Genomic DNA, 129,141 nt, shown 5'->3' with positions numbered 1-129,141 from the left:
AGCGGCCCCACCTGCCTGGGCAGCCGCACCCTGCAAGGGGCACGGGCGGCTCCGAGCCGGCTCCTGCCGCCCTCCGGCGGGGCTGAGCCCCCTCTGCCCGACCCCCCTGCTCTGAAGCCCGCTCCCGAGCAGGGCAGCAGCGTGGCCCTCCGGTGCAGCACTGGCGAGGCAGATGAGGCAGATGAGCACCGCTGTAGATGAAGGCTGGTAGCCCTCTGCCTCAGTGGCTCCCCCCGGGAGCCAGGAGGAGGGCTTTCCCTGTTCTCCAGCTCCTCTGGTGTCCCTGCAGATTGCCAACATGCTCTACCTGGAGTCCCCCGCTGGCGTCGGCTTCTCGTACTCCGAGGACAAGAAGTACGCCACGAATGACACTGAGGCGAGTGACCCTGCCTGCTGGGAGCACCCAGCCTCGTGCCTGCCCCGCTCCGGGGGCTGCCCCGCTGGCTGTGCTCACTCCCTGTGCCTGCAGGTCGCTCACAACAACTACCTGGCGCTGAAGGAGTTCTTCCGGCTCTTCCCCGAGTACTCCAAGAACGACCTCTTCCTCACGGGGGAGAGCTACGGGGGGGTTTACATCCCCACGCTGGCTGAGTGGGTGATGCAGGACCCCAGCCTCAACCTGAAGGTGAGCGGCGCCGCTCTGCGCAGGGCTGGGGGGCGGAGGGGTCGGCACGGCCTCGCGGGGGCCCGGCCGGCAGCTGCAGCGTGGGGCCCGGTCCGGGGCGTGGGGCGGGCCTGGCCCCGCAGCCTTTCATCTCCTCCGGGGTGCTGGCAGCAGCCGCCGGCGGATGTGTCCCTGCTGCGTGGGACCGGGGGAGCACTCAGGCACCTGCAACCTTTCCTGTTCCCCACTGTGGAGTAAACAGGGCCACATCTGGGGCCACATCTGCTTCCTGCCTGACGCTGATGCCACTGTGGCCGCCCTGCGGGGAGCTGGGACGCCGCAGAGTTGTTTTCTTCTTGCTTCGCAGGGAATCGCTGTGGGAAACGGCCTCTCCTCCTATGAGATCAACGACAACTCGCTGGTCTACTTCGCCTATTACCACGGCCTGCTGGGGACCCAGTAAGAGCTGGGGGAGCGCTGCCGCTGGTTCCGCTGTCCCTGGGCGAGCAGGAGGGGGGCGCAGCGTGGGGCAGGGCCGGCTGGATGAGCGGTGTGGGGGACAGGGGCAGGCTCACCTGCTTTCCGGGCAATCTCTGGCTTGACTTGGACCAGTGCTTGGGCTGTGGAGGTGGCCCCTCGTCCTGCGCGGCTCCAAGGGCTGTGTCTGTGCGGGGCTCTGCCAGCCCCCAGGGCACTGGGCTGAGCTGCGCAGCCACCAGGCAGAGGTCCTGCAGCGTGGCCGTGGCTGCTGGCTTCGTGTCGGCGTCAGCTCTGGCAGCTCGCTGCAGGTCCTCTGGTCTCTCCCCACAGGCTGTGGAAGGACTTACAGACCTTCTGCTGCTCCCAGGGGAAGTGCAACTTCCACGACAACTCCAACCTTAACTGCACGCTCAAGGTGAGGGAGACCAGAGCCCCGGGCGCGTGCCCCTCCCCGGTGCCTGTGAGCGGCTTCTGTCCATCAAGCATCCTGCTCAGTCCCAAGCCCTTCTTGCGGCTCCTTGCAGATGGAGGAGATGATCCAGATTGTAGAGGAGTCCGGCCTCAACATCTACAATCTCTACGCCCCGTGTGCTGGCGGTGTCCCTGGGAGCATGAGGTGAGAGCGGCTGCAGCAGTGGAGCTGTCCCTGGGCACCAGCTTGCAGCGGGCGGGGGGTCCCTGCCTGCAGGGGGACCTGGTGGGGCGGGCAGGGCCTCCTCTTCCCTGGGGGGGGCCCAGGTTGTTGCCCAGGCCCTCGTTCCTCCAGGGCTTTCAGCCCGTCTCCGTGCTTGGTCTGCCTGCAGGTACGAGGGCGACTACCTCGTCACGCACGACCTGGGAAACTCCTTCATCCGGATGCCGATGAGGTTCTCCTGGCGACAGGTGAGCCTGGGCGCCTGTGACACGAGGCTGCGAGCACCCTCTGCCCGGCCGGCCGCGCTGCCCGGGGCTGCTCTGCCCGCTCAGCCCCCTCTCAGGGAGCAGCGCGGAGGTGCTGCCGCTGCAGGGCCTCTCCTGACTCTTCCAGAACCTGTTCCGGATGCCTGTAGCCCGTAAGAAGGTGCGGATGGACCCGCCGTGCACCAACTCCACAGCCCCTACCATGTATCTGAATTCCCCGGAGGTGAGGAAGGCTCTCCACATCCCCCCTGAGGCCCCCGAGTGGCAGGTGTGCAGGTGAGCAAGCTGCGGGCAGGGATGTGGCCAGGAGGGCAAGCAGCCGCCTGGTGCTGACGCTTCTTCCCCAGCTTCGAGGTGAACCGCAGCTACAAGCGCCTCTACATGCAGATGAACGAGCAGTACCTGAAGCTGCTCGGAGCCATGGTACGTGCGGGGCGAGCAGCTCTCCTCGACGGGCCTCCTGCCTGCCCGGGGCCGCTGCCCGGCGCAGTGCTCAGCTCCTTCTGCTCCGCAGAAATACCGGATCCTGGTGTACAACGGGGATGTCGACATGGCCTGCAACTTCCTCGGGGATGAGTGGTTTGTGGACTCCCTGTGCCAGAAGGTAAATGCGCAGAGCAGGGTCTAGGCGAGCCTTGTCACCAGCCCCAGGGAGCTCCGGGCTGCCCAGGTCAGCTGGGCTCCAGCGCAGCAGTGGGAGCCTGGGGGCAGGGCTGGGAGCCCCGGGGCAGGGCTGGGAGCCCGCCTGGGCAGCCAGGGCTCGGCCGGGTGCTGACGGTGCTGCCTCCGGCCCCAGGTGCAGGTGTCTCGCCGGCCCTGGCTCTACACCGAAGGAGGCGAGAACCAGATCGGGGGCTTTGTGAAAGAGTTCACCAACATCGCCTTCCTCACCGTCAAGGTAGGGCTGTGGGGGGGTGCTGTGACGGAGCAGGAGGCTGCTGGCTGTGGTGTGGGCAGGCCCTGGTGCTGAGGAGTGCAGCGGGGTGGAGGGGGAGCGGCACAGCGGGCAGCCGGAGGCTCTGCGGGGCACTGACCACCACCGCCGCCTGTTCCCTGCAGGGAGCCGGCCACATGGTGCCCACGGACCAGCCCCTCGCTGCCTTCACCGTGTTCAGCCGGTTCATTAAGAATGAGCCCTACTAAGAGCCGCCGAGGCTGCGCGTGGTGCTTCCAGCTGCCTGCACGCGCCGGCTGCCTCCTGCATGGCTCGTCCTCGCTGCTGCTTGGCTGTGCCACAACACAGGTCACTTGCAGCTGGCGGGACTCGGCTCAGCCTGTCAGGACAGCAGCCGGGGTGAACGGCGTGGAGGTGGGCTTCCTGCAGGCTGGGGGGAGAGGAGTCCCTGGGGCTCCATCCCTGCCGGGCGCTGCAGCTGCCTCCTCGCTGTGGCTTCCTGTCTCTCCTCCGCCCTGTCTCCGGAGGCAACTACTTCCCTCTGGGGTGGGAGCAGCGCCTGCCACTTCCCCTCTGCACTGCAGCCTCTGCACGCACGTTGCCCTGGGCAGGCTCTGAGCCAGCTGCTCCCTGCTAAGCACAGTTCAGGCGGTGGCTGTGAGCTGCCCCCCGGGGGCTTTCTGCTCCCCCTGAAACCAATCCCACCCTGACCTCAGTGAAAGGTGACTTACAGTGATGACAATCCCCCTGCCTGGGGCATGCAGTGCTCTTGGGACCTCACAATAAACTCTCTGAACAAGGTTGTTCTGCTCCTCATTAACCAGCTGCTCCCACCTCTCCGCTACCCTTTGCTTTGCTTCCTTCTGCTTTCTCAGGCTCCTCGCCCAGCAGCCGGCGGAGGTGAGTGCTGCTGCGCGCTGCAGGGTCGCGGGGCCTGTGGGCTGTGCCGCCTCCTCCTGCAGGGGGCACGGGGGCTTCCCACAACTGAGCCACCCTCAGGAGCAAGGAACGCCCAATTTGCTCCAGGCCCCTCTGCCCCTGTTCTCAGCTGCGTTGCCTCCCAGGCGCCCGGGGGCGCAGTGCTGGCTGTCCCTCTGCTCTCCCCAAGGGCTGCGGTGGGCTCATCCTCCAAGCAACGAGGCAGCACGGGTTGGCGTTGAGTGGTTTATTAGTGTAACGATAAGGGTGCAGCAGGGGTTCCCAGAGCAGCTGTCTCCGCCTTGCTGCCACCCACCAGGGCGCAGGAGCCCTGCGGGATGTTCGAGTGGTGCTGGGGATGCTGCTTCCTACCTACAGCCTACGGGTCCAGCCCGGGATCTGCCCTCTGTCCAGGGTGAAGGAGCGAGTGGGAGCTACAGCTGGCGGGGATCTGCGCTGGGCGCTGCGGGCGGTGAGGTGGGGGCTGCGGGGACGGCGTGGTATTTCTCAATCACTTCCCGCAGCCCCTTCTGGAAGTGGAGATCAGCTCCCACCGTGAGGAATCCCTGCGAAGGGAAAGCGTGATAGCCCGGGGCTGGCTGTGCCTGCACCCTGCTGGGCACGGTCCCGGTGCCCGCTCCCGGGCTGTCCCCACCGTGCTCACGCACCGCGTGGTTGGTGACCACCTCCTTGGTGAAGTCCATGCCTTCCGGCAGCGGGATCTGCACCCCTTTTCTCGTCCTCTCTGTGGGGAGGAGATGCAGTAAGCGGAGCGCCCCTGCCCCGGTCCAGCTGCGTGCAGGCAGGGGGATGCTCACCGTTAATGATGGGCATGATCGTCAGCTGCAGCAGGGTTTTCAGCGGGGCCTGCAGTGAGAACAGCTGGGGGAGAGGAGGGAGGGTGAGCACCCAGCAGGGGGGCAGAGCTGCCTGGCAGGGCAGGCTGTGCCTGGGCTTCCCAAGGGCTGGGCTGGAAGGGGGGGGCCTGGGCTTCACCCCCTTCCCCCCCGGCTGCTCCCTGCTGTGGCTGGGGGCTGCTCAGGGAGGTTGGACCCCCCGGGCTGGCACCGGGTCTGCTCACCGCCAGCGACTCCAGCGCTGACTGCTTGGAGTAGATGCGAAACCTGTGGGAGGGAAAGCTGCCGTGAGCCGGGGCAGAGGGGACTCGGCCCTGCAGCCCCCGCGGGACCCCAGCGCGGGCCCTACCGCCGCAGGTCCAGCTGCACGCGCAGCGCCTTCCCCTGCAGGAACACCTTGGCGCTCAGCTTCGTCTCCTAGGGACAGAGACATGTGGGAGCCCCGCTGCGGGCAGGCAGCTGGCCAGGCCGGGCGCTGCTCTCGCCCCCCGGGCCCCGCTGTCCCTTTGCTTTGGGACACTGCAGCCTTCCCGGGGGGGGGCCGCTCCTGCCCTGCGTGCTGGGGGCGCAGTGCTCACCATGGCCATGCTGGAGAGCTGCACGGCGGGGCGGCCCGCGGGCACCAGCGAGATGTTGAGGAAGGCGGAGACGGAGACGGAGGTGCCCGAGGGTTTGATCACGCAGCGGGGGGGAGCCGACACCTGAAGCACCAGGCGCAGGGGCGCATCCACCACGGCGGGGCTCTGGGGAGGCAGCGGGTGAGCCAGCCCCGGGCACAGCCGTGTCCCCACACACACCCAGGGCCCCCAGGGGCAAGCTCCTCTCACCAGCATGAAGATGGTCCCAAAGAAGGTGGCTCTCAGCAAAACCTCCAGGTCCTTGGGCACCTGCAGGGAGGAGAAACCTCTGTGGATGAGAGCTGTTGCCGCTGCCCCCAGCAGAGCTGCTCCCCGGGCAGCACCTCCCGCCTCCCCCTGGGTGCCTCCCTCCCCCCAGCCCCTGCCCATGCCCAGCGGGCGACCCGCGCTGCTTACCTTCTCCCCCTCGAGCTCTATGGCCAGCACGCCCGCCTGGAAGTACGCGTGCATGGCTGAGTCAAAGAAGTACTCGGAGAAGGCAACGTAGACCATGCGCTCGGTCTCCTTGATCACCGGCTCCACCGCGTGGTTCTCCAGTTCCTGGCTCTCCCTCGCACGGTAGAAGAACATGCCCTGGGCCGCGAGCAGCAGATGTTTCTGCAGCTGTAGCGCAGCCTGCCCTGCGCCGTGCTGCCCGGTGTGCGCGCTGGCGCGGGGCGGCTCCGAGGGAAGCCGGGGGAGGCAGGGCAGGATGCGGTGTGCACCTTGAAGTCTAGGTCGAGGGTGTCCGGGGAGACGGATGGATCCCGCAGGAGGGAGTAGTCGATCCCAATGTGATCGTCCACGTAGTTCCTCACTGCCAGGAAGAGGTGCTGCCATGACGAAGCCTGCAGGACGCCCTGCGGTCCTGTGCTCAGCTCGGTCCTGTCCCGCAGAACAACGCTCACCTGGCACCGTGTCCAGCAGGGAGTTCAGCAGCACCAGGCTGGCGTGCTCCAGGGACGGGCAGATCTGAAAGGGACGTGGCTGGGGTGAGGGGAATCACGGCAGTGGGGCCAGGGCTCCTGCTCTGGCTGGGGACCCGGGGCCCTCCTCCACCTTCCCTGGGGACAGCCCCTCCTGCTGCGGGGCCGGGGGAGGCCCCGCATCGCCTCCGTGCCCCGTCCCCGCTCGCAGCCCTACCTGCTGGCTGACGAGGAAGCGCATCCCTGTGACAATGAAGGTGCTCAGGAACTCGTAGACCTTCCTGCAGGACAGAGCAGCTCTGCAGCAGCCTCCAGCCCTGTCCCTCTACCCCTTGTGCCTCAAAGACAGCACAGCCTGGGCGCGCTGGGCTGGCACAGGGCGAGCTGGGCGCGGGCAGAGCCGGCCTGGCAGAGGGACACGGCTGCCACGGCGGGGTCGGGTGTACCTGAGCGTGCCAGAGAAGCCTGCGTGCATTCTGGCAATGGAGGCATTGCACGTGATGTTGGAGATCTTGAGGCGCCCGACCTCGTCCTTGGCCAGCCGCAGCACTGTGTGGATGTGGACGCCATCAGCAGAAGCATTGATGGACCCGATGTCGTAACTGGAAGCAAGGGGAACAGACGGGAGGAGCACGCAGCTCCGAGCAGCTCCAGGGCAGCAAGGTGCCCGCGGCACCCCTGGGGCTGTGGCCCGGCGGGCAGGAGCGGGGCAACTCACAAGAACCAGTAGAGCAGCTGGCGGCGGAAGCACAGGCTGATGGAGGCGTTGTTGATGTTGAAGGCGAGGTGCTGCTGCGGCTGGAAGTGCAGGTCGGAGAAGGGCAGCTGCAGGTCCACCACCTTGACCCTGCCGGGGAGGGGACGGTGAGGCCGAGCCGGGGGTCGCCGCGGGGGGGGCGAGGGCGGCACTCACTGGCTGATGTTGTAGTGGAACTGCCCCTCCTTCCCGTGCAGGTCCGACACCGTGATGTTCTCCAGCTCCTGCTCCACGAAGCGCAGCCCCTCCTGCTTCACTGCAACGCAGAGCGAGCCCGGGCTGGCCGCAGGCAGGCTGCGCCGTGCTCCGGCAGCGTCGCCCACCCGGCCGTGCCTCGGCTCCTCTCCCGCTGCCCCCCACGGGGGCGGCGCAGGCTGGGCCCCGCGAGCAGCGCCACCACCTGCCTCTTACCCAGGCCCCGGGAGCGGGGTCCCGGCCGGCCCCTTACCCAGGTCCAGCCCCTTGGAGGTAATCCGGATCCTGCAGCCGGGTGGGCTGCGCGAGGCCGTGGCCAGGCAGGGCAGCAGCAGCAGGAGGAGGAGGCGGCTGCCGGCAGCCATCTCGCACCTGGAGGCAGAGCACGGGGCAGCGCGGGCCGGCCCGGCGGGGCGCCCGGGGGGAACCGACCACCCTGGGAGGGATGCGGCTGCCGCCTGCCCTGCCCGCGGCGTGGGGGCAGCCCGGACCCCAGGACCGCCCCGGGGCTCTGCTGCACCCCGCGCCCCGAAATCCCGACGCTGCCCAGGTCCCCATCGCCTGAGCGCCCGTGGGCCAGCAGCCCCCTCCCCAGGGTGCTGCACGGAAGCCCCCGGCAGACCCCGTGGGCCCGCGGGATCACGCGCCCCCAGGGTGTGCTCCAGCCGGCTCCCGCCGTGCCGGCAGCGTCCCACCCTGCCCAGCTCCCCAAACCGCACGGCGAGGCGCGAGCCCTGCGTGTGGTGCGGCAGCGGGGAGCCCAGCACGGCGCGGGGAAGGGAGCCCTCCCGCGGGGCCTCCCCCGCAGCCACCGGGCAGACCCTGGCCGCCCCCCCACGGAGATGTGCTGCCGCCCACGGCCCCGTGGGTGCCGGGCCGGGCCGGGAGCTGGAGCCTCCCCGTCCAGCAGCGACAGGCAGAGCTGCCTGCAGGACTGCGGGGACCGTCCAGGGTTGCCCCACAGCGCTTTTGCCTGGTTCTCTGCAAGGGAGAGGAGGACGGGCCCCCTCCTGCTCGGGGTCCAGAGCCTCCATCCTTCCCCGAGGGCCACGCACGGCCGGGGGGGGCCTCGCCGACACAGTGCCAGCTCAGTTTGGGTACTTACAGTATGACTTGTCCTCGGCTTCCCTGGTGTGGGGAAGCTGAATCACGTGAAGGGAGGGAGGGAGGGAGAACACCAGTAGCTCCAGGAGTTTCTTTTGAGCTGGCTGAGGTTCCCCTGCCTTTATATAGCCCACCAGCCGCCACCCCTTGTGGGCCCGCAGCTGGGAGGAGACACGGCGGGACGGGAGGATGCCGGCCCCGCAGCGCAGGTCCCCGGCTGCCTGCCAGCACCGACAGACAGCGGGCTGCTCGGACACCCCGGCCGCGGGCTGAGCGCCAGGCCCTGCTCCCCACCACGCACACAGCGCCCGGCAGCACCCCGTAACGTGCCCCCCGTCCCGCGCGGGCAGCCACCGCCACGTCCCTCAGCATCGCCAGGCGTCCCGGCACCGCTCGGCCCTGCGTGGGGCAAACCTCGCACGTGGGGCCTGGCTGGGGCACTTTGGGGCAGCACCGCCCTCAGCCCCGCAGGCGCCAGGCTCCCCGCCAGCCCCGACGCTGCCCCGCGGGCTCCGCACCGGGCCGCAGTGCGACGCAGGTCCCTCGGCCCCAGGCTGGGGGACGCTGCTTTGAGCCCGTCCGTGACGGGAGCCCCGGCGGGGAAGCTGCAACAGCTGCCAGAGCCTCAGGGCCGCTCCCAGGACACAGCCTGGGGTCTCCAGGGCTTGCTCCCGGCTGCCTGGGAGGCGCGGAGGGGCTCAGCAGCGAGACGGGCACGGCTGCAGTGCCCCAGCGATGCCCACGCTCCCCTCCTGACCCAGCGAGTGCCTGTCACTGGGGTGGGGACAGCCAGGAAGCCTGGGACACAGCAGCACCTCTCGTCCCAAGGGAGGCGAGGCACAAACGCCTTTTGCTGCAAGCCCCGTTTGGTTACAAAGAACGAGGCTTTGAGCTTTCTGTCCCTGGAGCCCTGGACGAACCCGCCTGCGTCCCCCCTTTCCCCCTCCTCCAAGCTCCTGCAGAGAGGAGTCAGTCTGAGCCAGCGCTTTGCGGTCGGGGCGATTATCTGCGCCATGCACAGCCGGGCTGCATGGGGCTTGTGTTCTGGAAGGCGGGAGGCTTGGGAGGCTCGGTGCTTACACAGCACTTATCCCCCCAGAACTGCTTCGCCAGCATTAACTACTTAAACTGACCCCGGTGCTCCCGGTGCAGAGGGCAGGACTCGTGCGGGGCGCGAGCAGGCCGGGTCACGGCCCAGAGGGAGGAAAAGCCCCCGGGGACCCGGGCAGCGGGGGGCGGCCGGGAGCCAAAGGGCACGAAGGGGCCTCGGGGCTGGGAGCCGCCGGGCCCCGCGGTGCTTCCACGGGGGGGGGGGGCGCTCCCGGTGCCCGGCTCCCGGGCGGGCCGAGCCCCGCGGGGCCCTGCTCAGAGCCCTCGGAGGCCGGGGGCGGCCGCACCCCGTGCGGGGGGGGCTCGAAGCGCCTCAGGCTCCGGCCGGGCGGGGGGAGGCCGGCGGGGCCCCCCCGGCTGTGCCCGCACGCGGCCGGTGCCCGCCCGGGGCAGGGCCCAGCACGCCCTGAGGCGGCGCCGCCCCCCCCGCCACGGCCCCCCCGGGCGCGGGGCTGCCCGCGAACGGCCCGGTCCGCGCTGGGGGCACCGCGGCTGCCCCGGGCCCCCCCCACCCGGTGCCTGCGGCTGCCCCGGGCCCCGGGGCCGGGCGCGGTCCGGGCGGGGGAAGCGGCGCCGGGGGCGGCCCGGCCGCAGGCAGCCTCGAGGGCCTCGCCCTGCGGCCGCGGGGCCCGCGTGGGGGGGGGCGGGGGGGGGGCGGCACCGCCACGCGGCGCCCCCGGGAGCGGCCGGGCCCGGCCCAGCGCAGGGCGGGCGCCGCCGCCCCTCACTAAAGATGGCGCCGGGGCAGGCGGGGCCGCCGCCCGACCGCGCGTGCGCCCCCCCGCCCGCCAAAGCGCGGGCCGCGCGGCGCGCAGGCGCGGTGCTGTCGGGCCGAGGAGCGGGGGACGCTGCGCGCCTGCGCGGGGCGGCGGCGCCTGCGCGGTGCCGAGGGCGGGGCGGCTCCGCGCCTGCGCAGCGGCGGCCCGCGGTCCCGGCGCAAGATGGCGGCGGCGGGGCGGGCGAGGCGGAGGTGGGGCGGCGGCGGGAAGCGCGGCGGTGCGCGGAGCCTGCAGCCCCCGGCCTCACGCCCAGGTAAGCGGCGCTCCCGCGGGGCCGCGCGGCCGGACGGGGGGCGGCGGGCGGCGCGGGGCGGGCGGCGCGGGCGGCGCGGGCCCGCGGCCGCCATCTTAGAGCGCGGCCGCCGCCGCCGCCCGGCCCGGCCCGGCCCCTCCGCTCCGCTCCGCCCGGCGCGGGGCTCCCGCCGCTGCCGCCGCGCCTGCGCGCCCCGCCGGCCCCTCCCCCGGCCTCCCCTCCCGTCCCGTCTCCGTAACGGCCTCCTGTCTCCGCAGCGGCCCCCGCGGGCCAGGCGCGGGACGCCCCGCTATGAGGATGCGGCCCCGAGGCGCCAGCGGCCAGCACGGAGCGACGGCCCCGCGTCCCGGCAGGCAGCCCGCCCCCGTAAGTACCGCCCGGCCCCGGCTCCTCCCGCCCGGCCCGCACAGGCGCCGCCGGGTCGGCATCGCCGCCGCCGCTCCGCACCCGCTCGGCCCCCGGCTGCCCGCCGGGCCCGGCCCGTCAGCGCCTCCGGGAGGGCGGCTCCGGGGCTGCAGCAGCGCCTTGTGCCCGGCGGACGCGGCCCCTCGGCGCCCGGTGCGCTCGCCGCCTCCCCGCGGGGGCTCCGGACGCCGCTCGGCCCCGGTCCCGGGCCGCCAGGCGCTCGGACGGGAGAAGCACCGGCGGCAGGCGGCAGCGCCCCGTCCCCAGCCCCGCGAAGCAGCCTCGGTGCTGGGCTGAGGGAAGAAGTCGCCGTGTCCCCGCTGGCTGCCGCTGCGCGCCTTGGTCTGCGTCTGCCGTCGTCCGGTGTGAAAGCCTGCTTTGCTGAAGCGGATACAAGTAACGGTCCTGTTTGCCGTACAACTCTGCCTTGTGTCTTCTTCCACCTCGCTGTGGTCTCCGGTCGTGCTGCTGCTCCTAGGCTGTAAGCTCTCTGGGCAGGGACGGTGTTGTGCTGTGTCCGTGAAGCGCTGTATGCCTCGCTGCGGTGTACGAACGCAATGCCGTAACCACCACAAAGTGATTGCTCTGGGTCCCTCTCGCTGTCTAAGACACAACAGTAGTTACATAAAAGCAGAGCTCCTTCTGTCAGGATTCTGTTACTTGGCTTCATTCCTTTTCCCAGAGCTTAAGGATGTTTGCATTTAATACTCATCAACGTTGATAAAGTGCTAAAGCTTCTTATCACCTTCCCCTCCTCTACTTTATCCGTAAATGGGAGAAGGCAAAAACTACAAGCCCTGTCTGTCAGCTGTTTTGAGCTATCAGTGGTAAAAAACCCCTGGCAAGTCACTGCACATGGCGCGTGGTCTCCAGTCTAGGAAGACCTTGATACCCGGCACTGTCTGTAACTTCTTAAAATACGCGCCCGGCTCACTCCGGGAGGTCTGGCCCCATCAGTACCGATCCGTTGTAATGTGTTGCCTGCGCGATGTGCGAGACACATCGACAGCTGCGTGTGTAAATAGGTTTTAAGGAGGGCTAAACGCAGCTTTAAAAAGATTGTGACACGTGAAACACACAACGAGGCTCACGACGTGCAGCCCTGGGACCCTCGGTCTCTGGTGAAGTGTCGTGCACCCAGTGCCTGTGACGTGGGTCTGAGCCTTGTCTCTCGAGGTGGCTGGGCTAACTGCTGCCTGTGTGGCAGCTAGCTGAAGTGTGCCTGCAGGGGTCACGGCAGGGCTGGAGTTCAGGAGGAAGTGTCGGTAAACAAATGTTGTGCAACACCCATAACGGAGGTGATTAAACGTACGGGATTGCGTTGGCACGGTCTGTGTAGCAGATGCTTTCGCCTGTGGACTTGGACGTGGTTATCTCCGTAGTTCTGAGCGGAAGCTGTGACTCCGGGTTTCTGCAGTACCCTGCACCTTTCCTTGCTTACCCTTGAGGGAAGGATGGAAACATCTTCCAAGGCGTTGGAAGGATCAAGTGTTCCTCAGCCCTGCCGTGCATCACGCTGATCTCGCTGTCAGTGCTATGGACAACCTACCGGGTCCCTGCTAATTCCTGATCCTTGTCAGCTCCTGACATTCTGCGCTTCTGAAGTGGCTAGTGGAGTTTTTTTGGGTGGGATGGGGAGTAAGGATGAATAAATTCAAAATAATTCAGTGCACGAACCAAACCGGAACTTTTGCTTAAGAGGTGAAATACAAGGAAGCCTCCTGCTGGTGCTGTTATTCAGACCCGTTAAAAACACTGAATACAAGACTGTGCTCCTGCAGCCCTGCCTGACGTGCAGGTGGTCTCCAAAGGCCAGAAGAGAGTCGAGTAACAGAACGTAGCTAGTAGTTACTTAAAACGCCTTGTTTCCCCGGGTTTGTTGCCAGTGCATTTAGGGTTGCCAGAGAGGAGCAGTCTGTAATGATTGACTCAACAGTGCTGTTTCAGAAACTTCCCTGGGGGAAGAGGGGTGAATAAGAGAGGAGAAACCCGGCTGTTCTTCTACAGCTGGGATCATTAAATGATGATTAAGAGAAGCTTTACGGTTTCAACAGACTTTATTTTGTATAGCTGTTGTTATGCAAATGAGAAAATACCAAAGGCTAAAATAGCCTGGCTGAGGCCTGACAGTCTGGGTCTGGAACGTAAGGAGGAAAACAATTCAGGAGCTCCTCACTCCTAGCCTGTGGTTCTGTGGGCCACCACAGTTGTTATTAGTGAAGCACTGGGCTTGTTTTATATAGCAGAAGGATTTTAACGAATGCCTTTTGTTTAAATTACGTGCAGTTATGTGTGTGTAAATACTGATTTTAACTGTCTCCAAGGATAACAGGGCAGGTATGGATAGCGTTGCTGGCATGTTAGAGGGCGGTAGATGTTCACAGAAGAGTCTATTTTATTTCTTAAGCGTTCAGTCCTGCTGAATGAAATGACATGCTGCACGTCTAGGAGAGATCTAGCTGGAAAAGGAGTATTTTCAGTGCTGTCCGTAAGAGCTTCCTTAGCATTCAAAGCGCAGCGTTCCTTACAGCGAGCTGTACCTAGTACAGCAGGTATTTCTCAGGACTTAAGTGTTGTTCGTACTGGTTCAAGTCATGTTTTATTGCAAGAATGAACTTACGCTGTTACAGCTGAGTGGGCCAAGTGAATCTGGGATCCTTCCTGCTGTAACACGGACTTCTTGTGTATTCGTTCTAGTGTGGTTGCTGAGAAATGGCCAATGAGAATCACGGAAGCCCTGCGGAGGAAGCATCTCTAATGAGTCACTCACCTGGCACTTCCAACCAGAACCAGCCCAGCTCCCCCAAACCGATGCGACTGGTGCAGGACCTCCCAGGTACTGGTTCTGCTTCTGACAAGGCCGGGCACGGAGTTCTGAAGGGCCTGGGTAGCAGGAGAGGGAAGGTGGAACGGGGCTGCCAAGAGAGTTAGGAATGATGCGTGTTTCAGAGTGTGCTGTGATGTGCCATTATGGGGACGTGAGGAGTAGGGGACGTGAGGAGTAGGGCTGCTCTTCAGGACTGGTCTTGTCCTGACTCCTCCTGTCTCCTCAGATGAGCTGGTGCAGGCTGGCTGGGAGAAGTGCTGGAGCAAACGGGAGAATCGCCCTTACTACTTCAACCGCTTCACCAACCAGTCTCTGTGGGAAATGCCTGTTCTGGGACAGCATGATGTCATTGTAAGTAACCACTTACCTCAAGAGGTTGTGCCAATACTGGGGTATTCTGCTGGGATTTGAGATTACCTGTGTGGGAGGGCCCTCTTTACCTTCAGAGCTCTTCTCCAACTCCAGCATCTGGCTTGGTTCTGACGAAACATTCCTCACTCAGGTGCATGCTCTGATAGTGCTGTTGCAGGTGTAGTACACTGCTCAAAGAATACTCAACCTGGGAGAGTTGTGTAGAATTTTTCTCATCCAAGTCTTAAACTAAAAACCAAACCAAATAAGCCATACAGACACAAGTGTAGAAGAGAATTTTTCAGCTTTCTGCAGGTGTGTTAGTATCCTTATTTCTGTCCACTTGGGGGCTGGTGGCAGTGGCAAGGGAAGTTAAGAAGTTTTATTGTCTTTGGTACTCTGCGGCGGCAGCTGGTGAACTAATAAGTACTGTTGTTGTTTGGACACTCTTAGTCAGACCCTCTGGGATTGAATGCGGCTCCTATGCCACTGGAAGGTGGAATGGTAGAGACCTCCGTGGACAGCAGGCAGAGGAAGAGGAGATTCTCTGAGGAGGTTCCCCCGAGTGGCAACAGTGTGAAAAAGCCCAGGGTGGGTCCGGTGTTGTGAGATGAATGCTTAAGGATGTCGTTCAAACTGAAACCTAGAGGGTCTGGAACTTGCAGCTGTTTTTTTGAACTGCGCAAGATCAGGCCACTGTAGTATAACTCAACCTGTAACAGTTCACGCTCCGGAATTACACAATTACAGAAGTGGAAGCAGACTCAGGTCTGGCTCATTTGCCATTTCTCTTACAGCCTGAGATGGAGTGTGGGAGTTGAGAGATACCATGTTTCTCAGTCATAACCTGTTAACTTGTATGTCTGTATTAACTTATGCTAAGTGCAGGCAAGACGTGCTCTAGCAATTCACTGGGTATCCTGAGATGTGTTGTTAGGTATGCTGGGATGCTTCCCTTTTACCTTTCTCTGTGGGGCAGTAATTCATCTTGTACATGCCCAGGTGGATGTTCCGGGGAACCCAGCCGCTCAGCCAGTCCCCATCTCTCCCAGTATTCCAGGAACCTCTGTTTTGAAGGCATGGTGCGTTTCACCTGAAGATAAACAGCAGGCGGCTCTTTTACGACCAACCGAGTGAGTTATATCCGTTTGTCTTCTGTTCTTGGTAGTAGGTTAGAGACGCCTGATTTTCTAAATGCCTTTGAAGAAGAACCTGAGGGACGTGACATTCTCCCGTGTCTTTGCAAGGAATCTTGATAGTTTGATTTCCTGGTTGGTAAAACAGCCCCAGGAAGCATCTTTAGAAGTAATATTTGATAATTAGCCAGTGATCTGACCATCAGGTTGACGTTTTTTTCCTGCCATAGAGTATACTGGGACCTGGATATTCAGACAAATGCAGTGATTAAGCAGAGGGCACCCTCTGAAGTGCTCTCTCCACACCCCGAGGTGGAGCTGCTTCGATCCCAGCTCATTCTCAAGCTGCGGCAACACTATCGTGAGCTCTGCCAGCAGCGAGAAGGTAAGTTCCTGTTGCGCTCCCCTTGTTTGTCTTATCAATCCTGCAATACCTTGGTGTTCTTCCGTCTGGTTCACATCTGTCTCTTTCCTGTGGTCTCTGCTTTTTGCAATGGTTATATTCTCTTTGACGTTGTTTTAAGGTTGTAAACTTATTAAGCTGACCTCCAGTGTTGATTCTTGTCAGAGCTGCTGGGCATCTCTTTATCGTATTGATTTGACCCTTTTTCTGTGCTTCTCCAGGGATTGACCCCCCAAGGGAGTCTTTTAACCGCTGGATGTTGGAGAGGAAGGTGGTTGATAAAGGGACAGACCCTCTTTTACCGAGTGACTGCGAGCCAGTAGTGTCTCCTTCCATGTTCAGAGAAATCATGAATGACATTCCCATCAGGTACTGTTGAAAGACAGGACAACTTTCTGGGTTGTTCTTTTCTTGGGCTAGTCCAGTGATTTACCTGCTGCGGTTTTCTGCTTTCATATTTCACTTTCGCTGATGAAGTGGTTAAGGTGCCGTTTATATAAAGTTTGGGAACTGGATCTGGCCTTCATGGCAGCTGTGAAACTGATGCGTGTGAATTTATGCTTGCCTCAGGCTATCCAGAATCAAGTTCCGGGAGGAAGCCAAGAGACTGCTCTTCAAGTATGCTGAGGCTGCAAAACGGCTTATTGAATCCAGGTGGGGGTTCCTCTTGCAGCGCTGTCACTTTCAGAAATGCGAAAAAGTTTATAGGAACTTGTAGGAGGAGCTACAGTATCCCGCCTTATTCTGTACAGGTCGTTATCTTACAGAGCAAAAGCAAGGTTAAGAACACATGGAAGAAAAACGGTAGTGCTGAAGCCATCTTTTGCTAGTGATGTTATCGTGAAATCAAACGTTGGGAAGCTGTGAATGTTTGCAGAGATGAGCAAGAATCTGTGTAACACTAAATATGGAATGCCTTCTGTCATTTATTCCCGAGATAATACAAGAGTACTTGGGCCCTTGCTGATAGTAAAGAGAAACAAACTTAGACTGCTATTTTGTTACACCACGTATAATTTTTCTGAAGAGTCCTGCCACAGGACAGAACTGAGGAAGATAGCCTTGTGGGGAAAAAACAAAGCTTGTTAACAGGGTAGTTTTATTGAAGTCGCAAGCTCCTAACGGTGGCTGCATTTGGAAATGAGAGGCACGATGAAAATGGGCCATTTCTCTCGTAGATAAATCCGTTATCTGCCTTTCCCGTCACAGAGAGGACAGCAGACAGCTAGCTGCACTGTGTTCTGGCAGGAGCGTGGCAGTCCACAGGCAAATGTCTGGAAGCACTTTCCATGGGAGGCCTGGAGGGGAGTGACAAGCTAGGGCCCTGAGGACGTGTCAGCAGCTGTGTTCCCCTGCTGATGAAACACTGTTGTGGTAGCATGGATATATTGCCACGCACCTCTGGGTTAAATTTCACTTGTCTGTTTTGTGCAGGAGTGCATCACCAGACAGCAGGAAAGTGGTGAAATGGAATGTGGAGGACACCTTCAGCTGGCTGCGACGGGACCATTCTGCTTCCAAGGAGGATTACATGGTCAGTACCCGTCCTGTGCAGCTGAGCGCAGTGAGCCTAGGGACAGATGGGGCGTTCAGGGCCAGACAGAGGTACTTGAGAAGGCTGTGATTGCTTTCCTCTGATTTGTGAAGTGGAAGTGGCAAAGGCATGGAGATTCTGCATACCTCGGAGAGTGAGGTGGCGCGTTGTGCAGGGGACTCTTCTGATTATGCAGGACCGCCTGGAGCACTTACGCAAGCAGTGTGGGCCCCACGTGTCTGCTGCAGCAAAGGACTCTGTTGAAGGCATCTGCAGTAAGATTTACTACATATCCCTTGAATACGTCAAGCGCATCCGGGAGAAGCATCTTGCCATCCTCAAAGAGAACAATATATCTGGTACGCAGTAAACCTTTTTCTTACTCCTTGGTCCTTGCTTCCTTCGTCACTACCATTCTTTAACCCTCCCTTTTGCCTTTGAGTCTTAGCTCTCCTCAGACATGCTCCATCCAGATCCCAGTGTCTGCCTTTTGCTGCTTGTTTTTGCTGCCTGTCTTCCCGCCTGATTGTGATTCCTTCTAGCTGAACTTTTCTGTGAGCTCTTTTTTTCACTGCCAAAGCTAAGTTGCTGTCCAAAATAGTTAACCACAAGGTGGCAGAAAGGCTCCTTTGCCTCCTGCACTTGACAGCCTGGGAATGTTTACTGGTTTTTAGAATGAGTTTGGGGCAAACTGAAATAACAATAACGACAAGGAAATTGTTTTATTCATCCAGAACGTGCCCTACGATGATGGTATGGTTGTGTACAGTCTACAGGTCTCCTGTATTACAGATGGAGAAATACTGTGAAATGGATCCTCTGTGCTCCGGCAGCGTGTGATAGGATTAATTTTGGGAATCAGCTCTGATCTTAGGTGGCTGCCTGCATGATGTGTGTGAAGGGCCACCACTGCGTTTTGGGGGGGGACCGCTCTGCTCTTTTAGCTTTACTTCTGTCACTACGTGTTTTGAGGTGGAAGGAAGATCTGTTCCAGAAGTCCTTGGATTCTAATGGACTGCCTTGATCTTTATTCTCTGTAGCTGAGACAGAAGCTCCTGAAGTCCAGGACAGGCTTGTGTACTGTTACCCAGTGCGACTGGCCATCCCTTCCCCACCACTCCCCAGTGTGGAAATGCACATGGAAAACAATGTGGCATGTGTGCGGTACAAGGGGGAAATGGTGAAAGTGAGCCGCAACTACTTCAGCAAGCTGGTAAGGGCTGGCTGCAGGCCTGTGTGACTGTCGTTGCAAATTGCTCTTTGCTGAGAGCTTCCGTTTCTCCTTTTCCTCTGAGCGGAGGGACTGTGCGGGAGGACAGAGTGCTGACCTGGTGGGGGCTGCCTGATACTGCCCTGGTAGTAGCAGACATGAGCACAGCTTCCTTCTCCTTAGTCAGGGTCAGCCTTCTGCTGGGAGTACTTAAAAGGCGTTGCGTGCGTGCTTTGGGTTCGTGCCATGTTGCAAGAATGGTTGTTCTCACAACAAGGCTGCCCTTGCTGAGAGACACTTGCCGGTGTGTTGCATTCATGCATGCTAGTAAATAGCTTGCGGTTCGTTCCCATGGTAAAAGCAGACGTGCTGAAAAACCTTCGTGCAGAGCCCCACCTGCTCCCTTGTGCATCGCTGTCTCTCCTCATGCCATGACGTGTTTGTGTGCTGGCTGTCCTACCCTTGTGGACGCTGTTGGTTTTTAACGGCTGGGCTTTCTCTTCCAGTGGCTTCTCTATCGGTACAGTTGCATTGATGACTCTGGCTTTGAAAAGTTTCTGCCCAGGGTTTGGTGCCTTCTCCGTCGATACCAGGTACCGTCTCATCACAGTTGTGCGTCAAAAAGCCCTAGTAATAGTGGGGACTTGCTGTCATTATTCTGGGAGGTCCACAGCTCTGGGAGCCTGGTACAGAACAAGGCTTACCCGGGGGCTGTTGTCTGCTCCCGTTGTTTTGAGGTAGGAGTGTAGCCTGGGGAGCAGTTGTGATCTTGAGGGAAGACCTTGGTGTGGGGATGAAGATAAATTGTTACAAAAAGCCTTCAGTAGTTCATGGCATGGCCGTGAGGACTAACTGAAGGTTCGTGGGGAGTCTGTGTAAAAACTGACAGTTGCTTTGTGGGGCCTGAGTTAGAGAAAGTATCTAAAGAGCATTCTTGGGTACATGCAGGGGACCTGCACGAATTTGAGAAAGGATGAGGAGGCCCTGCATACCTAGAGGAGTGGGTGCATGGACATGTGGCCCTTGGTCTGTGTTCAGTGAAGGGAACGGAAGGAACAGCAAGTGCAGGCACTTCTCACCGGGATTTGCTCTCCTCAGATGATGTTTGGTGTGGGCCTGTATGAAGGAACTGGCCTGCAGGGGGCACTGCCCGTGCACGTCTTTGAAGCCCTCCACAAGCTCTTTGGAGTGAGTTTTGAATGCTTTGCCTCGCCTCTGAATTGCTATTTTAAACAGTACTGTTCGGCCTTCTTGGATACAGACGGGTATTTTGGATCCAGGGGGTGAGTCTTATGTTACAGTGCCCTTTGCCGTGTGTCTGTGTGGGTGCGTGCGTGTGCGCGGTGCGATGGTTCCGGACAGGCTGACGGCTCCGGGAGCTCATGGCAGTAGCTGGTTGTGTGGTGCCTGTGCAGAAGGATGTGTGCTTTGGGCCTGCTGAAGGGCAACGAGTGGACCTAGATTGTCCGTGGGGCAACCAGGAGCGTGCCGCTGGCCTGGTTAGAGGTGTCCGGTCCCGACACGGTGCACTTTGTGAGTCTGTCAGCGCCTGCCCTTATTCTGGTGAAAGGGAGAACTGAGCCCTGAAGCAGTCAGCTTGGATCCGCAGTCAGCCCTCAGCAACTGCAGGCGGACTACGTCCCCAGTGACAGTTCTGTTATTCAGAAGTGGCAGGCCTCATGCTGCTGGGAATTCAGGCCTTCTGAGAGTATGAGTGTCGTTTCTGAGGAAATGGCTGCTTTTTAAGGTATGAAAACTAGAATTCTATCCTCTCTGACAGGGATCTTTTGCCTTTTTCCTTTAGCCCGTGCCTGGATTTCTTCCCTATAAGTGGGTCTTTTGAGGCAAATCCTCCGTTCTGCGAGGAGCTGATGGATGCCATGGTCTCTCACTTTGAGGTACGTTCACTCACCCGTGTTGTTATTCTGAATGGAGCTGTGCAGTGCTCTGCTCCCCACTGCTCTTGTACCCTCATAACAGGGCTGTTACTCAGAAGGCAAAGGATTGTGACTGCTGCTGTACTGCTCTGGAAGCAGAAATGTTCCTTGCTTGTAGAAGTCATTAGGCATGTCTTTGCTTAACTGGGGCTAAGATTGTTTCCTTGTTGGACTAGAAATTGCTGGAGAGCTCCAGTGAGCCCCTCTCCTTCATTGTCTTCATCCCTGAGTGGAGGGACCCTCCTACACCAGCCCTGACCCGCATGGAGCAGAGCAAGTTCAAGCGGCACCAGCTCATCCTGTCAGCCTTTGATCACGAATACCGCAGCGGGTCTCAGCACGTCTGCAAAAAGTAGGCTTTTCTCTGGGGTCCTTCTGGGAATGCGTTTCTGATGAGCAGCCTCTTAGGAGAGCCGTGTGACAGAAACATCCTATCCCACGTGGAAATCAATGGAAAGTAGGGAAAAGGCAAGGAAAAATGCAGTGCGTAATCATCCTGGATTTTAAAGAGAGGTGTTGTGGAATCCAGAGTGTTGTGGATTTTCACACTCGCTTAATGACTGCTGAGGTATTTCACTAACTAAAAAACTTGTGAGTGATGTATTCCTTCGGTACAAGTCCAGTCTGAACTGTTCATCCCCTATGGTGCTGTGGTGATCACCTGTGTCCCTCTACCAACTCCCCACTCTGGTGAGCCACAGCTGAGTAGGATTTCCTGGGCTACCAAACGCCGTAGTGCCTCGGCAATTCGGCATCGCTCCGAAGGAAGCAGAAGGAGCAGTCAGGATCTTGGTCCTCAGTGGGGCAAGCCGGCCCTTGGTCTGCTGCTTAAGCAACAAGTTCAAGACACAGCTTGTTTAAGCAACGAGTACTTAAAGGCTAAGTTTTCTGTGTCTGGTTAGGATTGCTGTGAGATGCATTATCTCACTGAGTATTTCGGGGACAGCAGTGTCCTGGTGCACATGCTGGCCAGGGAGCTGCTTGGCTCAGTGCCTCTCCTCTGAAACTTAGTGAGCCTCTGCCTTCGTTGCAGTCTGCTTACTCTTTGTCTCATAGCAATGAAGGACAGGGAGGAAAAGTTGTCCTAAAAACTACACGCAGGAAGAGGAGAGGCAGGTGCTAGGAAGAGTGTTCCCCTGTAGTTGCGTGACTTCTTGCCAGGTGGGCCAGCGGGGGATGCTGAGCGCCTGTTGTCTTTTCTCACAGAGAGGAGATGTACTACAAGGCCGTGCACAACACCGCCGTCCTCTTCCTGCAGAACAGCGCGGGCTTTGCCAAGTGGGAGCCCACGCCGGAACGGCTGCAGGAGCTCGTTGCGGCCTACAAGCATTCGGGCCGGACCCTCAGCTCCTCGTCCTCGTCCTCCTCGTCCTCGTCGTCCTCCTCCGCAGACAAGGAGCGGGAGCTGGGCCGCGAGCAAAGCAGCAGCCGGGAGACTAATGCCAACTGAGGTGCAGAGGTGAGAGGCAGCAGGGAGGCGCCGGCGGCCCCGAGGAGGCTCGCCAGGGCAGGCGGAGAGACTGCTGGCTGCGCAGCACCGGCCCGGGGGACTCTTGCCCAGCAGCTCCACGGCACCCGCCTTCCCCTGCGAACTGCACGCTGCCTGCGCCCGGCAGCGCCACGGAGCGCCCGGCCCCCGGCTGGGAGAGGAGCTGGGCTGCAGCCACGCCGCAGGGCGAGGGAACCACCACGCGTGGGCGGCAGGAGGAGCGGGCGGCCCCCTCGCCGCCCGAGCACGGACGAAGGGGCAGCCGGAGCTGGGACGCGCGCACGGGCAGAAGGACGGACGGAGGGACGGACGGAGGGACAGCCGTGGCGAGCGCTCGGCGCGTGGCGCCGCGCCTGGAGGGGCCCCGGCAGCCGGCCGCAGCCCGGCGCTGGCAGGAGGAGCGCGGGCAGAGCGCGGGGGCTCCCGCGGCCGGACTGGCACCAGCACAGCTCCGTGTCCATAGTGTAAATAGTTCTGTCCGTGGCGCCCGTGCTCCTTGCAGGGCTGCTCCCATCGCACCCGCGTTTCTTTTCCACATGTGTGAGTCCCGTGTTCGCCGACGCTGTGTTACCGTATAGGAGAGGAGCGGAGGAGAGGAGTTCTTTGGTGTGTAAAGACGTCTTTGCAGCTGTTTTGTAGTCGTTGTGGTTTTTATGCGGAGCCTCCGGGCTGTATTTAACCTCCTTGGGTTTTGTTTTGTAAGGATTAATTTAACACCGCTAACCATTTTATTACTTTTATCAAGAAGAGCAAAGTCTATTTTTGATTTCCGTTTCCTAGTTCTTAGGAACATTAAAAACCAGCATACAGCTCTGCCCCGTGTCAGTGACTTTCCTCGTCTGTCAGCCGTGGGTCTGTGGTCAGCCCCTGCCCTTGCCTCAGTCTCGCTCTGGTTGAATAATAGAAAAATGTTTTGGGTTCTTTTTTTTTTTTTGCAGAACTCATACTTTGAATCTCTCTGCCAAATTGATACAATTACAGTACACTAGAAAAATACTGACTTCTCTGGCAGATGTGTAACATTTTGCCCAGAACATTAAGTGTTAGAAGGTACATTGACTAACGAGACAAATGTGCTGGTCATGAAAATATGGGTGGCTTTGCCCAAAATCTTAAAAGACAACAAATGCCACAATGAGGGAAAGGCTATGGTGGGTGTTGTGATGGCACAGAAAATCCGTAACGGAGATCAGCTCCAGATCACACACAGCAGAAGGGAGGCAGGTCTCATGGACTCGAAAGAACTGAGATGCCATCTTCTCATATCTGTGTGTACCTGGAGGAACAGCAGCAGGACTCGTACAGTGTAGAGAAGCCTTAGGCCTTGGAGAAGGGGACTGATGGCATGGAGAGGAGGAGCCTTGACGGGCTCAGTCAAGGGCCCGAGTAAAGGCAGCTTAAGCCCACAGTGGCCTGAGGTGGGGAGGCAGGTGGAGGTGGCAGAGTCAGGTAGCAAAAGCAGAGGGAGGTGGCACCGGATGGAGACAGTTCTAAAAATTGTTCTTGCCTGAGCCAGCGAGCTAATGGAGACAAATCACAAATATCTGGCCAGAGACCAGCAGGTCTTCAGGAGAGATCACTGTCGTCAGCCGTTCTCACTACTGTAGGCTCATGAGATCTGGTGGAAAGGGGCCTCTCGAGGTTTGTTGTGCAGCCATCCCACGTGGGTTCACCACCAGCACTGGGTCAGGCTGGTGTGGTTTCAGCAGGCTGCTGAAAGCGTCCGAGGACAGAGGTGGCACAGCCTCTGGGTGACCTGGTCGGGGCTGCCCTGCCCTTCGGTGATTTTTCTCTCCTAAGGACAGCCTGAGTCTCCTCAAACAGTCTGGCTGTTACCCTTTTGATTCACTGTCTGCCACTGTGAAGGGTTCAGCTTTGTCTTCTCTGTATCAGCCCTCCAAGAAACCAGCAGCTGTTAATTTCGCTCGGCCTCCTCAGCAGGCAGAACGAGCCTGGTTCCCTCACAGGAGAAACGCAGGCAGAGCCTGGGGGCTCCTGTGGCCAGACTGGCACTGGCAGCTAAAGGCAGTGGTCGTTCTCCGATCCAGCTTTTCTGGGGGTTGGGAATTTCACAGCTTTAGACCTAGAGGCTCTCTGCGTTTGAACAGGCTGTAAACAGCAGTCCTCCCTACGTGGGTCTTGGGCTCCCAAAGGAAAACGATGCTGGTGTGAGTTGTCTCTGCCTGCAAGTCGTGTAATCCTGTGCCCTTGGGACCGCCTTCTCCCATGTAGGCCTCAGCACGGATCAAACAGCACTCCGTTTGTTAAAAACCAAGATGAGGCAGTGCCACGAACTCGGGGTCTGCACCGTGCCCCGTGTCCCTCCAGCTGAGCACCAGCGTGCTCGGGGCCAGCGCTGCAGAGGCAGCCCAGGCCTGGCCCTGCACTCGCTGCCCAGCCCAGTCCTTGCATCCCCGCAGCTCACCAGGGCGCTTTCAACGACAGTGAGATCGTTGACCTCCTGTAATGACACTCAGGGACAGTTGGGAACTCCAGCCGAGAAGGAAGCAGCTTGTAACGCATTTTTTCCCCTTTTATTCAGTATATTGACCCAAGGCAAGCTGTTCCTGAAGTGCCGGTGAGCAGCGACACACATTGATGCTGGAAAGTGTCAGCGGCTTCTTGATCTATGTCATCAGAGCAGAAGGAGGAGTCCTTTGTCTTTCTCCCCCAGGTGGTGGCCAATTACATCATTAAGTATTTAATTGCAGTGTCCTACTGGTCTCACAGTGGAGGTGCACGTGACTTGTGACCGTGACATGTCACCTTGTGTGGCTTCCTCTCTAGAATACCTCATTCACCCAGACAGAGCAAAAACCGTGGTTAGAAATGGGGCGTCAGGGCTGAGCACTGCTGCTAGGCTGATGGGCTCTGTCATTTCGGACGCTTCCCTTCAGCAAGTGGAGGGACCCGCGAGCCCTTCCCTGCGCACCTCTGGCCTCCCGCGGCTGCCTGAGGGCGGCCAGGCTGCAGGGAGCCCGCGGGGTCCGGCGGGAGCCCCCGGCCGCAGGTGGGGCCGAGGACAAGCAGCAGGTTGTGTTGGCGGGGCTGGGCCCCGTTCCGTGGGGCAGCAGAACCAGCTGGTGCTGGCACCCCGAGCAGCCCCGGTGCCAGGAGGGGGCACGTTGCCCACCGAGATGCGGCCGGGGGGGTCCTGCAGCGCCTGCCACTGCTCAGCACCCGGACAGGTCTGCGGCAAGGGCAGAGAGAGCAGGAGCCCGAGGCTGGGCAGAGCCAAGGCCGTGCCCCCGGCTGACCGAGAGCTGCGGTGACGGGGGCAAGGCCCCAGCTGGGAAGGGGCAGGAGGCTGGAGCAGGACCGGGGAGGATGAGCTCGGGACGGTCCTGTTCTCCTGAAACAAGCTCTTTCAAACTCTGCCAGACTTTGACCCCTTGAACTAAAACTGCCCTCGCTAAGTGCTGCCTCCCAGCCCCGCACGCTGCTCCGGCCCAAGCAGTTTGCGCAGACCAAAGCTGGCGATCCAGCGCTGCCTCGCCGCAGAGTGTGGGCAGTGATTCCCTGAGCGACTCGCAGGAGCCCAATGAAAAAGGCAGAGCCTTGCGTGGAGAAAATAAAATATTTTTCTCTTTAGTCAGCGTGGGTAGGGCAGCCTGAGCACTGAGGAGGCTGAGAGCAACCGCAGCGTGACCGTGACACTGAAGAGGCCAGACCCCTGAGCAGGGCCTGGGCTTGTTCCCAGCTCGCCCCTTGCTGTGTGCGTGGCAGCAGGCGCTGCCCGGCGCGAGGCCGGTGGCTGTCCCCTCCTGGCTGGCGGCGCGGTGCCCGAGGCCACTTCGCTCCCAGGGGCTGAGCGGGGGCGGCCTCGGGGACCCCCCGTAGCAGCAGCCCTCTCCTGCGGGCTGGGGGCTGAGGGTCCCCAGGGGCAGCCCCCGGCAGGGAAGGGGCAGCAGGACGCCGGCAGCCGCACGGCCCCGTTCCCCGTCCTGCTGCAGCCCAGGGGGGCTCGGGGACCCCCTGCCCCGGGGGGGCTCAGCATCAGCCCAGCGCCGGCCCCGCCGAGCATCCGCCTCCCGCTCCGCGTTGCCAGGCCAACGCTGCGGAGGATGCGGAGGATGCTGGCGGTCCCTGCGCCTGGGCAGCCTCCGCAGCGTGGCGGGCAGCGCGCCCCTCGCCTCTCCATGGGGTGCGTGCCGCCACCGGCACCCTGCCTGCCTCCACGGGCAGGGCTGCAGCCCCCGCATGGCCGGGGACGGACCCCCTGCTGCATCCCCGCCGGGAGCCCCGGGACAGGACGCAGGTAGGGGAGGGCGCGGGAGCTTCCCGGGGGAGGTGGCGGGGGGGGGGGGGCTGAAGGGCAGGGGTCCCTGCACAGCCTGTGTCTGCAGCCAGCCCTGCCCTGGGGATGGGGGGGGACCTGTGGGTGAGGGGAGGGGGCGAGCTGCACTGAGGACCCTGGGACCCCACCCTGCAGTGCGGGGGGGCTCCAGAGCCAGCTCCCAGCCCCCAGGAAAGACCTTTCCTCCCTGTCTGGGCACGGGGGCTGCAGAGGGGGTGAGCCCCAGCGCAGGCGGCACCAGCTGTGGTGAGAGCTGGGACGAGCCGGCCCTGGGTGGGGGCTGCCGCTGGTGCTCCGGCCCCTCTGCAGCACACCTCCAGGGGCCGAGCTGGCCCCTGTCTGTGGGGTGCGGCAGGGCTCAGGGACCTGCCCCGGTGCGCAGCTCACGGGGCCCCCCTTTCCCCTTAGCCCCCGTCAGGCCCCCCGGCACCATGACCCACACGGACGGCACGCGGGGCAGCTCCCAGCCGCCGGTGCTCGCGGCCCACGAGCTGGAGTGCCAGATCTGCTACAGCCGCTACGACGCCCGTGCCCGCAGACCCAAGCTGCTCCGCTGCGGCCACCGCCTCTGCGCCAGGTGCCTGCGCAAGATGGTGGCGCTGGGGGACGCGTCGCCCCGCCGGCTCTGCTGCCCCTTCTGCCGCCGGCAGAGCCCGGTGCCCGGCGGGGACGCGCAGTGGCTGCAGGACGACAGCGAGGGGTTGGTGTGCCGTGAGCGGGCCCAGAAGCGGGGCCCCCCCGCAACCCCCGAGGTCCTGCTCTGCCCCAGCGTGCTGGAGCCCCTGGCGGAGCCCTCGCCCAGCTCCGACTGCCTGGTTGTCACCATCCTGGAGGTGCCTGAGGACGTGGTGCCGCCTGAGGGGCTGGGTGGGCTGGATGTGGTGCAGCTCTACCGCCCCAGCAGCCCGGTCGTGCTGCCAAGCCGCGGCCCCGCGCCCAAGGGCCGCTCGTGGACGTGGCGAGCCGCCCCCCGCTGCCTGCTGGGCACGCTCTGCCTCCTCTACTGCAGCTCCCTGCCCTTCGGCATCTACCTCCTGCTCACTGAGCACCACAGCCTGGGCGCTGCGCTGGTCAGCCTCCTGCCCGCCTCCCTCCTCCTCTGCATCTCCTACAGCCTCTGCCAGTGCCTGTGCCGGGAGGTTTTTGCCTTCCCCTCGTCCTGACCCTGTGGGGCCGGGCCCCGTGGCCGGGCCAAGGAGGCTTGGGGCACCTTGGAGCATCGTCCCTCGGCATGGGTGCTGCCGCCCCGCAGCTGCCAAGAGATGGGTGCTGAGCCACAGTGTGGAGGTGTGCCTGGCCCCAGGGCCAGCGGGAGATGCCGGGCGCTTGTCATCTCCCTGCGCAGAGAGGAGATGTACTACAAGGCCGTGCACAACACCGCCGTCCTCTTCCTGCAGAACAGCGCGGGCTTTGCCAAGTGGGAGCCCACGCCGGAACGGCTGCAGGAGCTCGTTGCGGCCTACAAGCATTCGGGCCGGACCCTCAGCTCCTCGTCCTCGTCCTCCTCGTCCTCGTCGTCCTCCTCCGCAGACAAGGAGCGGGAGCTGGGCCGCGAGCAAAGCAGCAGCCGGGAGACTAATGCCAACTGAGGTGCAGAGGTGAGAGGCAGCAGGGAGGCGCCGGCGGCCCCGAGGAGGCTCGCCAGGGCAGGCGGAGAGACTGCTGGCTGCGCAGCACCGGCCCGGGGGACTCTTGCCCAGCAGCTCCACGGCACCCGCCTTCCCCTGCGAACTGCACGCTGCCTGCGCCCGGCAGCGCCACGGAGCGCCCGGCCCCCGGCTGGGAGAGGAGCTGGGCTGCAGCCACGCCGCAGGGCGAGGGAACCACCACGCGTGGGCGGCAGGAGGAGCGGGCGGCCCCCTCGCCGCCCGAGCACGGACGAAGGGGCAGCCGGAGCTGGGACGCGCGCACGGGCAGAAGGACGGACGGAGGGACGGACGGAGGGACAGCCGTGGCGAGCGCTCGGCGCGTGGCGCCGCGCCTGGAGGGGCCCCGGCAGCCGGCCGCAGCCCGGCGCTGGCAGGAGGAGCGCGGGCAGAGCGCGGGGGCTCCCGCGGCCGGACTGGCACCAGCACAGCTCCGTGTCCATAGTGTAAATAGTTCTGTCCGTGGCGCCCGTGCTCCTCGCAGGGCTGCTCCCATCGCACCCGCGTTTCTTTTCCACATGTGTGAGTCCCGTGTTCGCCGACGCTGTGTTACCGTATAGGAGAGGAGCGGAGGAGAGGAGTTCTTTGGTGTGTAAAGACGTCTTTGCAGCTGTTTTGTAGTCGTTGTGGTTTTTATGCGGAGCCTCCGGGCTGTATTTAACCTCCTTGGGTTTTGTTTTGTAAGGATTAATTTAACACCGCTAACCATTTTATTACTTTTATCAAGAAGAGCAAAGTCTATTTTTGATTTCCGTTTCCCAGTTTGTAGGAACAGTAACAGCCAGCACACAGCCCTGTCCCATGCCCGTGCCTTTCCAGGGCCCGTGCTCCCCTCTCCCCACCCCTGCCAGGCCCCCCCAGCCCCACCTGGTCGCCCTGGAGCTGCCCCCAGCTGCCTGCCTGGAGCTTGGCAGGGACCTGGGGAACCCTGCGGGGCTGAGCTCGTCACAGTCCACAAGTGAGGCTGTGCTGACCTCTCCCTCCCGTATCCCTTGTGCATGGTGGCTCCGTGTGCCCCGTTATGTGGCACAGCGCAGCCGCTCCCCACAGCCCCCACCTGAGCCCAGCCCCTCGGTGGGCCCAGGACACCTGGGACCGGGGAGGAAGGCACTGAAGTGCTGGGAGGTGCCATGGCTCTTCCTCCCCCAGGGGCTGGGGTGCAGGAGGGGCCGGCTCCGGGCAGCACAGGGGGGCTGTGTGGGGCAGAGGGGCTGGGGCAGCTGGGGCAGGGTCTGAGCTGCATGCACATTCATTGGCACTGCACGCCGTGGTGCAGCCTAACCCTGGGGGCAGGAGGGACTGAGCCCCCCCCCCCCCCCCCCCCACTCCTGCCCCGGCAGCGCCGCAGTTCCCCCGCTCTCTCCGGGGCCAGACGCCACCATTGCCGCCACGCTCCAGATCTTGGGTTTCTGCAGCTGCTCACCCTGCCCAGGGCCCGGCCCCGCAGTGGGGCTGCTGCCACAGCCATCCTGCACGGGGCCGGGGCTGGAGCTGGGGGAAGTCCCTCTCGGAGCCCCCTCGCCCTCGCTGTCCTCGCCGTCGGAGGTGCCGCGCGCTGCCCAGCCCGCCTTGTTCTCCTTCTTGAGGCGCCGCCGGGCGTTGGCGAACCAGGTGGAGACCTGTGTGAGGCTCATCCGGCTGACCATGGCCAGCATCACCTTCTCGCCCTTGCTGGGGTAGGGGTTCCTGGGGTGCTGGGCCAGCCAGGCCTTCAGCGCCCCGGTGCTCTCCCGCGCCGTGGTCGCCTTCACACGCCCCGGCTCCATGGGCAGGGGCTGCTGGCAGCAGGGGGGGCAGAGCCCGGTCCTGGGCAGCGGCCCCGGGGGCACGGCGCAGGCTGGTGGGACCTGGGGGCACGGAGGTGTTGCTGAGGGGGGGGGGAGGGGCGAGGGGGGGCACAGAGGTGGGGGTCTTGGGGCAGGGGCCTTGGCCCTTCCCGCTCAGGCTGGGGCAGGGCCAGATCCTGCGCATCCCCCTCCCCGCCCTCCCCTGCCCAGCACCGCACACCCCAAGGTGCTGGGGGCAGCAGGGTGCGGGGCTGCGGCACCACCAGGACAGCGGCTCCCCAGCCTCAGCCCCCACCGGGGAGGGGGTCTCCTGGCCCAGCCCCTGGGAGCTGCTGGGCATCACTTACCGAGGGCGCCAGGAGGCTCAGGGGGGGCAGCAGCAGGTTGTAGCCAGCCAGCACGGGGCAGGAGCAGGGCAGCAGGGCTGGTGGGGGCCCCTGCAGGGCTCCCCACGGCCCCCTGCAGCCCCCTGGCTCTTGGCCTGGGCTCCCCTCTCCCTGAGGAGCTGCCATGCTGCGGGAGCAGAGCCGGGGAGCTGCTGCGGGGCGTTTTATATCAGTCTGGGGGCTGCAGTGACGGACAGCTGATTAGGGGGTATTAGCGCTCTGGCAGCGCCTGTTAAAGCAGCAGCACGGATCTGGGGCAGCGCCTGGCACCCCCCTCGCCCCCCGCACCGGCTCCCGTCGGGCAGGGGCTGGCACGGCACAGCTGCGCCGCGTGGCCATCGCCAGCCGGGATGTGCCCAGCACCCACAGCAGGACCCAGGCACCCCCCGGCCCTGTGCAGAGCCCCCACGAACAGGGGCGCTGCGTGAGGCCGTGCCGCCTGGCCCCACGAGTGGCCGTGGCCCCACAGGAACGGCGCACACAGGGACGCCAGGCACGGGGACGCGGTGCACACGGAGCTTTACTGCAGTGCCAGACAGCGTCCGGCCCCATCTTCGTGCCTGACCCCCGAGCCCCCCACCACGCCGTGGGGCCAGGTCTGGGCTAGCGAGAGAACTTGCGGACGGCCCGGTAGGACGCGGGCGGTGCGAGGAGCTGCGCCGGGGCTCGCTCTTCCTCTGGCTCCGCAAGGTCCTCGGCCGAGCCCCAGCGCCGCCGCGCCTGCCCGCCGGCCTTGGGCAGCAGCAGGCAGGCCAGGCGCCGGTTCCGGCCGCGCTCACCGCGGCCCGAGGGCAGCTCTGGGACCAAGCCCATCAGCATCAGCAAGACTCCCCCCCCACCACCACCCTCCTTGCATGGTCCCTGGGACAGTGCAGCTCCTGCACTCCCATCCCGTGTCCCCCACACCCCTGCCTGTGCCCCCACCACGACCCAGAACACCCCCCAGCCCCTGTTCCCCCGGGACCCACAGCATCCCCACCTGTGTGTCCCCCATGTCCCCAAACACCTCCCCAGCCCCGTCCCCTCCTCAACCCCGGTCCCCCCCCCCATGCCCCCATCTCATCCCACACCAGAGGACTCCCCACCAGCCGGGCGGGCTCTTACGGGGGGTGTCGGGGTCCCCGTCCAGCGTCGCTGCAGAGCCCAGGTAGTGCCCGGCCAGGTGCCCGCTGTAGTCCCGCAGGTTCTGCTTGGCCCCTGCGGGAGAGATGCTTGAGCCACCGCTCGGGGCCAGTCCCAGAGGGCCCCAGGGTAGTGCTGACACCGTGACCCTGCTGGGACCTGGGGGGGGGGGGGGGGGGGCGAGAGCCCCAGGCGTGGGCTGGGGGCCTCAGGTAGGGCCCTCACCAAAGCGCTCGATGAGCAGGTCCACGATCTGGCGGTGCCCGTGGAGCGCGGCGATGTGCAGGGGGGTGTAGCCCTGGGGGACACCAGGCCCCGGGGGGGTACGGGGCTGTGCTGTGGCCCCCAGCACCGCCTGCTCCCAGGAGGAGAGACCAAAGCCCCCCACCACACACCCTCTTGGGTCACCCTGCTGCTGCCACCACCCTGCCAGGGACACCCATTCCCACTGCTCTGGGGACGCCCCGGCCCCTTCCCAGGGCACCCCCCGCACCCCCCATCCGAGGCCAGTCCTGCAGCGCGTCCATCCGTCCAGCTGAGCATACTCACGCCCTGCCCGAGGGAGAGAGCTGCTGTGGGGGCAGAGCCGGGCACCACGTGTGACGTGCTCAGCACCCCCCGGCCCAGCAGCGACCGCCAGCCGGGGCCTGTACTCACGTGCTGGATGTGGCACGGCCGGGGCAGGGGAGGAGAGGCACCGTCAGCACGGGGGTGCCTCAGCCCCGGGCACCAGCCCCCTCGTGCCACGTGCCCCACTCACCGCTCTCATGTTGATGTCAGCCCCAGCATCCACGAGCATCGCGGCCATGTCCTCCTTGCCGTGCTTTGCTGCCCAGTGCAACGCGGTCTGCGGGGCAGGTGGGCGGGGGGTGCAGGGCCAGGGGACAGAAGGACGGGGGGCATGGGATGGGTGAGTGGGGGGCTCCCCCATCCGCCCCCAGCCTGCTCAGCCCCGCCAGGGCCAGCGCGAAGCCAAGAAGGACTCGGACTTACGAACTGCACGGGGCAGGGTGGCAGCCACAGTGGAGGGGGGCCAGCGGTGGGCAGAGGGACGTCGGCTGCAGCCACTGAAGGAAACGCACCCTCCCCTCCCGGCCCCACGGCCTCCCCCAGTCCCTGGCTCCCCCAGTGCCCCGTCCCCCCCCCATGGCCCCTGGCCTCCCATACCCATTCCCTTGTGGACTCTGCCCTCTCCCCACTGCACTGTCAGCCCCCGTCACCCCTCCTGGCCCCTTAGCACTCCTGGCCCCCTCCCTCCCCACAGCACCCCCATCCCATGGTCCCACACACCCATCCCTCCCACGGCCCCATTCCCTCCATGACCCCACGTGCCTCCAGACCCCGTCCTCCTCCCCGTGACCTTGTCCCACCACCCTGGCCCCCTCCTGCATCTCCCCCATGCCCGCAGCAGCCCCACGCCCCCCACTTACCCCCTGGGCACCACGGTGGCAGCGGCGCAGTGGGGGGGGGCGGGAGAGGCAGGGGTCAGTGCCGGGGGGTGGCGGGGTGTGGGGTGGGGCAGGATGGGGCGCAGCGATGCCATGCACCACAGCCTGTCCCATCCCAGGGCAGCTGCGGTGCCCCTGGGTGCCCATCAACCCCCCCAGCCCTAGGGTCAGGGGCTGGGGGCTCCGGGGCTGCGCTGGGCACCCCGCACTCACCGAGGTGAAGTCCTGCAGGACGGGGAGGGGGGCAAGAGGCGCGGGTCAGCCCCGCAGCCCCAGCCCCGCAGCCGAGCTCAGTCCGGACCCCCCCCACAGCACGCACCTTCTTGGTGGCCAGGGCGGGCTCCTGCTGCAGGAGGTGGCTCAGGACGGGCAGGTCCCCGCCGGCTGCTCCCTGCAGCCATTCCTTCTCCACTGGGTCCAGCTGCAGACGGAAACCTTCAGCAGCGCTCCCCGGGGCACCCAGCACCCGGCGAGCCCCAGGCCCCGGCCCAGCACTCACAGCCACGGGGCTGGCGCCCACGCTGCTGCTCCCATCCTCGGATGCCTCCCTGGCGTCCTGCTCGCTGTCCTCCTCGCCCGGCTCTGGCTGCGGGTCAGGGCAGTGCCAGCCCGCGGGGTTCTGGCCCAGGCACAGCAGGGGAAGCGTGGGGCTCGGTGAGGGGCCGTGCTCGCATGGGCATCCCCAAGCCCCAGCGTGGCCGTGGGAGCAGGGGGAGCCCCAGGAACAGCAGGGCCACAGCCCTCACACCCGTGCCGCAGCCCGTGGGGTGCCTGCAGCCCTGCTCCCCCTGCTCACCGCCGCGCTGAAGTCCGTCACCAGGATCTGGGGGGGGACAGCCCCGAGGGCCTCAGCCCCCGCTGGGGAGCCCTGGCACAGAGCCACGGTGTCCGGCGCTGCCGTGCTCGGAGGCAGCCCGCCTGCGGCGCCGTGTCCTTGGCACGCGGCACAGCTCGGCCTGCGGGGCAGGGCGCAGGGTCAGCAGCGAGCACGGGGCACTGCAGCCGCCGACACCGGGCTGTGCCCCAGCCCAGCTGCCTCCGGGCCGCCCTGCGCCCTGCTCTGTCACCCTGCAGCCATCGCCCTGCTCCCTGCAGGGCCCGGGGCCCTCGCTCGGTGCTGGCCGCCCGCGCTGCGCTCCCACTGCCGAGTTAGGAAACAGTTAACGCCTCCCTGCCTCGGCCCTTGTGCAAGAGGCAACCGCTGGCAGGAGGCCGCAGCTGGATTCCTGTCGGGAGGGACGGAAGGGAAGGGGAAGGGGAAGGGGAAGGGGCCCTGCTGCTGCCCCGGGAGCCTTTGTCTGTTTGGGACCCAGCCCCACAGGCTCCAGGGCCGGTGGGGGGGGCACGCAGCAGCGTGGGGTCCCTGGAGCCCCCTGACTCCTGCTCCACGCCACCCGCCCAGACGGATTATCCCACAGGTTGTATCCGTTGTTAAATACCGACTAATAACGCTCTCAGGATATTAAATATGTAACAAACCCGCTTAGCACTGCCCGGGGACAGGAAGGAGAAGGTCACTGGAGCTAATGAGCCCCGCAGCCCCCTGCTCCCTGCAGGCCTGTGGTGACAGCGGGAGCTGCGGGGCCGAGGTGCCCCGAGCCAGCTCCCACCCAGGCCCCGAGCCCCCACTGCACCCCGTGGCCAAGCCCCAGCAGCACCCGCGGCCCCACGAGCAGCCCCCACGAGCCTGGCGCCCCAGCCCCGTCCACCCCAGCCCCGGCCCGTCCCCACCTCGGGCTGGTCCCGTGCTCTCCGGCCGCCCCAGGCGCGGACGCCAGGACGCCTGCGCCGCTGCCGGGAGGGGACGGCGGGGCCGGACAGCCAGGGTGGACGGGGAACCAGCCAGGGCCCCCATGCTGCTGCCACAGCCCCGTAACCTTGTCCCCACGGGACTCCGCCAGCCCTAATCAGCACAGCGGTGCTGCGGATCCGCTTTATTAGATAATGGGGCTGTAATCTAGGAAAGCGCCTGTGGATTGCTGCGGCATTAACCCTGTGCTGCACAGCTGGATGGGGAGGGCCGTGGCCAACCTCACACAGCTGGTGGGCACGGCCAAACGCGGACGGAGCTGCAGGCAGCTGGCAACAGGTACGGCTGCAGGGGGATGCGAGCACGGCTGGACGCAGCCCCAGCAGGGACAGGGCAGGGCCGTGGTGGGGCACTGCCAGCCCATGGGCAGTGACCGCTGGCCACCGGGAGCCTGGCTGTACGGCTCGGCAGGAGGGATGGCACGCAGCTCTGCGGGGCCGGGGACGAGCAGGAGGCTGCCCGGCCCCCCCAGCAGGGAGCAGTGCTGCTGGCAGGGGCAGCAGACCCCAGACACTGCCTGCAGGTGCTGGTTGTAGTGTGAGCCCCGGTGCTGGGCCAGCAGCCCCGTTCACGGCTCTGCCATCCCTTGCACAGTCAGCACAGGTCTCAGGCAGTGCAGCTCCTGCTGAAGTTGGGTGGTTCCAGGCCTTTTTCCCCCCTGCAGATAATCAGTTTAATACAAAAGCATAGAACTAAAACTCCGAGATGAGCTGTTATAATCACATGTAAATACTTCCAGACAATCCGCTCAGGGAGGGGCAGCGTTTGTAGTTTGGGACAGAGTTACACGGGATTTAGGCTGTTTACCACTCGATTAATTTCATGACTACAGCCCCAAGCCCACCCTGGTACCAGCTGCCCAGCTCACTTCCCAGGAGTCAAGGTCACTGCGGTGGGAAGAAGTGATAGCACAGAGCTGCTGCATGAGGCAGGACCTGCCCCCAGAGCAGCACGGAGGCTGGCGCCACCTCCCACCCTGGCCAAGGCAGGCTCGGACCCCAAGGCAGCACAGACACAGGTTTCAATCCCTTTTTATTCATAAGCATATTCAAAGCTCGAGAACATCAGAATCGAACCCCTCCCGTAACCACCTACAAACCAACTCTGCAGCAGAGTCCATCCCTCCTCAGAAGAAAAATAGAACATATTCCACCCCTGCCTCTTCCTATTTCAGGTTCCTCCAGTCCAAAGCCCTACTGCCGCCTGCCTGCAGGCCGGAGGAGCCAAAGGAGGGAAGGCTGCCCTCGCGCCAGGACCGCGTGCCCAAGGCTGCCGAGGGGGAGCACTGGGCTGAGGCTGAACACACCTCCCATCTCGCACCGTACCACCTAGCTGTGCTCGGCCCCACGGCTCTCCCGGGATCCTTGTGTCCAGGCAGACGCTGATTTGAGTTTGGCCCACACAGACGTGATTCAGGAAAAGGGATTTCAGACCATCAAGTGCAACAGGCAAAGAGATCGGCTACACGGGAGCGCTGCCCCTGCTCAGCCTGTCCCGGTGCCTTGGCTGCGGCAGTCTCTGCTCGAGACAGCTCCCTGTGCCAGGAAGAATGCGCAGGACCCTGGCTGCGCACAGCAGCGTGGCTGCACGCCCTTGCCGGCGTGCACTCAGGCACGTCCCTCGTAGCCCCAAAGCAATAAGGCAACTGCTGGCTGGAGAGGCTCCTGCCTGGTGCCGCTGTCCTGCTCAGCACGGATGTCCCCGAGCATCAGCCAGGCCTGTCCCCAACGTTAATCTGCCAGCGTGATGACATCGTAGTGGATTCCCTGCTGCAGCTGCTGAATCTGCTCGGCTGTTGCCTCCGTGGTGAACACGCCTTGTGCCTGGGCCATGGCAGCATCAGCCACTGCTGCAGGGGAGAAGGGGTCAGCGGTTCCTCGCCCTGTGCCCGAGGGCAGGGCAGAGCGGAGCAGAGCCCGGGGCCCCCTCCACGCTCACCCCCTGCCTCCAGGGAACGGGCACGCACACAAGCCGCACCACCCAGCACAACACCCTGCCTCCAGAGCATGGGAGCTGGTATCAGCAAAGGTCTCCCCTCAGAAACCAACACCAGCTGCTTCCCAGAATTACAGGGACACAGGCAGCAGGATGGCAGTCTAAGCCAGCCAACCCCATCCCTTCCATGGCATGGCGGCCCTGCCAGCTACAGCGAGAAAGCAGCCTCGGGCAGCCCCAGCTCCCCTGCAGGACTGGCACCCTGCGAACATGGGGAAGAGAGGAGGGCGAGAGCTAAGCCAGAGCTTGTCCCTGTGACACTGGCCCTACCTGAGACTGCTGAATGTGCAGCTGCTTCCAGCTGAGCCTGGGTGACAAGCTGCTGCTCAGGTGAGACAGGCATGTACTGGATCTGCAGGGAGGAGAGAAGACAGAGGAGAGTCCGGGACTGCACAGGGTCCCTCCCGGAGTGCTGCCCTGGCCGCAGCTGCTGCAGTGAACCACTAACCCACCTGCACCTTCTATTTCATATCCTGCCCTCTGCAGCTGTGTGGTCAGAACCCATCTCACTGCAGCCCCATCAGCTCCAGCAACCATGCCTTACCTGAGGCTCCTGGAGAAACTGGCTGCCTTGTTCATACTGTATGTGGGTGATCTGACCATCCTGCACCTGAAGACGAGAGCTGCAGTAAGGCTGTGTTAGGGACAGCGGGCCTCCCTGCCTCCCAGGGTTGCGACTTGAACAGAGCAAGGCATAGGGGGAGGAGGAGAAGGAGGCGGCCCAGCCTTGTGCATGGCTCCCTCACCAGCCTCATGCACTGTGCAAAGGGAGCAGCCAGCCTGACCCTTACCTGGATGTGATGTCCCTCTGGGACAACAACATACTCGTGGGGAAGCAAGTGCTGTACACCATCTTGGGCAATGATGTATTGAACCTGCAAACAGAGGGATTCAGAACCAAGAAGCAGGTCACCACTGCCCACTCCATGCATCGCAACAGGGCTGGTTCTTCTCTGGCTTCCGTGCTTTTTACCACCCCACCTCTCCCCAGGTCTCTCTGCTGTTGCCGTCCCTGCTGCAGCTGCGTGGAACATCTCTGCTCCGTGTGTTCCTGGGACTCGTGCAGCCCCCCTCACCTGGTTGTCAGACGTCACTAAGTGCTGCACCGTCTGGCCGTCAGCGGTTGTGATCTCCTGGATATACGTCGCCTCCTCCTGTCAGGCAGCGAGAGCCCAGCGCTCAGTGCGGGCAGGCAGGACGGCAGCCCTCTGCCAGGAGGGAGCCAGCACGGCACACGGGGAGCGGCCGGACAGCACGGGACGAGGCCGACTGGCACGACTCACCTGGCTCGTGATGCTCTGCTCCTGAGCGACGATGATGTGCTCCTGCCCCAGAGCCTGCTGCAGCCGCTCAGGAGCCAGCACCGCCTGGCCTGACTGCAGAGCCGCTGGGATGGGAATAAAGCTGGTGGGACACTGCCGGGCTGCTGGCCCCTGCCAGTGCCCACCCCAAGGAGAGGACAGGCCCTCGGCTCTGCTCACTGAAGGCAGAAGCTAAATGAAACTCTCCCAACACGAAGGAACCTAGAAGCCACCATGGGTAAAACCCAGACCTCCACACCAGACCGTAAGCTTCACTTCCCATTTCAGCTGTGAACTGTTCACAGCACCGCTCGCTACCTGAACGCACCCATCCATTAGGAACTGCGTGGAGCAAACACCGGGCCCCTTGTTCGGCACCGAGTCACAGCAGACAGTGCCTGTGCGGGACTGCTCCCAGCACTGAGCCCCTGCAGCTGACAAGAGCACCCTGACACTGCCCTTGCCTCTGCACCCACTGGGTCCTGCTGCCACTGGCAACCCTAACCTTCAGCAGGAATCTGTCCTGGACCAGTTCCAGCCCTGCAGAGCCCACAAGCTGGGTGAAGCACCACGTAGGACTCTGGCCGCAGGAAACCTGCGGGTCACCCTGGTCAGGGCATGGACACTTCTTACTCTGCAGGGTGGCCAGCGTGTCCTCGTCACTGTTCAGTATGATGGTCTGCTGGGCAGCAGCCGCAGGTGCCCCCGGCCTCTTCCCCTCTGAGCTGTGCAAACGCTGCATGTGGAACTTGAGGTGCCCGTTACGGTTGAACCTACAGGAGAAAGGAGAGGTGGAGTTTGTCATGGGCAGCACAGGACCTCTGTGCTCTCTGAAAAGAACCTGCCTACAGGTACCGCAAACACGTCCAAGGAAATGGCCTGTCCCAGATCCTAAAGCTTTTCCGTTGGCCCGCAAGTACCAAACCTCCCTGTGCAGAAATTCCTTGGAGACTAAACCAGGACCATCTGCAGCAGGAACTGTTCCCAAAGGGCTGAGCCTCCTCGAACAGGATGTTGCTCTTGGGGGTAAAGTCAGCACAGCCATCTCTTTGCTAATATCCCACCCATCTCCTCTCAAACCTGAGAAGCTCTACTGGATCTCCAGAAGCAGCAACAGCCCAGCAGCATTCACTCACCTCTGCCCACAAATCTGACAGGCAAAGGGCTTCTCGTTGGTGTGTGTTAGCATGTGTCTGCGCAGGTCTTTCTTGTTCTTGGAGGCGAAGCTGCAGTGGGTGCACTTATGTGGCCGGAGGCTGGCATGCTGGACCATGTGGCTCTGGGGGCAGAAAGACAAGAGCACGGTCAGGAAGCCCCTGCTTCTCCACGCCGCTTGTTCCCAGGGCTGCTCTACCCAGGGTACCTACCCGGACCTCTGGCCAGAGGGCTGCAGTGAACGGACAGTCGGGACACTTGAAGGTGCTGGGCCCAATGTGGGCTCTCTTGTGACTCTCCATTTCTGCTCTCCCTGTGAACATGGCTGTGCAAATCTTGCATGAAAACTTTTTGGCTGTGGAAATCTTGCACGAGAGCTTTTTGGCTGTAGAAACCTTGCACGAGAGCTTCTTGGCCATGCCTTGGAGCACAGGCCACTTGACCTTTGGGGATGAGACTTCCTGCCCTTCAGAGGTTGGGGATAAAGCTGAGTCCTTCTGGAGCTGCCTGGTGACACACTGCACCAGGGGCCACTTGACGCCGGCTGGCTGTGCCTCCTGGCCCTCTGCTGGCAAGGGAAAGGCAGCATCTCCGCTGAGGGGCTACGAAAGAAACACCAGTCACTCCTGCTCACACTGCTGCCCACAATGGAGAGAAAGCCCACCCTCCTCACCTCCATGTGATGGAGCTGGCTCCCTGGGACACCGGGTGACACGATGTAGTGATTGTTATGGTCCTTCAGAGCCTCTGCCATCACAGCTTCGCTCACCACAACTGCACGGGATGTCTCTGCAGGGCTCTCCTCCTCACCGCTGGCAGAGGACACGGTCAGAGCGGACCTGCCTCATCCCCCTCCCCACTCGAGGTCTCCTCATTTGAGGTCAGAGGTGCCTCTGTCTCCCCGGTCCTCCCGTAGAACTGACCTGTACAGTGTGCCTGGAGCCTGGATCTCCTCACTAATGGGCGTGATGATGCTGTACTCTGTTGTGCCACCAAAGGGAATAGTGATCTGCTGCAGCTCTGAGCCACCCAGGGTCGCCTCCTCATAAGCCTCCTGCACCAATGTCTCCCCAGGCTCTGCCATGTGCAGCGTCACCAACTTCTGCTGCTGCTCAGAGGAATCCAGCTCTGCCCCTTCCTCCTGTGCCTGTGGCTCACAGCTGGTCTGTACCTCTCCTGGATCATCTGGCTTCACTACTGCCACCTGTGGTGGAGGACAGCAAGTCAGTCGGAGGAATACAAGGCTCTGCACGATGCTCCTCCGAAGGGCAGCAGAGCTGGGCACTGCAGGGACTGTGGTGCACTCTGCAGCAGGCACGGCCTCCCTCAGCCCTCCTCACCTGCAGCGAGCCTGTGGCCAGCTCTCGCTGAGTGCTCATGTTCAGCAGAAGATCCAGGGCAGTCTGCGTGGCAAGTTCTGCCGATCCAGCCACGCCTGGCAGGTCAGAAAAAAGAGTCAGGGCCAGGCACAGCACCCACCCACCTTCTCCTCGTCCCCATCCCTTCCCTGGGAGCTCACCTTGTTCGTAGATGATGGTGGCTCCCTCCAGGGAATCCTGTGAAAGGATGGGCGGCTCCGCTCCAGGCACAGCCTGCACCGCCTGGTAGGTGATGGGGCCAAGAGGGACCTGCGAGAGAGAGAGCAGAGCGCTGCAGCACGGCCGGGGCAGGCGAGCCCCAGGGAGGGAGCCAGGGCGCGGCAGTGGCACTCACCGGCGGACTGGCCTCAGGCTCGGCCGGGGCCTGCACCTGGCTGTGCTGCTGCTTCAGCTCCTCGATCTGCTGCAGGGTGAAGAAGGGGCGGCGGCGGCAGGGTGGCTCCTCAGGGTGCCTCTGAGCCCACTCCTCAAAGGAGTCGGCGTGGCGGCAGTGCACGTGGAGGCGCAGGTTCTTCTTGTGCTTGGTGGTGAAGTGACAGAACTCACAGGCAAACGGCTTCCCTCCTGTGGGAGGCAGGAGTCAGGCAGGGGTCCCCACAGGACAGCAGGGAGAGCAGCCCCGCTCCCGGCCACATGCTGGAGAGGCAGGGGTGGAGGAGGGCATGGGGCAGCAGGCAGCTTTTCTCACCCGTGTGCTTGACTGCCATGTGAGAGACCAGGAAGTCCTCCCGGAAGGTGGAGTACTTGCAGAAGCTGCATTTGTAGGGCTTGTCGTTCATGTGCGACAGCTGGTGGTTCAGCAGGACTTTTTTGTCCTCACAGACGTAGTCACAGAACTCACACTTGAACCTGCCAGGACAGCACCGTCTGTCCCACGGGCGGCAGGGACCTCCCACCCTCCCCGAGAGGGGGAGCCTGGGGCGCTGGCTCTACCAGGGCCTGCAGCAGGCTGGGGCCAGGCTCCTACCTGCGGTTAGCAATGGCCTGGATGTGCGTCAGCAGGTGCATCTTGAAGGTGTAGCGCTTCTTAAAGGATTTCCCACACTGCAGCGGAAGAAAGCAAAGCAGCGTTCGCCTCCTGCCCAGCCCCACTCGCTGCCAGCCCCTCCCCAGGCCCCACCCTCTCGCCTTGTCACACATGTGCGGCTTCTCCGTGCTGTGTGTCTTCATGTGCTGCGTGAGCCTCTTCTGCATGGGGTAGATGCGGTTGCATACGGGGCACGGGAAGGAGTTCAGCTTTGGGGGCTGGAGGGAGAGCACAAAGATGAGCTCGTGGGGGCCGAGGCGGGGGGGTCATCGATTTCCTTGCCCCTCTCCCCACCACAGGACCTGGGCTGCCTTTCCTCAGTTGATCCAGAAACACTGCCTTCAACTAGGCCCCTAGAATTTGTGGAAGACCCAGACATGCCTCTTCCCACATAACAGTGCCAACGGGGAACTCAGACTCACCGGATCAGCTCTCTTTTTCCTGAAAAAGAAAGGAAGAAAATCCCCTCGTCAACCAAATCCCAAGTCTGAGCTCCCTTGTACCTTCCACACCAAAAGTACCCATTTAGGAAAGGGGCAGAGGTCAGGTGAAAGGGCAGCCACGGCTGCACCCCCAGGGCAGGAGGAACAGCATTAGCGCCGTTCAGCCAGGCTGCCAGGTGCTCTTTAGGACTTCGCTTCACTTACCTGTCCCGACTGTGCACTGTGGAGTGTCGGATGACGTCCTTCTTGTACACACTGGTGTAATTGCACTCCTCACACTTGTAGGGCTTGCTGCCTACGTGGTTGAACATGTGCTCCTGCAAGGAGCAGAGAGGGTGCCGTGAGAGCCATGTCTGTGAGCCGCCCTCTGCGGGCACGGGAACAGGACAGCGCTCACCTTGAGGGAGGACCAGCGTCGGGAGCGGTAGCTGCACTGAAGACACTTGAAGAGCTGTGGGTCATTGGCCTCGTGTGAGTTGACGTGGAAACGCAGATCTTCGTGCGTGAGGAAACGCGAGCCACAGATTCGACACAGGTAGGGCCTCATTAAGGGCTTGGGTGACTTGTAGTAGTACCTGCAAACACGGAGCCGGGCTCAGAGCTGTGGTGGCAAACGAGGGCTGGACCGGCCCTGGGCACGGGCCAGAGGGCCCAGCACTGGCTCGGCACACACCCCTCACCTGCGCCCCATGTACTTGCGGTATTTCTTGCCCAGGAAGCGTCGGGAGGGCCGGCCTCGCCTCCTGGGGACGACGTCTGCCTCCTCGGGGCCAGTGTTGGAGGAAGGGTCCTTGTTCTCCGAGTCAGACTGGCTGATGCTGGGCTCTGCTAGGCTCTCGCTGGTCCCGTTCTCCAGGCCAGAGGAACTGGCTGCTTCCGAATTCTGCAACTCACAGCTGGGTGTGCTTTGGGACGTCACTAAGGGCTCCACCTCCTCTCCTACTCAACAGGACACAGCAAAACTCTGTCACGCACCCTCTCCGTGGGCTCCCAGCAGCTTCCACACCACCCTCTGCTCTGACCCAGCAAGGGGCTGCTGCCTCCCGCTCACCGTCAGGCACATCCTGGGACATGTCCTCCAGGCGAGGAAACTTGCGGGGTCTCCCCGGGCGTCGCCGCGGCCTCTCCTCGCTGGACGTGGGAACGGTGCGGCTGTACTTGGGCTGTCGCCCGCGGGGCTCATCCTCAGCCGGGTTATAGTCACTGTCCTCTGGAAGTAAGCGGCCCCAAACATCAGAGGGATGAGAGGAAAAGCTAAGCTATATAAGATATGGCGAGAACGAGTTCTACCTTCGGGGTCATCAATAGCACCAGCATCCATGATATCATCGTCTTCTTCTTCCTCTGGGACCTCCTCCTCCGTAGTCTTTGGAGCAGAACCTCCTTTTCGTGGACGTCCTTTCTTCAAAGCCAAAGCTGAACCCACTGCCACAGAAAACACAAGGAGAACTCTCTACCTGACCGAGTAACAGCACAGGTCTTTGCACTCGTATTCCCCCTCTTAATTCTTTCCCCGAGATAATTTTTCCTCAGTCCTTAGCAGTGGCAGCACGACACACACCTGGCTGGAAGTGCCGCTCCTTCATGTGGTTGATCAGCGTTTTCTTGGAGACACTCTTGTACTGACACATCTTGCACTTGAACTGCTGCACCACCACCACCTCCATCATCTCTTCCAGTGTCTCCATGTCTGGCTGGTCCAGCTCCTCACCACCGTCTGCCTCTCGGACCTGATCTGGCTGCATGCGCAGCTCCAGCGCTTCCGACGGCTCCGAGGGGCCCGGCTGGTCAAGGCACGTGGAGGTCGGACCATCGGCCACAGCTTCTATTGCCAAGCTGCTGGCCAGAGCAGAGGTGGCCATCTGGGAAACCATGGGGGCACCTGAAACATCAGAATCAGCTCAGCTGAGGAGCAGATCGCGAGCTCAGTAACAAGCTGCTAACAGTCAGCACATCCTTGGTGACTGGTACGGAGGCTGCGTCCTCTCCAGGCTCCAACCCTACCCCGTGTCCTGCTGGGAGCACCTCCCCAGTAGCACATGCTTTCTCAAAAAATACCAAGTTTTTTTTCCTCCATTACTGTGAGCCCACTGCCAAAATGGGAACAGGCTCAGAGGCAGAGAAGTCCACCACTGGGATACCCCAGGCGCACCCTCACCATCGTCAGGCCCTTGCAGAATGAGGTACTGAGTAGTCTCTGCTCCACCATCTTCGGCACTGGTCACAGCTATGCAGCCTGGGGAGGGAAAGGAGAGGAAAGGATGGCAGCTGCTGGCTGTGGGGACTGCAGAGCTGACATGGCAGGTATCGCTCCCGAGTTCAGACAGGAGTGGGAACGGCGCAGGGAGGTCAGCCAGAGGCAATGCTGCCACCCAGCCAGGAGCAACTCGGAGACCTGCCAGCTGCTGAGGCGAGGCGAGGCGAGGCACCCTCGCTGAACGAGGTGTATACGCATGCATGTTTCCCCTCACCTCCCAAGTGTGTTTTCCCAAGGTCTGGCACAGCAGCAGCTCTTTCCACCCTCCCGGCCCCGTCGCCCCAGCCTGCCCGCACGCAGGGACAGCTGACAGATCTGCCGCCAGCGCGAGCAGCTGGGAGCACACACTCACTCTGGATGATGTCAGGCCCAATCGTGGACTCGATGATTTTGTCTATGGCAGAACCTAGGTCTGAGGAGGTGGACGCCGTGGAGTCCGACACAATCGTGGCTCCATCAGTGATGACGCTGGAGTGGACCAGGACCTGCGGGGACTCTGACACCATGATGGACTGGCTCACAGTGGAGACGCTGGAGACCAAGGTGGACTGGGCAATGGAGGATGAATCTGGCAGGTAAATCCGGGGAATCGCATCCGTGCTGGAGCTGCTCTCCGACACCTCTTCCTAGGCAACAACAAAAGCGAGGCCAGAAGAGATCAGCTGAGAGACCTCTGCTGGGAGGGGCCCTCGGGGCAGCCACCCCATCCCCACGCACCCACGGCCTGCACGCGGCGCTTCGCACAGCCGCGGGGAAGCTTCCCCGGCTCCCGCCGAGCCCCCTGAGCCCCAGGGCTGCCCCCGCTGCCGGGCACAGCTCCCCTCGGGCAGCCGGGCGGGCACCTAGAGCAGGCGGCGCCGCAGCGCCCGCGGTCCCGCTTGCCTGCGGCGTGCCAGGAACGCCCGCGGCGCTCGGGGCTGGCAGAGCCGCCGCCCCCCGTGCCGGTGCCGGTGCGTACCAGGGACACGCCGCTGCTGTCGGAGCTCTGCCCCACGCCGGAGTCGTCGGCCCGGGACGGGAGCCCGGGGGCGGCGGCGGCGTCGCTGCTGTCTGCGGACACGGCCTCCGAGGTGCCGACGCCGAGGCCGCTCTCGGAGGGCTCCTCCCGCGCCGCCTGCGGGGCCGCGTCGCTGCTGCTCTCCACCTCGTTCTCCTCCATGCCCGCCGCGCCTAGGCCCGCCCTGCCGGGGGGACGCCGCCGTCAGCCCCCAGCCCCGGGACCCCGCCGGCGGCCCCGCCCGGCCCGGCCCGGCCCGGCGCGTCCCGGCGGGGCGCGGGGGGCCCGTGCGGGGCCGTGCGGGGCCGCGGCGGCGCCGGTGCTCGCGCCGCCGCCCCCGCCGCGCCCCGCGGCCCCGCCGCCATCTTGCCGGGGTCCCCCCCGCCGCCTCCGCGCGCGCGCACACGGCGGGGCGGCCCCGGGGCGCCGGGCGCCAGGCCCCGGGCGAGGGGGGGGGGCCCGGCCCGGCCGGGCCCGGCCCGGCCCCCGCCCGCCGCCCGCCCGCGCGCTCACCCGGCCCGAGCCGCCGCCGCCGCCGTCGCCCCGCCGCCCCCGCCGGGCCCGGCATCGCGGCGGCCGCCATCCCCCGGCCTCGCGGCGCGCAGCGGGGCGGCCCGCGCCGGGACTACTTACCGCGCCGCCGCCCCGCCCCGCCCCGCGCTCGCCGCCGCGGGGCCGCGCTCCTCGCCCCCGGCCCGGCCCCGGCCGCCGCCGCCTCCCGGCCCCGCGCGGCGCCGCCCGGCGGCCCGGGGTGGGGGGGGCGCGGCGGGCGCGGCGGGGACTACTTTGCGCGCGGAGGGAGCGCGGAGGCGGCGGCATGGCGCGCGCGGTGCCGGGGCCGTGCGTGGTGGCGTCACGAAGCGGCGCCCGGGCCCTGAGCGGCGGCGTCGCGCCGGGTGGCGCCCGTCACGTGACGCGGGCGGAAGCGGCGGCGCCGGGAGCGGGCCCGGCCCTGGGGCGGCGGCGGCGGGCACGGGCCCGGGGCGCTGCGACGGGGCCACGCGGGCCGGGCCGGGCCGGGCCGAGCCCGCTCGGCGAGGTCGGCCCCGCGGAGTCCCCCCCGGGCCCTGGGCCCGTCCCGGTGCCGCCCCCCCCGCCCGCTCCCGTCCCGGTGCCGCCTCCGCCCCGTGCCTGCGCTGCCCTGGGGCCCCGGGGCGCTGTGGGCCTGGCGCGGCCGCCCCCGCCGCCGCCCCCGGGTCCTTAACGGAGCCCGTGGGCAGCGCCCTGCTCTCAGGGACGCGTTCGCACATCGCGGTGCTCTGCTGCTAGGGTCTGCCCTGTCTGTGTTTATTTTATTTTATTTTATTTTATTTTATTTCATTTTATTTTATTTCATTTTATTTCATTTTATTTCATTTTTTCCCCGTGGCGCAGCCCTGCTTTGTCTGTGCCGCCCCGGCTGCCCTGTCCCCGCGGCAGGGACGCGCTCGCCGGGCAGTGGGGCTCTGAGCCCGGCCCCCGGGGCCGCTGGCACCGAGTCACCGCAGGGCTCTGTCCGCACCGGGTGCGGGCAGTCGCCGCCTCGCTGCCAGGACGCCGACACGAGGCTGGTGCTGGCGGCGCGCCAGCTGCAGCAGGACAGACGGTGTCTCATCTGGCACAGAGTGCGCTGGAAGCCTGCCCTGCCAGCACCCCGATGGACGGGTGTCGGGCGCGTGGTGTGCCAGGTCAGCGCGCTGCCTCGTTTGCCTGTGACGCTTCTGGCGCAGGACGAGGAGGGCCCTGGGGTCTGTCCTGTCCTTGAGCCCCTTGCTCCCGTCCGGCCGTGGGGCAGCGCGGGTCCCCGAGCGCGGTGCCGCCTGCCCGGGGTGCTGCGTGCTGGTAGAGGCAGCAGCGGAGCCGCCGCTGTGCCATCAGCCTGGCGCGCCTCTACGTCTTCCGGCTCTTTTTCAAGCTAATTAAATACATCCTTGAAAGGTTTATGCCCTCATCTGTCACTGGGCGACAGCATCGCTGACATTCATCCGCAGGCTGGAGCGAGCGGTGAGATAAGGAGCTGGCTGCACAAGCGCTGCTGCGGCCGCGCTGCCTGGGAGCAGGGTGCCAAGTCCCTGCGTGCAGCCTGGGGCTGAGGTCGACACCGTGCCAGGCGCTGAGAGAGACCAAGAGGTGTTTGGTTTTTTTAATTCTCTGTAAAGCAGCCCTGCATAGCTCTGCAGTTGCTGTGTGGGAAGTGGCCTCCAGCATGAGGAGCCGGGAGGATGCGGGGGGCTCCTGTGCCCGACGAGCTCTCTGTCGTTCCTGGCTCTCCGGGAGGAGCCCGGTGCCGTGTTTGTGCCTGCAGGTGCGGATCAGCCCCCCATGTCCCTTGGATGCAGCTCCATGCTTCTGCCCAAAGGGGTGGGCTGCAGGGACCCCCGCAAAAGTGGCCTCCCAGGTGGGGAAAATGGGATGAATTTCTGTCCGACCAGCAGGCCTCCTCTCTGTCTGTCCTCAGCTCGTTTTTGAGACAGGAGAGGGATTTTCCTGGTGGGTGATGGCTCCAGGGCAAGAAGAGAGTGGCAAAGCAGTCTGAGCCCCTGGGAGCCCTTGGGGTTAGTGTGGACCCTCCTGCTGCAGGTTGCACTGATGGAAGGTGGCTTAAAGCTGCTGTTACCCTGTGAAGATGGCCGTGCCTGCTGTCTCAGAGAATTGTACCAGCGAGAACTTTGCTGAGATGGATGGTCTGGCTATTTTTAAAAACGCTGCATGCCCCCGAGGAAGGGTGAGTGGGGCGTTTCCAAACGAGGCGCAGCTTAACTCCTGTGCGCTGCTCTGAAAGCACGGCTCCTCGCCTGTAATGCTCTGCCGCGGTGGCTCCCGTGCCTGAGTTCATTTGAGGGCTAAAGAAAATGCATCACAACAAAGAAGCTTCGAGAATCCAGAAACGGCTGCGGCTGCTCACGTGTGCCCAATCCCCGGCTGGGGAGCGCCGGGTTAGAGGCCCTCTGGGAGCTGGCTGGGCTAACACAGACATGGGCCTGCAGAACGGGGCCGCGTGGGTTAAGCGGGACGTGAGGCTGACTTGGCAGGCTGGCCGGTGAGCTGCCCACAGCCTGCCCCGCGACGTGGGAGCTTCCTCAGCTCCGCGCCTCCCGGCTCAGACGAGGTGCCTGGAAGGAGCTGCCGCCAGGCCGCCGCTCGGGGCAGGGAAGCGCCGTGCCGATCGGGCGAGTCCCACCAGCGCTCTCACCAACAACCCTGGGCCGCGCTGCCGTGCCCTGTCCCCGAGCAGCGTTGGCTGTGCTGGCCAGCGCCGTGGCTTTGCGGCGCGACCACAATAGCTTCTCGGTGACCGAATGGCTGGGGTCAGCGTCCCAGAATAGGAGGTGGCTTGTGCTGAGCGCTGCGCCCAGGGCAGCGCCTTCCCAGCCTCCGGCAACCCGAGCCTCCCGACTTCCACAGTCAGTGATTTTGCAGTCAGTGCTGTTCCTCTTGTGTTCCTTTCTTCTTTCTAAAGAAAACATTGCTGGCAATGTTTGTGTAGCTGTAGGGCATTAATCCGCATCAACCGGGCTCGTATTTATATCCCACCTGCGGAGGGCAGTTGCATCAGCACATTTTGCAAAACGTTGAGCAAAACAGCCCTTGCAGCAGGAAATGGGTTTTTCTTCACACCGGGTTGCTTCACCGCTCGGCTCCTTCCCAGCAGCAGCAGCAGAGCACACCTGGGGCTGCCCCGGGGACGGCTGCGCCTGGGGGGGGCGGGCAGGGCCAGTGTCCTCCTGGGCGCTGCGGCGCAGCCTCCCCCCGGCACGGTTCTGTCCCTGGCTCCACGTTGCTCGGCTGCCCCAGGCTCGCTGGGGCCAGCGGGGCCGTGGCTGAGCGAGCCGTGCTCCTGGGCAGGGAGGAACCGCTGATCCCGGGGCTGGGGGAGCTGACAGAAGCCCTGGCACGAGGCCGTGTCCCAGCGGGGTGCGCTCCGCGGGGCAGCTCGCTGTCCCCCGCCAGGCCAGATGCTGCCCGCGGCTGCCCCGGGGCCGTGCGGGGCACGAGGAGCGCAGCGTGGCTCTGCTGGCGTCCTCCCCACCGCTGCTCTGCTCGTGGCCGCGGTGCCCTCGCGGTGCGCTCTGCGCCCCGGGCCGCTGGTGCCGCTGCCTCGCGCAGCCCGGCGTGGTGGCGGTGCCGGCCCGGCGCTGCCCCTCGGGTTCGCGTCCGAGCTGGGTCGGAGCTGCTGCTGCTGGTCCTGCAGGGCTTCGGCACCACCGACGGCCTGTCTGGGTGTGCTGGGAGCTGCTGGAAGGCAATCGGCCGCACGCTGCAGCCCTGCCCGGCCCCTCCTCACGGGCCGGAGCTGCTGCTGCTGCTGGTTGTTTTCTTTCCCTTCTGGAGCGATCCTGTGGCTTCCTTCCCAGAACCTGAGACCTCGGAGCCACGGTCCAAGGCCGCCGGATCCCACCCTCTCCTCTGCTGCTGATTCATCACTGCTGGTTAGTTAAAAAAGGGGCAATCAGCAAATTACTGAAATATAAGTAAAATAAACAAGGTGGGCAGGAGACGTGTGTGTGTGTTGCTGGGCCCTGGCGGTGCCTCGCTGCCCCCAGCTCTGCTCAGCCCGTCTGCGCGGGGCCTTGCCCTGCCCGGCAGCTCTCCGCCCGGACCTGGGCACCGGGCAGCCCGGTGCTGGCCCCCCCCCGCTGCTCCCCTGCTCCCAGCGCGGCGGGGCCTCGTCCCGGGGCCGCGTCAGAGGTCGCGGTGCGGCGTGGGTCTGCTCGGTGCCCGCGGCTGGGGCTCTGCAGGGCTCCACGTCCACCGGCCCCTCTGCCCCTGCGCCGCGGTGGCTGTCGTCCCCCCACCCCCTCCGCGCTCCTGCCTGCACGAGAGATTGTGAAAGGCTCCAAGGGTCTCGCGGGCAGCCCCCGGCTGCTCCCCAGCCGCAGGCCAGGCTGTTCGCCGTTCCCTGGGCTCCTGGGTGTTGTCCATATGCCTGTGCCGACAACCGAGCTGGTCGGAGGTAATTTGGCAGCAGCCGTTGGAACAGTTGTCAAATGTTTTACTGAAATCCAAGCATGTTGCATCTACCACTTTTCCTTCTGTCTCTTGTAGTTTACAATTAAATACAGCCAGCTTTGCCCATATTTCACCTTCCATAAACCCCCGCTGCTTATCCCTGGAGCCGTTTTGTCGCTGCCAGGCAGCACGCTCCTCACGCTGCATCGTTCCTTTAACGCGCGGGATGTGGCAGGCAGGTTCCCCGTCATTGTCACAATTGCTGCCCGTCCCTTTTTAGAAAGCAGCTGCTGTGCCCGTCTCACCGCCAGGAACAAAGCCTGCCACCCGCGCTGACGGACAGGGTGCTGACGGCTGGGGTGGTCCGGCTGGGTGCTGCGCCCCGGGGGGCCCCACGCTGCAGCCCCCTCGCCCCGTCCCGCCGCAGGAGGAGCTGCCGTGGGGGCTTGGAGCAGAGCTTTGCCAGTGCCCGCGGGTGTGCAGCTTCTGCCTGCCCGGGGGAGCAGCTCCCAGCCCTGCTGGGGCTCGTTCTGCCCACAGCTCTCGGCTCCGGCGCCTCCGCGTTCCCCCGAGGCAGTTTCGGTCGGCCTGACCCAGCAGGTCACGGGGGTGGCAGCGAGGCTGCTGGCTGTCCGTGGGCGCCCCTTCCCGATGCCACCACGGGTGACGAGATCTCTGCGCTGCCCTGCACGGCCTGCAGTGGCTCCTGCAGAATCTGCGCCCCCCTCACGCCAGCCCAAACTGACCCCGTGCTTTGCTCTTGGGACGGGCGGGGAGGTTTTGGTAAAATAAAAGTTTATCAAAGCCAATGGCAAAAGCTGAAGCGGAATGAGGTGCAAAAGATGGGAATTGTATTCACAGCAAAGCAAACAATGAAATGATGTTGTCCCTGAAGCTAGCAGGAACTGCACGGTGTTTGGAGCTCTTGAACCCTTTGCTGTGGCCTCAGGCCTGTCTGGAGCTGCCAGACTTCACTGCGGGTCTCTGACTCGGGCCCCCAGCAGATGGGACAGTCAGGGCTGTTTTCCCTCCGGCTCGAACACAAAGCCCATTTCCAAGGCCTCTGCTGGAGGCTGCCTCCTTTGTTCAGACCCTCCCTGGATTCCCCACCGCGGGCTCCCCAGCAGGCAGGAGCACGGCTGCCTCCACCCCCAGAGCTGGGGATCGCGGGGGTTCCCCGCACGACGACCGTGCCCCGTGGGGTGTGCGGGGCTCGGGGCTGGCTTTGGCAGGGGAGCAGGCAGCGAGCGCAGCAGCACGCCTGCCCGCGGGCTGGGCGCGAGGCTTTTGCTCCAGGACCCCTCGTGGGACCCTGACAGAGAGGGGGTTCCCAGGGCGGGAGGGCAGGCGAGGCGGGGGGATGTCCCAGCCGGGAGGCTGCACCCACGGGGCCGCCTGCAGCCCGGGTGGCAGCTCGGGGAATCCGTCGTGTGCGGCGGGATGGGTGCTGCCGAGCGGTGACGACACGGCCGTGTTGGTTTCACTGCCCCCAGGGTGGCAGTGAGCCGCCGGCTGACACAGCCTGCGTCATCCCGGCACAGCGCGGCACCGGGAGCAGCAGCACGGGGAGCAGCCCCCCCACGCCCAGGGGAGGGAGCTCGGGGGGGGGGCACGGCTCCAGCCCCTGCTCCTGCCCAGGCCAAAGGGCAAAGAATTCACCAGAGGCTGGTGCTGGGCTGGGAGCTCCCTGGGCGAGAGGAGGGACGGGTGGGAGGGGGCTCTGCTGTGTCCTGGGCAGGGGCACCGATGGAGCACCGGGGGTGTGCGGGCTGCAGATGCACCGTGCCCGGGGAGCCGGGGGGGGGACGAGGCTGCCCCAGCACGGCCTGCAAGGAAGGGTCCTGGGCCCAGCTGGAGGATGTGCTCCAGCCCACGCGGGGCTGGCGTCGGACAGCAGCTACGGGAAGTGTGTGCAGGAATGTTGTTTCTGTCTAGAGATGCTGAATGAAGGGCAGCGGGGCTTCCAGCTGCTGACGCAGAGCTGCTCCGTGCGCCCTCAGTCTCGCTCTCGCGCCAAGCACCCCGTGCCCGGCACGCCGCGCCGTACGGAGCGCTGCCGCTGGCCGGGACGGTGCGGGCTGCGGTGCTCCCCCCGGCACGGCACTGTCACAAGATGCTGACTCCTCCTGTGCCAGTTCCCCTCACTGTCGCGCTGCTCTGCCGCGCTCCTGCCCCGCTGCCCACGTGCCAGCAGGGTGTCTGATGCCACCGACACGCAGGACCTGGCCCTTGCTGCCCTGTCCCCGTCACTGCCCCTCCCGGGCCGTTTTCCCATGGCAGGGGTCTCCATGTGGTGCCCGCCTGCATTAGGGGGATGTCCATGAGTAAGAGCATGCGGAGGGGCTGCGGCTACCTCTTCCTTCCCCTTTTGATGGCAGCGGTGGTGACAGACAGCCTCGTGGCTCGGGCAGCCGGCTGGGACAGGGGACAGCTGCTAGGGATTTTCCGTGTCGTTCGTCCTTACTAGGGCTCTGGGCGTGGAGGGTGCCACTGGCACAACATGGGCCGGGCACGTTTCCTGGATGCTCCTGGGGTCCCTTGGCAGACAAATCTTTTCCCACCGTGCTCACCACCAGCTCCTCCTTGCCCATCAGCAGTGGTGGTGGCCCCAGCCTGCCCCGGCGTCCCTCCGCGTGTGCCCGTGCAGACCCTGTGCCACCTGCCCCAGCTCCCTGAGCTGCCCCGCACAGGCTCAGGGCTATCTGCAGGGCTGTGCATGGCCCTGTGGAGTTCCCCTGCCCAGCTCCCGGGCTCCTGGTGCTCCAAGACACGGGCGTTTTCCTTCCCCTTCTCCCCACAGAGCCCCAGAGAGTCACCAGAAAATCCCCAGGAAGAAGCCGGGTATCGGGGCCGTGAGTCAGTGGGAGCGGCCAGGACAGGGGCAGAGCTGCGGCCGCCCACCCCGCAGTCCCTAACTCAAGGATGCTCAGGGCGTCAGCTGTGCGCCCCGGGGCACCCCGCAGATCTCTGGGTCAGGCCAGGCTGCGCGGCGCCCAGAGCCCGGACCTGGGCTCCTCCTGCCATCGCCTGCTCCGCGTCCCCGCTCTGCCCCGAGCCGGCGCTGCCCTGCTCCGACAGCCACGGCATGGCTCAGCCTGCCGAGGGGCCGTGCCGGCGGTGCCATGGCAGTGTGCCCGGGCTGGGGGAGCTGCGGCTCCTGCGTGCAGCAGGGACGGGAATAACCTGGGAAAGGCCCAGGGATCTGCCACGGCCCCAGGGGACCAGGCTAGGATCCCTGCAGCTGCACCAGGGCGTCCGTGTTGACATGCCCTTGTCTGGTCTGTGCCAGGATGCCTCCTCCAGGCGGGGAGCTGGGTGCTGAGCCCCGGCAGCCCAGGAGCGGGGAGGGCGCGGAGCGGTGCCTGCCTGGCCAGGCAGCGAGCAGGGGGAGCAGGACCCCACAAAGAGCACGGTGAGGGTCGGCGGGCCGGACCCTGCAGGGGGGTCGCCTGGCTGCAGGGCCCCTGTCTGCCTGTGTCGGGGGGGGGCTGCAGCAGTGGCGCCGTGGCTGAGCATGCGTCACGCCGGGCTGCGGCAGGGGGCTGCCCTGTGGAGCAACTTCCTCGCCCTGTCACTGGGCGTTGCTGTTGCAGGGCTGCAGGATGGAGTGAGGCAACCTGGCGGTTTCTCAGCACCACTTCCGCAGGATGGGGACGGCCGTTCCCCCCATGCCTGGTGCTCAGCTCTGCCCGGGAAGCCCCCAATGCTGCCAAGGTTCCAGCAGCGCTGAGCACCCGCGGCTCGGCTGCACGCAGCTGGGTTGTAAATGGGGCTGCGGGACCCCTGGGCTGGGCAGCAGGTGCACGGGGCCCTCCACCCCTGCACGGGTGATGCTGCTTGGGGTGAGCCCCCCCTTGGGCCCCAGGGCTGCTCTGCTGCAGGAGGGCAGCTGCCACTCTGCTCTCCCCATTCCCAGCCTTGCTGAGCTCCAGCACCACTCGCTGCCCTCTGGCCAGGCCAGGAGTGCTTTGTCCAGCTCAGCCAGGCTTGGTACGATGCAGAGGGGAGCGGGCAGCTGTTCGGCTGCATCCCAGGGGTGCTCAGGAGCGGGGATTGCAGGGCACGAGCAGGGAAGGGGCTGTCCTCCCACAGCCAGCTGAGGGCCCAGCAGGACAGCCCGGGGCTGTGAGATCTGGGGGGATCCCGTCTGTGCCCTGGGCAGTGTCGCCAGGCTGCACCGAGCCTCCCATCTCCCCAGCTGACGCTGCGCCTTTGTCTCCGCTCTGCCATCTGTTTTCCTCTCACTCCTTGTCTCTGTTTGCTTTCCCCTTCCCCACTCCCGTTCCCACAAGCGTCGGCACTTTGGGAGAAGCAGGAAAACACTGTCCGGCGGCGAGGTTTGTGCTGCCTCGGAGGCGCCGGCTGGGAACCTGAGTCAGCGGCGCTCTGCCGAGCAGTGCCCGGGGGATGTGGCAGGTCCATGCGGGCACCAGGCGCAGCGCCCTGCGCACGGAGCTGGCCGGGCACGAGCCCTGTGCTGGGCGAGCGTGTCCCCTCCCGTGGGGCTCTGCTGGGTGCCTGCTGGCGAGGGGGGTTTGAAGCACCTGTGGGGTGAAGAACCACGGGGAGCCATGCCGGGGCTGCACTGCCCCGCTGGGGAGAGACGGCCACGGTGGGGCATGTGGGGACAGAGACTGCGTGCTGCTGAGGGGCTGCGGTCCCCGGGCACCCTCTGGCTCATGGTGGGGATCAGGCTTATGGGCAGGTGGGCTGCAGGCATCAGGGCTCCGGGCAGGGTTTTTCCTGCTGGCTCTGCCTGCCCAGGCCCCCACGGCTCTGGCTCTGGCAGCATCGGCACTTGGCTGGCTGAGCCCAGCGCTGGCCGGTGCAGCAATGTGTCTGTGGGGTCCCCAGCACCCAGCCAGCACCCAGTCTGCAAACTCCTGCTGTCCCAGCTCTGACCACAGCCTTGGGGACCCAGGGCACTGCCCTTTGCAGCCGGACACCCCTCTGCAGGCCATTCTCTGGGCAGCTGGGACCAAGCCATACCCAGGCTCAGCCACCCAGCCGCCCAGCCTCGTGCCCATCCTTGTGCCTTGCGTGGTTGCCGGAACCAGCGTGTTTAGTAAACAAGGTGATGAAATGGTTAAAGCAGCAAACGGAGGAGCCTGAGTGTGCGTTTCGTCACCGTGGGAAGGGAGTATGAGTCCTTGGGGCTGAGGGTCTGAGGGTGACTCACTGCCCTCGCCACAGCATAAATAGGAGCGGGAGCCCGGCGGCACTCAGCGCACAGCAACAGCACCCGGCACAGCCTCAGCCCTCCTGCCACTGCCGCACCATGGGGCTCATCCTCCTGGCCCCGCTCGCCTTGGCGCTGCTGGCCCTCTCCTGCCGCGCAGCCCCGCTGCAGACCAAGCCGCAGGCTGTCGTCACCTTCCCGGGGGAGCTGCTCAGCACCCTGTCGGACGTGGAGCTGGCGGAGGTGAGGGCAGGGCAGCCTCCGTGGCCCCCTCCCACCGCCCCAGTGCCGGGGATGCTGCCGGGGCTGCAGCATGGAGCCGTGAGCTGAGCTCAGGGGCTGTCCTCTCCCTGGGCCCCGGGGGATGCAGGGGCTCAGGTCTGGGCACCCCAGGAGGGTGTGCAATGCTGGGAGCTGCCCCAGAGCCCCCCGCCTCACTGAGCCCCTCTGGCTGCCTTTTTTCCCCAGAGCTACCTGCTGCGGTTTGGCTACACCACGGAGGCGGAGGTGAGGAGGAGCAGCAAGCACGTGTCCCTGGCCAAAGCGCTGCGCAAGATGCAGAAGCAGCTGGGGCTGAAGGAGACGGGGGAGCTGGACAGCAGCACCCTGGAGGCCATGCGAGCCCCCCGCTGTGGGGTCCCCGACGTGGGGGGATTCCTCACCTTTGAGGGGGACCTCAAATGGGATCACATGGACCTCACGTACCGGTGAGTCTGCTCCAGGAGATGGGAGCCACGTGGCCACGGGGCAATGGACACGCAGGGGATGGAGACAGGTGCAAGGGCCCTTCCTCCATGCTACCAGCCAGCTGGGGCTTGGCACGGCACAGCCGGCAGCATCTGCTCCCCGATGCCCAGGAGAGCCCCAGGGCTGCGGCCAGCTGCCCTGCCTGGCTGTGCAGTGCTGTTCTCCCCTGCGGGGCCAGGGCACGTCCCTGCCATGTGCCCGGGGCAGGGCCCCTCCTGCCACACCGTCCGGCACCCGGCGGTGCTGAGCTGCAGCCTTCCCCTGCAGGGTGATGAACTACTCCCCCGACCTGGACCGTGCTGTGATAGACGACGCCTTCAAGCGAGCATTCAAGGTGTGGAGTGACGTGACCCCCCTCACCTTCACCCAGATCTACAGTGGCGAGGCAGACATCATGATCATGTTCGGCAGCCAAGGTGACGTCCTGCGGCTGCTGAGGGAGGCGGGGAGCAGGCACAGCCTGGGGAAGGGCCAGAGGGGAGCCGTGCCCTGTGTGTCGGCCGCGTCCTCCACGGTGCCTGCGTGCGGCTGTGCCTGTGGGGCTCCCCCGGCCCTGCCCCTGCCTCCAGGCACCTGCAGGGCTCTGCAGAGCTCTGTGCGTGTTCGGGGGGCAGCAGGGGGGCCGCCAGCAGGCACACCGGGGGGGCCTGGCTCTGATGGTGCTCGTCCCTGCAGAGCACGGCGATGGGTACCCCTTCGACGGCAAGGACGGGCTCCTGGCCCACGCCTTTCCCCCAGGCAGCGGGATACAGGGCGATGCCCACTTCGATGACGACGAGTTCTGGACGTTGGGAACTGGCTTAGGTAAGGGCAGGGCCTGGTGGGTCTGAAGGGGCTTGGAGGTGCCCGACGTGCCCCAGCCCCGTCCCACTGAGCACCTCCTCTCCCGGGCAGTGGTGAAGACTCGCTATGGGAACGCCAACGGGGCCAGCTGCCACTTCCCCTTCGTGTTCGAGGGCCGCTCTTATTCCCGGTGCATCACGGAGGGGCGCACGGATGGGATGCCCTGGTGTGCCACCACCGCCAGCTATGATGCCGACAAGACCTATGGCTTCTGCCCCAGCGAACGTGAGTAGTGGTGGCTGGCAGCCCCTGCACGGCCCCGCGGGGCCTGGGGCCAGGCTCACCCCTTCTCACCCCTCAGTGCTCTACACCAACGGTGGCAACAGCGACGGGTCCCCCTGCGTCTTCCCCTTCATCTTTGACGGCACCTCCTACGACACCTGCACCACGGACGGGCGCTCTGATGGCTACCGCTGGTGCGCGACCACAGCCAACTTCGACCAGGACAAGAAATACGGCTTCTGCCCCAACCGAGGTGCGAGCGGGGTGGGGGCACAGGGGGCCCTGTAGGGCTAGCCGGGCCCCAGCTGTGTTGCGGGGTGGGCACCTGAGGGGCCGGGGCCAGCCCCTCTGACACTGCGCTGCAGACACAGCGGTGATCGGCGGCAACTCCCAAGGGGACCCGTGCGTCTTCCCCTTCACCTTCCTGGGGCAGTCCTACAGCGCGTGCACCAGCCAGGGCCGGCAGGATGGGAAGCTCTGGTGTGCCACCACCAGCAACTACGACACTGACAAGAAGTGGGGCTTCTGCCCAGACAGAGGTACCAGCCCACCCGCCCGTGCCCTCCTGCGCACTGCTTGGCCTCACACCATGCCTGCTGGTGGCCAGGGGGGCTGCGGGGACCACAGGTCCCCAGAGAGCATGTCCTGTCCCTCTGGGCACTGAGGCCGGTGCTTTCCCTCAGGTTACAGCATCTTCCTGGTGGCTGCCCACGAGTTTGGGCACTCACTGGGGCTGGACCACTCCAGCGTGCGCGAGGCGCTGATGTACCCCATGTACAGCTACGTCCAGGACTTCCAGCTGCACCCAGACGATGTCCAGGGCATCCAGTACCTCTACGGTGAGCGGCCCTGCGCAGCCAGCATACCGCGGGCACAGGGCCAGCCCTGGGGATGTGCTGCTGGGGATGGGGTCCATCTGGTCCCTGCACCCTCACACCGTACCCTGCTCCTCCAGGTCGTGGCTCTGGCCCCGAGCCCACCCCCCCAGAGCCTCTGCCCACCGAGGAGCCCCAGCCCCTGCCCACTGAGGCTGGCAGTGCCTCCACCACGGAGGAGGAGGAGACGCTGGAGCCCACAGCTGAGCCCAGCCCTGTGGACCCCAGCCGAGATGCCTGCATGGAGAAGAACTTCGATGCCATCACAGAGATCAATGGGGAGCTGCATTTCTTCAAGAACGGGTGAGCAGCAGAGCCCTGCTTCCCCCAAGGCAAATGCCAGGGTGATGGGGGGCATTTCTGCCAGGGGCGTGGGGGTATAGAGGGCTTTGCCTCATCGGGGTTATCAGGGCAGCTGGCTTTCCCCACCAGGAAATACTGGACCCGCTCGTCCTTCTGGAAATCGGGCATCCAGGGGGCCTTCTCCATCGCAGACACCTGGCCTGGCCTCCCGGCTGTCATTGACGCAGCGTTCCAGGATGTGCTCACCAAGAGGGTTTTCTTCTTTTCTGGTGAGTGCTGCCCCTGCCTCGGCCCTGCTGTTGCGAGCGTCACGAGGTGCTGCCCGAGCGTGCCGGGGCTGACTGACGCCCCTGCTCTCCGCCACAGGTCGGCAGTTCTGGGTGTTTTCTGGCAAGAGCATGCTGGGCCCCCGCGGGATCGAGAAGCTGGGCATTGGGAAGGAAGCCAGCCGCATCTCGGGGGCCCTGCAGCGGGGACGTGGCAAAGTGCTGCTCTTCAGCGGGGAGAACTACTGGCGGTGAGTGGCTCACACCGGTGCCACCAGTTCCCTGCTGTGGCAGCTGGCGCGGGCAGCTCACCGCAGCCCTCGGCGTGGCTTTGCTCTCCCCGCAGGCTGGATGTGAAGGTCCAGAGGGTGGATAAGGGCTACCCCCGTGCCACTGACGATGTCTTCACCGGCGTCCCCCTTGATGCGCGCAATGTCTTCCTGTACCAAGGTGAGCAGAGACCCGTCGGGATGGGGGGGCCGCGCTGCCACCCCCTGTGCTGCCCACAGCCTCCCACGGGCTGGGCTCCCCCTCCTCCTTGCCTGGGTGCCGGGCAGGGGCTGCATCGCCCCTGGTGCTGGCCCCAGGGTGCCTCGTGGCTGCGGGGAGCGCCTGGGGTCCCTGCAGCGAGGCCCCTTGGCCAGGGGCTGGGTCCCGGTGTGCCCTGTGCCACTCGGGCAGCAGCTAGGACACGGCCTCGCCCCGGCTGCCTTCCCACTAACCCACCGCCTCTGCCTTCCTCCTCGCCCAGACAAGTACCACTTCTGCCAGGGCAGCTTCTACTGGAGGATGACTCCACGCTACCAGGTGGACCGCGTGGGCTACGTCAAGTACGACATCCTGCAGTGCCCCCAGCACTAGGGGCCAGAGCGGCCGCTCCGGGCGCCGTGCTCCCTGCCCGCCGCCCCCAGTCCCCGGGCCCCTGCGGCCCGGGAGCGCTGCGGGGCGGCCGCGGGGCGGCCGTGGGGCTGCCCCGGCCGTGCCAGGGCTCGCGGCCCCCCCGCCGGGACGGGGCAAGTGCTCCCGGGCCCCGCGGGGCTCCCCGGCCGCGGGCGGCCCAGCTGGGGAGCGGGACCCGCCGCAGCCTGCCCGGCGCCCCCGGACTCGCAGTGACTTTGTCTTCTCCTGAGCCAGCAAGGCCGGGCCGGCCGCGCCGCGTGGGGACGCGGGGACGTGGGGCTCCGCGGGGCTCCGCGGGGCTCTCCCGCTGCCGGCTCTGCCGGCCGCCACCCGCGCGTTTTTAATAAAGACCGTCCTTCGGACACGGCCTCCCAGCCTCCGTCCGCCGCGACCGCCGGGGTGCGGGGTGCGGGGCAGGGGGGGCCGCCGCCGGAGGGGGGCTGCGGCCGGGCCCCTGCCCGCCGGGGGCTCTGCGCTCCCCGGGGAGGCTGCGCCTCCGCCCCGGCCTCCCGCCGCCCCCGCTCCTCCGGGGCGCTGGGTCACGGCCCCGGCCCGGCCCTTGGAGCCCGGCGGCGCGGGGGCCGCTCGGGGCCGGGGCCGGGGCCGGGCGGGGCGGCCGCAGCACCACGGCTATAATTAGCGGCCGCGGCTCCGCGCAGGGCGGCGGGCAAAACCCGGTGGAGTTCAGCCCCCGTCCCGTCCCGTCCTGGCCCGGCCCGGCCCGGCCCGGCCCGGCCCCAGCACCCCCGTGCGGAGGCGGGTGCGGGGCAGCGCGGGGCCAGGCGGGGCGGGGGCGGCCCCAGCGCGTCCCGTCGAGCCGAGCCGAGCCGAGCCGTGCCGAGCCGGGCGGGGCGGCGCGGCGGGCGGTGCCGCGGGCACTAGGACCCCGGTCAGCGCCCGGCGGCGGCCGCGCTCCCGCGGCAGCCGGAGCCCGGAGCCACTTGTGGCGGCGGGGCCATGAGCCGGCGCTTCACCGTCACCGCGCTGCCCCGCGAGGGCCCGGCGGCGGCCCGGGGCTCGGCCCGGGGGGCGGGGGGCGGCCGCCGGCCCGGCCGCGACGGCAAAGGTGAGCGCGGCGGCGCGCGGCGCGGCCCGTGGGGAGGGGGTCCGTGGGCAGGGTCCGTGGGCAGGGTCCGTGGGCAGGGTCTGGCGGGGAGGGGCCGGTGGGGAGGGGTCGGTGGGGCAGAGCCGGAGGAGCGGGCTCTGCGCGCAGAGCGCGGGCCGTGGGCAGGGTTCTCGGGGCAGGGCCGTCGGGGCACCGCGAGCAGCAGCCCCGGGCGCGGAGGCGTCGCGGCCGCGGTCGGCCGGGCCCCGGGAGGCAGCCGGGGCTCGGAGCGGGGCTGCGGGGCTGGGGGCGGCGGGGTTCGGAGCGCGGAGTGCGGCTCGGTAACCGGGGCAGGACCCCTCTCCTCCGGCCTCTCCCCCAGGGGTCCCTCCGGCTCCATCCTCGTCCCGGGGGATCCGTGGGGCTGCTTCGGGCGTGAGGGCCGGGCAGCGCCAGGGCATGCGGCGGGATGGAGCCGGGGCCCTGGGCAGTTCGCGGGGGCAGACGCTGCTGGGCGGCACAGACTGCCCGTCCACGGGGAGCCCTGGCCGGCTCAGGGGGAAGGAGCGCGGGGCTTGGGCTGGTCGCGAGCACCCCAGTGCCCGGGCTGCGGGGTGGGCGCTGGCGCTGTGGCCAGCCTGGCTGCCGCCTCGCTGTGCCCGAGGGACACGGCGTGGGCTGCGCCATCACCAGAGCTGTCACCAGAGCCGTATCGATCCCAGAAACCTGACCGAGGGCAGCGCAGGGCTGTGACCTTGCGGCCTTGACAAAGGGCACCGGCGGGTGCAGGCGAGCGGACTGGCAGGCACTGGGATGCCCCAGCCGGGCGGTGCCCCACGGTGGGCTCCATCCTCTTGCCCCGTGTCCCAGCAGCAGCCTGGGTGCAGGGCCGCTTTCTGTCCCACAGCCTCCCGGGGCGGACGGGCCTGGCTGCAGGAGCAGAGCTGCCAGTGCCGAGCTGTAGCTGTGGCCAGGAGCTGCTGGCTGGCGGCTGACCCCCCCCACCCACAGGGAACAGGGTGGGCAGAGCGGTGAGCTCGGGGTGGGGATGCGCAGGGGCCACGGCGGGGGCGTGCAGGACCGGTGATCCCCCCAGGGCCTCCCTTGCCTTCTGGCTGGGCTGTGACCTTGCGCCCTCGCAGAGGACACGGAGCGGCCTTGTGCTGCCGGCAGCCGCCCAGGACCGGCCCTGCAGCCCCCTCCCCGGGAGGGGATGGGTAGGCAGGGGGGGCCGGGGCACCGCACGGGGCTGTGTCCGGCGGTGCCGCTGCCCAGCACTGGGGCTGGGAATGGCCTGGGCAGGTCCTTGAGCACCGCCTGGCCCTTCCTGGCACCGGAGGAGCAGGCGTGGCACGGCCTGGAGACCTCGGCGCAGGTCCCAGCCGGGGGTCCGGGCCGGTGGCCGGCGGTGCTGCGTGGCGGCACCGGAGGCAGCCCGGGCGGGGGCTGCACAGGGCCAACCCGCTTGTGCCGGGGGGAGCCCCGACGGGGCGGCCGGGGGCGGGCGGTTTGCTCCCTGCGCCCTGCGCGGCCGTGGGGGCTGCGGCCCCGGGTGCTGCTCGGCGGGGGGCCGGGACCCCGCTACCGCAGGGCTGCACCGGGACCGTGCGCGGGGCCGGGCGCGATTTGCTCCTGCAGCCCGGGACCGGGGCCGGGGCGTGCAGCTGCGGCCGGCGTCAGCAGCGGGTGCGGGGCCGAGCGGGGCCAGGGAGTCTCAGGGGGGTCATGGGGTCTCGGGGGGGCCGTGCGGTGCCGGGGACCGGGGGGTCTCGGGGGGCGGTGCGGGGCCGGGGGGCCGGGCGGTGCGGGGGGGCGGTGCGGTGCGGTGCGGTGCGGTGCGGGGGGGGTCGCCCAGCGCAGCGCTCTCCGCCAGGGGCCGCTGCCGGCCCGGACCGGCGGGGCGGGGCGGGGCGGGGCGGGGCGGGGCGGGGCGGGGGCGGGTCCAAGTCGCTCCAGGCCCCGCCCCTCCCGGCCCCGCCCCGCCCCTCCCGGCCCCGCCCCGCCGCCGTTCCCGAAATAGCCCCGAGCGCGGCCGGGGGCCGCCTCCCCCGCCCGCCCGGTTGCCGTGGCAACCCCGGGATGCGGAGGGCCGGGGGGGTGCTCCCGGGGACCCGCTCCCCCCTCAGCCGCGGGGTGCGGGCCGGGGGCTGCCGGGGCCGGGACCGGGACCCTCGCGGCGGGGCCGACCGTGAGGAGGGACCCCGGGGTCGTACACGGGGCCGGGCCCCTCCCCGTGCCGCTGGGCCCGGGGCTGCCCCCGCCGTGCGGGCCGTGGGGCGGCAGCGCGGGGCCGAGCGGGGCCGGGGAGTGCGGGGGGGCCCGGGGCCGCAGCGGGGCATCCCCGGAGCGAGGCCCCCCCCGGCCCGCCCCGTGTCCCGAGGCAGCCGCGCTCCGTGGCAGTCGCCATGGCAACCCGCCGGTTGAGGAGCCTCTCTTGTTGCCATGGAAACCGGCCCCGGTGCCATCTCCGCTCGCTCCCCGCGATGCCGGTGGGGCGGTTGGGGCCGTGCTCCCGGACCCGCCGCGGGGCTGGGGTCACCCCGCCGGTCCCAGTGGCACCCCGGCCGCGGGGATGCCCCTCGGGGTCCGGCTGCGGGGACCCCGGGGCGGGCGCTGGGGGTGCAGCAGGGCAGGACCCGGCGCCCCCGGCCAGCCCACGCAGCCCCGTGCGTCCCCGTTCTCGGGGCAGCAGATGCGGGGGCAGAGCTGGGTGTGTGCGAGGGGCAGCTCTGTGCAGAGCCGGCACCGGGAGGGGCTGGGACCCCCTGCCCCACGGTGCCCCCCCTGCCCCAGCCCGCAGCCGTGGGGAGAGCAGAGCCCTGGGGTGCCCCACTTGGGCGCAGTGGGGCTGGGAGCGCACTGCCGGGGACATGGGGCGGCCATGCCACGGGCCCTGCCTGTGGCTGCCATCGTGTGCCAGCTCCGGGCCCTTGCTCAGCCCCGGCTCGGCGCGAGGTGGCTGCAGGGGCACGGGTGGGGCGTGGGGAGGCTGCTCTGTGCCAGCCCACGGCCTGGACCCGCGGCCGCCTCACAGCACATTCCTCCCCGTGCCGCTCCCGGCAGCTTGCTGTAAGTGGGGCACTGATGCCATGCCTGGCCCCGTGCCAGGCACCTGCGTGTGCCCCGGCGCAGGGGCCACTTGCAGCTGAAGGCGGGCCCTGTGCCCGCAGAGAGCCACCTGGTGCCCTCCGGCCCCGGTCCCCTGCCCGTGCCCTTGTGCTGCCCCGGCCCTGCTGCCGGCCCCAGTCCCAGCCGCCCAGCAGTGCTTAGGCCACAGCAAGGCTAGTTGGAGCACACACCGTGGGGGCCACGGACAAGGGGTCTGCCGTGGGCCTAGCAGGGGTAGGCTGGGGCCGTGCTGTGGTCGGCCCCGAGCCCCTGGCACGCGGCGTGCGACCACAGGCCCTGCCCTGTGCCGGTGGGACCCTGTGCACGGGTTGAGCGAGCGCAGCTGACGCTGTAGCCCCCGCACTGCTGGCAAATCCCAGCCCCTGAAATGGAGCCATAATCCAGGGATTAGGGGATTAGTGGTCTTTCACGTGCTTGCTTCCCCCCCCCCTTCTGCTTTAGCAGGAAAATCCCTCTTGTGCTGAGCCCACGCACTGCGGCCTCCTGCGCCAAACGGCCACCTTGGTGCTCAGCACCTGCCGTGGGGGGCCGGCCTCGCGCAGCCCCCGGGCCTTGCACTGGGGCTCTGCACACCGCGTCCTGCCAGCCCCGGGGCTGCCCCATCCCTGGGCGCAGGCCAGCCCAGCTCAGTGCTGGCTCCCGCTCAGGCCGAGGGACACGGCGGTGAAGGCAGCGCTGCGGTGGCTGGGCAGGCGCGGCCCTGCGCTGCGGGGTCCTGGCAGAAGACCACAGGTGGCAAGGCCGGGGCTGGGCAGCCGCTTCACTCCCCGTCGGGTGCTCCTGGGCCGCGGGCAGCCCTGGGGCTGCGCTGGCGTGCACACAGCTGGGGTGCGCCCTGCTGGGCCAGTGCGCTGGGGGCGCAGCGCTGCTGGAGGCCCCGGTTCCCTGGGGACGCTGGCCCTGGGGTCCTGGCCCTGGCAGCATGGCAGGGGCTGGGGGCAGCCGGCAGGGCTGGGGAAGGGCCACAGAGCAACCCCTGCAAGGTGAGGCCTGGGAGCATCCGCGCTGCAGAGCAGCTGGCCCCGTACCAGGAAAAAGTAAACAATTAATTACAGCCGTCAAGAAGTAACTAACGCCAGCGGGCTGTCATGATCTCAGCCCGCTCCCGAGGAGATGCCGGGAGCTGCAGCCAGCTCCGGCTCTGGGATCCTCCTGGATTAAGCGGGTGAAAGAAGGGGGGGCTGTGAGTTGATCTGTGGGGTCAGAGCAGTGTCCCTGTCTCCAGCCTGAAACTGTGCTGAGCCCCGTCACCCTGCCAGGGCCCCAGGCTGGCCTGGGGTCAGCCCCGGGGGGCCCCCAGCCCTGTGTCCGTGGCAATGAGGGCCCAAGGGAGGAGGCTCTGTGCAGGTCTGTGCCGGGGCATTCCTGGCAAAGGGGGGGACTCCATCACTCCCCACAGCCCTCCCCAGGTGGGCTCGCTCCCAGCCTGCATCCCTCAGGGTCAGCTTTCCCCCGCTCTGCATCAGTGCTGCAGCCTCGGCCAGCCCCCAGTCCTGCTCCTGCCTGGCCATCCATCCCTCCTTCACCGGCGTGCACCCAGATGCTGGCACTGCTCTGGGTGCGGCAGGTCGCTGCAGGCCGCTCGTGCTGCAGGGCTGGGAGGGCTCAGCCCCGTGCTGGCATCCTGCGGGCACTGCCCCTGCCCCGGACCCTGCTGGAGCCCCCCGGCTGGGGGCTGCCTGGGGCCAGGATCACCCTGACCGGAGCTCTCGGTGTCCCTCGGGAGGTGTCGGTCTCCATCGGCACTGGGGTGCTGGGGCCCTGGGCAGCGCCCCGGGCCAAGGGAGGGGCGCGGTGTCCGTCCTGCTGCGCCAGCTGGGGGGGGACCCGCAGCCTCCGCGTGCCCTGGTTCCTCCCCCAGCCCTGGCTGAGCCAGGCAGAGCGCTGCCCGGGGAGGTGGCGTGTGGCTCTGCTACAGCTCCTTCCCCCTCCCTCGCCTCTGCCTGCCACCGCTCCCCTCCCCAAAAACCCGACAGGGGATAATGCCTCCTGAATACATGATGAAGTGAGTAGTCAGGCTGGGCTCCGCCACTGCTGCTGGGAGTGAGTGAGCGTGTGAGTCTGTGCATTGAGGCATCTCTGCACTGCAGCCTCCTCCTACATCCAGCCAGAGAGAAAGAGAAAGGCACGGAGGGAAGGCGGCTTGTTGCAGCGCGAGGCGCCGGCCCCTGGCAAGAAGCAAATCCCTCGCAGCCGCCCGCGGCAGGACTGTAGCAGCCCCCGAGCGAGGCAGCAGGCAGCGGCGCCATGCTGAATAACCTGACGGACTGCGAGGACGGCGATGGGGGGGCAAGTCAAGGTAAGGGGCAGCCCGGGGGCCGGCGGCAGCGGCCGAGAGCGGGGCTGGGGCGGCCGCACCGGGCGCCGCGGGGGCTCGGCGGAGCCGCAGCGGCGGGGGCGCGGGCAGAACCGGGCGCTGCGCGGGACCGCGGGGCTCGGGGAGGGGGCACCGGCGGCACCGGCCGCGACGGCGGCTGGCGGTCGGGGGTCCCACGACGCCGCGGCGGCGGGTCCGGGCGCTGCCCGGCGGCGCGGGGCTGCGGGCGGTGCGGGCGCTGCGGGCGGTGCGGGCGCTCCCGCTCCGGCTCCCGCTGCCGATCGCGGCTGTGGCTCCCCGCGGCGGCGCCCCCGCGCAGAGCCGCCCCCGCCGCCCGCCCGCCGCCCGGCCCCGCGCCCGCCGCTGCCGCAGTCCCGGGGAGCGGCGGCGCCGGACCGGGCTCGCCGCGGAGCCTCCTCCCGGGGCCGGGGCCGCAGCCCCCTCCCGGGCGGCCCCCGGCGGCACTGCCCCGGTCCGCTCGGGCCGTGCGGCCGCAGGGACCCCTGCGACGGCCCCGCTCCGGCTGCCGCCCCCGGCCCTCCCCGCTGCCGCCCCCAGCCCTCCCTCCCCGTCCCCCGGTCCCGCTGCCGCCCCCCACCCCTGCCCACCCCAGCCGCCCCCCCGCTCCGGCTGCCTTCCCCCAGCCCTCCCAGTGCCGCCCCCGGCCCTCGCCGCCCCCAGCCCCGCTGCCCCCAGCCCCGCTGCCCCCCCGCGGTCCCCGCCGCCCGGTGCCGCGCGGGGCCCCGCCGCTGTCCGCGGTGCTGAAGCTCCGCGCGGGGCCGCCCGGCCCGGCCGAGCCCGCCGCAGCCCCGGCGCAGTGCAGGCGGGCAGGGCCGCCGCGGGAGAGGGGCCGGGGCCGCAGCCCCCCGGGGCCGCCGGGCCCTGGCGTCCGCTGCGCCACCGCCGCGCTTCGGCCCCAGAGCTGCGGCGGGGGGGTCCCCGGCCCCGCGGGGACGTGTCCGGCCCCCGGCGCCCGGCAGCAGGAGCAGTGCTGCGTCCTCCTTTGCGGGTGTCTGTGCCAGGCGCAGGAGCCGGCTGCACCCGGGCGAATGCAGCGACGTGCGCGGGGGCCCTGCGGTGCCTCCCTGACCCCCGGCGCCACCCCCACCGGGTCCCCTCGGGGTCTGTTGAAAGCCGCGGCCAGGAGGGCTGCGGGGGGCAGCCAGGTCGGGCACCTGCAGCGCAAGTCCCCGGCTGCCTGCGGCGGGGCTCTGGGCAGAGCAACGCGCAACGCTTTTGGCGTGCGTTCTGCCCCACGGCCTGACTCTGTGTAGTTGCTTGTTTATTCATGGCTCCACTCAAGGTCAGGGCTGGCAGGAGCCTTCTGGAGTCACCTTGCCCAGGTGGGGGGAGCCACACTGACCCGCTGGCCAAAGCCTTCCTCGGCTCCGACCCTCTTTGCCCTTTGCAGCACCAGGATCTATGCTGCCCATTACGCCTCCATCGTAGCAATGCTGGGATGCGTGGAGGCAGGCATTCCTGCCGTGCTGCTCACAGGCTGCGTTCCTGGGGTCTGGCAGAGAGGCTGGACACAGTGCCACTACAGATGGATAGTGCAGACTGTCCCTGCAGCTGGGCCTGGCTAGCTGCTGCCTTGTGGGGCTGCGGATGCAGGGCTGGAGGAGGCTCCGTGGGGCTGGGGAGTAGAGGAGGGTGCAGGGGAGAAGCACTGCAGGGCCCCCCTGTGCACCTGTGCCAGGGGCGGAGGATACCCTGGAGGCTGCTGCAGAGGGCTGTGACTCTCCTGCACCCTTCCAGGGGTCTCGCAGATCTCCATGCTCAGGGTCTGTCTGCTGGGGACGGTGGACACCCTAGCTGGGGGGCGGCAGAGCTGATGCCTGGCCAGCAGAGACACCCCCACTCTCACGGGCCTGCAGCAGCTGCTGACCTGCCAGTGACTCGCTGAGACCAGCAGAGGAGCTGCTGAAGAAGCCCTGGGTCCCCACTTATGCCCTTTCTGAGAAAAAGGCCACGCAGCAGCCCCTCTGCAGGTCCCTGCTCTGGACAGCCTGAGCGAGCTCTTCATGACAAGGGCTGGAAGGGCTCCAGTGCTGCCAGCCCAGCGAGAGCGGGGCCAGTAGCAGACCCTGTGGAGGGGATGGGGAGCAGGGGAGTGGGCAGGGCTGCTGCCTGCAGTGTCTGGGCTGGCTGCGTGCACTGCTCTGCTCTGGGTGTGGAAGGCACACTGCTCTGGAAAGCCTCCTCTGCTCTGGAGGCACCTGACTGTCTGGGGAGAGGAGACCCAGGGTGGGGAAGCTTTGCTGTAGCTTCAGTCCACAGCCATTCGTGGCAGGGCTCAGGCTACCGGAGAATCTGGGAAGCTGTTTAAATGCAGCCAGCCAAAGCGCCTGTGCTGGAAATCCTGAGCCTGCAGGGCCGGCTGATCAAAGAGAGGATAATCCCAGGTTTAGGAAGGAAGAGGATAGGTCTGAAGTAGCAGTTGGTCCAATATGGGTCAGGCAGTGAAAGAATCCAGCCCAAAAGGCTGCTCAGTGTGCTGGCCGCTGAAAGGGTAACGTGCAGCTGGGACGGGGGGGCGCATCACACCCCCTGCCGTGCTGCAGCTGGGCCCAGCGCCGCTGAGTGCACTGCCAGTGCCGCGCCAGCTGCCTGTGCTGCTGCCGGGCAGGGTGGTCTCTGCCTCGGCAGGGGACACGAGGGCTCCCTGTCCTCTCAGGGGTTCTCCCATGCTGGTGCCACCGGCAGGTACCCTCACATGGGGGAGAAGAGAGCCTGGGTGGGAGCAAACAGGCTGCAGCCCTGTGCAGAGCTGCCAGCCACTGGCAGGGCCCCTTGGCCTTCCCCACCTGCCTTAAGGCACCCCTAGGCCTGCAGGCCAGTGCCAGGACCAGCGCGCATGTGACCGAGTCCCCTGGGTGGCCAGAGGGTGACAGAACAGTGCTGTGGCCACCCCCAGCCAGGGTCTTCTGTGAAATGGCAGCAGCTGGGGCCATCAGCTGGGGGACACGTGCTTGCCCATGTGCTTGCCAGCCCGCAGGGTAGCACAGAAGTGCTGGCGTGACCCCGGGGCTGCTCCTTGCAGACAGCCCTGGGCAGAGTCCCAGGGAGCTGGAGGAGGCTGCTGCCAGCCACCGCCAGCGAATGCTCTGGCAAAAGTCAAGGTGCCCTGTGCTCCTGGGGGGGGCAGCCCCACGGCCTGGGCACCTTGAGCAAAGCAGGCAGGCATCGCCCTGCTCCTGCCCGGCTCCTGCTTCTGCTCCTGGGGCTGGAACCTGGCCGGAGCCTCCCGGAGCTGTGCCGAGCACTGGGCTCGAGGTGCCTCCTGCGGAGCTCAGCGCAGGGCCTGGCAGTGCTGCCCGATGCCTGGCCGGTGCCCAGCCCTGCGGAGGGGCAGTGCGGGAGGAGACGGCGGCCAGGCCTGGGCTGGGGGTGCCAGCATCCAGCCAGGGCCCGGGTGCTGCCCTCGGCAGGAGCACGATCCTGGGCACAGGAGGGAGCGTGGGGCCAGGGCTGCCCCCGCAGCAACCCCCCTCGCCCTCTGCTCCCACCCAGCTAGGGGCTGCACCCACTGGTGCCACCGGGCAGGGCTCGCCATGCCCGCTGGCTGTGAGGGAGCCCAACTGGCCCTTGCAGGTTGCCGCAGGAGAGACAGGCTGGCTACAGTCCTGGCAGCAGCTCTGGTTAATTAGCCCTGGGGGGTTGGCTGCCTGGGCTCCCCCTACCCCCTGTTAGTGCTCAGTGACTGCGCCATGTAAAATGATTAGGGAGGATTTGGGATAAGGAATATGATGCTTCCCAACGCAATTTAGGGCTGAGTAAAAAGCCATGAGATAAATTATGGTTGGGCTACGGCCCTGCCTGAGCACTGCCCCATGGGGTGGCCGTGGGTGCACAGGGATGGTCCCATGGCCACAGGGTCCCCTGCAGGCAGCGGGGCCGGGTTTGGGATGTCCCAGGCATGCAGGGCCAGTGGTAACCCCTGCCACAAGCAGGATTATGTGATAGCCATGCTGGGGCTGTGGTTCCCTGCCAGCAATCCAGCCGCGAGCCCTTCCAGCCGCCGCAGCAAATTAAAAGGCCGATTCATGTTGAGTGATCCCTGGGGAGGGGGGCGGCTCAACGCCGGGATCGAAGCCTGGCACGGCTCAGCTCTGCTCCGCTGGAGCCGCCAGCCCACAGCCTGGCTGCCCGGCCCTGCTGCTGCCCGGTGCTGCTTGTCCCCAGGCTGTGCTGGGGCGATGGGGCCACGGCAGGCCCACGGACACCGGGGTCACCTGGCAGCCCGCGGCCGGGAGCTGTTAACCCTCAGTGCCACGGGCAAGGACTGGTTGCAGCGGTGGTGGTGAGGGGTGGGCGGCCCTGCCCGGGACAGGCTGCGGTGCCCCTGCCTGGCTCTGCGCAGCCCGCAGATCCTCTGACAGCTGCTGGGGAGCGGCTGCACCAGCCCCTCTGCGGCAAAATGGTCTCCAGCAGGAGCGGGGAGCGCATCCGTCACCTGGGACCCCGCCGCTGTGGCACTTAACTCCTTCTAGTCTGTGGGGCCGGGGGGACCCAGCCGTGCTCTGGGGACACCGGAGCTGTGCTGTGTGCGTCCCCAGGCCCCCCACCTCGCGCCACCCTGGGGCCTCTCCCAGCACTGGTCCTCCTGGTGGCACCACCAGGCAAGGGGCTCCTGTGCCCCGGGCCAGCCCCAGCAGCCTGGCTGGAGCCAGCGTGGGGCCACGGTCCCTCCGGTGCCGCCAGGGGTGGCTCTGGGCTGTGGGGGCTGTGGGGCATTGCCCACCCAGGGGACCCTGGGTGCTGGCAGCAGCGGGTGCGAGGGGCGGCAGGAGCCTGGTCTCCAGAGCCTGGGCTCAGGTCCCTGCTCTGGTGTCGCTGGTATCCCGGGTGGGGGCCACGGTGCGGGGGGGCAGTGAGCGAGGTTTTGGGGTGCTGTGGTGGTGCCGGCAGGTCAGGGCAGTGCAGCGGCCTGGGCACCCCATGGTACGGCTGGGCTCCGTCACGTGGAGCTGGTCGGTGTTGGTCCCATGGGGCCAGGGCGGTTTGGGGCCACGGGGCCCGGTCAATGTGCTCGGGGGGTGCCGAGGGACCGGGCGCGGTGCGGGGCGCGGTGCGGGGCGCGCTGCCGGGGTGCCGTGCGGGGCCGGCGTCCGGCCGGCTGCGACGTTACATAAGAGCGGGAGCCGAGGCGGCCGTGGCTCGCTGTTGCCATGGAAACCAGCACGGTGATGTCGTCGGCTGGGTAGCGGGCGGCCAGGCAGGGCCCCGTGGGCTCCGTGCTCCCGGGGGGGGTCCTGGGGCCTGCCTGGGCTGCCCGGACCCTGGGCCACCCCCACCCCCGCTGCCCCTCGCGGTCCCCTGGCAGCCGCCCGGACCCGGCCGTGGGAGCGGGGCTGCGTGGGGCTGCGTGGGGTGGGGGGGCTTGGACAGCCCCTGGCCCTGCACCCTCCGTGCCCCTCGCTTGCGGGTGGGGGCCCCAGGGCCGGCCCGGCAGCATCCCTGTTCGCCTGGCATTTTTCTCTTCTCCGCACGCTCCCCAGAGCCCATGGGTTTTGGCAGCGGGGAGCTGGGCGGCTGGCTGCCTGTGCACGCGGCTGTTACGTAACGCGCACTTCACTCGGTGCTTTTGGCAAAACCGGCCCAGAAAGGAGCGCTCTGCCCCGCGCTGACAGCTCCTCGTGCTTGGACACTGGGCAGGGGCCGCCCGCGGCTGCTTCCCTCCCTCCTCTGCGGCGTGGGACCGGGAGGGACCCGCGGGAGGAGCCCGTGGGCTCCGGCCCTGCCGTGGGCGCTGCCGTCCCAGCTCCGCACTGGAGTGCGGGGACCAGCGGGAGCGCGCGGCTCGGCATCACCTGCAGCGCCGGCGGTTTTGCCTCCCAGCCGGCCAGGAGCAGTTGCAGGTGATGAATCACGACCGCACGCAGGCGAACCAGCTCCACAGATCCCCAAAATGAGTCAACTGTCTGGAGGCAAACAGTCTTCAAAGGACTGGTCTGCTCTAAACACGTGCGGGTCTGTCCTGGGGCTGCCGGTGCCGATGGTGGGTGCCTGTGTTGCCGAGCTCTGTCCCCACGCTGCCAGGTGCTGCTGGGCTCCGTGTTCGATGCCGGCGGAGGGCACAGCTCTTGCCCCGGCCCAGGCACGCCAAGCAGCTCAGTGACCCTGTCCCGTGGCGCAGTACGGGGCAGGCAGCACCGCGGGTGCTGTAACACCAGGCTGCTCCACCAAGCGCTGGGTTCTTTGGCTTAGGGACATTTCCTAGCTCGGCTGCCCCATGGGCTGCCTCTCCAGCCCCAGCCCCTCTCTCTTCGCTGTTCAGTGGCTCTACCTCGGCTCAGAGAAATGCGCCACTCAAACGGCATCCATGCTAGCTGCCGATTTATTTCCAGCCTGATTTATTTCTGCTGCTCTGCAGCTCTCTGCTGCTTTCTTTGCTATTAAGCCTGACTCTGGGTGTCTTCTGCGCGAGGTCATTAATGCAGCGAGCAGCGGCAGCCCTTTCCCAGCAGAGCAGCAGCTCTGCAGGCTCCAGGCAGCTCCGCTGCCCCGGGCAGAGCCACAGGGGCTGCCTTGGTGCTGGCCCCACCGGCTGCATCCCCACCTCACCTTGCAGCTGTGGCACCCAGCTCTTGTGGTGCGTATCAGGGAGCAGGGCCAGTGAGTTATTGCTGCTGGGCCTGTCCCGCAGGAGGGCCGGGCAGCCCGGTTCCCCCTGGATCCACACCAGTCGCTTTGCCCGGCGCTGGCACTGTGTGGATGTGCTCCAGTGAGCCCAGATGGTCAGGGCCACGCAGCTCTGGGGCCGGCAGCTCCTCCAGGAGCCGTGCTGGGACTGGGCACCACCGGCTCACCCCCACATTCTGTCTTTGTAGGCGATGGCAATCCCAAGGAGAGCAGTCCCTTCATCAACAGCACAGACCTGGAGAAGGGCAAAGAATACGATGGCAAGAACATGGCCCTCTTCGAGGTAGGGCGAGCGGGCAGCCAGGGCAGGACCAGATGGATGGGACCTGGGGAGGGGGCTGTGGGGCACCATGATGCCGCAGAGCACCTGGGAAGGGTCCCCCTGCTGCAGGGCAGGCAGCACCCAGGAGCCCTGGGGCGGGGGTGATGCAGCCCAGCCCTCAGGAGACACCTTGCCCACGGCGTGACTGGCCTGATGTGACCAGCACCATGCCCCAGGGCAGCGCGCGGCCTGCATCTGGTGGGGACCGGGTGCCACAGGGATCGCAGCTCCACTGCTGCCCGGTGCACCGGGCGTGCAGAGCGGGGCAGGGCTCTGGGTGGTGTGGGACCCTGGGACTGCCATCACCTCTCAGGACACTGCTATCTGCAGGAGGAGATGGACACCAGCCCGATGGTCTCGTCCCTGCTGAGCGGGCTGGCCAACTACACCAACCTGCCGCAGGGCAGCCGGGAGCACGAGGAGGCCGAGAACAATGATGGGGGCAAGAAGAAGCCGGTTCAGGTGAGGTGCACAGGGCTGTCGCTGCCCCTTTCTCCTGGCCTCTGCAGCCCTGGGCTGCAGCCCACCCCTGGGATGCCAGGTCCCTTGACCCCTGCAGGCGCTGCCACCCCAGCGTCCCTGTCACTCCAGTCCCCATAAAGGGCTTTGCAGGAGAAGGACCCCTCGCTCCCTTGGTGGCTCTTGCCCAGCCATGCAGTGCAGATGCTCGCAGCCACGTTGTCCTGTGCTCCTCTTGCCTGCAGCAGCGTGCATGCATGGGTGCTGCCCGCTGAGCCCTGACTGCTCCTTGCTTCCTCCACAGGCTCCACGGATGGGCACTTTCATGGGCGTCTACCTGCCCTGTCTCCAGAACATCTTCGGGGTCATCCTGTTCCTGCGCCTCACCTGGGTGGTGGGGATTGCCGGCATCATGGAGTCCTTCTGCATGGTCTTCCTCTGCTGCTCCTGCGTGAGTGCTCCCCACAGCTCCTGCCCCTCGGTCTCATCCCGGGCACTCCCTCTGGGCCGGGGGTGTCTGTCCCCCTGGCAGCCAGGCTCCCCAGGATGCAGAAAGGAGCAACAGTGCTCGTGGCAGTGCTTGCTGCCTGCTCAGCCGGTGCTCCTGCCCCACTTAGCAAGGAGAAACTGCCCGGCTTCCCAGCGGAATTGGAAGCAGAACAGTGCTCGAATCATGACCCAGATTGCACCTGCAGAGTGGGTGGGATGTGGCAGCAGTGCCCACTGCCCTGGGACCTGCGTGCCCTGTTGCAGCCAGCCGCCCTGCCGGGAAAGCACCCGTCGTCTCTGCCCGCAGAGACCGCTCTGGGGCCCTGCTCTCCTGTTCCGCTTCCCCATCCCCTGCCCGAGCAAGGAGGGAGCTCTGCCCGGTGCTGACACTGTTTCCTCCTGCAGACGATGCTGACAGCCATTTCCATGAGCGCGATTGCCACCAACGGCGTGGTGCCAGGTAGAGCAAAGGCCCTGTCTGTGCATACTCACGGCAAGGGGTTCCGGCTCCCTCCTGGGGTGGGCACCTGCCGGGTCCTCCGGTCCCAGATGTGCCCAGCCGAGCTCTGGGGCTTCCCCATGCCACACACCCGCACTGGACGGCAGCTGTCACTGGTGGCCCTGACCCTCTGCCACCAGCCCCATGCGGGTTCCCCGGGGTGGGGGTGGGGGGGTGAGCGCAGAGCTGGAGCCTCCGCCCCGTCCCCAGAGCTGTGAGGTGCAGATGGCAGCGGGAGCCGTCAGACGCGGCTCCTCCTCTGCCAGACTGCAGTGGCCGCGGGGGAGCCGCTTCCCCGAGCAGAGCCCAGGCAAGCAGCGGGAGGAGGATGAGTGCCAGGGTGCCGGGGTGCGGGGAACCCACGTCCGGGAGAGGTGGTGCTCGGGGCTGCTTCCCTGTGCGTCTGCTCGGCTGCACAGAGCCAGGAGCAGGCGAGCTGCACATGCCCTGCTGCTCCGCGGGGCTCAGCATGGTGCTGGCAGGGTGTAATTAAAGCTATTTATCATCCTGCCGCCGCGGCGGGGCCATTGATCCCTGCTGCCCAGCTGTAAGGGCTCCTCTGGGAGGATGGAGCAGGGCATGGCCCGTGTCCCTGGGGCTCCAGCGCCTGTGTGGCTTTGCAGGGGACAGGTGTCCCCATGGCTGTCGCGCCCAGCTGCTGGGCTGCCAGGAACCGCTCTGCCAGTCTGGCCGTGCCAGGGCTTAGGACAGCTGAGCTGCTCCCTGCTGGAACGGTGTCCTGGGGATACTCAGGCCTCATCCTGCCCTGTGGGACCCTGGCCGAGCTGGGACTGCGCGTCAGGGTCTGGCCGGGGCCAACCTTCGCTCTCTCCGGCAGCGGGTGGCTCCTATTACATGATTTCACGCTCCCTGGGACCCGAGTTCGGTGGGGCCGTGGGGCTCTGCTTCTACCTGGGCACCACCTTTGCCGGCGCCATGTACATCCTAGGCACCATTGAAATCCTTCTGGTGAGTGCCGTGGTCCTTCCCACCACGCAGTGCTGAGGGTTCATGCGCTGGCAGTGTGGCTCTGCCCTTGCCTGCCCGTGCTGCTGGGCAGTGTGTCCATGTGGGAGGCCCAGGGGTGCTCCCCAGGCCCCCCACGGGGCCCTTTGCCTGGCTTTGATGCCATGTCTTTCCTTCAGGCCTACATCTTCCCACCCATGGCCATCTTCAAGGCCGAGGATGCCAGCGGGGAGGCGGCAGCGATGCTCAACAACATGCGCGTCTATGGCACCTGCGTCCTGACCTGCATGGCCACCGTGGTGTTCGTGGGTGTCAAGTACGTCAACAAGTTTGCCCTGGTCTTCCTGGGCTGCGTCATCCTCTCCATCCTTGCCATCTATGCCGGTGTCATCAAGTCAGCCTTTGACCCACCGAGCTTCCCGTGAGTATGGTGTCCTGCGGGGTGGCGGGGCCAGGCTGGCGGCACGCTGCTGAGCACCCGCCACCCCCCAGGATCTGCCTGCTGGGCAACAGGACCCTCTCGCGCCACGGATTCGACCTCTGCACCAAGGTGGTCGTGGAGGGCAACGAGACGGTGGGCTCCAAGCTCTGGGAGCTCTTCTGCACCTCCCGCTTTCTCAACGCCACCTGCGACGAGTATTTCACCATGAACAACGTGACCGAGATTGAGGGCATCCCTGGTGCTGCCAGCGGCCTCATCCAAGGTGAGTGCACAGCGGGGACGGGGGCGCAGGCAGAGGGCGGGCATCGAGTGTGTGGGTGGCTGCCCCTTGGGCAACTGCATGGAGCAGAAAGCCAGCCCTGGCCTAGGAGGTGATGGGCAATGCGAGCGAGCCCTGCCGTGGGGATGCTCTTGCCCTGAGGTGCGGCCATGCCAGCAGTGGGAACGGCTGCACCGCAGGACTAAGCCAGGTGCCCTGAGCAGTCAGTGTGGGCCTGACAGTTCTGAATGACACTGAAAGGCTGGGGACGAATAAATCCTCCCATTGTTTTCTCTTCGCCTTTGGAAGGCCTGATATTGACCCGAGGTTTAGTGAGGAGCGATTGCCCCTTGGGGGTACTGTGCTACTGCTGCTGGAGCACACATGCTGGGGAGCAGGAGCTGGAGGGCGGCCAGGGCACAGAAAAACCTCGTGAATGCGCTGGGAGGAGCCACTTTTGACCTGTTTTTCTGGAGCTGCTGGTGCCTTTCCCAGGTGCTCATGCTCCTCAGCTGGGTGCTGGAGGACGATGCTCCTTGCCACGGTCAGGGTGTTGGGCTGTCAGAGCTGCAGCCCTGGGGGGCTGCGGCTGCTGGGCCACAGCGAGGGGACCTGGTGCAGTGTATTTGCTGAGTGTTCAGGAGGCTGCTGGTGGCCTCCGCTGCTGCAACTGAATTGGGAGGTGCAGGGACAGGCTGTGCCCCAGGCTCTGGGTCCCTCCTTGCAGGGAGAAATGTGCCTTTCACGTGAGGACGGGCTGCGGTGGCAGCCGGCAAGGGCTGTGCCTCAGCGGGGGCTGCCAGACCCGTCTGTCACCTGGGGGCGGTCAGGGGACGTCTCGCTCCTGGGGAGGGATGTGCAGTGCCAGGTGCTTCGGGCTGGTCCTTGCAGCACCTGCACAGACCCCACGGGGCAGCCCCAGCACGATGCTGCAGTGAGGGCAGCCAGCCCCTGCCCAGCCGTGCCCACAGTGCTGGCTGCTTTCTGCTGCTCCAGTTTCTCGCCGCAGTCTGTGGCCAAGGCAGCACACGCAGGGACACTAAGCCTGTTACATCAGCACCACACTCATAATCCCATCAAAAACACTATCAAGTTACTTTGACACGATCCACTTTCCTTAAACCTATGTTGATCAGCATTAATTATATTACCCTCTTAATTATTTGCTACTGGAATCCCATGTCAGCTGCTCCAGTATCTTGCAGGGGCGCTGCCAGCAGCAGGACATACCTGCTGTGGTTGCCCGTTCGTGCTGCCAGCAGTGTCCCCGTGGCCCAGGTGTTGCTGAAATCCATCAGAGGCTGGGCACGTGCCATCCCCCACCAGCTGGACACCAGCAGCCCTGGCTGTGGCTGTGCTTGGCGAGGCTGGGCAGGGGACGTGCTGCTGGGCACCCCCGTGCTCTGTCCCTTCTGGGGATGCACGGGCAGCTCTCCAGCCACGTCCTCACGCTGGCTGCACTGGTTGTGCCTCCTCACAGAGAACCTCTGGAGCTCCTACCTGACCAAGGGTGTGATTGTGGAGAAGCGGGGGCTGCCCTCCGTGAGCCCCCCTGACACGCCAGTGGACATGGACCAGCCCTACGTCTTCAGCGACATGACCTCCTACTTCACCCTGCTCGTGGGCATCTACTTCCCCTCGGTCACAGGTGGGTGCCGCCGGCTCCCAGCTCGCACGTGCTGCTGTGCCTGCTCCTGCAGAGCCCCACGTGTGCCGCCCGCTACCACGGCCCCCCGTGCCGGCGCGGGGGTGGATCACAGCCCGTCCTCCCACGCAGCTCCAGAGCCGGGTGCCTCGCTCCGCCATGCTGACGTACCGTGGCGCCGGTATTTATAGCTCCCGGGGGAGGAGGAGCCCTCCCCTGCCCCAGTCCTGCTGCAGAGCCCGGTGGGATGCCCCGCAGGCTGTCCTGGCACCGCACTTGCTGGAAGGGCCAAGCAGTGCTGGGGTCCTGGGGTCTGATGGCCCTGCGACACTGCTCAACGCACGGCCCCTGGTGCACTCCCGCCTGGTGCTCACTTGCTGGCATGGTGTGATTTTTCATGGATTTGTGTCACATCAATAATGCAGGCTGAGCCACAGGTAGCTGCATCCCCGCTGAGGGATCCTGCTCCACATGCAGCAGCAGCAGCCAGGCTGCGGGGACGCATCCGTGGGGCCGTGCTGGACCTGCTGGCACCGGCCTTGGCCCAGCCGTGGCAAGACCCTTTCCCTGCAGCCACTGACACTAACTCCCCTGCTTGAGCTAATTAAGGGCTAATGAAACAAGTCACATAAGTGGGTTTTGTGCCTAATCCTTCAGTGGCCTCAGACCGTGGGTCAGGTGGGAAAGTGCTGGTGGGACGTGGGGAACCTGCTCCGGTGCAGCCTTGTGCCCATGCCATGCCCCGGCACACCGCCGAGCGGGAGTCCTGCTGTGCCAGTGCGCGGTGCAGGCTGTGCTGCTGGCCAGGACGTGCGGTGGTGCAGCTCCCCACCCCTGGCACGTTCCCCTCTCCCCAGGCATCATGGCTGGCTCCAACCGCTCCGGGGACCTGCGGGACGCGCAGAAGTCCATCCCCACAGGCACCATCCTGGCCATCGCCACCACCTCTGCGGTCTGTATCCTTCAGGGCTCGGCAGCACCGTGGGTCATGGGTGAGGCCCCGCAGGCTGTGGCTGCAGGGCAGAGACTGCTCTGGTTTGGGGTCTGGCAAGGTAGATGGGTCCCATTGCCCGTTCTGTTGTGGTGTGGGGCCGGGGACAGGCAGGGCGGGTGTGTGGGGCTCTGCATCTTCCAGGCTCTCCTTGACTGCCCGGCAGACATCAGCTCCGTCGTGCTCTTTGGGGCGTGCATCGAGGGTGTCGTCCTGCGCGACAAGTGAGTGTCCCCGGGCCATGCGGGGCAGGCGTGGGGCAAGCCCAGAGGGACAGGCTGGGGACAGGGACAGCTGCAGGGGGGCTTGTCAGGGAGCCACAGCTGGGACGACTGGGACTGGCACGGTGGCATTGTGGGACTGGCGGGGGACAGTGTATGCAAAGGGGGGGCACTAAGGCTGTGTGCCGTGTTGGGGCAGGCTCTTGGGGGTGCAAAGCTTGTAACAGGCTCTGGGAGCTCTTGTGTGCCTCTTCCCCCATGGTTTGCTGCTCACCCGCTGCCGGTCCCTCCCGCCCCGGGCTGCGTGCAGCACACTTGTTTGTCAACAGGCAGCGCTGCCCGCGCCACGACGCGTGTGTATGTAGGGCAGCCCAGCTCGCTGCGCATGGTGGGTGACACTTCTGGGTCGCCAGCACCAACACAAACTGGATCCAAGCTGCACGCAGCCTTAATTGGCCTCCTCCTGGCAGAGGGGATGGGAAGGCCCCATCCCACATCCCCCTGGGCTCCCCCCCGCCCAGCCACAGGCGAGGAGCTGGGATGGACCCCAGCCATCTGAGCCCCCACTGCCTGGCTCGCGCCCGACAGGAAGCAGCCAGGGCAGGGCCCTTCTCCGCTTCTGTCCTGTCCCGTCCCGTCCCGTCCCGTCCCATCCCATCCCGTCCCTCCCTGGCGGTGTCCCATGGTGGCCAGCCGGCCGCCGCGAGCTGGCCCTGCACCCACAGCACCACACCGACACGCTCAGGGCGAGGGCAGCTGGGGCTCGGCCAGGGCACGGAGCTGTGAGTGGTGCTGGTGCTCTGCAGGTTTGGTGAAGCTGTCAATGGGAACCTGGTGGTTGGCACCCTGGCATGGCCGTCCCCATGGGTCATTGTCATCGGCTCCTTCTTCTCCACATGTGGGGCTGGGCTGCAGAGCCTCACCGGAGCCCCCCGCCTCCTGCAAGCCATTTCCAGGGATGGGATTGTGCCCTTCCTCAGGGTAAGCGTCCCCAGACCCCGTGCAGCTGCTGGTCCACAGCATCCCCTGCCCGTCCCCCCGGTGGCACTCCCGGGGCACCCGCGCTGTCGGCCCGGCACCGCTACCAGCAGAGCAGCCCAGCAGCCTGCCCTCGTCCCGCGGGCACCAGCGCTGTGGCGACCGTGATGGGTTTGGACGCGACATGTCAGTGGGAGGAGAGTGCTGGGAAAGGTCAGGATCCCCCTCCCCCCTGCTGCTGTGCCGCTTAATATTTTATCTGCTCTCTGAAGACGCGTTTTCACAACCTCGTCTCTCCAAATCCAAACCGACAGCTCCCCCCAGGGAAGAGCAGGCTAATTTTAACTGTGCTCCTCCACCCTGCCAGCCATGTTCTGAGCATTCTCACAAGGACTGCAGCCTGCGCCCTCCAATGTGCCCAGACATGCATCTGCAGCCCCCCCCCAGACCCTTCCCTCAGCCGCTGCCTGCCCCTCTCCCCGCGCCCCCGCAGCTGCAGGAGATGCGGCTGCCTGGCATCCTGGCGAGGGTCCCGGGGGCCGGGGCTGCTCTGCAGCCCCTGGGGGCAGGCAGGGCTACTGGCTCTCAGGAACAGGACTGTACCCGTGCTGCTGGCCCTGTCACCACTTCCCTGTGGGACCTGCACCAGTTTGTGGAGCCTCTGGTACATGGGGGGGTCTGGCCCTGTGGGGCTGTGCCGAGGAGCCTCTGGATGGTGTGTGGGGACACTCCCTGTACCACTGGCCCCTGCTCCCCAGCTCTGTCACCGCCCCAAGAGCAGCTCGGCCAGGAGGTGCACGGCACCGGTACATTTGTGGCACAGTGAACCTGGGCCCCTTCCCAAGCTGGAGCTTGGCCTCCACCACCTGTGCTGGGGCCAGGCTGTGTGCTGCGTCCGTGGGCTGCGCGGTGCTGCCTCCGCTGAGCCCCTAACGCTCTGCTCTCCTGCCCCACTCCCAGGTCTTCGGCCATGGCAAAGCCAACGGGGAGCCCACATGGGCTCTGCTGCTCACCGCCTGCATCTGTGAGATCGGGATCCTGATCGCTTCCCTGGACGAGGTGGCTCCTATCCTGTCCATGTAGGCAGCATGCTCTGTCCACACGCACCTTCAGCAAGGGGGCGGCTGGGCCTCGCACTCCATGCCCCCAGCCGGGCAGGTTGCCCCTGCAGGTCTCTGCTGCTTGGGGAGGGCTGGGGCAAGCACACGGCCTCCCACAGCCCCTTAACCCCCAAAGAGGCTGCTCTGGGGGTGCACCACATTGGCTCTGGGTGTGGGGCCCCACTGGTTCCAGCGCAGCTGGTGCGAAGCATCTCCCTGTGCACGTGGGCAGGGCCCCGGCCGGCTCCGGCTCCGTGGGGTTGGGGCGTGCAGCAGAGCCTGGCTGCACCCCGGGTCCAGCCCAGCCGCCCGGTGTGCCGGGCTCAGCCTCTTTCTCCCGCAGGTTTTTCCTCATGTGCTACATGTTCGTCAACCTGGCCTGCGCGGTGCAGACGCTGCTGCGGACACCCAACTGGCGGCCACGCTTCCGCTACTACCACTGGTAAGCTGGGTGGGCGGCGGGAGTACGGCCGGTCCCAGCCCCGCGCTGTGGGGCTCTGACGGCGTGGTGCCCTCTGCAGGACCCTCTCTTTCCTGGGCATGAGCCTGTGCCTGGCGCTGATGTTCATCTGCTCCTGGTACTACGCGCTGGTCGCCATGCTGATCGCCGGCCTCATTTACAAATACATCGAGTACCGCGGGTAAGGGCAGCTCGAGGGCTGGCAGATCCTGGCCAGCGCCACCCACCCTGCAGGAGGGTCTGCAGTGCCCAGGGTCCTCAGCTCCGCACAACCCGCCTGCTCCCCCCGGGATGCTCCGGGTGCTGAGCGCCTCTTGCCTTGCTCCGTTGCTTGCGGGCTCCTGGTGCTGCCGCGGCGCAGGCGCCAGTGGCCGGAGCCACGAGCATTCCCTGACGCGCTGCCCTGTGCTGCAGGGCGGAGAAGGAGTGGGGTGACGGGATCCGGGGGCTGTCGCTGAGCGCTGCCCGCTACGCCCTGCTGCGGCTGGAGGAAGGGCCCCCCCACACCAAGAACTGGAGGTGAGGCCGCGGGGTGGAGGGGTGGCGGTGGCGTGGCGCGGGGCAGGGCAGCCGCAGGCGCTGACTGCAGGACCTTCCTTCCAGGCCCCAGCTGCTGGTTCTGGTCCGTGTGGATCAGGAGCAGAACGTGGTGCACCCACAGCTCCTGTCCTTCACTTCACAGCTCAAAGCAGGCAAGGGCCTCACCATTGTGGCCTCTGTGCTGGAAGGGACCTTCCTGGACAACCACCCACAGGCGCAGAGAGCGGAGGAGGTGAGAGCTCGCCAGTCCCTCCCTGCGCCGACGCCTGCACTGGGGCTGGTGCCAGCTCCGTGCCATGGCCCCAGTGTCCCTGCAGACCACAGGGCATTTCTGCCCTTCTGCGGGGCTGCACTGGGAAAGCACTGGCACAGTGGGGGCAATGGAACCTCTGGGACACCTGCCCCACTCCCCAGGACACCTGGCACCAGTCAGGTGCTGGTCCTGGCTCCTGGCTGTCACTGCAGGGCTCAGCACAGCACCAACAGGGGGCTGCTGTGCTGCTGGGCTGGGCAGCCCCTCAGCTGTGGCCCCATGGCCCCAGCCCTGCTCACAGCCCTCGTGGCCGCAGCATCAGGCTGTGCAGAAAGGGAGCCTTTCACAGCCAGAGTGAGAGCCCCTCCTCCCCCCGCACCTCCGCACCAGCCAGGCGGCACATTAATGAGATTAAGCCCTCAGAAGCAAACAGTTTCTCTCCCATGCAGACATGTTATAATTTCTCTGAGTAAATAACTCTAATTGCTGCTCTGCCGCCCGTCAGAGCCCTGGCACGGGGACACCCTCAGCTCGGCACGGCACAGAGCCACGCGCCAGCTCTGCTTGCAGACGAGCCTCCTCTGTCCCAGCCCCAAGCTGCCGTCCTGCTGTGGGGCACCGCACCCCACAGCCCGCACCCCACAGCCCGCTCCCCTCCAGCGCCCAGCCCTCTGCACCCCACCTGCCCCAAGGGCAGCCCCAGTCTGGTGGGTGCTGTGCGCGGCGGGCGCCGTCTCAGGGCTGGGCTCCCACAGTCCCTGACGCCGTCTCTCCCGCTGCCAGTCCATCCGCCGCCTGATGGAAGCGGAGAAGGTGAAGGGCTTCTGCCAAGTGGTGATCTCCTCCAACCTGCGGGACGGCATGTCGCACCTCATCCAGTCCAGCGGGCTGGGCGGGCTGCAGCACAACACGGTGCTGGTGGGCTGGCCCCGCAGCTGGCGCCAGAAGGAGGACCACCAGACCTGGAGGAACTTCATCGGTAGGGCTGTGCGGAGACGGCAGGGTGCCCCCGCCTCCGGTCCCTGTCCCGGGTGTCGCTGGGGCGCGGCCGTGAGCAGTCCCGGCTGACGTGGCCCTTCCCTTCCCCTCCCTCCCAGAGCTGGTGCGAGAGACCACGGCCGGGCACCTGGCCCTGCTGGTGGCCAAGAACGTCGCCATGTTCCCGGGCAACCAGGAGCGCTTCTCGGAGGGCCACATCGACGTCTGGTGGATTGTCCATGATGGGGGGATGCTCATGCTGCTGCCCTTCCTCTTGCGGCACCACAAGGTAGCTCTGCCCTGCGGATAGGTAGGGGGTCTGGGGCCAGGGCCATACCCACCATGCCGTGCCCACACCTCCCTCCCGCCCTTCCTCCCTCACAGGTCTGGCGCAAGTGCAAGATGCGTATCTTCACGGTGGCACAGATGGATGACAACAGCATCCAGATGAAGAAGGACCTGACGACATTCCTGTACCACCTGCGCATCACAGCGGAGGTGGAGGTGGTGGAGATGGTGAGTGCTGGGCTGGGGGTGTGCCATGGCCCAGGGTGCTGCGCCTGGCAGGGGCAGCCAGACCCTGCCATGGGGCCCTGCAGCACCATGGAACTCTTGAGGCTGGGGGCACAGGGGCACGCAGCATCATGGTCATGTGCAGAGCTGGGGAGGTAGGCAACCTCGCAAAGATGTGCAGCACCGCAGGGACTCGCAGGTCCATGGGAACACGCAGGGCCGGGGTGGGGAGCAGGGAGTGCTGCTGGCCAAGCCCCACAGTTTCTCCTGCTTCCCCATCCCACAGCATGAGAGCGACATCTCTGCCTACACCTATGAGAAGACGCTGGTGATGGAGCAGCGTTCCCAGATCCTCAAGCAAATGCACCTCACCAAGAATGAGCGGGAGCGGGAGGTGAGGCCGCAGGACAGCCTGGGTGGGAACTGGCTCCGTGGTGCCTGTGCCTGAGCTCCCCTCTGCGCGTGCTGGTTCTACGGGAGCTCCAGGCTGGGGTCTCCTCTCGAGCCATCTTCTGCCCTGCTCCCCACACTGACCCCCATCCCACACAGATCCAGAGCATCACGGACGAGTCTCGCGGCTCCATCCGACGCAAGAACCCAGCCAACACACGCCTGCGCCTGAGTGTCCCCGAGGAGCAGGTGGGCGACGGTGAGGAGAAGCCGGAGGAGGAGGTGAGGCGCCGTGCGAGGGGTCCTGGCCTGGCCACCAGCACTGGCCCCTGCCCACCATTCCCCTCTGTTCTGCTGCAGGTCCAGCTCATCCACGACAAAAACGCCACCACCTTCTCCAGCAGCTCCCAGTCCCCTGCTGATGAGGCAGAGACAGCCCCTGAGAAAGTGCATCTCACCTGGACCAAGGAGAAGACCGTGGCCGAGAAGAATAAGAGCAAGAGCCCCGTCAGCCCTGAGGGCATCAAGGACTTCTTCAATATGAAGCCGTATGGCCCCACATGCCGCTGCCCCGTCCCCCATGCACTTTGACCAGGCCCATGGGTGCAGGCAGGGGCTGGCTGTGCTGGCTCCATCCTTGCTCTGAGCCCCCATGTGCAGAGGGGTGGGCGGGAGGGGGAGGTCGGGGTCCCCATGCAGAGGCATCAGGAGGACGGGGTGCTGGGGGATTCTGGGGTGCGTGCCTGACACTCATTTCTTCTTCCTTTCTCTCTTTTCCCAACCCCATCGTGATCCTGGCAGAGAGTGGGAGAACCTGTAAGTATGTGGGGTTTTTTGGGGGCCAGGGTGGGGGAACCGGCAGCTGCTCGCGGGCCCTGTGCCCAAGGGCGGCTCCGTGAGCCCACAGCGGCTGCTGGCGTCACGGCACAGCACGGCACGGCACGGCATGGCTCAGCCCGGCGGTGCGGGGGCAGCAGCTGCCAGCCCTGAGCGTGGGCACTGCCGCCCCACGGGCATCCAGCCGGCCCCGTCGTGCTGCGGGCAGCTGCCCACAGCCTGGGCTCGGGTGCGAATGGATTCGCTCGTGCTGCCTGCTCCTGCTTCCCCCATGGCTCGGCCCGAGCTGGCAGAGCAGGCACACCGAGCGCAGCCCCGCAGCTCACAGCCACCGGTGTGGGCTTGGCACCACCAGTGGCTGTGCCAGGCAGGGCTTGGTGTGCCCGCAGCTCGTGCCGCAGCCTGGTCCCGTGCCCCATGCCTGCCCCGTGGCCCCTTGGGGTCCTGCATGTGGCTGCTGTGCTCGACCCTGTGCCCACGTGTGCTGTCTCCCCAGGAACCAGTCCAATGTGAGGAGGATGCACACAGCTGTGAAGCTCAATGAAGTGATCGTCAAAAAGTCCCAGGATGCCAAACTGGTCCTGCTGAACATGCCAGGGCCGCCCCGCAACCGGAAAGGGGATGAAAACTGTATCCTTCCTACTGCCCCGGGGCTCAGCGCCTCTCTGCAGGGTGTGGGGGGCCGGGGACCGGGACTCCGGTGGGGCCAGAGCTCTTGTACTGTTCTGGTGCTTGAGCCTGGGCACTCCCGCGGCTCCTGCCTCTGCCTGAGCCCGACCGCATCAATGGCAGCAGCCTGCCTGCCTGGCGGGTGCGCTGTGCCCGTGGAGGGCGGCAGGCTCCCGGCGTTGCACCGCATGTGAGCGTGCTGGTTCATCGCGGGGGCAGCTGCCTGCTGTGAGGGGCTCAGCCGTGGTCCCAGTCTCATGAAGCCAGCGCAGGCGTGCGCTCTGGCCCCAGCCCTGGCTCATGCACGACCCCACCAGCTCCAGCTCTGGTGCCGGGGTGTAGGTGCCTCAGGCTCGGCTCCCCGGGTGCAGGGCTGTCCCCGTGCTCCCGCTTGGCATTCCTCCTTGACAGCCACGCAGACATGGAGTTTCTGGAGGTGCTGACAGAGCACCTGGACCGAGTGCTTCTGGTGCGTGGTGGGGGTCGGGAAGTCATCACCATCTACTCCTGAAATACCGCGCAAGAGAGGTTTGTCCACACCCCAAGAGCCCTGCCACCCCCTGCACCGCGCTCCTGGAGGGGAGGAGGGAAGGCCTGATGGCAGTCGGTGCGCAAAAACTTCACCTGGCTTTAGCCGTGCCCCTGATCTCTCCATTCGAACTGCAGCACCAGATCTTCCGGGAGCATCCAGCACCAGAGCAGCTGTTCCTCATTGCAACGTCACAGCACTGCTGTCCTTGTTTATATATAAATATATACAGTGTACCGCGGACTGAGCACCGGAGCCCAGCGCTGCCGCCACCGCCGGCCCCAGCAGGGCCAGCCCCTGCTGCCAGCCCCCACGCTGCTCCTCGCAGCCCCCCCAGCCAGGCAGGAGGGCAGCTGTGCCGAGATGGGCTCCCGGGCCCTCCTGTGCTGCTACCCCCCTGCGGAACTTGGCTGGATGTGCCTGTGCCCTGTGACTGCCTGATGCCTGACGCTCACGCCCTGCCTCTCTGTGGAGGTGCTGGGAGAAGAGAGAGGCCACCAGCATGCTTTCCTCGCCGGATGCTCCTCTCCCCACCTCTGGCAGTGCCCGCTGGCCCTGGGAGGGCCGGGGCCCCTGACTGTGCTGGGTCTGGAGAGCCCCAACCGCTGCTGCCCATCTGGAGGCCATGGGCCATGCTCATGGAGAGGCACTCGAGATGGTTTGGAGGGGGCAGAGGGTGGGGGGCAGCCGAGGGGGTCGGGATGCCTGAGAGCTGCAATCCCACTGCAGCATGAGCTCTGGCCTGGGGTGGGTGGCGATGATCCTTGTCCCCCTCCCCGCTGACTCCGTCTCCTTCTGCCCTGGCTCTTGTGCTGCAGTCACTGCCTGGAGCCACAGTGTCTGCAGTGGAGCAGATGCCCCACTGTGCACGGCGTCAGTCGGAGCCGCTCGGGACTGCGAGAATGCCACCAACCCCAGGCACCTGTGCCTGCTTGTGGCCTGAGCACAGAACTCGTGCCACACTGAGGGCTCTGGGGGCTGTCCGGACCCCACACTGACCAGCCCACAGGTCCCCCATGTCCCGCTGCGTCTGCAGGGCTTCACCCTAGCCCCTAACCCTGGCCCCAGGCAGGCACAGGTGCTGCCGTGGGGCTCTAGGAAGCTTGGGATTTGCGGGTAGTTTTTAATATATGCAAAGTCTGTTTGACTGGTCTCAGCCCTGCTGCGGCCGCTTTGGCTGGGCCCTGCAGCATGGAGGTGGCTGTGGGGGCCCTGTGCCCCCCTGGCACTCGCGGCTGCGCTCCTGCTCCCCAGCGCCACGCTGGTGCTGGGGCAGTGCCAGGGGCAGAACCCAGAGCCCCTGGAGCCGCTGGCCAGGGTGGCGTGGTCCGGAGCCCGTCCCCTCCCGCCGCAGCCCTGCAGCAGGCAGCAGGATGCGGTGGGACGGCGTGGGACACCCCTCAAACATGTCCTACCTTCGGCGGCGGCAGCAGCTGCAGAGCCACCCCCGTCCCCCACAGCATCTCTCATGCCAGAGAAACTGAGGAGCTTTTAACAAATGTGAATGGTTCCAGGAACCACGCAGGAAGCGGTGCCGGGGGCAGCCATGGCGTGCCGTCATCCGGCCCCATGTACATAGTGTACATAATACAGTACGTGTATTTTTAAAGTGATCATATTTATGTTAATAGAACCAGATGAAGTCTATATATAGAGATCTATATCTATACTGAGAGATGCAGGGCTATGCTAGCACCAGGCTGTGGGGACGGAGGTGTGACAGGCTGCTCCTGCACGAAAAGGGCGCCCATCCACCGGCACCGAGTGCCCTGGGGTGGTGGTGAAGGCTGTCGCCTTCCCCAGCCACCAGCAGCCCCTGGGAACGGGCCAGGTTGCGAGTTCATTCTCTTCTCGATTTAGCTTCTTAAGAGTTTCAGGGAAAAGAAATTACAGACTTTTCTGAACTTGTTTCACAGCAGATTTGAGCTTCCACTCGAAGTGCAGCCTGCTAAGAGTTGCCCTCTCCTGGCAGTGCTGGCTGCTTTGTGTCAGCCTGGCCCTGCACAGCAGCACGTTGTCCCCTCCACGCGTGGTGGACAGTGAGGGTGACCCGGCCAGAGCTGAGCCCAGCGCTGGAGCTCTCCTCCTCCGTCCCCTCCAGACGGCCCCATCGCCTCCCCTCGCCCCGCGGCACCGTGCAGCCCGCAGCGTCCTGGCCGGCAGGGAGGGCGCAGGTCCTGTGCAGCGACCCCCTGGGCGACTGGGCAGCAGTTGGCACATGCTCCAGCCCCGCGGCCCTGGCAGCCAGCCCCGTGCTCGCCCACCCGTCCTACAGGCTGGGGCCAGCTGCAGCCCCCAGCTCCAGCCTCCCGGAGGGCAGGAAGCTCCCTCTGCACAGGACAACTCTGTCCCCTCTTCCTCTGCAGAGCTTCTCTACTCCTCCAGTTCCAGGCCAAAGCTATATGGGGCTGCTTGGATAGAAAGAAGTTTTGGTTCATTCGTGCTCTTTTTTTGGCTTTTTTTTTTTTTTTTTTTTGCTTTAAGAGACTACTTGGACACACTCCCAGACCAAAACCAAGCCCCAGCTGCACATCTGTGCCTGTTTATACCTTGCTCCTACATTTCCATCACTCCCAAAGTGCCTCCCTTCTCTCCAGCAGCAGCCCCAGCCCCAGCCAGGCTTTCTGCCATGGTAGCTCAGCTAGCTGCACAGATGCAGCAGGTTGCATCACAGACTGGTGTGGAAGATAGATAATGCCAAGAGACTGGTTCCCTGCTGCCAGGGGAGCCCAGCATTTGCAGAAGAGGAAAGTCAGGCTGAGACGCAGTCTCAGCACAAAGGCTCTGGGCTGATGAGCAGAACAGACACACCGAGCAGTGCTCCTGGTCCTGCCACTGCCTCTGCCACTCGCTCAGAGCTTTTACAAGAGCAGGGGGCATCCACAGGTAAAAGGTTCCTTTTGCCTGGGGCAAGGGCAATCCCATGGGAAACAGGCTTTGCCAGGCTCTGCCCCTATACCACCATGCGCAAGCTCATGTGCTGTTTTCAGCCTCCCCAAAGTATTTGAAGCACTTCTGCAGTACCAGAGGAGGCATGCACACCGACCTGCCCACTCATCTCATGTGCTAGCACCACGCTTGTTTGGCCTACAACGCTTGCCAACGGCTCTGCCCCTGCGGAAGACGCTGCCCCTCCGCAGTCACCCTCTGGTCACAGCCGGGCTTTGCCCCCCAGCCCTGCGTGGCCGCCCAGCAACGAGCCTCAGCCAGCTCCCGCACACGGAGGCACCAGCGAGAGCCCGAGCGCAGAGGGGTTATGGCAGCAGCAGCCAGTGGCAGGAGCATCAGGGCCAGGCAGAGCTCTTCCTTTGGCTGCACCCGCGGGTTATCAGGGAAGAAATTCTCTGCTGAGCAGCGGTGATGCCAGGCCAGTGTGCTGCTCGGCAGGTGGGTTTGCTTCTTCGCTTCCCGGCAGCACCAAACGGGTCCCGCTCCCCTCTGCACTGTTTTAACCTCCCTTGGTAAAGCTGCAGTCCTGGCTCCTCCAGGGAGCCAAAAGGCGAGCTGTTTCCATCAGTCCCACTGAAACAAAGCATTTCCCTTCCTCATCCTCCAGCAAGAACAGGGCACAGCTCTTGGCACAGCCTGGGCTGCCTCAATCCCCTGCCAGGCAGCACTCGCTGCGGCAGGAAAGGTGCTGGTTTCCACGGTGAGTTCTCACTTGCCTTTGGTCTGGAGAGGGCCAGTTTTAGCAGACAGCACTGCATGTTAGTTTACAAACCCAGCCCTGCACGTTTGGCCTCTGTGAGTGTTCAGTTTCCCCAAGGAGCATCCTTCTGCTGTTCGCCATGGTGCAGACGATGTCCATGGCAGGAGCGTGAGCTCCCTGTCGGCACACGTGCAAGCACGAGGTGGTTTCTGCCCCGGGGGGCCCTGCACCCCCAGGCTGCCCCAGGCAGCCACTGCACGGGGCCGCAGCGAGGTGCAGGGGGGGGTCGGGACCCTCCTCTGTAGCAGGACTGAAACCGAGCAGAAGGCCCGGCAGGTCTGAGAGTTGCTGGTTACAACACTTTCTGTGCTACATGTGCAATATATTTGTTATGAATGTTATCACCCAGTCAGTTCATTCAATAATCTTTTAATCACTGTAGCTAGATGTTCTGCGTCCATTCAAGTGACTTTTATTCGAGTGCAATATTTCAATAGACATGTAGTGACCTAGTATGCTTTGTGTTTTAGAGAATCTGTGTGCAGAGCAATGCAATTAAGTTTAAAACCTTGTAAATAAAACAGGTTACAAACCAAAAAAGAAAAAAGAAGAAAAAAAAAGAGTATTAGGCTTGCATTTAATTTCTGTGACTGTTTCAGTATTGTGCGTTAGGCCGCCTCAGTACAGACCCTGTGTTCTCTGTGCAGGTATTAATGGAGGAGTGGCTCCTCAGCTGTTGAATGCTCCCTGTTAATGCTTTACTGCTTTACCTGTATTCATTTTTCTAGACTCCTGTCTGCACAAAATGCAATAAATGATTTTATTACACCCTTCACTGCTTGCATGGGGTTTTCACTTGCTTGCAGGGTCTCCACAGCTACTTTGCACTTGGCTGCCTCCATTTCAATAACAAGGAGCAACCAACAACTGGAGCGTCAGATTGCAGAGGAAGCAAAGCATGAGAGGAACAGCTAAGTGCCACAGTTTATGGAATTGCAGAATATCTCAAGTTGGAACAGACCCCCCAGGATCACCAAGTCCCACTCCTGGCTCCGCACAGGACCACCCAAAACCAGACCCCGTGTCTGAGCGCTGTCCAAACGCTCCTTGAACTCTGGCAGCTCGGTGCTGTCACCTGGGGAGCCTGTTCGGTGCCCGACCACCTCTGGGTGCAGAACCTTCCCCTGACACCCACCTGACCCTCCCCTGCCGCAGCTCCGTGCCGTTCCCTCGGGTCCTGTCCCTCTCTAACAGCTTTATGTCCTTGTCCCGGGGTGCACGCAGTGCTCGAGGCGAGGCCGAGCAGAGCAGGACCCCTTTCCTCGGCCGGCAGCCGTGCCGTTCCTGAAGCACCCAGGGGAGGACTGGCCCTCCTGGCTGCCAGGGTCAGCTCGCTGCCCGACAAAGCCCCCAGATCCCTTTCCGTGGGGCTGCTCTCCAGCCTCTCATCACCCTGTTTGTGGCACCCAGCAGAACCCCACTGATGACTGATTGATGATTTGATGCAACCCCATCTACTGTGACCCTTGGAGCCTGACCTGTCAGCCAATTGTTCACCCCCCATAATACGTGTTTGGCTGTATTCTCGATATTTTGTCCAGAAGGATACTGCCAGAGAAAGTATCAAAAGCTATGCTAAATTAAAAAAAAAATCACATCTACAATGGGATTTTGTTCCCATGTTTAAGTTCATGGAAGCCTCTGGGTTGCAGAAGGGGAGAAACGGATGAAGAGGAAAGAAAGTAGAGAGACAGACTTCTATTTAATTGCAGGTTTTCTAACAACGGCAGCACAAAGGGAGGCCGGTGCCAAAATGCATAGGGAGTGGTAGCTTCAGCTTTAAGCGGTAGCTGTTCAATTAACAGCAAGCGCAGCTCCAGCACTGGGCCCCCTGGTCACTGGGCTGAGGGAGGCCCACAGCTGCTAGAGCGTCTTTTGGGCCTCTCACATTGGCCCCCGTCACACAGAGCCCCAAAGAGCTGGTCCCTGAACAAGCACACGGGCTGATCTGTTCCACAGTGTCCACGTCCAGTGAGTGACAGTAAGTACCAAAGTATTATAAACTGAGACAGACCACAGTATTCTCACAGAAAGGCACGGTAAGGTTTGTTCACTTTCCACTTTGCATCCAGTGCTGGACAGCATCTGAAGCAGCTTACCTGGAAGAAGAGGGTAATGGCAAACGCAGTGGAATAATGTATTCCAGCAGTAATCAAGCTGTTAGGCATCAAAAATGCAACAAAATGTTTTTCCTGTCTTTTTATTAAAAAGTAATGTCCTTTTGTTAACAGCACAGAAAGAAAAAAAAATGCTACAACACAAACCACCTAGGACAAAAAAAAAAATCCTCTGCTCCAAAACGTTGCTTTCTTATTATCTTTCGGTTCTGCAGGAAGCCTACAGACTCCACAAAGACTGTGCAAGGGAGGACAAAATAGAGAAGTTTTGTATTCTGGTATCAAATTATGTTACTGGTTAAAAACACGGCGAAATATCACTGCCCGATTTTCCACTCAACTGTCCACTGCAGCTACCAAAGTGTTGAAAAATGTATAAAATTATAGTATTGCATGTTGGCACTGCCTCTCCACATTAGATGGACAAAACACCAACTAACAGATGAAGTTTCTGAGAGCACACATTCACCACCTGATAACTGGCTGCAGGTATTTGCAAGACAGGTCCGGCAGCACATCAGTGTGGCTGAGCTGTTGGGCTACAGTAACCAACTGTGCCGAAGCAAGATTGTAAGAAAAGGAAATTTATATACCAAATTTAATATATTGAACTTAAAATTGACGACTTGGCTTGGGTGTAGGAAAATCAACTGACCACTTGAAATCTCTGCCTCACCCAGAAGCTCTTGTGTTTCCGATCCACCACTGTGCTTGGACCAAAACTGCCATTTTCCATATGCTGGGTGAGGTGAGGAGCACTTGTCAGCCTCACTCCGCCAGGACAGGACAGCCCAGCTACAGAAGCACTGAACGGTACTGTCATGGCTTATGGAGTTATGGTCAGGCACGTGCTACAGCTGCTAGTGCTACCACTGTATTTTTCTCTCTCAGACTGGTTTATATGGCATTGAAAAAAAAAACCTGAAAAAAGAAATCCAAAGAAAAATAGTGCCCCTTCCAAAAAGATGCATCCCCAGAGGGCCCTGTCAGGGTACCACTCTGTTCAGTCCCATCTCATTTTCTCAAAACCACTGACCCAAAACTGTGCTAAGACCATTTGGTGAGACCAGACTGCACTGCGTGGTGAAGATGCGCCAGCTAATGGGAGTGAGAAAAAAGCAGAAGGACCGTCATTGCAGCAGCTTCTGTGCTTAGACAGAACAATCAATTACCCACAGTGGCTCTCAGCATATTCTGCCACTGAGAAAATAAAATATACTTCTCCGAACACTGCTATCCAGACCAAAGTGAGGAAGGGCAGCACTAGCAATACTCAGCAGCAATGCCACTGGGAGTACACTCTCACCAAAGTGGAGAGGACATGCATATCCAGGGGCATTTGTCCCATGTCAAGAACAGGAGACTTTTTAAACAGCTATAAGTATGGAATGGCAAAGGGAAGGGGAAAGGGCTTGACAGCTCAGCTTTAATAGTGTCGCTGGTAGGAACCCATGGGTTGCTGGGCAGAGGACCCTGCTCGCCCCTGAGCCACTGTTTGGCTCACTAGGTGGGAGAGTGCAGGACCACTCTGGATAAGGGTGTCCAAGGCTTTCTGTACACTAGGGTTGTCAAAGTTGATACCAGATGACACTGGCCTTTGAGCAGGTACGCTGCCAGGGGCAGGGAGGCGATTCTGGTGCTGGCCATAGAGTGCCTGAGCTGGCGGAGGAGCTCCAGGTCTTGGACCTGCATTTCTTGAAGGGCCTTGGAGAGCAGGAAGCTGTGCGCTTGGAGTCTGCAATCTCTGCTGAGCCTGGTTTAAATTTCCAGCACTCATCTGTGCTGATCGGGCCTGACCGCTGGCCATGCTAGCGAAGTTCTGACTCGGCGTGCCACCCGATGTGCCCGCAGAGGTTGCAGAACTGCTGTTTGCTACAGCAGCTGCTGCTGCCCCACTGTTGAAGAGACTGAGGATTTTTGCCTGAAGCTCCTGCTGAGGATTAGCAGAGGACACTGGAACAGAAGGAGCAGAGACCAGAGGCTGTGAACCCTGATGAGCCTGAGCGCTTGGAAGGCTGGACTGACTGCCCAGAGACGATGCTGAAGGTGCTCCCAGAGACTGTCTTGACATAGGTGCTGGGAAACAAAAGAAAGAGTTAAAGCTTTCCAAATGCCCTTGAAGGGGCACCTAAAGGAAACTAGTGAGATAGCTACCAAAGACACAAGTCTCAGTGAATACCCACCCCTCTAAACATGAGGGCTGCATAGCTCTGGGGGACCCAAACCACTCAACAAAATCGTTGCCCTTTGTGTAGCAGTCAATCAGTTATGGCAACGTTGTGGTTTCCCTGAGAGAATTCAATATAAAAGTTCTGTCACATGAAATATCAGAATAGTCTCAGGACTCCTGAATACATGTCCATCTCCGTAAAATACATCACTGTGTGAAAATGTGACTACACTAGGACCCCTCTGTAATGCCAGTATTGTTGTCCTGTCCCAGCCCAGAGAACCCACTAACCATACAATTAATAGTGTTGTCTAGGGTTGAAAAAACTTACCCTGCAGAGAATCAGTGCTTCCCCTAAGTAACCTTTCTTTCCGGTCTCTCAAGTAATTGATTACTTTATCAGTCTCCTCAGCAGTCAGATAGCGATTGTCTGCCAGAAGGTTCAAGAGAGTCTGAATCCCTGGAGGGTGACCCCCTCTGGCCCCCTCCTCCACAGGGGGTGGGCGCTCTCGCTCTTGCAGAACAGCCTCATCTGCCATCTTGGCAGCCTGCCGGGCAATTTCTTCACGCTCCTTCTCCCGTGACTCTGTTTTGTAGCGCTCGTAATTCCTTGCCACCAGCACCATGGCATCAGCTTGTGGCATGTTGCGGTGTTCTGCACAAGGAAAAGAAACACTTTAAGTAAACCAAAGGCATTAAAAGGAGGTACCTTGTCTCACTCACAGCAGCATACCTCATTCAGCAGGCAGGCACCTCTTAGGAACTGCAAGCATAGACCTGGAAAGCTCTCTAGGCACACAGCAAGAGTTCAATTTCTTAAGCCAAAAGAAGGTTCAAGGCTATCACCCAGCGAGGCCAACCCTTCTTTCCACAGCTGAGGGCTCTGAGAAGGTACCACACCAGTCTTTCTGGCCTCTCATCCAAATAAAGAGAAAGCGGGTCCCTCTGCCTTTCACACAACTTCTCCATGCTCTGAGAGGAGACAGTTCCAGCTGTTCTACTGCTGAACCCTTCGACAGGCCCCAAAATTGCACTCTCTAGGCTGATAGACGTTCCCAGAGCGGGACACTGATGAGAATGTTTTTTGGTTTTGTACTGTCAACATCTTAATGTAGTGTGAGTATATGCAGGAGATAGGGAGGAAAGAAGAATTGGCTGAATTTCACACTGCTACTTCTGTTTTCAACTCTGGGACAGTAAACAGCAATAAAGTTCTTCCATAATACATCGAATAATGATCAGTTTCAATTCTTTTATTTGCAGTTGCCTTTTAAAGTTTTTGAGGTCATTATTTCCACTTCACAAAGCACACACATAAATGTTCCCCTGAAGACAGATTTAAGCAGAGAGATTAAAAGAGAAGTCCTTTATCTTCCACAAAAATGCCTAAAGCTCTGGGGTTCACTTTCACATTATGCTTTGCACAAGTTGTGAAAGAGTTCCCTAAAACTAACAGGAATGGAAAGGTGACCATATGCAGTTCAAGTACAAAATATGTAATATCTAGAAAGAGCTGTGAATGAGTTAATGGATCTGATACACAGCTAAAGCCAGTGAAGAAGAGGAGAAGCTTTGGCAGTGGGACAGGTATTAAACCACAGGAGTTAAGAGTTAAAAGGCCACTGAAAGTGTGCTTGAGATGTATTTCTGCAGAAAATGACAGAACCTCCCCACACCTGGATCAGATGTTAAAAGAAACCAGGCTTCTTCAGTCAGTAAGCAACAACAAATGGTGAATGTGCATTCAGATGTTTACCCTCTCAGATGAACCTGACAAAATGTTACTTGAGAACATAACAAGGGAGAAATAACTGTTGAAAGCTCAACTGCGGTCCAAAACCCACTTCTGTAACCAGCACATGAGCAGGCTTATGATCATAGCAAAAGCCCGACTGTCCAAAATCACCTTCTGACAAGATGTTTGTTAATACAAATGCCCAGCTGCATGCTCACAACAACCAAGTCATACCCTGAGACAGAAAATTATGTGACAAGCATAAATAGTGGTAAAAAAATGGGGTGTGTACACTCAATCACTTCATAGTTGTATCTTTTTATAACTCCCTCCAGTTTCACAGTCAGATCTTTACCTTGACAGAGTAAGCTATCCCTGTTGTGTTTTCCTTAAGTCTCATCTGCTTATGAAAGCTGTCTTGTGATTTCTCACACTCCAAACACTTTCTCTTTGGGAAAACGGTTAAGTGGTAAACTGAGGCTGCACTGGTATTACTCAGAAACCTATCAAGGCAGCAGTGTCTTTTCTAGAGCTGGAGTTCATGACTTTCCCTAAAATGCAGCAGAGACTCTCTCCTGCCAGAAATAAGATAGTCCTTTTGGCAAGGGACAAATAAGTTATTATAGAAATTTGTAAATAATGGTAGTCACAGGTATCACTTGCCATCAAGCTGTTAGTAACTCCTTATGACATAGCATGGATGAACATCATCTTGTGTGGAACTGCTCAAGAAAAAATGTTTTAGAGCAGTTCTTCGTGCAGTTCAGAGTGACCACATAGCTACACAGCCTACTAAGACCTCAGTACCTTGTGGGGTGCCAAACATGATGTTAACAGTGCAAGAACGGTGAACTTGATGCTGCTGGGTGATGACAATGGCAAAAGGAGACCCTCCTCTGCTCACATCGTCCAGGGCTTGCGTCAGTGACATCTCTGTGTTGAGGAAGATCAGGTCCACTACCATGCCCAGATCCCGCACCTTCCGCCCCACTGACTCCGCGTACTCCCTAACACAAAGCAAAGCCAGCAGAGTTTTACAAGTCAGTCACATACAGAAACAAACTCTAGCACATTCACCCTCTCCATCTCAGATTCAATTTCCTGATGGCTTACCTAACTTCATAATGTTTAGCAGGACAGTATTAAAGCAATCTCAATATTGTAATGTGAAAGCCTAGATCCCACCCTTATTTTGAACTAAATCAGTCATTTCAGTTTAACTGAGACAGACTATAAATCAAGCCTCAGCTTAGCTGAGAAAGTGTCTGCAAAAGGATTTATACTATCATAAAACTGCTTACATATAAATGCATTTAAATTGAACTCTCATTAAATGAGGCAATTTATTCCTGAAGTGATCTAACAAGCACGCAGCAGAGCAGCTAACCTCCAGAAGACAGTTAGTTACTCGTGCCATGTTTAGTGTCTTAACTGTTCAAGTGCACTTTACCCTAAGTCACTGTAGCACAGGTCAACGTTTGAACCTGAAGATTAATTTTCAGAGAATTAACTATCCATATATTCCCTTGAGTTCCAAACACATTTTCTCTTGCTCTTTTCTTCTATTAGCTGTGATCTGTTCTAACCCAATATTAACACAGCATCTATGAATCCACTTTTCCTGTATCCACTGCCCTGCAGACTTCCCACAAACAATAGCTTATATGGTTGAGCTTAAAGTTTCCAAACCTTTTATTAAGCTTACAATACTCAGGACCAAAACTGCAATACTGGCTGCATATGTATTCTGAGAAATTTAGTCTATGCGCACTTGCAGCTTGTGAAGGAGGTTCAGGTTATCACCTGTGGAGGTGAACACTGCAAAGGTGACTAAAACTGTTCCTCTGCCCCCAAATGCCTTTTTAAGGTTTTCTAAGTTACACTGATCATATATCTAAGTCATTCATGAATCATCTTTTAATAGGCCTATAGTAGGTGACAAGAATATTTCAACATCCAAGATTTACCACATGCTCCAGGCTCTTAAGGTTTGTGGCTGTTACACACCAAAAAGATCCTTAGGAACCTAAGATGATCCTTCTGCACAAAACACAGCACAAAATTCTCTGTGTCAGGTACAATAATTTGTGCTCTGTATCTCCCAAAGACTTCTAGTCACCAAGGGATAAAGAATCTAAAATTCCCTTTGGAGATTTGTTCCAATAGGTAATCAGCCCCTTTAAAAGTAAACCTCAAAAAGGTATTTCTAGTTTCACCATTTCCCTTGTTTCCAACACTGATTTCCTGCTCTGCCTCCTGTCACCAGATCAGGCAAGCAGCAGCTCTCTTTCTGCCTCACAGGTATAGCAAAGTTAAATAAATGCAACTCTTCATTTTTTTTTCTTCAGAAGAATTAAAGAGAGCTTTAAATTTCCCCTTGACAAACATTTTCCTCAGACCCCAAACCAGATCTGTGGTCATCTACATCTTTTCTATTCTTCAATATATATATTTGTAGAGGTATAGACATCAGACTGGTGCCTTCATTACAGCACTGCTCCCCTTACAGCACGCATAGGCATACCTCCCTGTTCCCAACACAGAGGCACTGCCTGTTCTCCAAACCATAGACGTACCAGCATTTTTGATAGAAATCCATTTGACTCCTACAGTTGTTTTCAGTCCCTACATTCCAAAAGGAAGTGCATGTTTCTACAGTCATGGCCTGCGTTTTTGCTTCCAGATAAATGACCTCACATTTACCGCAATAAAAAGGCACACTGAGTGGGGACACCTCAGTAAACGTTCAGACTGCCACGTGAGATTTTCCTTGTTACACATGCTTTTGATACCGTTCACGACTACTTTCAGCAGTGATTTTATATTTCTTGCACATTGTATTGAATGGTATCTGACTTAGTAATCTAAGTCAGATAACTGCTGACTGAAAGGAGCTGAAGTGGACAAATTTCAGCTCCTTTCAATCTGACATGAGCTCTGAAAGGGACGCCCCCATGACTCGGCATCGACAATGTCCCTGTGCTATCTGCTGATTAGCACGCGTTAATAAGTTCCGTATTATTCAACCCAAAAATAACAAGTATAGGTCACTATAAACTGTCATGACAGCAAGCTGACATGAAGAGCATGTAGATAAAGTTCAGGACAAGGTGTGTTGATAGCTGACAACGGAATACAAGTAAAGCCTAAGATACAACAGTATTTCTACATCTCATGAACCAGTCAGTATTTCCAGAATAGCCACATAGGCTTTCTGAGGGCTCTAAAGCCACTCTCAAGGGAATCTGTAAGACAAATACCCCAAGGCAGCACTAAGCTTAACTCCATTTTCTTATTCCACACAGTAGCAAACAGTGGTCATAACTACTTTCTTACTTTGTCTGTTTATTCACCACTATCACAGAACAATCCACAGGTCTCTCTGCATCAAAACGTCTCTTGATTTCCTCGTAGTACTGACGGTAAAGCTCCTCTCGTCGTCGCTCTTCACGCTTGAGACGGTCTGAAACCAAGCCACAGAAAGACAGAACAAATAATGCTCTTTGGATCTGCTTGGAACAAAGAGGTGCGTATGGCTGGGCTGTCTCCAAACCATCCAGTGTCACAGAAGGCAACGCACTGGGGATGTGCCTGTCCATCAGCACCACAGACATCTACGTCCTCCCAGAGAGAGGATGTGGATCTGCCCATTAAACATTGGTCTCAAAGGCACTAACCTTCTGAATTCACCGGTGCTCTATCAAAATGCTCTTTGTAACGGTCATAATAAGAGTCATCCTTCCGCCGATAGTAGTCTTCAAGGCGAAGATAACGGTCGTAAGTTTCATCTCGTCTGCAACATTTACAGAAGCAACAGTTCCCATGCTCCAACATCATCTCAGACAATAACTTTTGCCAGTGCATCACATACAGACCTTCCTCGAGTTTAATTACTGAAGAACCCAACTGTTCCCCTCAAGACCCAAAGCAGGCACCCAACTGTCCTCAGCTAGAGGACAACTGGCGCCACTCAAACCCATATAACCATAGAGGCAAGAATGCCATAAAATCATGTCATCAAATAGAGCCCTGTGAAAGTTACCTGTACAGAGGGTCCCGAGGGTCTCTCATATCCCGCGGATCCCTCGCATCACGTGGATCTCTCATGTCTCGTGGATTCCTCATATCCCGTGGGTCCCTGTATCGATCATACAGCGGCTCCCGTGGGTCACGAAAGTCTCTAACATCACGAGGGTCCCGTAAGTCTCTTGGATCCCTGATATCCCGGGGGTCTCGAAGGTCTCGCAGGTCCCGTGGGTCCCTGTGGTCTCTAGCATCACGCATGTCTCTAGCTCGAATGTCTCGAGCATCTCTGGAATCTCGTCCATTTCTACCATCCCTGCCATCTCTGGGATCTCTCCGTGGGCTCCCCCGAAGAGGGGAGCGATCGCGTCTGGTATCTCGGCCATCCCCATAGGCATATGGCTCTCTGAAGAAAACACGAGGGAAATTCCATTAGACTGCTAACAACACAAGTGTGGTTACCCCCAGATCTCTTACCTGAAGTGCCAAAGCGACCCTTCTCTCAGCAGCTGAAGCCTCCCTCCTACCCCATAACAAGAATTGCCCCAAAATGTATTTGCCAAAACAAACATATTTGGAGAATCTTCTTAGTTACAATGTTTATTGTAGCCAAAAGAGTCACAGAAAGCTCCTTACTGGAGCATCACTAAAACTGTAGGGCACCTGTGGGAGGAGCGAACAGGCACCTCAGAAACCATCATTTCAAGGCCTCTGACCTCTGATGTCAGCCATGGATCATCAATCAAACGTTAACTTGCAAATTCCTTGAGAGAATTCAAGGTGCTGTAGCCTAATACCCACAAATATGGGATAGCTAGGAGCATTCAAGGGATCTATTAAATTCACAAGTCGATGACAGAATACCTGAAATAGGATGCTACTGGCATATGATTAAAAAAGAGCTTGTTGAGACCAGAGACACAGTAGGCTCCATGTTGTGGTTGGTTTTGTGCTGTTAGCAGAAAGCTACCGTCGTGTCCTGACAGTGAAGGGACAGCTCCTGTAGAAAGTCAGTCTTACGTTTATGAGGCCCCACATTAAAAGGGTACCAAACCCAACCAGCACTGCACCATCAGCAGGAACAGGATTCTGTCACATCTGAATGATCCATCTCATTCAGACTTTGTACCACGCTGTCTTCAGAGTCAAGAGAGCAACGTTCCAGTCTTCATCTTTTCCAAAACAGTAGTTTTTTCCAGGTCATATTTTGTTTTCCAAAGAAAACATAACTTTCACTGTAGTCTAAGCCAAACCAGAAAAATCTTGCAAGGAAACTACTGAGCTTCATATGCTTGGAATGTTCTTTCCCCATGATACTGGCAACTATAAGAAAATATTTCCTTGTATCTTTTCACCTCTGTCAAGTTTTGTAAATAAAAAGTTTTCTATCAGACTAATCTAGCTTATGAAAGATAAGCACAATTTAATTCCGTTTCCACTACAGTGCGTTCACTTTGTAGTCACTTGGAGAGAACAGCAGGAGCAACAAGCCAGATGCACCCAAGTTTCACTAAGAGGTAGAACAGACAGCAGTGAGAAGCAGAGCCCATGCATGGACTTTGGTGCCTTGGACACCCAGCTGTTCTGGGGGAAACAGAGGATCGCTGGCATTCTCTATTCCAGACAGAAAACAGATCTTGGGACAACCTACAGTGGTGCCACCAAGATTATATATAGCCTTCTCTTGTTACAGAAGCACTGTGCTCACACACAACTGTATACTCCCTCAGTCTCTTGGGCACACAGATCAGCTTGATGTTTGTGATCTGTACAGAACCACAGCCCAGGAGAGATGCACATTGTCTTCCCCTACCCCTTCCTCCCCCCAGCCTGCAGTGAATGATGGCAGAAGCTCAGGGGAAACTCCTCGTTTGCTATGATGAATATTGAGTACCTGACCTTTCTGTAGCTGTGAGACTATACAGCAAAACAGCCAGATGCAGAGTAATTGTTTTGCAATATGACATTTATTCCAGCTGGGGTGGGGGTGCCCAGAACAGGCCACATTATCTGCAGAGACAAATTGATCCAGAAAGAACAACGCACAAGTGCAACACAACTACAGACATGGCACCGGGCCTCCTCTGCTCTCGCACCTGCGTGACTGCCCGCGCAGGCAGCAGCATAAGGGCACAGCAGCCTCCTGCCTCTGTCCCTCCACCTCTGTGGTCTGTGGTCCGACTCCTGCAGTGCCAGCACCGCTGCCTGCATCTGCTTGGGACTCAGCGCTGCTTCCTGGGCCCGCAGCAGGGCTTAGGACTCCACACCCTGGCATCGGCAGCTGCTGTTGACGCACCTGCAGCACGGTCCGGAGCCCAGCATCCGCTGCCTTGCCCACCACTCGGCACCCACAGCCTCATTGCTGCCTGTGCTGCTGCTTGGGACCTGGTGCCAGCCACATGGGATGGCCATGGTGTCCACAGGGCCAGCTGAGTCCTGTGCCTGTGGCAGTGCACCTACGCCTTTGGCAGCCGTGGTGGTGGTCCGGTCCCAGGGCTCGCGTGCCTCCAGTGCTCCTTAGGGGCACAGGCTCTTGTGAGCATGCAGGATCACAGATCCCAATGCCCACGGCATTGGTGCCTGCCACATGTCCCTTGCAATGCGGTCTGAGGCCCAAGGTTCGTGGCACCGGTGTCTGCTTCTCATACCTGCAGCGCTACCCAGCGCCTTCAGCATCGTACACCTGCAGCGCCACCGAGGCCAAAGGCGTGGCATCAGTGCCTGCTGCTCACGTGTGCGCAGCACTCTTGGGGTCCCCATGCCAGCACCAAGCACGCCTGGCACTGCCCAGGCCCAAGCCTTGCTGCATCTGTGACATGAACCCCCCGACATGTGCCTGAAGCATTTCCTGGGCCTGCTGCCTATGCACTGCTCTCTGCAAATGCATTTGGCCCTGTGCAGGATAAATGCAGTATATACAGAGTACCAAGGATTGCAGATACTCATTCTCTGTATTTTGGCAGTAGATGTCTTGCAAGTTGCACTTTTTTCCCATTTTTTGATAATTTAACAGGTCAAATTAATAGAGCACAGCAGTCATGTGAGAGCTTGATTACTTTCAAGTCCAACACGTCACACTCCTTTGTGTGCAGAGCTTTACAGTGTAAGTGCAGAAAACACAGGCCTTACAGCACATGGTAACCACAGCACGTCCTGGTGCGCTCCCCAGCGACACCACTGAAAGGAAATGGCAGTCGTCTTCCTGTGGCAGGACAACTCGTGTCTTCTCCACTCGCTTGCGACTTCACACGCAGAGGGCGTGCAGGAGCTGCACCCGCTGCGCTTACCAAGGGGTGGGGAGCCCGGAGAAGCAGGCAGACACACACCACTGGGTGTAACTGCAGAGCAGACTTGCTCCACGTACTGAAAATGCACGTACACATGCAGATGGGGCAGTGCAATACAGATACACGCTGCCTTGTGCTTTGCTAATGTGCACTTTTCCAGCTTCATTTCAGGACTGCAAGTTTTTGACATCAGAAGAGGCAAGATCCTGAAGTCGTCTGCACTGAGAACACTACAGCCCCTTGGCAATATCTCTACACGCCTTGGCTTCTCTGATACTTGAGTCAGGAACAAACACCAAGCTGATTCTTCCTCACAGGTCTCTTACAACTTGCGCCACAAAACGTAACACTTAGTTGTAGTAACAGCAGCAAGCACGAGGCTTCCCTCGTGCCTCCTGAGGTGTCAGCGCCAGAAGGGCTCTTACACGTGGAGCAGTTGCATCCCGATTGTCTCACTTGAGTATCTCCGTTTGACTGGGGAGGTGGCAGTAGGGAAGAGAGACAGACATTTAGCACAGGCAGCTGGGCTCATGCCCTAAAAGCCTGCCCTTCCTAGTATAACTCACTGCTTCCAGGTACTTTACCTTCGTGCCGGACTGGACCTTGATGAAGCCTTATTCATATTTCTTCTTTCCGCTGCTTTATTAATATCTGTAAAGAATAATCAACCCATCTGTTCAATGCTATGGAACAAAAAAAAGATCATCAGCACAATTCAAATGAAAGCAACTTAAGCTCAACAACAACCAGATGGTGCAAGAAAATACATTCAGCAGAGAGCCATTGTCACTTTGACAATTTTTTTTATTAAGTTTAGATAGTACAATGCAATGAGGTTTTCATGGATTTCTCTGACTTCAAAATAGGGTGGACAGCTCGGGTGAAGTTTTAACACTTTATTTCAGGCCTACATCCAGACTCTTCATTCCATAAGAACCTCTTTCTTCTGCAGTCTATGAGCGAGCAGAATGCAACTCATGGACTCTAGGAGAAAAAGCAGAGCCTGAAAACCTCTGAGAAAGGAAGTTGTTGGCCAACAGCCTTAAATTCACAGCCAGTCTTGTTCAATGGAGCATGCAGCTACCCTTGGTGACAATAATTCAAGGGTTCTCAAACGGCACATGCAATTGCCTTCCGAGGGACCGCTGCAGCATTAAACTGTACAGCCTCCACCACTGAGGAAACGGGATCCAGGGAGCCTGAGGCACAAGCTCCTTGTGCAGTCAACATGGTGCACTCAGAACACCACTGTGTTGAGATGCAAAGAGATGCAATAGATCAGAAATTTGAAAATTGGGTGGCTTCTGAGTATCTCCATGAAAAACACCATGAGGTGAAATACAAAGAAGAGAACTGAAGAAAGAGTCTTGTCCTCAACCAGAAAACGTGAAGTTGCCCCAAACTGGTGGGGACCAATACTGTTCTACTGGGAAGAAACAAAGCCTTCTGTAACAGCTGATTGAAGATGAAATAATGTACTAGAGGGGGGCAAGAACAAACAGAAATGATTTCAGGTGTTTTACTCTGACAACCTTTTAAGGAAAATGAAAAAAAAAAAAACTAGGTCCTATCTGCTCCCTGAGGATCTATCAGCAATTAAAGTTTGTTAGTTATTTATATTGGTCACTTGCAGGAGCTTTAAAAGTAGTTAAGCATGCCATAAAATGTTCTTTAGGCTGACTTCTATACCTTCTATAACTTCCCAAACTATCCTTCATTACATTCAAAATTAAAATCAGAGTTAAGAGTTTAGCTCTAATTCTTGCCCCTGCTGTCAGTCAAGAAGTATCACGTTCTCTTCATACAGGGAGAGGGGCAAGTGCAATCTGACCATGACGTATGAATGCAGGGTAACGGCATTCACAGGGCGAGAAAGCAGTCTCTCCAGAATCAAATACAGTTGCAGTGTCTCCTATCACAAACTAAATTTGATGGACATGTGTTCCCTACACAGCTTTACTCATTAAAGATAAATAAAACTTTTAAGCATTTGTGGATGTACTAGTATAACGCAAGACTAAACTCTCCCAAGGCCTTTTACCCTCTTATTAGCCAGTATATTCAATACTTACACTGCATAACTGAAGTAACTGTTTTCCTTGCATTTATTTTTTAGCTAAGAACATTTTTCAATTCAAATGTTATCTTTAAGCAAGACACTATCTGCTTTTTGGGTTTAAGATTTTTATTTTTGCTTTAAGATGCCATTGCAGAAACCTATATTGTGATTTTTGCACTCAATACCATACATTTCTTTCAAATTAAAAAGAAGCATTTAAACCTGAACAAATATTTTACTAGGAGACAAAGACACCTTTGACAGGGATCCTTCTCTTGCACAAAATGATTTAATAACATTTTATTTAATGCCAGCAGCATTTACAGATTGCTTGAACATTGACAAAACAACTTCTGTGAAAATGAAAATCTTCTGTCTTGTAGGACTTTGAGATGACAGGGACACTGCAACCTTACAGTGCAGCCTTCAGAATAAACACAGGTGGCAAGAGTTTCTTGAATTGCATTCCCATCTCAAGTCAAGCAGCAGAATTGAACTAGAGCTCATCTTTTGGCAAAACATCCAATTCCCATCTAAAAGTCTCCAGAGCACAGAAACCACCAAAGCTCCAATGAATTATTCCAAGTATAAATTACTTTGCTGTTAAAGAAAACTATTTCCATTTAAGGCCTTGTCATACCTATACCCACCAGATTACAACTCACTCAATGAGCCTTTTTCTAGGGCTTGCTCTTCAACTCTTTAACCCTTAGGATTTTTCCTGGGGCTTTTCCGATTTAGCACTATCCTTTCTGAACTGGCCATACCAGAACTGAACACAGCACTCCAGCAGCAAAATCCCACAGATACTAAAACCTCCCTACCTACAAATCTGTTTTGTACGGCTAAGGATGACAAGAGCACTCCTGCTAGGCGCAGATCTTCAGATTTGCCTTTGCTGGGCGTTCAGTTCTGCCTGTATCCAGCTCAGGAAGAAGCTCAGGTCACTTGATCAGCAGTGACTCCATTCCCATCATATTCCCTCTTTTTAAAAAGATGACAGTGTGCTTTCTATGCAAGTTTGTTATGAAAACACTGTATGGCCAGGAACCAATTCTTCCAGAACACCACTCAAAACGCTGAGCAATTCCATCTATGCTGCACTGAAGTTCATTTTAAACCCATATAACACTACGCTGCTTTTATTGTACTAGTTTCTTAATCAAACATCTTACAGAAGTCTTCTACATCAACACTGCTGCTTTTATCCAGAAAACTTGCAGTATTGTAAGTTAGTGCGACAAGATTTACTTTGACTGGGATTATTCTTTCACCTGGCACTTGGCAGGACACGCATGCAATCTATTTGCTGCCAGGGCTGACGCCGGGCTCCGCTCTGCTCAACTAGTTGGTAAGCTTGCAGCACTCTGCCAGGGCCCCCAAAACTCCACAGTTTTCCAAGGAAAGCAACATTAACAGCCAAGGGAGGTCCTCATTGCACTGAATCTCACAGATGTTGATTTAATTTCTTGAGAGGTCTAGTTTTGGTAGCTGCTGGTTTATTTTTTTTTTTAAGCTTGCTACTGAAACGGAAACTATATGAAAAGCAACATCTTTCAACTCTTCAAAAAGAAGGAAGAAAGATTACCTGAAGACTAGGGGGTCTTCTCCAATTAGAGTTATAATTTCCAAATAATTACACATTAGTATGTGAGACAGATGCAGCTGCTCCTTTTAAACTTCTAGACTCTGACAATGCTGGCCATAATTTCTCCTTGTAGCCTTCTGTCCTCCCTATTTGCCACCATCTCCACTTTCAGGCTTGTATTTGGTACTTCTCCATTTTGCTATTTACCGCTCCTTTCACTCCTTCCTAAATCAAACAGTTTTTCTTTAAATTAGCGCAGGCTTGCTTTGGAAGTAACGTTTTACTTGCACTTAGTAGATTATTCTTAGACTTCCCACCATTCATTTCTGTTTAAGATTGCTCCCAGCATATTTAGCAGAATTATTTTCACCTTTATGAAAATGGCCTTTTTAAAGCACCTTGTATTTTTATGGCTACTTACAGATTGATTTCCCCACGTGCAAGACAATCCAAATTTACTTATCTAACGGGACACGAAGTTCTATGGCCAATTCCTCTGAACCTGCCAAGATGAAGCCCAGTACTGGTTTACAACTGTTTTTAAAACTAAGCGCGTGAAGTTTCAGTCAATACTTTCCAGGGCTTACGTGCTCAACAGTTTCTTACATAAGGTTACAGATCTGTTCAAACACTAACACAAAAATAAGTTCAGAGCAAGACCTAGGTAGCAAGAGAAAACACTCCGGATGAACCACACGGCACTTAGGGCAGGTAACTCAGAAGAAAATACATACCTGGTCAAAGTGACTTTAGACTAATGCCAGGCAAGTTCCACACAACGAATTTTCCAGAGAGCTTTAGAACAAAAGCACTCTTTCTACCAAAACGCATGCTAAGGTCAGTAGAAGAGCAGGGATCAGTTTTCCTTACCTAATCTATACCCTTTATAAAGGCGACCCTTCTCACCGTCCAGAGCGGCCTGGACATCTTCTAGACGGTCATACTGCACGAACCCATAGCCATGGTACATGCTGAGGGCTGGAAAAGTTAACAGCAGGGCAAGACCAGTTACAAGTAAGGGACTGCACGATCCCGCACCCAGGCCATGTCACCCCACCAGATGGAGCAAGCAAAGGGCACTACCCAGAAACACCTAGGCAAGTTTTGTGGGAAATCCAGGTCTACTGGGATTGAAATGCAGAGCTGAAGAACTCTGAAATGCATTTCTTAGACAACACCACAAACAGATCAACTTCCTTCTGACAAGGCAGTGACCAAAAAACAACCCACGAAGTGACCAAGACTTCATTAAGAGACTACGAAGTCACTTGAAAGAACAGATTTGCTTCATATAACATCACACTGCAACCCCAAAAAATAAAGCATTGCTCATATATACACACTAGGGTACAGCTGCATTGAAGGAATTACTTGTTCAGAGAAAATGCAGGCAGAGAAAATTATCATTAAAGGTCACTTTTTAGGGGAAACATTAAGTCACTCCTCTCATCACCATCAAACAGCATTTGACAAGCATGAAAGTTATATTTCTGACTGAATTCCCAGCCACAAAAAGGCATAAGATAAAATACTAACCCCTGATTTTGCCATATTTTGAAAATATCTCTTCCATTTCTTCACGAGTCATGTGGTCTGTGGGCAAATTGCCGACAAAAAGTCTTCTCTCTAAATCCTGCGGATTGGTGCTGTTAGTGAAGTCGCTCTGTTTGATGCTATTGCTCTTGCGTCCTCGAGCCATTTTGCTTTCGTTCCAAATCCAACTCTTCGCAAAAAAAGAGAAATGGCCACGCATATAATTTCAATCCATGACATTAAAAATTAAACTGGAACAAGATTAAACTTAACAGCTTTGCAGACTAGAAGCCAACTGGGTCGGTTTGACGCAAGCTTTGCTCCAGAGAAATCTTAATACAAGGGACATGGAAGTCTGGCAAAAACGTATACCGCAGCATTTTGGTTGATCTTCCCATAATACTGGAATGGAGTAAGCCTAATCTATTTTGCAGATGTGTTTTAATGGTTTAACTCCAAACTAAAATACCAGTAAAACCCAGACTCTGCTGAAACATCTTAACTTTAGCTTTGCAGTACCCCATTGTTGTCATATCTAATTCTTCAGTTCACTGGTAAGAAGAGCAGAAATTTATGCAATATTTTAATAAGCAGAAAGGAAACACTCATCTCAACATTGCATAACAGGATCCAAATATTTCTGTATAGGCTTCGAATGAGACATCGCAAAGTATTTTAAAATGTGCTTAAGTGACCACACTTGGATCTCTTTACTACGTGTGAAACCTTAGCTTTCGCAGCCCAGAAAGCACAGTTTCTCATTCACATCGCTACTGAACAGCGCATCCTTGTCCCCACCACGATGCCAACTCCCCGAAGGCGGGTCCACAGCTGGAATTTAACCACCCAACATAAACGCAGCACTGCTGCAGGAACAGTCAGCAGTGTTCATTACACAAAGTCACCCAAAGAACTTTAGCGCACAAAACAAAAACCTCAAAACACCAAAACAGAACCTATCAACCCAAACAGAACCAGAACTGATCCAGGATTCGCACTTTCTCTTGTAAAAGTCACCATTACATAACACTTCAAAAAAAGTGAAAAGCACTGAAATTTTCAAGTTGAAAACTATTTGAATAAAGTTGTCATCCTTCCTAAACATCCGACTACAGAAATACAGGATGGAATTTTCTGTAGGTAAGAAACCCATAAAGAAAAGCTGGTGAAGTTGAATATATCAACAGAAACTTCTACTGTCCATCAAGAGCTGCCTACAGCCAACACACACCCCTAACAGTAAACTGCGTTCACTATAATTTAAAAGCAGCATCTAAATAAACAAGTCAGACACCAAAAAGTGCAAAATGATTTCACTAAGGTACTTCTACAACACTTAATTGGCATGAGAAGTAAGCTTACTCCAGGATTTGAGGCATAAAACTGATTTAAGGTCAACTATCTTTACGCTTGTATTATTTGTCTACTTTTAGAAAACCCTGCTGAGAAGGGAGGCAGAGAATGCCTCCCGGTCCAGTTTTTTTTTTTTTTTTTTTTATAATGAACTGAACTGCTAGAGCAGGGAGAAAGCAAAAAAAAAAAAACTACTACAGCTTGAGTTCTCAGCTGAAGGGAAAGAAGTTTTCAAAATTCTCCCAAAGCGGAAAAGTAGCTATAAAACATGGCAGCAGGCACCTGGCTCCGACTGCGCCCGGGTCGGGTTGGGAGGTCGGGGCCATGCCCAGCGGCTCAGAGCGCTGCCCAGGGCAGGGGCTCAGCGCCCGACCTGCACGGCCTCGGGACGTCGCGCGCACGCCAGCAGCTGCCAACACGGCCGCAACCACAGCTGGCGGGACATTTTGCTCCCATTATAAAAAGCCAGAACAAATTCTCTTTTCTTTTTCTTGAGCTTGGGAATGGCAGGGGGTGCCTGTGGGGAGGGGATGCACGGCCCTTCTATACCAAAAAACCAAGAATAACTGTTTCTCCACTTGCAGGTCACTTCCAAAACAAAGCGGTAAATCCCAAAACACTAACCCACGCTGAGCTAGCAGAAAGCTTTCCCACATAAGCACTTAGTGCCCCTGACCGTTTGCCGCTTGGTAGATTACGCAGTTAAGAACCATTTAGCAATTATAAGACCAGAAGAGAGAGATGTTGTTCCAGACGTGGGCCTGCGATACCAGGTAAATGGGGAAAACTTCCCCACTAAGGCTCCTTCTACAAACGCAACCAAGGAGGCCGCCTACGCCCCGAGCAGCAGCGAGGTGCTCGTACCTCGGTGCAGGCACCGGGCACCAGGCCTCGCAAGTCACTACGACGGGACGGCTCACGTCAGCTCGCGCGCCAATAAGCCCTGGGGAGCTTAATTAAAGTCGCTTTGTTTTAAAAAACCCTGGCTTTAAGCACAGCGTTCCTTACTGACAGCACTGCCGCTTCGCAAGCGGGACGTGGCTGGCTATGCGGTACAAGGGAGCCTTCGCTCAGGGATCCGCAGTGGGTCCCCGGGCACGGCACAAAGCAACCCGGGAAGGCTCCGCAGAAGGCAACCGCGGCTGGGAACGGCGGGCGTCGCCTCCCGGCCGGCCGGGCGGGGCTGCGGGGCGCCGCTCTCGGCACCGGCCCCGCGGGGCGAGCGCCCTCACCCCGCCCCGGAGGGCCCCGAGGAGGCGCGGGCCCCGGGCCCGTCTCCCCCGCCGCCGCCCCGAGCGCACGGTGCCGGGCCGCCGCCGCTCCGCTGCCGGGGAACGGCCCCGCGGGCCCCGCACAGCCGGCCCCGCCGCGCCCCGGCACCGTGCGGGGGTGGGGGGGGGCGCCGCCGCGAGGCCGCCCCGCCCGCCCCGCGCCCCCCGGCGCTGCGGGGCCGCCTCCCGGCCGCGCACTCACCGCCGCGCCGGGCCCGCGCCGCCTCAGGCCGCCGCCCGCCAGGACAAAGGCGCCAACCGCCGCTGCCGCACGGCGCCGTCGCAAAGCGCGCCGAGGGGACCGGCCGGAAGGGCGCCGCCTCGCGCTTTACGGCACGGGGCGCGCGCCGACGTGCCGCCCGCCGCCATGCCTGCCGCCCGCCTCGCCCGGCTCCCGGCACGCGCCGCGGCCCCCCCGCGAGGCACGCTGGGACTGGTAGTCCGGCGGAGCGCGGCCCGGCCGGGCCGCGGGGGGGCGCCGGCAGCGCCGGGCCGGGCCGGGCCGGGCCGGGCCCGTCCCCGGCTGTCCACGGCCGTCCCCGGCCGTCCCCGGCCCCCTGTCCCCCCGGGCCGGGCGCGGGGCGGCGCCGCGCTGAGGGCTCCCGGCGGCGACCGCCCGCCCTCCGCAGCCGCCCCGCCGGTCCGTGGGGCGAGCGGCAGCGCCTCGCGCGAGGGCCCGGCTGTCACGGCCCTGCGCTGCCGGGAGCCGCCGCCCGCCCGCCCGCCCCGAGGCCTCGCCGGGCCGGAGCGCGGCGCGTCCGGACCCCGGTGCCCCGGGAGCTGCCGCCGGCCCCGTGGCCGGGGGCTGCCGCTCGGCGGCCGGTGCCGTGTCCCCGCCGGCGCACGGGGCACCGGTGCCGGGGCGCTGAGCCGGGGCCGCCCGCAGGCCTGTCCTGGCGTGCCGAGCGCTCAGGGCCTTGCGGGGGACTTCCCGGGCGAGTCCCGAGCCCAGAAATCCCCTCCTGCGCCGTTGCCGCTCTGTCTCTGCTCTCAAGGCTCCCCTGGGACCATTCGTGCTCTCAAGCGAATCAGTTTTGGGAAATGACGGCAGGGGGGGAATCCAGAGCACGCGGCCCCTGCAGCTGCCCCGGCACACAGCCCCCCGCCAGGCGGCAGGAGCAGGAGCCCCGAGGGGCTGCGGGTGGGCAGCGGCACAGCGGGCACCGCTGGCTCACGGGGCACCGGCAACAGCGCTCGTGGGGAGCGGCGGCACCGGGGCAGCCTGAGCCCCGCTGCACGCGCAGCCGGCGCTGGATGGACTCCCAGCTGGGGCTGGGGCAATGCGGCCGTGGCTGGGTGGCTGGCACTGCTGCAGGAGGGGACAGGGCAGCAGTGCCGTTCTGTGACCGGGGCGCAGGGGGACGCTGAAAGCCCCCCCTTCCAGGCACGCACCACAGGCTGGATACGGGGAAATCTCCCAAGAGCAGAGGAGCTTGGAACTTCCCCGGGGATTGCTCCGGGGACCCCAGGGAAATGCAGCCGGAGGCCGCAGCCAACCAGAGGCACAGCTGGGCCCTGCAGGCCTTCCGCCTCTTCCCCTTTTTGGCTGACGTATTTCTGGGGACTCCGCACAGACGCCAGAGTTTGGGGGAACAGTGAGGGGCTCTCCAGGGCCACAGCTCTGAACTATCTTTCTTTGGGAAAATGAAGTGAAACCTTGAACTTCTGCCTCAGAAATGAGTTATTGGGGCCAGCACAGACTTCCATTGCCGTGGCCCACAGCTGAGTCCTGCCCGTGGCCTGCACCCTGTCCACCCAGGAAGGTGCAGGCTGGGCAGCAACTCGAGGCTGGCAGGGAGCTGCCAAGGAGTAGGCTTCCCTCTGCCAGCTGCAGCGTTACGCTCGCCTGGAGCCACCACGCAGGGATGCCGAGCCCCAGCCGCTCTGCCGGGACCCCGGGCAGGGCTAGGCACCATGGGGCCGGGTGCCGTGGCGGGGCAGAGCTGCTGTCCCGCGGGACAGGCTCCGGTGGTCCACACCGGCCAGCGGTGCCCCGCGCTGAGCTGCCCCAGCTCCCCCCGGCCCGCCCCGCCACGCAGCCGGGGCGCTGGGCACGGCTGCCCCGGGACCGCGGGGCTGGCGCCCGTAGGGCCGGGGCCGCCCCCCCACGGCGCTGCCCTCGGCCCCGGGCTGCCCACGCTCCGCGGCCCGGGGAAGTCCCCGGGGGCGCGGGGAGTCGGCGGCGGGAGCCCGTGCCCGGTGACTGCAGGATGGGCGGCCCCTGCGGCCCCTTCCTGGGCGGAAACGGGCCGAGGCGTTAATACGGGCTGCCCCGCCGCCCGGCTCGGCTCGGCTCGGCTCGGCTCGGCTCGGCTCGGGACGGGGCGGCACGGCACGGCACGGCACGGGACGGGACGGGACGGGACGGGACGGGACAGCACGGGGCGGCACGGCTCGGCTCGGCTCGGATCGGCACGGCTCGGGCCATGGGGCGGCGCGGGCTGCTGGGGCTGCTCTGCGCGCTGCTGCTGGGTGTAAGTGCGGCGTCCCGCGGGGCCGGGGAGCGGGGCCGGGCCGGGCCGGTCGCTGCCGCGGGGCCCGCAGCGGGGCCGGCACCGGGGTCCCCGCGCTGCCTGGCGGCGGCGAGGCTCTCCGGGGGGGCAGCGCCCGGTTCTGTCCGGCCGCTCCGCTCCTCTCCGGCCCCGCGGGTCGCGCCCGGGCCCCGCGGCGGCGCTGCGGCCCCGACGGGAGCGGGCTCGGGGCCATCGCCCAGCCCCGTGCCGGGAAGGCTGCGGGGGAGAGACCCTGGCCGGGCGCCCCGGGCCTGGCTGCCGGGCGCGGAGCTTCGCCGTTCCTCATTCCTGCGGCTGGGAATTCCCCGCGAGGGCTCGGCTTTATCCGCGCCTTCCCGCGGCCGCTTGCCTCCCCTTGCCCAGGGACCCCCATCACCCGTGTCTGGAGCGCGGCCGTGAATTTGGGGAGGGGGAGAGGGCCGGGCAGGGCAGGCAGGTCGCCGCCCGCGGATACCCCCGGCTCAGTTCTGCTCTCTGCCGGAGGGGCTGGGGCAGAGCCGAGCACCGCTGGCTCGGCCGGGGGCTGCAGCCCGGCCGTGGGCCCCGCGCGCGGGGTCTCGTGGGCTCGGAGCACGGAACGGGCCCCGGGGGGCTGGGCGGTGTGAGCAGAGGCAGGGCGGGCGTATGAGCACCTCTTTCAGTTCCCTTTCCTGCCCGAAGTCACAAACGCACGGTGGCAGGGTCAGTTCCCCTCTGCAGCGTCAGGCGTCCTGACACCAGAGCTCCGGTGTCCCGCTGCTCCTCGGGCAGAGCTGCACCGTGGCACCAGGGCTGCCCGCGGGACCCCATGAGGGGTCTGCAGTGCACGGGGCTGCTGCAGGCCTGGCTCCCAGCCCTCCTTCACTATGAGTTCTCGCAGCCTTTTTGCTCCAGGGCCCTGCTGGGCTTCCATCCTTCTCCCCGGGCCTGGCAGACTCACCAGGCGCAGCCACTCTGCCAGAGGTGCGCAGTGCTGGGCTCGCGCCTCATGAGGGACGATGACACAGGTGTCCTCCTACCCCCGGACTGGCTTGAGATCTGAGCCCCCAGGACAAGGACAGCTCCCTGCTTCCTTCCCCACCAGGCTGGCCATGCTCCGCTGGGTTGGGTGTCTTAGTTGACGCTGCTCCCCCTGGCCAGTGCTGCAGCGCTGTGGGCAGTGGCAGGGGCCCAAGGTGATGTGCAGCCTGGTAGAAAATCTGGGGAAACATGGGGCCACCCTGCCAGAGTTGCTGCCATCCCACTTCAAAGAGAGCACTGGTAGCACCAGGCAGCGCGGGCGGCTCTGCTGTGGTCTGTGGTTAGTGCAGGCATGGGAAGCGTGGTGCAGGGAAGACCTCACCTCAGGGCGTGGGTGAGCACGTGAGTTGGAACACGCATGCCAGCAGCTGTGGCCATGCAGGAGCGTGGCGGAGTAGTGTCATTTCACAAGTCTCATCTCTTCCAGTGCTGGGGGCCTGGTGACGCCGTAAGATGCTCTGATAAGCAGTATGAGCACAAGGGCAAGTGCTGCAACCGCTGTCAGCCAGGTATGGAGACGCCTTCCCCTTCCTGGGCCCCTGAGGCCCAGCTATGCCAGAGCCAACTGCATGGCCACGGCCAGAGCCAGCCCCGCTTGCTTCAAGTGAGCCGCCCCCCGCCAGCAGCGCCAACAGGCTCACCTCCCACTGTCACCTAGTGCTGGAGCAGCTGGGGACCTTGTGGGTTCCCTGAGACCCCCTGCACCTCACCAAGTCTGCAGGGGCTCCCTTGCACAGTCTGAGCTCCTGCAGCCGCAGGATCCCATGGCACAGGCAGCTTGCAGGGACCGCTACTCCTGCTGGCATGGCCAGATTGGCTTCCAGTCCCTGGCGTGCTGGAGGCAGTGAACACCTGCCCTACTCTCCTGCTGCAGCCCCCAGCACCTCCTGCCCAGCCCTGGGCTGGCCCCTGCAGCCCTGGCTGCTGGAGCAACATCCAGCAATTGAACAAATGTGCCACAGCGGCCCTGGCATCCACAGCGTCCAGCGCTGCTGTATCCTGCTGGCAGAGCTGCTGCATGCAGGGGGAAAGCTCCCTTGCCCCTGCCTCACCAGCACTTACTTGCCCCTACCTCACTTGCAGGGGAAAAGCTGGTCTCTGAATGCAATGCCACAGAAGACTCTGTCTGCATCCGGTGTGAGAGTGGACACTATCAGCAGAGCTGGACCAAGGAGCGGCACTGCACCCCCCATGACATCTGTGAAGACAGTAAGTGCTCCGTGCTCACGCTGGCCCCAGCATGTGGTGCCACAGGGGCTAGTGTCTGCCCGGGCTCACCTGTCTGGTGCCTCACCTTGCCCCTTTGCCCAGACACCGGCCTCATTGTGAAGACGCAGGGAAACGCGACGCACAACACGGTGTGCCAGTGCCAGGCCGGCATGCACTGCTCAGACACCAGCTGCCAGACCTGCGTGGAGAACCAGCCCTGCAAGCAGGGCTTTGGGTTTGTGGCAGGTGAGACTCAGAAGCTCTCGCCCTCCCCCTGGGGACCGACGTACTGCCAGCATCAGCCTCAGGCCCTCCCAAGCACGGGGTGCTTCCGTGGCACGGGGCTCCCAGCAGAGCTTCAGGGGAGCTGCGCTGCTGCTGTGCCTGGCGGCATCGCCACGGGAGAGGCTGCTCTGTTCCAAAACTTCCTGCAACCTCTGTTCCTTTCCAGCCAAGGCCGTGGCTCGGACGTCGTCCCCCTGTGAGCCCTGTCCAGAAGGCACCTTCTCCAACGTCTCTTCCAAAACCGAGCCATGCTACCGCTGGACAAGGTCTGAGTGCTGACCACATCTTATGCCCATCCCATACCTGGCTGTGCCACATCCCTGTTGGCATGTCCCCTGCTGCTAGCCTCTGGAGGGGACCTGTGGACCAAACGCTGGGACAGTCTCTGAGGGACGCAGCATGGGGATGGCATAGGGCAGGAGCGAGGGGAGCAGAGCAGTGAGCGCAGTGAGGCTGGGGGTGGCGTGGCCCATTTGGAGGCAGGTATCCAGGCACTTGTGACCATCCCTTGGTGCGTGCACAGAGCGTCAGCCCGTTCAGGGGTGTCCGCGCTGCCTTCTGCACTGCAGAGCCAGGAACAGGGGCCATGGGGTCCCACCAGCCCTGCACAGGCTCTGCCTCCCAGCATGCTGCTTGGCTGTGGCTACTGGCCGAGGCGCCTGCCCTCCCTGCAGGGGAGCTGGGGTTTGAGGTTGCCATGGGCTGGCAGCTCGCCCGTCTGTAGAAAGCTGCTCAAGGGTTACTTGCACTCCCTGCTAGAAATGTGAGCCCTACTTCCGGACTGAATTAGTCTCACTTCAGTTGCCAGCCATTGGATTTCACTTTGCTTATATCTGCGGCCAGAAATTACCTCCCCATGGAGCCACTTGTAGCCTATCATCAAGCTATCTCTGAGCTGCTCTGCAACAGCTGAAGTGCCCAAGCCCCAGGGTCTCTCTGTCAGTGCAGGTCTCAAATCTACACTCCCTCTGGTCCTGTCCAGGACCCTGGAGCAGGACTGTGCTAGGAGCCTGGCATCCCCATCCCACAGCATGGGCCCCAGTGCCGGGTGGGCCCCCAGCCACCGCCCCCCGAGCCCAGCAGGCTGACCGCCTGCTGCTTTCCGTGCACCTTCTCGGGGGCTCTGCATACCCAGGCTCCTGCTGAGGTGATGTCTCATTCTTGCCTGCAGCTGTGAGGAAAAGGGGCTTGTGCTGAAGGAGAAAGGGACAAACACTTCGGATGTGATCTGTGGTAAGTGCCTGGTGCCGCAGGCTGGACCTGTGTGGAGCAGGGACCTCCTGCCATGGCCGCGGGCAGCAGGTGGGGGCCTCGGGGGAGCCCCGTGTGGCTAAACGCTGGCAGCACCCCGCTGATCCCATCTCCCCTGGCAGAGTTGGGCAGGCGCTCTTCGCTGTCTGTGCTGATCCCCATCACGGCCGCGGTCGTCACCTGTCTCGTGGGCATCTGCATCTACTGCCTGGTCCACACAGGTGAGGAGCTGGGACTGGGGCCTCGGAGCCTTGGCCAGAGAGGCTGGGCCAAGGTGGGGAGGATGTCGGCAGCTCTGCTGATTCTGGGGCAGCCCTTCTGGGGACGGCACCAAAGCGTGGCTGCCCCGAGCCTCATGTGCTGCCCGGCAGTGGGCACCATCTGCTGGAGCCTGGCAGTGCCCTGCCTGCAGGCACACTTGTGCTGCCGCAGCCCGAGCCGGGCCAGCTGCCAGAGGACAGGGCCAGAGCCGGGCCCCTCCGCGGCACCCGGCCCTTCCGGGCTGGCACTGCGAGCTGCAGGACCCGTGCTACAGCAGCACCGGCCTGGCTCTGACCCCAGAGCTCAACGCAGGGCTTGCAGCGTGGGAGCACTCCCTGACCGCTGCCTTCTCTTCCTCTTTCCCTCCAGACCTGAGGCGACGCGTGCCGAAGCAGGTGAGTCAGCCTCTGGAGCAGGTTGGGGTCCCTCTGGCACGGCCGGGGATGTGCCAGCAGCAGAGCTGCAGAGCTGCAGAGCAGGGGCTGGGCAGGGGTGGGGGCTGTCCTATGGCTGCCCCGCAGGGACGGGCCCCTCAGGGACCCCCAGGGGACCAAGCACAGGGTGAGGCCCTGGTGGAGGTGGGAGCGTGGCAGGAGCCTGTGGATGGCTGCAGACGGGGTGCGACGGCCTGCCCCTGACCCCTGCTCTGCGCCTGTGCAGGTCGAGGCCGGGGTGCCCCGGGAGATGGAGAGACAGGAGCCCAAGGAAGACGGGGAGGACATCTTCCCTGTGCAGGAGACTCTGCTCGGGGGCCAGCCTGTGGCCCAGGAAGACGGCAAGGAGAGCCGCATCTCGGAGCAGGAGAGGCTGTGAGGGCGCAGGGCACCACTGACAGGAGCACAGCCCGGGGGCAGCGCCCTCTGCTCTGCCCCCTCTCCAGCCGGGGAGGGAGGTGAAGCCTCCGGCCGGCCGCAGACGCGGTGGGGCCGCGGCACGACCGGGAGGGGGCCGCAGCGGCGCCCGGCCCAGCCGCCGGCCGGGGGGGCCGTGGCGGAGGGGGCCGGCGGCCGGTGCAGGACGGCGGGGCCGCGGCGCTGCCGGGCAGCCTCGGGGGGGGGCGCCCAGCTCGGCCGCCGGAGCCGGGCCCGTGGGCTCCGGGACGGGCAGGCGGCAGCGGCCGGGGCAGGGCCGCGGCCCCGGGCCCGCGCTCGGGGTGAATAAACGCCAGCCCCGGACCCACGCGTGTCCGCGACACGGCTTCTGCGGGGCGGGGGGGCGGCAGCGGCCGGGCGGGTGCGGGGCCGCCGCGCCGCCAGAAGATGGAGCTGCGCCACCGCCACCGGCACCGGCACCGGGCGGGGCGGGGCAGGCGGCGGCCGAGCCCCCCCCGCGGGGGCGGGGGCTCCTGGCCCGGTTCCCGGAGCTCGGGGGCTTCCAGCCCCGGCCGGCGGCGGGGTCGCGGTCCCGGCCCCGCGCCCTGCGCCCCCCGCGGATCCCGGCTCTGCCGCCGCGTTAGGCTGGGAGCAGTCACACGCGGTTGTTCTCCGCCGCACCGTTGACAAAAAGCCGGTATTTAAACGTTAATCGCTCTCCCGCTGTGCGTGAGCGGCACGGCCTGCAGCCTGTGCCGGCCCCTCCAGCCCCCCCCGTTCACGCCGACCGGTGCTCCCGGCGCCGGTGCTCCTGGTACCGGTGCTCCCGAGCCTGGCGCGCCGGGGACCGCCGCCCCTGCGGGAGGAGGGAAGGGAAGATCCGCCAGCATCCGTGCCTAACGCCTGCCGGGGCCCCTGTGCCCAAACCCAGCCTCCATGCGGCACACGCCGAGCCTGGGTGCGCTCCCTGCGAGGCTGAGGGCAGCGGCAAGGCCAGGGGGGCCTGCAGGTACCGGGGAACGGCTGGAGCCCGTGGCCACCGCCACCTGACTGCAGCATGGCATAAGAAGGGCCATAAATCCCAGAGCCAGGAGCAGCTGGAACTCGGAGCAGCTTTTACTGTAAAGGCAGAGGCACGTTATTTAAGGCTCCTCTTAAAACCTAATGTTAGGTTTAATAAGGGAGATAAAAGCATGTCAGCAGCTCTCCCACTCAGGGCTCCGTGCTGCCAGCAGTGCCAGCATCTCCTTGGCACCAGCCCAGTGAACACCCTGCCCTGGGGACAGATGTGGCCCCAGTTCCTGCTGGCACTGCCACCACAGAGTGCTGGCATCAGACGAGACACAGACGCAGAGCCGTTGGCCCCAAACACAGAGCTTTTGGCCCCAAACACCCCCCAAAGAACTGTTTCCCCACAGCTGCCCCACAGCAGCCGGCTGGCCCTGGCTCCCTGCCTCCCCCAGGGCTGACCTCTCCCTGCTGGCACGCAGCGTGTTTAATGCCTGCTCCCGCATGTCAGACATGTGCCATCTCATTAGTGCGTCTGTCCCCCAAAGTGAGAAGGGAGAGCGCGTGAGACCTAATTGAATGTAACTAATTATTCACTCTGCAAATGCTCTGTTTAAATGGGATTGTGAGGGACAGAATTACTCATTCTGAAAAGGGGAGAGAAAGAGAGAAAGACAGAGAGAAAACAAATAGAGGCGGATGCTGGAGCTGCAGCTCCCTCTCTCCCCAGAATACCAATTACTGGATGAAGTGATTGTATAAATCTTTACCGAGTGAACGAACTGTACTAGTCACTTACTTCTGTCCTCTTATTACGAGGAAGCAATGAAAAATCATCCCATTCTCCAGTCCAGTTAAGGGCCCCCAGTCGCTGTCTCTGATGCTCTCTGCAGCTGGAGAGCTCATCCCCAACGCTTTCCAGGACAGTGATGCTACAGACACTGAGATGAGCACTCGACAGCAATGCACGCCGCTGCTGGACACCAGTGCTGTTGGTGCGATCCTAGCACCCCTGCACAGCGCACGGCCATGGCCACCCCCCCGCGTGCTGCACCCAGCTGGGTTCTCGTGGGGGATGCTGTGAGCAACAGCCCCGGGGCCACGGCCATGCCAGGGCTGTGGTCACACCAAAGCCGTGCTCATGCCGAAGCCAATGTTGAGGGGCCAGCGGGAGCCAGTCGGCGCCGTGCCAGGACCCAGGGATCCAATTTTGCTGCCCTTCCCTGGGGTGGGTCCAGCCCTGCCAGGCCCTGTCCCCTCTCTGCAGGCTCCCAAGGTGCTCAGAAGCAGCTCCACGAACTCATCGAACCAGGAGAGCGCGGTGACTCCCAACCCCCTTCCCGCACAGGAGGCAGCATAGTTCCCACTCCCCAGTGTCTCTGCTCCACAGGCTGGTGAAATGCACTAATTAGCAGTGATCTCCATCATTTCCCTGACACATCATTGTAATTCCAGATCCCCCCCAGAACTTCCTTCAAACACGCCCGTTTCTGTCCCCAGCAGTAGTGCAGGAAAGCCGATGGGCTCGCCGGCCTCCGGGCCCTCCCCTGCTGCATGGGCCGGTGGGGAGCAGCCAGCCCCATGCTCCCCGCAGGCAGCACTGGGCCCCCCAGCTCGGCATGGGGGTGGGAAACCACTGGAGGAGCTGCGCTGGTGGGCCTCTGTGGGGCAAAACGGCTCTGCAGCGAGGAGACTGCTGCTGTGGTTCGCGGGAGCAAAACCTCCAGCCTGTCCTGCCTCGTGCTGGACGGGGATTTGATTGCTGCCAGCAGCGAGTTTCCATGCACTGTGTGGGTGTGAGGGAGCGATAACATCATCATCATCATAACAAATGCAGCTGTGCAGCTCCATTCTGCACTCATTGGCTTTCTTCAGTTTATCTATAAATAATTGTGGGGACACAATAGACTTTTAAGACTGCCAAAGAGTTTGTCTCCCTCCAGGAACTATATTGCCACAGTGCTGCCGCCTTATCTGCTTGTAGAAAGATGAGGGTGGGAAAAATATTTACTGTCGGGGATATTTGTCATCTGCAAATTACCTCTGCCTACAATGCGCAGCGGGGATAGCACTGACAGCGCCAATCTGTATCGCGGGCACGTGAGCGCTGGGGTTCTCCGTGCTGCCCCAGACCCAGCGGAGCCTCCTCCCCATCTCCCGGCAGGGCGGGCAGCACCGTGTGTGCGGCTCTGACCCCAGCAGCATGCCACAGGCAGCACAGAGGGTGGAGGGAAGCAGCAGATGACACCGAGCAGGTACCCAGCGGGTGACTTGACGCAGAGCAGCACCGTGATGGGATGGCTGGGTCACAGTGCTCCTGGGAAGGTGCTCGGAGGCGTGGGAGGTCAGCAGCACCTCCCCGGGGACATGCTGGCACCTCCATGCCATGCAGCGAGGGCCCCCTGCCCACGGCGCGCCCCGGCGCAGCGGCTCCTCACGAGCCCCCGACCCCACCGCCCCCACGGCGCCTGCCAGCCCCTGGCCTGCTGCTGCCACCAGCCTCCCCTCGGCCACCCCTGCCAGCCTCACTCGCCACCAGCACTCCGCCAGTCCTGCAGCCCAGAGGCTTTTGCACAGCACTTATCACTGCAGTATCCAAGGACCAATCTAATTGATGTGACACCAATTATTCAAGTATCACTAAATGCAGAACTAATGCATCTGTGTGTACAAACCTCCTAGACCCTGGCCATGAAATTATAACTCTGACGTGAAAGGAGCCAGCACGGGAGAGCCAGCTCTGGGCCGGCCCTGCCAGGACACTGAGAGCTGCGCGGAGGCAGCATCGCAGGGGATGCCCGCAGCACAGCCTGTGCTGACTCGCAGCACGGAGGGAGTGGGCTGGGGCCCTGGTGGGTCTGGCTGTGCCGAGCTAAGCCCAGGCAGCACCAGTCAGGGAAGTGCCAGCAGGGCAGCTGCAGCCATGGGGAGAGCCGGCCTGCGGAGCCGCGCGCGCTATGGGGCAGCATGAGAGCCATTTCTGGGCTGCTCCGTGCAGCCCACAGAGCTAGCAAGGCTCCTGGCTTGGACACGGGCTGGTGATGGGAAAGGCCATTCATTGCATTTGAGATCTTGCTGTGAAATTAAGCTATGCCTGGACACACAGAGCTTGGCATAGGCAGCAGTTTGTGCTGTGTAAATTGCTTTTTACAATCAATTAAAGAAAAGCGATGTCTGATGGTGGCACACAGAGGTGCTGCTCCTGGGGCTGGCAGAGCAGCTTTCTGTTCCAGGCACCTGTTGCACAGCCCAGCGGAGCAGCCCCAGCCCCGAGGCAGGAGCCTCAGCACAAGGAAACTGCAGGGCCGGGGGGAACACATACCCAGCCAAAAAGGACGTGGGCTGCTGCCCTCAGCTCCGGGGCAAGGGCAGCCTCAATTGGCCATGACCTGCACCCCCTCAGGTGTTGGCACCACTGGCTGTGGCCCTCCTGGGGACGGGCCCCTGCCCCTCCATGCCTCCCCCATCCCCATCGCGGGCCAGGGACCTGCACACCCAACAGCACACCGTGATCCCCAGTATCCCTGCGGGGCTGCAAACGGGACAGCTCCCATGTGAGCTGGGGGACACAGCGATGCACAGCCAATGTGGCAACGCTCTGGCTTCTCCAGGCACAATTTGGACAGCAAGCATGGTGAAAGGGGCGGGTGCTGCACTGCCTGGATGGCCAAGGGTTCACCCTGGTTCTGGTTTGCTCAATGTTTTCAATAAGGACCTGGATGATGGAATAGAGAAAGTGCTTATTAAATTTGCAGATGACACAAAGCTGGGAGGGACTACAAGTATCTTGGAGGACAGGATTAGAATTCGAAATGATCTTGACAAATTGGAGAAACGGACTGGAAAAAATAGGATGAAATTCAACAGGGACAAGTGCAAGGTACTACGCTGAGACGGGAATAATCAGCTGAGCAAACACAGAGCGGGGACAGCGAGGCTGGCAGCTGTGGAGCCCAGCGGGCGCGAGGCTGTGCAGGCGCTTGGCGGGCAGGGGGCCAGCCCTTGGGAACCCCAGCACAGGCCTGCGGGGGGAGGAGGAAAGGACGGAGGGAGAGCGATGAGCCTCCTCCAGCCACGAGCTCAGACTGACCCCTGGCCCTCGCCCCACACGCACCGGGAGTGGGTCCAAGCAGGACTCCCCCCTCCCAGGGCTCTGCCACCCCTGGCCTTTGCCTGCTCGCAGCCAGGGCAGCCGCTGCCCGTGGAGATGCCCTGAGCCCACCCAGCCTCGCCTCTCAGTGCCCCGCTGAGGCAGAGCCCAGGGCACTGTCCCCAGCACCGGGAGCCCAGCGCAGCGAGGGGTCTGGCTGCAGCCCCCCTGCCGTGCCCCCGTGCCTTCCTGCAGCCCCCGCCATGCCCAGGAGGCTGCAGGGCACCAGGAGCGCGGCCGTGTCCACCCAGCCTGGGCAGCAGCCCCGAGCCCCCAGGGGCTCCTCCTGCCGCCTTCCCTTCGCTCCACCAATTAGAGCTCCCGCCAGCACCCTCCCAGCCTGTGCAAACACCGAGACTCATTTAAATAAATTAAGAAGACATAATAAATCAAAGGGAAATGAGGGGCTGTGCCTGGGGGCAGGGGAGTCACTCCAGTTTAATTACATTGGCAAGCCTTTCGCAGCAAAAGCATGGTGAAAGTCCCGCACGCGGAGAGCGCAGACGTGAGGCAGCGGGTGCAGGCTCTGCAGCGGGGCTGGCAGCGTCGCTCCAGAGCCCACACCTGGCCCCACGCAGCCCCGGAGCCAGGCACACGCAGGCAGAGGCAGCCCCCAGCTGGCTGCGCCCTGCCAGAGCCCCAGTGCTGGCTGCCAGGCAGCCGTGGGGAGCAGCTCGTGGGGAGCGGCGGCCACAGAGGGGCTGGAGCTGCCTGCGGAGCCCTGCCTGCCCTCATGCCCCCTCCCAGGGCTGCAGAACCCGGCCGAGGCCCGGGAAGCTGCAAGCCCCTCTGCCAGCGCCCGCGAGATTTACAGCCTGTCCCTCGTTGTTTAAAGACTCTCATTCGTGGCTGCGGTGGGGACTCCAGAAAGAGCTTTGTGTAGAGGCAGCAAATTTATGAGACTGGCTCTGAATCCCCAGTCACATCAGGGGCCAATTCGTCTTCCCAGGGCTGAGGATGAAATTAAATTATTGTAAAATAAATCTGTAAAAATGATGAAAAGACCATCACCCGGCAGCAAGGGCGGGGCACCGCGAACACACGCGCAGCTGTGACGGATGGGGCTCACCGGGTGATAAAGCGACCAGGACCCAGTAGCTCTGGGATTTTTGCTGTAATCTCACTAAAGAGATGTTGTTTACAGGAAAAGGGGTATTTTGGGGAGGAAATTGCATTTCAAGGTTAAAGGAAAAAAATGGAGCGAGTCTCCCAGGGAGCCCACTTACGTACAAGACGGCAGCACAGACAGAGCACACGGATGCCAGATAGCAGGGAGAGAGCAGCCAAGCCAGGGCACAGGAGGCTGCACCTCTCACATGCATGTGTGAAGGGCCGGGCACACACAGGCTGGTGCAGCCCTTAGAGCCAGCACCAGGCTGTCCCAGCGCCCCGCTTCGTGCTGCAGGCAGCAATTTGCAGGAGAGCGGATGCTGGGAGGCAGCAGGGTCACCCACCCGCAAGGACAGCCCCCAGCAGCACCTACGCAGCATCCCATGCTCAGGGGCAGCAGGCTTGCACCAGACTGACTGCACTGCATGGGGATTTGCACCTTCCCAATTTCAGCCTCATCTTATGAGAAAGATACTGGGGAGATTTTCTTTTTTTTTTTTTTCTGGTATGACTGGAAAAAATAATGACTTCATCTTATAGTGTGTTGGCTGGCCATTTAACAATAGGCCATTAGCACAGCTCAGCATGGGGAAGGGATTTATTTAGGACACACGGTTGCAAAGACAACCCAGCACCAGGTGCTTAATAGCGTTTCAGAGGTATCAGAGTGTTGCAATGCTCAGAAAATGCAGCTGTAGGGAGTTCAGAGACTTTATTCTTCATTCCTGTGAAATCCCACAATACCAGCAGAGATTTCTCAGCTCTGCCCTAAGCACAAAAGCACCGTGGAGTAAGCAGCAGCTTTTCAGGGCTGAAGTGGCAGCCAGCTCCCGGCCACAGCACAACCCAACCACCCAGCACTGCTAAGACTGACTCCAGCCAGCAGCACCGCAGGCGCAGCTCAGCCTGGCACTGACAGCACCCTCATCCTCAGGGGACCCGTGGGCTCCCCTTCAACCACAGAAGATGCCCCCAGTGCTGCCAACTGCAACAGCGGGGAGTTCAGTTCCTGCTTGGCCCTGGCAGAGCCCAGCGCCGCCAGGCAGGACGAGCATCTCCGGGACCCCTCACCCTCCCCACACCACTGCTGGTGCTGCCCTGGCCCACAGCCCCACGCACCGCCAGGCTCTGCCCGAGCCCTCCGTGGGTGTCCATCACCCGGCTGAGAGCCTCCTCCCTCCTGCAAAGGCCCCGGCACAGCTGCAGCACCGCGCAGCTGAGGGAGCACCAGCACGTCCTGACCCGGAGCGGTGCAGGGACCCTGCAGGGCCAGCTGGGGCCTCCTGCCAGCAGCGGGGCCAGCACGAGCGCACTCACCGGTGCAGGTCTGGCAGCCACGGCATGTGGCACCGGCACAGCGAAGGCACGGATGGCGGCAGGAAGCCGGTGCGCCAGGCACCCACAGTTCCCCTGGGTCCTCAGCAGCAGCATGGAGCCAGCACGTCCCCTACCCAGCCCCGGGGGTGCAGCCCTGCAGAGCGCTGCCCGCCAGCCTCAGCGCCCCCTGTGCAGGGGAACAGGCCGGGCACCGGCCTGAGAGGTGCCCATCGCAACTTTTGTGCTTCCTGACCTCAGACTGAGCTGCAGGGGAGGCAGCAGCAAAAGCTGCTCCCCTTTTATCACCTGCGAGGGAAGTGCTGAGCACTGCCCCGATAAGCCCCATGTGCACGTGATGGCTTGGGTCACACCTGGTCAAGGCACAAGACAGCCCCCGGCCAGCTGTCCCTGCTGCTCGCAAGGCCCCTGGTGGGGCCCAGTGCCACCCGTATCTTACTCCAGGGCTCCTCTGGGCCAAGCAGCTCCTGGTGCTCCCCAGCCCGTAGGGAGCGCCCTGGCTGGCAAAGCTCAGCTGGGGAGACGCACCTCACCACCCCACAGGCACGGCCCCTCGTGCAGTGGGGCAGGGGAGCCGTGGGGCAGGGGAGCTGTGGGGCAGGGGAGCCGTGGGGCAGCCAGGCTGGGAACAGCACGGGCATCCATCCTGCACAGGCTGCAAGGCTGCAGTGTGCTGATGTGGAAGTAAAGAGTTACGGAACGAGCAGATATTCAATAATTCATGGTCACTGAACTGCAACAGGAACAACGACAAATAATAATACAGGAAAATGGGGAAAAACGTGAAATCGTTAGGCCAGTGGTTCAAGCATGAAGAGAGCGTGCCGAGGCAGTGGGGCGGCAGTCACACTGCACGTGGATGGAGGGGTCGGTGCCAGCCCCCCCATGGCACCCCAGGCCGGGCACCCCAGGGCCAAGGGCCCCAGTAGGGCTGTCGCCCTGCTGCCCCTGGGGCTCTGCTAGGCACGTCCTGACCCCAGGCTGCCACGCAGTGCTGCATACCAGCCTTCAGTGCCCTCCAAGGCTGGTCAGCATGCAGGGAGCTTGTTCATGTCTCCAGGAGGCAGGGAAGGCAGCTCTGCTTTCCCTAATTATAATTAGTGGTGCTTACCATGGGAGTTGGCAAACATGGTTTAATTAGAGCAGGCAGGCTCCCTCCGCATGCTGCGCCCTCCCCGGGGTCAAGGACAGAGCAGAGCAAGGGAAGCAGGAGCTAGGGGATGCTTGGCAGAGTTTGGCTGCTAGGCTCACACAAGGCTTGTCCCTTCTCTTCTCCCACAGCTGGGGCCTGGTGGCCTGGCAGGGCTCTGCTCTGCTCGGCCCTGCCCTGCACGCCCATGCAGCCAGCAGGGATGTCCCTGTGGCTCTACACAGAGCCTCTCCTCCTGGGGATGGGGAGTATACCCATGCACACTGGCTCAGCCTGCGGCCAGCAGACGCTGAACAAGGAAATTTAATCTACAGCTACAAGAAAGGGCTGTAGAGTCTCTAGATGCATGAGCCTGCTTCTTCTGTCAAGAAGAAAAATAGGAGAGGGGCACAGGGAATTAGACAAAAGCCATGAAGCAGAGTAGGAGGGTGGAAGGGAGTCAGGGAGAGCAGCAGTGGCTGACGGCAGCCCCAGGACAGGAAGGGCAAATGCTGCAGCTGGGGCAGGGCAAACCCCGCGTGGGAACCGGACTCATCCTGCAGCCACCTCCTTCCCAGCCCATGGGGCCAGCGCAGCCTGCGCCGGGGGCTCTTCTGCTGCCTCCCCTCTGCTGGCCTTTGTGGAAGCCTTGGCTGTGCCCTGAATTGCCAGGGCTCTCCCAGCTCCGCAGCCAATAGCGCAGGCAGTGCACAGGGCAGGCCATCCCCACCTGTCCCATCATCCTGGCTCCACAGAGCTCGGCCTCGCTCTGGGAGGATGGGGCCGGGGATCTGAGGCTGAAGTGCTGAGTGCTGTGGTGCTGCTGAGCATGGCAGCTCCTCTCCCTGGGAGCACAGCTGCAGGCTGGCCCCATCCCAGTGCTGTCTGGGCGATGCTACCAGCTGCAGCATCCTTTGGGCTTGTAAGGGCCGCTGGCTTGTCCTGGCAGCCTGATCGTGGCCCACGGCTGGTGGCCACATTCCCCTGGTGCCCAAATGCTGTGCAGCACTGGAACCAGGAATGTGCTGCCGGTGCACGTGGGCGATGTCACCAAGTGCCCAGCTGGGAAAGAGTGAGTCCCTGGCAGGCTGCATGTCTGGGTGCAGGCAATGTGACCGCTGCCTGGGCTGTGCCGTGGCTGACCGGTGAGTGAGACCACCAGGAGCATGGGCAGCTGGCCTGGAGGCCGGCAGCGGCAGGCAGGGCAGGGTGCCTGGAATGGCTGCACGGGGAGCAGAGGCTTGCTCAGAGGGCCCTGCAGGTCCCAGGCACTGCACTGGGCAGCAGGCTGACTAATTGCCATTGTCACCAAACCTAATTAGGGAGCTGGCCACAGCCAACTGAAAGTTGTAGGTGTTAATTCTGCCTGGCAGGAGCAGTGCCACTGTGCCCCACCCAGAGCAGCTCCTGCAGCCCCGGTCTGCCTGGCACTCGGCCCCTCTCCTCGCCTCCTGCACGGCATGCCCATCTGCAGGGCTCTCGCTGCCAGACCCTGCCAGCATCCCGTGCCCCGTGGAGGAGCACTCCGGCCCCACACGCAGTGGGGAAGCGTGAGGCTCCTTGCAGGGAACAGCCGGGGAGAGCCCTGCTGACTGCTGGGCAGCACGGTTGGACATGAGCACCTGCACCGTGCACCCAGCATGCTGCAGAAGAGGGAGCTGCTCATGCCGAGCCAAGTTCAGTGGCTCGGTGACAGGTTTACAAATCACCATTGCTGTGTGAAGAGGGAGCTTGGCTGCCTCGGCATTCATCCCCGCGCTAATTACTGCCTCCCTGAGGAACCCGATCCATCTCGCTGTAATTGACAAAAGGCAATTAAAAAGCAGTTGTGAATAAAGGGGGACATCTCTGGAGGGACTGGCAGGAGAGATTTAGGTGCGCTACTCCCTGCCACCTTGGCCGTGTTCCAGTGCTGCTGCTGGGAGCGAGTGCCCTCTCCCGTGCTGTGCCAGCTCCATGGGCGCTGCTGCTGGCGCCGCCCGCCCCTGCCTGCTGCAGGACGGCCTCGAGCACCCACTCCCTGCCCTGAGGGTAGAGCTTCCCATGGGGAAAGGGGTGGGCTGAGCCAGACTGGGCATATCAGCAGGGCCCTGCACTGCGTGGGGACAAGGCCAGTGTCCCAGCAGTGTCCGGGGCCCAGTGGCACCACTCGCCTTGGCTGGGCTCGCACCTCTGGGTGAGCCAACACCTCTCCTCTAGCCTGCCCACGATGAGTCCCCAGAGAGCCCCAGTGCCTTTCCCTGCTAGGAGCCATGGGGGACACGGGGAGAAGAGGGCAGAGCCACACCGGGAGCAGTGCCACACCTGCTGTGGGAGCACCACGGCCCCTCTACACAGACCACCGCAGAGCACGGCCTTGCAGGAAACAAAGGGCAATCAGCAGTGAGTGGCACGGAGCTGGGCGTGAAGAGCAGCTGATTGAGGAAGAGATGCATCAGATGCCTCTTGTGCAAAGCAATCTCCTGATTGTGGAGAGCAGCAGGTGCGGCGCTGCCAGCTCACCTGCGGAGATACTGACTTGCCTGTCAAGGGTGAAGGAAGGGCAAGGAGAGAGCAG

The 129,141-nt window shown here is 62.4% G+C and overlaps 10 protein-coding genes across 17 annotated transcripts in view; 6 read left to right on the top strand and 4 right to left on the bottom strand.

Annotated features, from left to right (window-relative positions):
* The window catches only part of CTSA (cathepsin A), a 4,419-nt gene extending 739 nt beyond the window's left edge, over nt 1-3,680 (top strand). Inside the window, exons 5-15 of one of the 2 annotated variants that reach the window (XM_035567178.2) lie at nt 290-376; nt 470-625; nt 972-1,063; nt 1,415-1,499; nt 1,609-1,700; nt 1,888-1,966; nt 2,112-2,260; nt 2,332-2,407; nt 2,499-2,588; nt 2,781-2,882; nt 3,044-3,680. In XM_035567178.2, coding sequence (XP_035423071.1) covers nt 290-376; nt 470-625; nt 972-1,063; nt 1,415-1,499; nt 1,609-1,700; nt 1,888-1,966; nt 2,112-2,260; nt 2,332-2,407; nt 2,499-2,588; nt 2,781-2,882; nt 3,044-3,127 — 1,092 coding nt within the window. In that variant the 3' untranslated portion in view covers nt 3,128-3,680. Of the gene's footprint in view, nt 1-289; nt 626-971; nt 1,064-1,414; nt 1,500-1,608; nt 1,701-1,887; nt 1,967-2,111; nt 2,261-2,331; nt 2,408-2,498; nt 2,589-2,780; nt 2,883-3,043 lie in introns of both variants that reach the window. The other variant, XM_035567176.2, reaches the window with a different exon arrangement.
* Nucleotides 3,681-4,029: 349 nt separating this feature from the next.
* On the bottom strand, nt 4,030-8,755 carry PLTP (phospholipid transfer protein). Of its 2 annotated transcripts, XM_035567179.1 has the most exons (16): nt 8,255-8,755; nt 7,403-7,521; nt 7,111-7,210; nt 6,916-7,044; nt 6,644-6,799; nt 6,415-6,478; nt 6,180-6,243; nt 5,997-6,088; nt 5,689-5,865; nt 5,482-5,541; nt 5,233-5,397; nt 5,004-5,071; nt 4,879-4,921; nt 4,616-4,679; nt 4,466-4,542; nt 4,030-4,363 (listed from the first exon to the last, which is right to left on the bottom strand). In XM_035567179.1, the coding sequence occupies exons 1-16, from the start codon at nt 8,623-8,625 to the stop codon at nt 4,232-4,234; spliced, it is 1,881 nt and encodes a 626-aa protein (XP_035423072.1). In that variant the 5' UTR covers nt 8,626-8,755; the 3' UTR covers nt 4,030-4,231. The 2 variants fall into 2 exon arrangements, with proteins under 2 accessions (XP_035423072.1, XP_035423073.1); XM_035567180.2 differs by lacking the exon at nt 8,255-8,755 and having other exon boundaries at nt 7,403-7,630.
* Nucleotides 8,756-10,296: 1,541 nt separating this feature from the next.
* PCIF1 (phosphorylated CTD interacting factor 1) lies at nt 10,297-28,376 on the top strand. 2 transcript variants are annotated; one of them, XM_035567174.2, is made up of 17 exons: nt 10,297-10,395; nt 10,653-10,761; nt 13,498-13,636; nt 13,854-13,978; nt 14,432-14,569; nt 14,981-15,111; nt 15,345-15,499; nt 15,739-15,886; nt 16,088-16,171; nt 16,952-17,051; nt 17,248-17,410; nt 18,092-18,264; nt 18,768-18,854; nt 19,360-19,544; nt 20,066-20,159; nt 20,375-20,550; nt 21,405-22,490. In XM_035567174.2, exons 3-17 carry the CDS (start codon nt 13,513-13,515, stop codon nt 21,646-21,648), a joined length of 2,127 nt encoding a protein of 708 aa, XP_035423067.1. In that variant the 5' UTR covers nt 10,297-10,395; nt 10,653-10,761; nt 13,498-13,512; the 3' UTR covers nt 21,649-22,490. The 2 variants fall into 2 exon arrangements, with proteins under 2 accessions (XP_035423067.1, XP_050570004.1); XM_050714047.1 differs by lacking the exons at nt 10,297-10,395; nt 21,405-22,490 and adding an exon at nt 27,330-28,376 and having other exon boundaries at nt 10,630-10,761.
* LOC118258426 (E3 ubiquitin-protein ligase RNF182-like) lies at nt 25,798-27,304 on the top strand. Its single transcript, XM_035567218.2, has 2 exons — nt 25,798-25,945; nt 26,393-27,304. The coding sequence occupies exons 1-2, from the start codon at nt 25,888-25,890 to the stop codon at nt 27,145-27,147; spliced, it is 813 nt and encodes a 270-aa protein (XP_035423111.1). The 5' UTR covers nt 25,798-25,887; the 3' UTR covers nt 27,148-27,304.
* A 1,929-nt stretch (nt 28,377-30,305) lies between the features above and the next one.
* On the bottom strand, nt 30,306-32,050 carry LOC118258425 (ankyrin repeat domain-containing protein SOWAHC-like). Its single transcript, XM_035567213.2, has 6 exons — nt 31,919-32,050; nt 31,686-31,772; nt 31,475-31,585; nt 31,151-31,223; nt 30,908-31,000; nt 30,306-30,600 (listed from the first exon to the last, which is right to left on the bottom strand). Exons 2-6 carry the CDS (start codon nt 31,731-31,733, stop codon nt 30,407-30,409), a joined length of 519 nt encoding a protein of 172 aa, XP_035423106.2. The 5' UTR covers nt 31,734-31,772; nt 31,919-32,050; the 3' UTR covers nt 30,306-30,406.
* A 3,148-nt stretch (nt 32,051-35,198) lies between these two features.
* ZNF335 (zinc finger protein 335) lies at nt 35,199-44,943 on the bottom strand. Of its 3 annotated transcripts, none has more exons than XM_035567203.2 (27): nt 44,699-44,943; nt 44,093-44,366; nt 43,642-43,719; nt 43,045-43,365; nt 42,774-42,908; nt 42,535-42,693; nt 42,164-42,422; nt 41,881-42,058; nt 41,688-41,800; nt 41,463-41,481; nt 41,142-41,258; nt 40,981-41,057; nt 40,702-40,862; nt 40,348-40,577; nt 40,154-40,262; nt 39,975-40,069; nt 39,558-39,838; nt 39,308-39,446; nt 38,847-39,236; nt 38,616-38,758; nt 38,113-38,252; nt 37,462-37,565; nt 37,255-37,332; nt 36,970-37,053; nt 36,723-36,788; nt 36,449-36,530; nt 35,199-36,032 (listed from the first exon to the last, which is right to left on the bottom strand). In XM_035567203.2, the coding sequence occupies exons 1-27, from the start codon at nt 44,897-44,899 to the stop codon at nt 35,914-35,916; spliced, it is 4,152 nt and encodes a 1,383-aa protein (XP_035423096.1). In that variant the 5' UTR covers nt 44,900-44,943; the 3' UTR covers nt 35,199-35,913. The 3 variants fall into 3 exon arrangements, with proteins under 3 accessions (XP_035423096.1, XP_035423097.1, XP_035423098.1); XM_035567204.2 differs by having other exon boundaries at nt 35,199-36,029; XM_035567205.2 differs by having other exon boundaries at nt 42,179-42,422.
* Nucleotides 44,944-54,805: 9,862 nt separating this feature from the next.
* Nucleotides 54,806-59,369, top strand: MMP9 (matrix metallopeptidase 9). Its single transcript, XM_035567145.1, has 13 exons — nt 54,806-55,088; nt 55,314-55,552; nt 55,860-56,008; nt 56,268-56,396; nt 56,487-56,660; nt 56,737-56,910; nt 57,023-57,196; nt 57,341-57,496; nt 57,613-57,835; nt 57,965-58,104; nt 58,202-58,352; nt 58,448-58,551; nt 58,853-59,369. The coding sequence occupies exons 1-13, from the start codon at nt 54,945-54,947 to the stop codon at nt 58,960-58,962; spliced, it is 2,067 nt and encodes a 688-aa protein (XP_035423038.1). The 5' UTR covers nt 54,806-54,944; the 3' UTR covers nt 58,963-59,369.
* A 589-nt stretch (nt 59,370-59,958) lies between these two features.
* On the top strand, nt 59,959-85,659 carry SLC12A5 (solute carrier family 12 member 5). Of its 2 annotated transcripts, none has more exons than XM_035567143.1 (26): nt 59,959-60,067; nt 72,326-72,420; nt 72,790-72,921; nt 73,223-73,369; nt 73,813-73,867; nt 74,745-74,875; nt 75,052-75,293; nt 75,365-75,576; nt 77,054-77,221; nt 78,076-78,174; nt 78,376-78,433; nt 79,237-79,411; nt 80,369-80,487; nt 80,852-80,950; nt 81,030-81,149; nt 81,383-81,487; nt 81,572-81,740; nt 82,545-82,740; nt 82,859-83,028; nt 83,124-83,255; nt 83,539-83,646; nt 83,802-83,924; nt 84,003-84,190; nt 84,444-84,458; nt 84,976-85,109; nt 85,568-85,659. In XM_035567143.1, exons 1-26 carry the CDS (start codon nt 59,959-59,961, stop codon nt 85,657-85,659), a joined length of 3,393 nt encoding a protein of 1,130 aa, XP_035423036.1. The 2 variants fall into 2 exon arrangements, with proteins under 2 accessions (XP_035423036.1, XP_035423037.1); XM_035567144.1 differs by lacking the exon at nt 59,959-60,067 and adding an exon at nt 65,423-65,474.
* A 4,086-nt stretch (nt 85,660-89,745) lies between these two features.
* Nucleotides 89,746-110,829, bottom strand: NCOA5 (nuclear receptor coactivator 5). 2 transcript variants are annotated; one of them, XM_035567141.2, is made up of 10 exons: nt 110,725-110,829; nt 107,902-108,088; nt 107,236-107,343; nt 103,303-103,369; nt 99,451-99,837; nt 99,086-99,201; nt 98,745-98,871; nt 96,216-96,415; nt 94,005-94,328; nt 89,746-93,579 (listed from the first exon to the last, which is right to left on the bottom strand). In XM_035567141.2, exons 2-10 carry the CDS (start codon nt 108,062-108,064, stop codon nt 92,930-92,932), a joined length of 2,142 nt encoding a protein of 713 aa, XP_035423034.1. In that variant the 5' UTR covers nt 108,065-108,088; nt 110,725-110,829; the 3' UTR covers nt 89,746-92,929. The 2 variants fall into 2 exon arrangements, with proteins under 2 accessions (XP_035423034.1, XP_035423035.1); XM_035567142.2 differs by lacking the exons at nt 107,236-107,343; nt 107,902-108,088 and having other exon boundaries at nt 110,725-110,824.
* A 1,956-nt stretch (nt 110,830-112,785) lies between these two features.
* CD40 (CD40 molecule) lies at nt 112,786-118,006 on the top strand. Its single transcript, XM_035567173.2, has 9 exons — nt 112,786-112,996; nt 114,462-114,543; nt 115,118-115,243; nt 115,346-115,489; nt 115,695-115,794; nt 116,700-116,761; nt 116,902-117,000; nt 117,410-117,435; nt 117,701-118,006. Exons 1-9 carry the CDS (start codon nt 112,949-112,951, stop codon nt 117,851-117,853), a joined length of 840 nt encoding a protein of 279 aa, XP_035423066.1. The 5' UTR covers nt 112,786-112,948; the 3' UTR covers nt 117,854-118,006.
* Nucleotides 118,007-129,141: the final 11,135 nt, after the last annotated feature.

The sequence above is a fragment of the Cygnus atratus genome, chromosome 16 (assembly GCF_013377495.2).
Source record: "Cygnus atratus isolate AKBS03 ecotype Queensland, Australia chromosome 16, CAtr_DNAZoo_HiC_assembly, whole genome shotgun sequence".
NCBI classification, from domain to species: domain Eukaryota; kingdom Metazoa; phylum Chordata; class Aves; order Anseriformes; family Anatidae; genus Cygnus; species Cygnus atratus.
Note: the sequence above shows the minus strand (reverse complement) of the source record. Positions and strands in the feature narration are given on the sequence as shown.

Excerpts from the sequence above, each read along its gene's own strand:
- PLTP (XM_035567179.1), bottom strand. The coding sequence starts at position 8,625 with ATGCTGAGGGACGTGGCGGTGGCTGCCCGCGCGGGACGGGGGGCACGT. Across the intron at positions 6,089-6,179 it reads CCTGCTGGACACGGTGCCAG|TGAGGAACTACGTGGACGAT; the intron begins GTGAGCGTTGTT and ends TCTTCCTGGCAG. Across the intron at positions 4,364-4,465 it reads AGGTGGTCACCAACCACGCG|GGATTCCTCACGGTGGGAGC; the intron begins GTGCGTGAGCAC and ends TTCCCTTCGCAG.
- PCIF1 (XM_050714047.1), top strand. The coding sequence starts at position 13,513 with ATGGCCAATGAGAATCACGGAAGCCCTGCGGAGGAAGCATCTCTAATG. Across the intron at positions 13,979-14,431 it reads TGGGACAGCATGATGTCATT|TCAGACCCTCTGGGATTGAA; the intron begins GTAAGTAACCAC and ends GGACACTCTTAG. Across the intron at positions 15,887-16,087 it reads ATGAATGACATTCCCATCAG|GCTATCCAGAATCAAGTTCC; the intron begins GTACTGTTGAAA and ends TGCTTGCCTCAG.
- LOC118258426 (XM_035567218.2), top strand. The coding sequence starts at position 25,888 with ATGGCCGGGGACGGACCCCCTGCTGCATCCCCGCCGGGAGCCCCGGGA. Across the intron at positions 25,946-26,392 it reads AGCCCCGGGACAGGACGCAG|CCCCCGTCAGGCCCCCCGGC; the intron begins GTAGGGGAGGGC and ends CTTTCCCCTTAG.
- LOC118258425 (XM_035567213.2), bottom strand. The coding sequence starts at position 31,733 with ATGGCCGCGATGCTCGTGGATGCTGGGGCTGACATCAACATGAGAGCG. Across the intron at positions 31,586-31,685 it reads CTGACATCAACATGAGAGCG|CACGTGAGTACAGGCCCCGG; the intron begins GTGAGTGGGGCA and ends TGCCACATCCAG. Across the intron at positions 31,001-31,150 it reads CCTGCTCATCGAGCGCTTTG|GGGCCAAGCAGAACCTGCGG; the intron begins GTGAGGGCCCTA and ends TCTCTCCCGCAG.
- ZNF335 (XM_035567203.2), bottom strand. The coding sequence starts at position 44,899 with ATGGAGGAGAACGAGGTGGAGAGCAGCAGCGACGCGGCCCCGCAGGCG. Across the intron at positions 43,720-44,092 it reads TGGGCCTGACATCATCCAGA|GCTGCATAGCTGTGACCAGT; the intron begins GTGAGTGTGTGC and ends TTCCCTCCCCAG. Across the intron at positions 42,694-42,773 it reads TGCTATTGATGACCCCGAAG|AGGACAGTGACTATAACCCG; the intron begins GTAGAACTCGTT and ends GCTTACTTCCAG.
- MMP9 (XM_035567145.1), top strand. The coding sequence starts at position 54,945 with ATGGGGCTCATCCTCCTGGCCCCGCTCGCCTTGGCGCTGCTGGCCCTC. Across the intron at positions 56,911-57,022 it reads CGGCTTCTGCCCCAACCGAG|ACACAGCGGTGATCGGCGGC; the intron begins GTGCGAGCGGGG and ends ACTGCGCTGCAG. Across the intron at positions 58,105-58,201 it reads GAGGGTTTTCTTCTTTTCTG|GTCGGCAGTTCTGGGTGTTT; the intron begins GTGAGTGCTGCC and ends TCTCCGCCACAG.
- SLC12A5 (XM_035567143.1), top strand. The coding sequence starts at position 59,959 with ATGAGCCGGCGCTTCACCGTCACCGCGCTGCCCCGCGAGGGCCCGGCG. Across the intron at positions 73,370-73,812 it reads TCTTCCTCTGCTGCTCCTGC|ACGATGCTGACAGCCATTTC; the intron begins GTGAGTGCTCCC and ends TTCCTCCTGCAG. Across the intron at positions 78,434-79,236 it reads GGTGTCGTCCTGCGCGACAA|GTTTGGTGAAGCTGTCAATG; the intron begins GTGAGTGTCCCC and ends GGTGCTCTGCAG.
- NCOA5 (XM_035567141.2), bottom strand. The coding sequence starts at position 108,064 with ATGGCTCGAGGACGCAAGAGCAATAGCATCAAACAGAGCGACTTCACT. Across the intron at positions 107,344-107,901 it reads AAAATATGGCAAAATCAGGG|CCCTCAGCATGTACCATGGC; the intron begins GTTAGTATTTTA and ends TAACTTTTCCAG. Across the intron at positions 94,329-96,215 it reads CATGTTTGGCACCCCACAAG|AACACCGCAACATGCCACAA; the intron begins GTACTGAGGTCT and ends TTCCTTGTGCAG.
- CD40 (XM_035567173.2), top strand. The coding sequence starts at position 112,949 with ATGGGGCGGCGCGGGCTGCTGGGGCTGCTCTGCGCGCTGCTGCTGGGT. Across the intron at positions 115,244-115,345 it reads CCATGACATCTGTGAAGACA|ACACCGGCCTCATTGTGAAG; the intron begins GTAAGTGCTCCG and ends CCCTTTGCCCAG. Across the intron at positions 115,490-115,694 it reads GGGCTTTGGGTTTGTGGCAG|CCAAGGCCGTGGCTCGGACG; the intron begins GTGAGACTCAGA and ends GTTCCTTTCCAG.